The sequence below is a fragment of the Rhinolophus sinicus genome, linkage group LG02, assembly GCF_036562045.2.
Source record: "Rhinolophus sinicus isolate RSC01 linkage group LG02, ASM3656204v1, whole genome shotgun sequence".
NCBI lineage: Eukaryota > Metazoa > Chordata > Mammalia > Chiroptera > Rhinolophidae > Rhinolophus > Rhinolophus sinicus.
Window position 1 is genome coordinate 144,867,372 of NC_133752.1, and position 140,039 is coordinate 145,007,410.

At 45.9% G+C, this 140,039-nt stretch overlaps 8 protein-coding genes and 3 pseudogenes across 16 annotated transcripts in view; 9 read left to right on the forward strand and 2 right to left on the reverse strand.

Annotated features, from left to right (window-relative positions):
• The window catches only part of NEMP1 (nuclear envelope integral membrane protein 1), a 20,581-nt gene extending 19,088 nt beyond the window's left edge, over positions 1 to 1,493 (forward strand). For both annotated transcript variants that reach the window (XM_074325548.1, XM_019742426.2), the window contains exon 9: positions 1 to 1,493. This exon is cut by the window's left edge and continues 2,973 nt beyond it. The gene's annotated coding sequence lies outside the window, so the exon portion shown is untranslated.
• A 3,177-nt stretch (positions 1,494 to 4,670) lies between these two features.
• On the forward strand, positions 4,671 to 27,936 carry MYO1A (myosin IA). 2 transcript variants are annotated; one of them, XM_019742300.2, is made up of 28 exons: positions 4,671 to 4,924; positions 6,454 to 6,587; positions 6,701 to 6,816; positions 7,069 to 7,163; positions 7,348 to 7,452; positions 7,681 to 7,727; positions 7,865 to 7,928; positions 8,131 to 8,229; positions 10,209 to 10,312; positions 10,433 to 10,580; positions 11,074 to 11,192; positions 11,271 to 11,357; positions 12,674 to 12,739; positions 12,894 to 12,998; positions 14,976 to 15,038; positions 15,216 to 15,416; positions 15,587 to 15,813; positions 16,170 to 16,370; positions 16,530 to 16,623; positions 17,105 to 17,254; positions 17,365 to 17,433; positions 17,881 to 17,955; positions 21,804 to 21,938; positions 23,273 to 23,379; positions 23,753 to 23,885; positions 23,998 to 24,150; positions 24,331 to 24,458; positions 24,755 to 27,935. In XM_019742300.2, the coding sequence occupies exons 2-28, from the start codon at positions 6,474 to 6,476 to the stop codon at positions 24,873 to 24,875; spliced, it is 3,126 nt and encodes a 1,041-aa protein (XP_019597859.2). In that variant the 5' UTR covers positions 4,671 to 4,924; positions 6,454 to 6,473; the 3' UTR covers positions 24,876 to 27,935. The 2 variants fall into 2 exon arrangements, with proteins under 2 accessions (XP_019597859.2, XP_074181650.1); XM_074325549.1 differs by lacking the exon at positions 4,671 to 4,924 and having other exon boundaries at positions 6,459 to 6,587; positions 24,755 to 27,936.
• Positions 27,937 to 31,004: 3,068 nt separating this feature from the next.
• On the forward strand, positions 31,005 to 37,787 carry TAC3 (tachykinin precursor 3). 4 transcript variants are annotated; one of them, XM_019742303.2, is made up of 8 exons: positions 31,010 to 31,198; positions 31,714 to 31,826; positions 33,090 to 33,140; positions 34,215 to 34,311; positions 34,505 to 34,534; positions 35,016 to 35,069; positions 35,454 to 35,528; positions 37,541 to 37,787. In XM_019742303.2, exons 2-7 carry the CDS (start codon positions 31,719 to 31,721, stop codon positions 35,525 to 35,527), a joined length of 414 nt encoding a protein of 137 aa, XP_019597862.1. In that variant the 5' UTR covers positions 31,010 to 31,198; positions 31,714 to 31,718; the 3' UTR covers position 35,528; positions 37,541 to 37,787. The 4 variants fall into 4 exon arrangements, with proteins under 4 accessions (XP_019597866.1, XP_019597862.1, XP_019597863.1 ...); XM_019742304.2 differs by having other exon boundaries at positions 31,011 to 31,198; positions 37,544 to 37,787; XM_019742306.2 differs by having other exon boundaries at positions 31,012 to 31,198; positions 33,093 to 33,140.
• A 4,453-nt stretch (positions 37,788 to 42,240) lies between these two features.
• Positions 42,241 to 50,053, forward strand: ZBTB39 (zinc finger and BTB domain containing 39). Its single transcript, XM_019742418.2, has 2 exons — positions 42,241 to 42,373; positions 43,890 to 50,053. The coding sequence occupies exon 2, from the start codon at positions 43,934 to 43,936 to the stop codon at positions 46,067 to 46,069; it is 2,136 nt and encodes a 711-aa protein (XP_019597977.2). The 5' UTR covers positions 42,241 to 42,373; positions 43,890 to 43,933; the 3' UTR covers positions 46,070 to 50,053.
• A 1,996-nt stretch (positions 50,054 to 52,049) lies between these two features.
• Positions 52,050 to 54,189, reverse strand: ACKR5 (atypical chemokine receptor 5). The gene is made up of 2 exons (XM_019742421.2): positions 54,064 to 54,189; positions 52,050 to 53,523 (listed from the first exon to the last, which is right to left on the reverse strand). Exon 2 carries the CDS (start codon positions 53,505 to 53,507, stop codon positions 52,305 to 52,307), a length of 1,203 nt encoding a protein of 400 aa, XP_019597980.2. The 5' UTR covers positions 53,508 to 53,523; positions 54,064 to 54,189; the 3' UTR covers positions 52,050 to 52,304.
• Positions 54,190 to 70,208: 16,019 nt separating this feature from the next.
• On the forward strand, positions 70,209 to 79,257 carry LOC109453012 (retinol dehydrogenase 16). Its single transcript, XM_074325553.1, has 5 exons — positions 70,209 to 70,263; positions 70,635 to 70,949; positions 76,466 to 76,724; positions 77,576 to 77,739; positions 78,279 to 79,257. Exons 2-5 carry the CDS (start codon positions 70,637 to 70,639, stop codon positions 78,494 to 78,496), a joined length of 954 nt encoding a protein of 317 aa, XP_074181654.1. The 5' UTR covers positions 70,209 to 70,263; positions 70,635 to 70,636; the 3' UTR covers positions 78,497 to 79,257.
• Positions 79,258 to 83,693: 4,436 nt separating this feature from the next.
• On the forward strand, positions 83,694 to 93,727 carry LOC141570083 (retinol dehydrogenase 16-like). Of its 3 annotated transcripts, none has more exons than XM_074325550.1 (5): positions 83,694 to 83,851; positions 85,748 to 86,062; positions 90,613 to 90,871; positions 91,723 to 91,886; positions 92,427 to 93,727. In XM_074325550.1, the coding sequence occupies exons 2-5, from the start codon at positions 85,750 to 85,752 to the stop codon at positions 92,642 to 92,644; spliced, it is 954 nt and encodes a 317-aa protein (XP_074181651.1). In that variant the 5' UTR covers positions 83,694 to 83,851; positions 85,748 to 85,749; the 3' UTR covers positions 92,645 to 93,727. The 3 variants fall into 3 exon arrangements, with proteins under 3 accessions (XP_074181651.1, XP_074181653.1, XP_074181652.1); XM_074325552.1 differs by lacking the exon at positions 83,694 to 83,851 and adding an exon at positions 84,212 to 84,367; XM_074325551.1 differs by lacking the exon at positions 83,694 to 83,851 and adding an exon at positions 84,890 to 85,386.
• Positions 93,728 to 99,026: 5,299 nt separating this feature from the next.
• Positions 99,027 to 112,174, forward strand: SDR9C7 (short chain dehydrogenase/reductase family 9C member 7). The gene is made up of 4 exons (XM_019742308.2): positions 99,027 to 99,529; positions 102,688 to 102,946; positions 103,636 to 103,799; positions 110,774 to 112,174. The coding sequence occupies exons 1-4, from the start codon at positions 99,229 to 99,231 to the stop codon at positions 110,989 to 110,991; spliced, it is 942 nt and encodes a 313-aa protein (XP_019597867.1). The 5' UTR covers positions 99,027 to 99,228; the 3' UTR covers positions 110,992 to 112,174.
• Positions 112,175 to 121,684: 9,510 nt separating this feature from the next.
• On the reverse strand, positions 121,685 to 122,479 carry LOC109453028 (chloride intracellular channel protein 4; annotated as a pseudogene). Its single transcript, XR_002138219.2, has one exon. The product of XR_002138219.2 is annotated as a chloride intracellular channel protein 4 (transcript).
• A 4,336-nt stretch (positions 122,480 to 126,815) lies between these two features.
• LOC109452918 (large ribosomal subunit protein eL29) lies at positions 126,816 to 127,720 on the forward strand (annotated as a pseudogene).
• A 1,230-nt stretch (positions 127,721 to 128,950) lies between these two features.
• LOC109453027 (importin subunit alpha-4) lies at positions 128,951 to 130,770 on the forward strand (annotated as a pseudogene).
• The last annotated feature ends 9,269 nt before the right edge of the window (positions 130,771 to 140,039 follow it).

The following is a 140,039-nucleotide window of genomic DNA, read 5'->3' on the forward strand; positions in this document are numbered from 1 at the left end:
TGCCTCTAATCGGTCTGACCAAGTTGTGTAGGGCATGTCTCCCATTAATGGGAATACAAGAGCCAACTGGCCTAAAACACCTCCCTTTCACTTTCCCACTCAGATTGCTTTCATGAGACCAATGAACAAAAATAAGGAAAATTTAGCAACTTTGATACCTTCTAATAAGAAATTCCTATCAGCCACTTCCTCTCACCAAAACTAGTTTATTTCTTCCCCCAAATTCATGACTTTTATGTCTGTGCAAAGGGGATTTTGCTGGTAATAGTTACATTATAGTTCCAATGTTCCATTTTGTGCTAATACATCCCTGTGGAGGTCCTAGCCCTCTCTTCATTGACTGTTCCCTACAACCCAATCTCCACTTGGCACATACAATAGAGGTTTGATGAATGATAGGACCCAAATAGACCAGACGGTCCCCCAAGGCCCTGATATCCATAAAAGGCTTGGGAATGGATTATGCAATTGTCCTTAATCTTTTTGTTGTTCTAGAAAAAAAGATGGGCTCAGATGGATGCCTGCGTAAAAATGGTTCCTCGCTGTGTACTTAACAACTTTTCTCTGAATTGAGTAGGAAAGTTGAAGTAGGAGGAAAGGAAATTAAATGTCCTTTTAATATTCCTTTGGACTCAGATCTGACATACGAGATGATAACCTATATTGAAATGCCAAGAATTTTATCTGAACCAAGGAGAGGACAGTTTGACAGATTTATTATGCCTTCAACTTACATAGGCATTGTAACCAAGTAATAAACATAAAAATAGCCATTGCACAAGGCATAACCTTTTGCTTTTTTGATACAGCAGAAGTAATTTTTTTTAGGGAAACCTGTGCAATGGTGGTGATCTGGTGGTGTCTTGCTAACTTAGCTTATGAATTCAGTTGCTGTAGAGTTGGATTCTAGATGGCTACTATCTTGAAAAGGTTCTTCGGTGCCTTATGTGATGGGAGCCAGAGCCTGCTAGGAATAAACAACACAGATTCATGGGAACATCAACGTAGAGCTTTTGTGGGGATGGGAATGGCACACAGCCTCTCAAAATGTGAGGCTTTGGGCTTCCACACCCTAACCCATGTGTCATCTTCCCCTTTACAATCTTGACATTGAGTTAAAAATGGTGAAATCACCTTCTCCCAAGTTTACTAGAGATGAGTGAGTATTAGAACTGTTACAAGCCTGCACTTGCCTCAGTTTTCCATTTTTCGAGAGTTGCTGATGAAATAGCAGGGGTAAGGAATTACTGGGTAAGTTTTAGCCTATGGGTAATGCCTTAGTGTTATTTGAAAAGATTTGTCATTTATATTTAAAATAAATGTTCATGAATGTTTGAAAGGAACAAAATGATCAGGGATGACTCTTTGCCATGAGTCTTATTTTCAGTCTTTTCTGTAAGAAAAAATAACGATGTTATATATTTTTTCACTTTTATTGTACAACTTTGTAAGTAATCCCAATTTTAATAAAGTTTTATAGTGGTTTCTCTTAATGAACATGTACTTTTCTTGTTTGGATTTCTTGTTCTCAGGTAATCAGCAATTTGCTCCTCAGTTTCATCTTTCTAATGAGATGGTTTCACATGCCATCTGCTTTCTTTTTTTTCATAACCACTGCTGCCCATCCTGGGTCTGACTTGCTCTACTTCCATCCCTGGACTTGATCATTTCCCAGGATGCCAGATCTCTAGGGGTGTTCTTGCAGGAGTAGCAGGTTGTACCACTGTTCTGTCTCTTAGGAAAAACAATGTATATGCTACTCCTTCTCCAGGGAGCTACGCTGTACTTTAGTTCTTTAATATTTTTTTTAATGGCATAAAGTATTTGTTTTATATCTCCACTAGGGCGAGGGGAAGACCTGTGGATCCAGCTGTGAAATGCCCGCCAAAGAACTTTGTGTAGGATAGAAGAGGGAGCAGGGCTGTCGTGAGCATTAGGGGCCACGGAATAAAAACTTCAATTATGTCTAGGCCCAGCTTCTGTAGTAGGAGTCTGGAACCTTCCGTCTTTCATGTTTTGGCCGTTTTCTTTGCTCCGAGAATCTGTTATAGCATTTGCATTAATTCTGTACTTTTCTTATTTGTTTAGACTGCATGGAAATCCATTGTCCATTTCTCAAAGATGGTGAAGGAAGAAAACAGGATGTGGATCAATGGAAATTAACGTAGATGAATGCACACTAATGGCATCTTTTTTCCTCTCCCTTCTATGACTATACTAAGTAAATAAGAGACACAGATGGTCATTAATGGCTGAATTAATAAAAACTTAAAGTGTGATTGCCAGGTGTGCTTTTATCCCCAAAAACGTCATAGGGTTTTAGGGAGGATTAAAAAAAAGGCGTTTAAAGCAGTTCTCAAACTTTAACATTCATAGGAAACATCTGGGAGCTTGTTAAAATGCAGACTTCTGATTCAGTAAGTCTGGGTTGGGGCCCAAGATTCTGCATTTCTAATAAGCTCCCAGGGGATTCAGATGCTGCTGGTCTGGGGACCTCACCTTGAATAGTGAGAACATAAAACATTTGCTTGTTGCCTGGCACACAGGAAGTACTTGATTGATGCTGTTACTAATTGACACCAGATCATTTGTGAGAGTCAGGAAAACCCTGTACTACCACAGCCTCCCAACTCGGTCAGAAATCACAAAAGGATTTAGAATTCTTTCTCTCTCTCTCTCTCTCTCTCTCTCTCTCTCGCTCTCTCGCTCTCTCGCTCTCTCGCTCTCTCGCTCTCTCGCTCTCGCTCTTCTCTATTGAAGTATAATTTATATACAACAAAATTCACCAGTTTTAAATTTTGCTGAGTTTTGACAAATGGAGACAGTTGTGTAATCACCACCACAATCATGATACGGGGCATTTCCATCACCCCAAAAACTTCACTCATGCCCCTACACGGACTAGAAATTGTAATGGGGGAAAGAGGAAGGGGGTTTCAGAGTCAGTGGAGGAAGATACACAAGCTCCAGTGGCTTCAGCTTTGGGGAGCAGGAGACCATCATCCTGCACCCCACCTCCCACGCCTCCTCCCCACCTCAGGAATGCTTTGACAGGTCTTGAATCCCAGCTGAGTTGGATGTGTATTTCATACCTTGTTAATTTAGAGTGACCTACTCATTCCAGTTTGCCCAGAACTCGTAGTTTTAACGCTCACATTCCTGTGTCCAGGGAACTCATCTCAGGTCCCAGTCACACCAGGACTGTTGGTCACCCTAGCTGTGATATTTATGCCATTGTTTCTAAGCCTGAGCATGCCGTCTCATTTTAGAGTCACTTCTCTTGTAGGCACATAGTAGGCACTCAATAAATGAGTGAATGAGTGGACACACAGATAAACTCAGTTGTAGGCGGCTGCAGATTCCTGGCCTGGGAAACAGGAGACCTGGGTTCTGGCCCCAGCTCTGTCAGGTTTGCTATGGTGTGTTCCTGGGAAAGTGGTTTCTCACTCTGGGTCTGTTTGTTTCCTCCAGTGTAAAATGGAATCTGTTGTCAGTTCTGCCTCCGACACTGATACTACTCTACCTATATATGGGATTATGTTCTGATGTCATGTCCACTCAGCTTTTTCTCTTTTCCTTGCCGTTCCCCCCTTCAAATATATATAGTAGATCAATAAATTATGTAAGGGCAGGTTGATAATGGAACTGCTGATGGGCCAGGCTTATGCAGAGTGCTTTTGCGAAACAATAGAGCTTGGACCTTGAACCAAGCAGCTGTGACTGGGAGTTGGAGAATCACGTCTCTATCTTCAGCTAAGTGTCTGTAATTACCTAATTTGCCATTTGTGCATGCCTGGGAGGGAGAACGGTGGGCAGAGAGCCTACTGTTTAGGAATTTCCCTGGGTGGATGAAGGGGTATCCTGGAAAATAGAATTTTATAAGCTTTTGTCTGTCAGAAGCAGATATTTCCAGCTGGCCTAGTGTCCGGGAAAGAGGCTCTCAGGGTCTTATTCAGTATCTGAGCACAGAATAAGGACTAAAATTAGAAGTATCTGGACTTGAGCTGGAACCTGTGGCTGACAGGGTCAGGAAGCTGCATTCTGTTCCTGGTTCTGTGGAACTGTGGACACATTCTGTAACCTTTCTGAGTCTCGGTGTTTGCCTCTAATTTTCCTTTTTAATGGAGTATCTGCATGGCCTACCTCACAGGGTCAGGGTGGTGTGATGCAGTGCGACGATACAGGTAGGAGTTCAATGAAACTGATGTGTATACAAATGTCAAGTGTTATTACTAACTTTCATCTTTAGATTTGCATGATGGGGTCTGATTTGTGGCAGGAAGGAAGTAGAGAGGAATTTGGGGATGTTGTCTGCTTAGTTCTTTAAATAATGTCATTGACAACCCCGACTCTCAATAAGATAGGCAGTGTACTGATTCTTTCTTAGAAAGACATGCAAGCCTCCCTTCCTCCTTGGCAAAAGTCATGACTTTTGGGAAAAGCTTGTCTTTGGCTTTATATTCCACTTCTCTCATTTCCAAGTTTTGGGGGCAATGGAGCAAGAACTCTACTTGAGCCGTTCAGCTAAGGCCAGCCAGACACCCTTTCCTACCTAGAGATCACTTTCCCCTGTGACTGAGTGTCTGCCTCTGGGCCTTCAGGCCTGTGAAGGGTTAAGCGAGCCACACCCTGAGCAGAAACATACTTGGACTTTGCACTGAGCAGCCATCCCTGGCCTCTCCTGGTTTGACTGACTCAGGGAGCCCTGAGCTGGAGGAGGCAGCACGGAGAAGGTCAGAGGAGTGGACACGGAGAGGAAGGCAGCCTCTTCCCTGACCTCCCCGACACCATGGACAGCTCCTGCTAGAAAGGGCACCTCTCCACCGTCGGGGCCTGGGCATCCTATGCTCCCTTCCTGTCAAATTGGGATTTCATCCACTGTTCTCCAAGGGACAGTGAAGTTACACCCTGCTTCCAGTGTTGGGTGAGTCTTGCTTTGACCTGTCACTGCTCCTCATTTTACATCTTGGAGTACCCGTCTGGGGGCTACTTCCTTTTCTCCTTCCCTACCTCCAACCAATCACAGGCCCACTTCCCTTAAATCGAGATCCAAAGAAGATGCCTTCTCCCAGCCCTGCTTCTGTTTCTTACCCTTCCCTGCCAAGTTACTTAACAACTGAACTTTTTTTTTAAACCTGGAAAATGGATAATTATAATACCTCGCTCATGTGGATATTGTAAACATCAAGTGAATGAATAGATGTGAAGTGTTTGGAGTCCTTCCTGGCCCATGGTAATTGCTATATGATTGCTATTATAATTATTCGTATTTCTCCCTCTGTGATGTCCTTCCAGAAAGTGGCAAGTGCTTTATTTTCCTGGAGCTCAGGGAAAGTAGAGTGAAGGGAGAAGGCAGCCTGTGTCCCTTTCTTGCTCCACCTTCCATTCCTGTTTCCTTCCCCTCCTCCACCCAGGCTCAGCAGTGCAGGAGAAGAGCAGGACACGGCTCTTGTCTTCCTGTTGGGGAGTAGCATTGACCATCATACTAATGATTCTGTCCTGCTCCCAGCCACTCTGCCTACTGCGTCCCACAATGAAGCCTGAGGATGGCTCGGCTTCCTCCTTAGGAAACACCTGCCTACTGCTTGGGGCTGAGCCCCACAATGCTCCCTGCCCCTCCAGCTCTGCTTTTCCTTGCCCATTCCCACCAGCTGCTACAGAGCTGGGTGTGTCCCTCTGGGGCAAAGTTCGTGCCAGGTTATAGGAATGGGTGTGAAAACTGGAAACAGAAAAATAGGGATGAAAGTGTAGGCACATCCAGAGGTCCTGAGAGTTACTTGCTTGTTGGGGAAACAAATCTCACTTTGATTTTCTTTGGGATGTTCCAATCTTTTATGGAGTAACTCCTGCCTCTGTCAAACTCATCACCCTGTCCGGTCCCCATGTAACACATAAATCTCACTGTGGCAATGAGAGGGCAGGAGACCTTTGGAAGAACTTTTGAAATGGATGTGGGTGGGTTGGCTGAGTGAAATAGGGGCTGTGAGAGGTAAGGAGTTGAAAAGGAGAACTGGGAACAGATGGCCAGGGAGTCTAGACCCTGGCCAGGGCCTCAGTGCAGGAGGGAGAGAGCTTCTGACGCCTGACTATGGCACAAAGTTTGCTTACCCTGCGTTCCCCAACCTTCTCTCTCGCAAGCACAACTGTGCTCCCCCAGTCATTACCTACTGATGCCTTCCTTACCCTGGTAGTCAGGGGCCATGGTCCTGTCGTCCCCTGCCTCGCCCCTGCCCACCCTGATCCAGGGAGCAGAGGATTCCCCCACCTCCTGCTGAGTTTTCTGCAGCCTTCCGCAGTTAGCTTGGGCTAGTCCAGAGGCCTCTCCTAGGTGTGGGCTCTCTCCACGGCCAGGACTCGGGGAAAAGAAGGCTCTCTTAGGTCCTTCTGCCTTCCTTTCCTCAGTTACTGGTCTTTAAAGCTGAGCAGACATCAAAATGCCTCCTTTACTCCCAGGATCAGTAGCCCCTCTGGACATGGCTCTCCTGGAAAATTCCGTGGGGGTGGAGGACCTTTTGCTCCTGGAACCCCTGGACCAGGAGTCTCTGCTCAAGAACTTCCAGCTGCGCTATGAAAGCAGAGAGATTTATGTGAGTTGTTATGGGTGCCCCTGACTGTGGGTGTGCGTCTAGATTTCATGTGCTCCCGCCGTCCTCCAACCCCCACATCTGCTCATTTCCTTCACCTTCTTCCCTGGCTCCAGACCTACATTGGGAACGTGTTGGTCTCAGTGAATCCCTACCAACAGCTGCCCATCTATGGCCCAGAGTTCATTGCCAAATACCAGGACTGTACCTTCTATGAGCTGAAGCCCCATATGTGAGTAGAGGGACCAGAGGAAGCGGATGGATATTCCTGATGATGAGACATCCTAATTTCCTCTTTCTCCTGAAGGAGGTTTGCCAGCTGCCCCTTCTTCCCCTGGCCCTCTGGAGGCCTCTTCCTAGTCTTGTCACTTGCCTCAGTCTGGTCCAAGTGTGGAGGGTGGATGAATTTGGAGGCTGGGGCTCGAGAGAAAGATGGTGTCTGGGGCTGGCTCCATAGTAGTCATTACCCATTTCCTCCCCGAAGCTACGCACTGGCAAATGAGGCGTACCAGTCACTGAGGTACCGGGACCAAGACCAGTGTATCCTCATCACGGGCGAGAGTGGAGCTGGGAAGACTGGTGAGGCACCTGATGGGGGAAAGCTGTGGAGTCACCACCGGCCACCCTCTTGTCTCTTTCCAAGCCAGGCCTAGAACGCCCCTGCTCCACCCCTGAAATTCCCTCTTGGTTTTTCTGACTGAGGGGTCTGAGGTGCTGGAATGAGGGTGGTGTGGGGACTCATGAGAGGGTTTCTCTTGCACAGAGGCCAGTAAGCTAGTGATGTCTTATGTGGCGGCCGTCTGTGGGAAAGGAGAGCAGGTGAATTCTGTGAAGGAGCAACTGCTTCAGTCAAACCCAGTGCTGGAGGGTGAGAATTCCAGGCTCTGCCCACTCCACTGCCCCCCCCCCCCGCCTCCCGCCACCCCCAGTCACTTAGTCCTAGACCCGCTTCCTCAGTGTTCCCAAACCTCTGTTCTCATTGAGCCTGAAAAATCTGAGATTGACACAATTCACTGGAAGACCTTCCTCCTTTCCCTTCTCTAGAATCCCTCTTCTCCCCTCAGCCACCTCACTGCCCCTTTCTTGTCTCTTGCAGCTTTTGGCAATGCCAAGACCATTCGCAACAACAACTCCTCTCGATTTGTGAGTGAACATTTCCCTGAGCTGGGAAGACAGAGTGTGGGGGCTTGAGAGGGAGGCATGCGGCACAGACCCCTCCTGGACGGGGTGGTGAGAAGCGGAGGAAGCAAAGTCTCTCTCTCTCTCTCTGGTCTCTGAAGGGAAAATACATGGATATTGAGTTTGACTTCAAGGGATCCCCCCTCGGTGGCGTCATCACAAACTGTACGTGTCTCCCCATTCCACTTACCGCCTCTCTCTTCTACCTGCCCCCAGGTCCCTTCTGCTAAGCTGCCACTGTAGGCAGGAGGAATATGAGACGACTGGACTTCCCAACCACTAGGAAGACCGGGGATGAGGGCAGAATTAGAGGGAAGCTAAGATATCTTCCAGACCCTCAGGACCTTGTTTTCTAATTCTTTGCCAGATCTGCTCGAGAAATCCCGAGTGGTGAAGCAGCTCAAAGGAGAAAGGAACTTCCACATCTTCTATCAGCTTCTGGCTGGAGCAGATGAACAGCTGCTGAGTATGTGTCTGCCCCAAACTCCATTCCGCCCCCTCTGGGCCCCATGCAGCCCTCTTCCCTTGAGCCCCTCAGACTTCTCCTTCCTGCATTCCTCATTCTGAGTCTCACTCACCGTTGTTGGGAACTCTGTTTTCTCTTCTTTTTCTGGGGTTTTATTGTTGGAATAAGCTTTCTTGTCTCTTCACTGGGCTTATTCCTCTGTCCGGCCTGGTTCCTCTTTCTCCAAGATGGTTTCAAAAATGGAACACTCATTTCCACCTACCATCCATTCCTATCTTCAACGTAAGGGACTTTATTGATAGTTCAGCAGGAAATCAGGATGTTGCAAGTGTTCAAGAACTTTCAGTGAGCTTTGAAAGTTGTCCTGGTTCTACATCTGCCTCACCTAGGATCCTGCCCTTGATTTCCTCTTCTTAGATAGTTCTACATAGGTTCCATTCATTCATTCATTCATTCATTCATTCATTCATCAAACATCTGTTGAACACCTACTATGATCGAACACTGTAACAGCCTCTAGGGATATGGATTTGACTGACATGCACCTTGTCCTTGAAGACCGCATGGTCTCCTAGGGATGGCAGATGTGTGAACAGATACACAGCAATACAATGTAATCAGTGCCAAACGGCCCCTGCAGATGGCGATGGGAGCAGAAGGCATGGAGCATGCCGCCTTATCTTGGGGAAGAGCCCATCCCAGCTTGAATGCTGTAGTGGCCTGAGGTAGCTCTGGTGGGCATCACAGCAGGGGCTGCTGGGACTTATGATCCTGCCCGAGTTTGCCTCCCAATCTCACCTCTAGCTGTGACCACTGGGGATATCTGGCCCCACGGACCTATCCCTTTGGTTTCTGGTTAGTCTATGCTGGCCTTGTGCCAATCTCCTTTTCCCTCTGGGAGATCACTGTGGTTCAAGAGCCCCTGCAGGTCTCATCCTCCCTCCTGGCTTAATAGTCTTGGTTGTATTCAATTTGTCTGAATCATAGACACTAGTGTCTTATTCCGGCTGGGTCTCTCATCATTGGTTTAAGTTAAGTCCAGACAGGGCCTCCCTCGTGTCACATCCCAGGTCCTTTCTGACTCACTCTCTGTTCAGACACCCCTCTTTAGCAAGTTTCAGTTTCAAAATTGGTGTCTCAGGGGAAGCTGCCATTAAATTCTAATTTGAGAGACACTTCCTGGTTTTCAGATCATTTGAATAACAGATAATTCATATCCCCCAAAATCCATGATTAACCCATTCCTTCCCACCTCAGGTAAACAACTTTGACCATTCCCTTGATTCATTTGTTAAAAAGAATAAAGTTCTCTGCATGCCAGCCAAACACACAATATATGAAGATAAAAAACAGTTCCAGAATACAAGTTGTTCACTTATGGGAGAAAGGAAAAAAACAAACCTAGTTCGTGTGATTGGGGATGAGATAGAGATGCACCGTGGGGGGACACAAGAGAGCCACTTGGCTCAGCCCCACAACGCCAGAGAAAACCTTCCAGAAGAGGGGTCAGTGTTGGGGAACATAGTACCTGCCACTTTGTCATTGCTTAGTGAACAAATAATGAATGCACCAACCAGGGGGAAGGATTGAGGCTGGGGAGGGATATGTGCTCACGTTTCTTTCCTGACTTTCATCGTCCCAGAACCACTGAGACCTGAGCAGTATGGAGGGTTTGCTTGTTTCTTTTCGTTGTTTAGAACCCTGAGGGTGGAGACAAGTAAAATGATGCTTCTCTTTCATAAAAGTTGGGGGAAACTCCAACAATTATGAATACCGAAACCCTACAGACCACTTAAAAATTTAGTCTGTTATAGGAATTAATGATCCCAAAACAAAGGAGGCAAGGGGAGAACCTAAACCAAAAATGGCTCTTTTGGATAAATGAATGAACCAGCCTCCGGCAAGGGCTATGAGGGTCAAGGCTGGAGGGCTCCAGAGAGCCAGGTACTAACTTTCTCTCCACACCCTGGCCCTCCCAGAGGCGCTGAAGCTCGAGCGGGATAGAAGCGGCTATGCCTATCTGAACCAGGAAGTGTCCAGAGTGGATCAAATGGATGATGCCTCCAACTTCAAGGCTGTTCAGGTGGGTGCCCAGAGGAGAGGTGGCCCAGGCCCTTAGCCGGTCCTCGGAGCCCAGGCCCGAGCTCTGAGAAGGGAGGCACTGGACAGTTCAGCTTCTGAACTCTTCTGCTTTCTCCCGAAGAGTGCAATGACTGTGATTGGATTCTCGGAGGAGGAGATTAGATGGGTGCTAGAGGTGACGGCCCTGGTGCTGAAGCTGGGGAACGTGGAGCTGTCGGAGGAGTACCAGGCCAATGGGATATCAGCAAGTGGCATCTGTGATGGGAGAGGTCTGCACTCCCCTGCTGGAGCCCCCACCCAGCTCCCTGAATCTCCTATTGCAATTTCTGGGCTTCCACTATCTCCAGCGTAATCCACTTCATTCTGATTTAGTCCCACTCAGCCTGCTCCTGAGTTCTTCCCCACACATACTCATTGAGAACTCCCAGTAAGCCATATTGGAACGAGGTTTTGAAGTTTGATAGACCTAGATTCTGGGACCTCTCCAAGTCTCAGTTGATTTTTTTTGCAAAATGAGACAATTACACCTATTTCAGGAGATGCTCATTTTAAAGTAGATACTGCATGCAAAGTTCCTAGATCTCCCTTTTCTCCTCCCCCTCCCCAGAGCTTCCTCCAGGGCCATGTTCTGGATTGGCTGCAAGGACTTCCCCAGCAAGACTCAGGGACACCAGTCTCCCAGCAATTTCATTTGTCAGCCCTTCCTCCCTCCCCTAGGAGAAAGCCCTCTCTCAGGCCATGTTTTATTTCCTCATCACCCAGGTGTTCAGGAGATTGGGGAGATGGTGGGTTTGAATTCAAAGGAACTAGAGAGAGCTTTGTGCTCAAGGACCATGGAAACTGCTAAAGAAAAGGTAGTCACTGCACTGAATGTCATCCAGGTAAGTGGCCCTATGGAAGGGGCTGATTCTGAGTCTGTTCTGTGGCTGCCACACTAACCAGCTTGGCCTCACTTGCAGGCTAAGTATGCTCGAGATGCTCTAGCTAAGAATATCTACAACCGTCTCTTCAACTGGATAGTGAATCGCATCAACGAGAGTATCAAGGTGAGAGACGGCCCTCTTCCCTCCACACCCCCCTGGCTGCCTCACCTCCCTTGCCCCGGTCACCAACCCCATACCTTGGGTTCTGAGATGGAACAGAGCAGTGACGATAAGGGGTAGCATACAGTTTCTTCCAACACTGTGTCATTGTGAAACAGCACTGGTTTTTGACTATCTGGATCTGCTACTTATTAGCAGTGTGGCCTTTCAATTTCACCAAGATTGTGAGCCTCAGTTTCCTGATTTGGAAAAAGGGACATTAATGCCTACCCGCTTCACAGGTTTAATGAGGATCAGATAAAATTATGTACATGGTCACCATATAATCCAGCAATTCTACTCCTAGGTATATAGCTCAGCAAATTGAAAACAGATACCCACATAAAAACCTGTACACGAATGTTCATAGAGGCATTACTCATAATAGCCAAAAAGTGGGAAAAAACCAAATTTCCATCAACTGATGAATGCATAAATAAAATGTGGTATATTCATACAATGGTACATTATTTGGCCATGAAAAGGAATAAAGTGATGATACACACCCAACATGGATGAACCTTGAACACATGTTGAGTGAAAGAAGCCAGACACGAAAGGCCACATTTTGTATGATTCCATTTATATGAAATGTCCAGAATAGGCAAATCCATAGACATGGGAAATAGATCAGTAGTTACCAGGAACTGGGGCAGTGGGTAGAGGGGGATGGGGAGTGACTGCTGATGGTGTGGGTACAAGATTTCTTTTTGGGATGATGAAAATGCTGTGGAATTAGGTAGTGGTGATAGCTGTACACCTTCTGGCTAGTCTTTAGAAATCCACTGAATTGTAAACCTTTCAAGGGTAAGCTTTATGGTATGTGAATTAGATCAAAGTAGCATTATTATTTTAAAATTATGTACATGAAAGTGCTATCAATTTAGACGCTATTACTGGAAGGCAGCAGGGTAACGTGTGATTTGAATCTAGGTTTGGGTAAGTGCTTAGCCCTTTTGAAATTTGATTTTTTCATCTGTAAAATAACCTTATAGGGTTATTATGATAGGATTAATGAAATAGGAACATAGAATTTTTGTAATTCTCGTGGGAGCACCATCCTGGGATCTATTTGCATCTTCCTCTTCCTCCTTGCCCCCCTCTTTGCTGTCCTCCAGTGTACAGAGGAGGAAGGAGAATAAAATCACAATTGCTTTCCTGCTTGATCAAGCTCACCCGAGGTCTAGTTGATCCTCGCTCCAGGCACATCCATCGCAGAAGGGCCTGGCATGGTGTGCAGATGTGGCCTGTCATCAGGTTTATCTTTTCCTTCTCTTCAGGTGGGCACCGCGGAGAAGAAGAAGGTAATGGGGGTCCTGGATATCTACGGCTTTGAAATATTAGAGGTAAGAGGGCTTCACCCAACCTCAGTACCCTGCTTCCCTGTGGTTAGGGGCAGATGGGTTCCAAGGGGGATGCGAGAGAGGAGGGGCAGGGCTGAGAGGGAGGACGCGTCTTAGGCTGCGTTGGTCTCTCTTTAACCTGTGTACCTCCCCTCAGGATAACAGCTTTGAGCAATTTGTGATCAACTACTGCAATGAGAAGCTGCAGCAGGTGTTCATAGAGCTAACACTGAAAGAGGAGCAAGAGGAGTATAAGAGAGAGGTAAACTGAGACGTCTCCCTACCTTTCTCTCTTAAATGACTTCTAGGCACACGCCAGATCTTTCTTTCTCCTTGATCATGAGTTCCCCTCCATTGTCCCCAGATAGGAACACAAAGGACAAAAAGTTTCCCCTGAACAGCTGAACACTCCAGCATTACCAAGAAGCTCTCATTTTCTGCTCTCTATCCCCTCATTCCCCATCCTCCCACTCCAGCCAGGCAAGGAAGGGGCAGATTGATGGAAGGCTGTGTGTGTGTGTGTGTGTGTGTGTGTGTGTGTGGCTGGGGGGAGTCCTGACAAGAGTGAAGTGACAGGTAGCTTGGCCTATGGCATACTGTGAGCCAAATTTGGAAGGGACGTATCTCCTGGGCTTGGCACCCCTCCACATCCCTTTCTGTGTTCTTCCCTAACGTCTCAGACTCCTTTGTCTGCCCCAGGCCCTGGCTGCTGTCACCTTCTGCTCTTGTAGCACTCTGATCCCAGACTTCCCCACCAGCACTGCCCCATGGCTCAGACTTTCCACACCCCTTCCCCCGTTCAGTGAAAACCCCTGTTCTCTGTGGCTACGTGTGAGAATGGCTATCTGATTGAGCTAATCCACTGCAAAGTGTGAATGGCTGAGTCTCACTCACCAAAACCCTCCTGGGGATGCTCCCTGTGAGCTCTCAGAATCTGTTGTGGCAGAATTTCAGGCAGTGTGGTCACAACGTGTGGACAAGTTTTTTCAGTTGTTTGTATAGTTTGATTTTAAAAATTTAAATCATCAAGTAGATAATACATTCCTATGTTTCAAAATTCAAAAAGCTTAAACAGGTGTATAAAGAAAGAACCCGGTCCCCAGCTAGTTCTGTTCCCCATCTAGAGGCACCTGAAGTGGGCCTCCTCGCAGAGGTCTTTGATGTGGAATCAAACAAATCTGTAAATATATTTTTCTACAAAGTTTGTTCAAGTAGCTGTGAATATACTCTCTTCCTATGCCTTTCTCTCATAAGTTAACAAGATGTCTTTCTGTATCAGTGTATAAAAATGCTTTTTGACAGCTACATAGGATTATAATTCATTTAATCAGTCAGGGAAGGCATTTCTGGAATGACGTGGGAGGGCAACTTTACTTACGACCTGTGAGGGAGGAGGGAGAGAAAGGCTTGTGTTCCCCAGTCACACCTGGGAATAACCTGAGCTGGGAAGTCTGGCCCTTGGGTGGGATCAGGAGCTCTCCTGCTTGCAGGCCTGATGCTGAAGAAATACCGAAAGCAGAGAATGATTGTCTTTGGGTCTTCTGCTTCTGTACTGTTCTTGTTTATTTTTATTTTTTTTTAAAAAAACACCATTATACAGTCCCAAAGTATCATATAGATCAGTGATTCTTCAAGTGTGGTCCTGGACCAGCAGCATTAACACCCTCCGGGAACATGTGGGAATGCAAATTCCCAGACCCTGTCCCAGACCCGCTGGCAGGGGCAGTGATCTGTGTTTTAACAAGCCCTCCAGGTGCTTGCGATGCACGCTGAAGTTTGAGAATCATTGCTGTTGGTCTTTGAAGATGTATCAAATTGGCTTTGCTATTTGATGATAAACTCACTTACGTGCTTTGGTTCCATAGTTTGCTGCCAGAGCAGTGTGGCCATTTGCTCTTCCACATACTCAAGGATCCTTCCCCACCCCCACAGTGAGGTAGCCCCTACCCCAGTCCTCACCCAGCATCTTACACTTCCCTCTCCACCCTACAGCACCTACAGGGCTCTCTGCATTGTCTCCCCCTCACAGCTGCTCTGTCTCTCCAACCAACCCACAAATTCTCCATCAACCCTGGAAAAATGGGGACATAAACTGAAACCACACCAAGGACCCCTCTGAACTATAGGGCTTTCTGAGGGTCCTTTGTGGGTTAGGTGAAAAGGGCCCTGGGTCTGGTGAGGTCTTTGGAGACTTATCTGAGACCTGCTCCCTATAATTTGTCATGTTTCCCCTTGCCAGGGCATACCATGGAAAAATGTGGACTTCTTTGATAATGGCATTATCTGTAACCTCATTGAGCATGTGAGTTATCCTTCTTATCTCTGGGACCTCCCCTGAATATCCTTCCCCTGTCTCTCTCTCCCCCCTCCCTTGACTCCACTTGGTAAGGGTGGTAAAGAGGGCAGAGAGGCAGCAGGGAGAGTTCGGACATCTTGGAGGACCAGGTCTAGGTTGGGCTGATCTTGTTTCCTTGGCCAGAATCAGAAAGGTATCCTAGCCATGCTGGATGAGGAGTGCCTGCGGCCTGGGGTGGTCAGTGACTCCACCTTCCTGTCAAAGCTGAACCAGCTCTTCTTGAAGCATAGTCACTATGAAAGCAAAGCCAGCCAGTATGCCCAGCGCCAGTATGACCGCACCATGGGCCTCAACTGTTTCCGCATCTGCCACTATGCGGGCAAGGTGATATGGCAGGGCGGGATGGTCAAGACTGGGGCCTGAGCACAGGCTGAAGGCAACGGGGGAGGAACTGGGGGGAGACGAGAACTGGGAATACCTCACAACGAGACTGGGAAGGCCAAGTGCTGGGACAAGGTCGTGGGCTCTCCAGACTAATAGCTGTTCGTTTACAGGTGACATACAACGTGAACGGCTTCATTGACAAGAATAACGACCTACTCTTCCGGGACTTGTCCCAGGCCATGTGGAAGGCCCAGCACCCCCTCCTTCGGTCCTTGTTCCCTGAGGGTGATCCCAAGCAGGCATCTCTTAAACGCCCCCCAACCGCTGGGACCCAGTTCAAGAGTTCTGTGGCTATACTCATGAAGAACCTGTATTCCAAGAACCCCAACTACATCAGGTGACATGACGGGCACACAGGGGACATGCTGGATACGTGCTGGCACATGCAGGGTCCATGCACTGTGGAACATGTCCTTGGGGGGCGAATGTTTCTGGAATAAGGGTATCAGAGGCCCTTTCCCCATGGAAAACAGTCCCAGATGAGGAGATGAGAGTCTTGTATCAAGGAGAGCATCAGATTTTGGTAGGGACCATACCACAGTGAGTGAAACTAGAATGGCCAGTGTGTCCACGTCCTCTGAAATGTTTCACCTAAGGGGAACCTGTATGCAGATAGGGGTGTAGAGACCAGGAGGGGTTACACTGGCAAAGGTGAAGCTCCTGAAGCCTGTGCCTTGCCCCACCTCCCACCAGGTGTATAAAGCCCAATGAGCAGCAGCAGCGAGGTCAGTTTTCTTCGGAGCTGGTGGCAACCCAGGTTCGGTACCTGGGGCTGCTAGAAAACGTGCGGGTGAGACGGGCGGGCTATGCCTTCCGCCAGGTGTATGGGCTCTTCCTGCAGAGGTACCGATTGCTGAGCCGGAGCACTTGGCCTCACTGGAATGGGGGAGACCGGTAAGACTCAGTGGGGAGCAGGGGAGGGCAGTGCAGGGAGCATCTGTGGGGGAAGAGACTCTGAAGTCTTCTTGGTCAAGCCCTGAACTTTTCTCCTATGGTGGAGAAAACTATCCCTTGGGTTGCCCCCCCGACAGCTTTCCCCATCTGCTCCTGTAGGGAGGGTGTCGAGAAGCTCTTTAAGGAGCTGAGCACGTCCTCAGAGGAGGTGGCCTTTGGGAAGACAAAGATCTTCATTCGAAGCCCCAAGACGGTGAGTTGGAGAGCGCACTTATGTTTGGTGGGGGTGGAAGGTGGAAGAGTTGGAGATCTCATCTGAGTAAGAGGCTGGATGGGGAGGGGAGCATCTATAACCTGGAATGGATAGTGGATGAGGAAGTCTCCTCTCTGCAGGGACTGAATCCTTGGGTTCCCACCCTGGCCTGAGCCCTGGGAGTCAGGTGTGCTTGCTCGGCCCTCTCTGAGTGCCTCTGCCTGAAGGAGGACTCCTAGAGGCTCAGGGGGATGAGCTGCTCGTGTCTAAGTTTCCAAATCCTAGCATAGTGCCTGCTACAGAGTTAAGAGTTCAGTAGGTGATTGTTAAATGAATGAATAAATAAATGAATGAACTAAGAAGACAAAGGAACGTTCCTATAAAGCACCGGCTGGGAAGCCCCTGGTGCTATGGGCTGCACAGGAGAGAGCGCTGTTCCCGGAGGCCAGCGTCTCTGTCCCACCCTTCCACCTCTCCACAGCTTTTCTACCTGGAAGAGCAGCGGCGCCTGAGACTGCAGCAGCTGGCCACGCTCATACAGAAGACGTACCGAGGCTGGCGCTGCCGCACCCACTACCGGCTGATGCGCACCAGTCAGATCCTCATTTCCTCTTGGTTTCGGGGCAACATGGTACCAGTTACCCCCAAAGTCCCATGCCCCTCCCTCTAATAGGAGACTGGGAAGTGGGAGAGGTAGTTCAGGAGGAGGACTTTTTCTAACAGACCCATTGTTTTCTACAGCAAAAGAAACGCTATGGGAAGATAAAGGCGTCAGTATTGTTGCTCCAGGCTTACGTGAGAGGGTGGAAGGTAATGGGGAAGGGGAGAGGGGTTCCCTCCCCACACATGGTTCCCTCCCGACACTGTTTCCTTCCCCCACATGGTTCTTGCTGCATTGTTCCAGCTGCTGGGGGTAAAGAGCAGCAGAAATCAAGTCCTGCCCATACCCAGGACGTACCTCTGGGTGATGGCACGTCTGTGTCTGGGCTCCATGTGTGTCTTGGAGAGTGGTTGCATGTTGGGAGGTCTGTATATATGCCGGGGCGTGTCTCTGACTTGGCAGCAGAGCTCTGCCTTCTGCTGTGTCCTCATTGTCAACTTGTCTGACTTTACTCCTCCAGCTAGTCTCAGCTCTTTATCTTTCTCTGTTCTTTGTGTGGCTGAAAGGGTAGAATCTCTCCTAGGTCTATCTTCTTCTATCTTCTTGGTCTAACAGTCTGTCTTTACTTTGGCTCCTTTCTTGTATGTTCCTGCCAGGCCCGCAAGGACTATCGAAAATACTTCCGATCAGGGGCTGCCCTCACTTTGTCAGATTTCATCTACAAGAGCATGGTAAGTGGTGGGCACTGAGGGTGGTGGAGGGGGTGTTGAGGAGGGAGGGACAGATTTAGAAGAAGCAGATGTGAGGTTTGAGAAGAGGTGACTCAAAGCTTTCCCCCAAGAGCCTCCCTGATCTGCATGTACTTCATTCAGTCCTGGGAGAAGGGCGTGGGGCAGCAACTTGCAGGGAGCAGACCCTCCCCAGCGTAGGGGCCCAGGGGTACAATCAGAGCACATTTGGCCTGAGTGGGAAGTGCAGGTAACTCTGTGGTAGGAAGGGGTCCCAGCACATCCACCAACTATCCACAGTGAATAGGCCCAAGAAGAGACTGGGGCTGGCTGGTTAGCAACAGTTGAAGAGGCTGAGCCTCATTGAAGAACAGAGTGAGGACACACATGGGATTAACTAACCCAACTTTCCGAGGTCCATTTTAAGGTTGGGATGAAGCAGGAGGAACCATATCTTCCTTCTAGCTCTTCTGAAACTATAGCAGACGAGTCTGAGATTAAATCTCGGAAGGATCTTAATTCTGGAGAACTCAGGTCAGAGAGGGCAGGAAGAAGCAGGACCAGGCCTGGGTATTCAATCTCTGGGCAGTTTCCAATTAGAGGAAAACAGGCACAGAACAGGGTGATTTCCAGAGACATCCATCTGACAGCGATGGTGCTTCTGGAAGTGTCGGTGGGAAACTAGACAGGGAGGGAACAGCACTTCCAGTGAAGTCTTGGGAAAGGCCAGAGAGGAGGAGGAGGAAGAACGGGAGGTCTTGGACAGAGGGCTGGGGTAAATGAGAACTGCCTTCTGCTGGTTTTATTTTGGATGGTTATTAGGACTCTTACTGATTAACTGTGCTCATTCAGATATGAGACACGTTCATTGGAACTCTTCTTGGTTGTCCGAGAGGCTGGGTCCCCTGGCCAGATCCCTTGGCCAAGTGGGGGCTCTGGGCCTCTCCATTGCCTACCTGAGCCTTCTTTGTGTCCTCTGCCCCCCTCCCCAGGGAAGCTCCATTTTCCTAGGCCTCTTCTGTTGTCTGGTCTCGCTTCAGCTGGCTCCAGGGTGTCTGCCTTCTCAGAGTTCCTGTTTTCTTGCTGCGTAAATGCATACCTGAGACCTGTACTCTGATTTTGCTTTTATCTCAAGACTTGCCCCTCTTCCACCTTTTCTTTCACCTGTGTATTATCAGGCATCTGCTGAATGTTACCTCGGGAGCGGGTGGGTGCAGATCAGGGTTTCACTGACTCGCATCCCCCACAGAAAGATGCATGTAGGAAGCCACTGGGCAGCGATTCCCTCAGCGTTTCAGACTAGTCTGTATTCTGCCATTGCCTTGCCTGTAACTAATACTAATGCCTACTATTTTTTTTGACTACTTAACTATGCACGAAACCCTTTACATGTATTAACTCTAATGCTTTCAACAACTCTATGAGGTAAGCCCTTTTCTTCCCCCCATTTTATAGGTAAAAAACTAAGACCCAGAGAGGTTTAATAACTTGCTAGGAGTCCCCCAGCTGGTAAGTGGTAGAGCTGGGATACAAACTATTTGACTCCGGAGTTTTAACCATTGCCTAAGACTGCCCGGGCAACCAGGCACACATGGCCCTGGGTAGACCTGGGGGCAAGAGGGCTGCATAGGGAAAGGCGGAACTTTATAGATCTAGGGGGGAAAAAAAATAACAAAAAAAGAAAACCCTCAGAGATTCCACATCATTTGGAATCTGGGGGATTATGGGAGATGTTTAGGAATGTTTATTGAATTAAATCAAACCAGACCACGGATTAGAGACTCCAGGGAGATTAGACCAAGCCCAGTAGGTCTTTGTAGTGGAAGCTACAGAGTGTGGGCAGTTCCTGGAGCAGGACACCACATGCTCTGCCTTTGTCTAGTTTAATTTTTTTTAACCCCATGTCTTAGTGTAAAGTTTTCTTGAAAATTCCAAAAATTTGGAAGTGCTCAAGATCAAATCATTTTCTATACCTTCAATAATTCTATCCCATAAACAAAGAGGGTGCTGGGTACTCCTGAGATATAAAGACTTGAGTTGTGATTCTAGATTGGGGGAGCCTTAAATAGTCAGGTGCCACAGGTGTCACTCGACTGGATCCTGGAACAGGATATTTTCAGAAGTTTATAAAGGACATTAGGAGAAATTTGAGTATGCATTGCTGTTGGGTGAGTGTATCTAATTAATACTAATTTTCTTAGGTGTAGTAATAGAATTATGACTATATAGGACACTGTCCCAGTTCTTGGAAGATGCATGCTTAAGTTTTAGGGGAAAATGTCATGATATCTGTGACCTACTTTAGGATGATATGGCAGTGAAGATTGGTATATATCTGTGTATTTATATATTTATATGCATTTGTATATGTGTGTTCATATGTTAGAGAGAGAGGGTGCAGAAAGAGCAAGATGTTAACATTATCAGTTGGTGAATTTAGGTGAGGGGTATATGGTATGTAGACGTTCATTGTAATGTCTGCTTCAAAGTTCATGCAAATTTAAAAACTTTCCAAATAAGAAAATAAATTGCATTACATTTTTAAAAATCTTGTCAGATTATGTTACTCTTCCCCTTAAAGTCCTCTACTGGTGTTCATTTCACACCGAACAAAAGCCGGTGGTGTTACCACAGCCTACAAGGCCCTTCGTAATCTGTCCTTGACCAATCGTCCTCTGATCTTCTCTTCTCTTACTCAATTTAGTCCGGTCACGCTGGCTTTCTTTCTGTTTCTGGAATATACTACCACTCATTCCTGTCTCAGGGCCTGCTTTTTTGCATCATAGCATATATAATTATGTGGCATTACATTACATATGCTTATTTGCTTGTGGGAGATCTCCTTCCACACCCCCTCAATGAGAATGGACTTCGTTTGCTCTGTTCACTGCTATGTTTTCATACCGAGAAGAACAGAGCCAGGCACAGAGCAGACAGTCAATACAAGTTGAATGGTGAAAAACTCAAGACCCGGGAGACTGACTCCCCAGCTGCCTAAAAGAGGGAGAAGATTTCCATGCAAATAACAGTAGTACAAAAACAGAAGTACAGCCAAAGTGCCAGGGGGCTCCAAAGAAAGGAGAGGCACCCCTGGCCCAGGGAACTGGGAAGGCTTTGAGCTGTATCTGAAAGGATGGGTAGAATCTGGGCTGGCAGAGTTGAGCTGAGAACAGCATGAGCTAAGGCACAGAGCGGTAAGGGCATTGCGAGGAGTCCTGTCTGGTTGGTGTGCCGCGGTAATGCAGGACATTCTGTGACAAGAGGCTGGGCTCTAAGTAGAGGACTTTGAATGCCAAGTTGAGGTGTTGGGCTTGACTGACCAGAGAGGAGGGGAGATTTGTTACCTGTCCAACCCCTAACTCAGACAGTGGCAGCCAGCTGTAGGTACCTGTGAGCGGAGAAAGCAGGAAGCTACAGGAGCAAAATATTGAGGCCAGGAGGTGGCTGGTTAGCTCAGTTGGTTAGAGCGCGGTGCTGATAGCACCAAGGTTGCCGGTTCGATCCCTGCATGGGCCACTGTGAGCTGCGCCCTCCTTAAAAAAAAAATAAAAAAAAATATTGAGGTGGTTCCTCCCCCCTCACTACCCGGGGGGGGGGCAGGTTAGCAGGTCTCTGCTTGGAACTAGTCCTTCTCTTCCTTTAATCTCCCATTCACGCTCTTACTGCCCAGCCTCAAGCCTACACTTCATGCAGAAAGAGATCCAAGAGGTCTCCTCAGCTCCACTTGTTGCTTCTCACTGTGTGTGGCCTTCCTCCATTTAAGTGGCAGGATCTGGGTGTGAGTTTGCCCACTGGGAGGTCTTTCTTCTCATCATTCCACTCTCCTCTCAATTCTCCTGCTTCCCACCCAGGTACAGAAATTCCTATTGGGGCTGAAGAACAATTTACCATCTACCAACATCTTGGACAGAAAGTGGCCAGCTGCCCCTTACAAGTGCTTCAATACAGTTAATCGGGAGCTGCAGCAGCTCTTCTACCGATGGAAGGTACGTGTGCCCAGGCCCCTCTCCTCTCATTTGTGTTGTATTCCTCCTCCCTCTGATTTTCCTCTTCTGCTTCCGAATCCGCTTGTTTCTTGTTTCTTTTTCTTTTTGAGTTGTGGTAAAACATACATAACAAAATTTTCCATTTTAACCATTTTGAAGTACACAGTTCGGTGGCATTCAGCACATTCACATTGCTTGGCAACCATCACCGCCATCCATCTCCATCCTTTTTTTCATCGTCCCAAACTGAAACTCTGTACACATTAAGCAATAACTCGCCATTTCCCCAACCCCGAGCCCCTGGAACCTATAATCTACTTTCTGTCTCTATGAACTTGGCTGGAGTCATGTGCCACTTAACATCAGGGATATGTTCTGAGAAACATGTTGTTAGGAGATTTTGTTGTGTGACATCATAGAGTGCGCTTACACACACCTCGGTGTAGCCGAAGTATAGCCTACTCCACACGCAGGCTGTCTGGTGTATAGTCTAGTTCCCAGGCAGCACAATTGTAGAGCATGTTACTGTACAAAACAACACAAGATTAAATCACGCACAAGAGAAAATGATGCAATCAAGAGACGCGGTAAACGTGAGGCTGCTTCCGGCATAACACGACATACTGTTTTACAGCAAATTTTTTTTCTATAAGTAGAAAGAGTACACTCTAAAATAACGATAGAAAGGACAGTACAGTAAATACATAAACCAGTAACATGGTTGTTTATTACCATTATCAGATATTATGCAGTGCACTTACTGTATGTGCTATACTTTCATGCGTGATACGCAGTAGGTGTGTTTACACCAGCATCGCCGTAAACACATGAGTGACGCGTATGCTACAATGTTACCACGGCTATGACGTCCCTGGGCAATAGGAATTTCTCAGTTCCCTTGTAATCTTATGGGACCACCGTCGTATACACAGTTCATCGTTGACTGAAATATTGTTATGTGGTGCATGACTATACTTCAGGTACCTCATATAAGTGAAATACAGTATTTGTCTTTCTGTGGCTGGCTTATTTCCCTTAGCACAGTGCTCTTCTATTCGGGAAATATTTATTGAGCACCTGTCTGGGACTGTGCCTTGTGCTGGGTGCTGGGCCTACAGCCCTCACGGGGCTGGTATTTGATTGTTCCCCTCCCCCTCGCCCAGCATCCCTCAGTCCCCATCCTCTCTGAGGTTTCTAGCACCTGTTCTTTGCCCTCTGCCTCTCTTCTCCAGTCCTTGCTCCTCTCCTTCCACGTCTCAGGGTTCTCCCCATCTCCCTTCCCAGCCCTGCTCTCTTCCTCCATGATTGTAGCTTCTGCCCCTCCCTACTCACAGTGCAAGAAATTCCGGGATCAGCTGTCCCCAAAGCAGGTAGAGATCCTGAGGGAGAAGCTCTGTGCCAGCGAACTGTTCAAGGACAAGAAGGCTGCATACCCCCGGAGGTGAGGGCTCGCGGACCCTGCACAGTTTCATCAAGAGCAAAGCAAAGATTCCCGGGTGGGATAGGGCAGTGGGTGTCAAAGTTTAGTGTGGCATCAGAATCATGTGGCAGGCTTGATAACACCCCAAATGCTGTACCCCCTCCTCAGTGTTTCTGATTGAGCAGGTCTGGAGGTGGGGCCCAAGAATTTGCCTTCTAACAGGTTCCCAGGGGATACTGGTCCCATACCCTGCTCTGAGAACCGCTGAGACACGGTGGGGGAGGGAGGAGGGGGCACGGGAGGACTGAGATGGGGGCTCCGCGTGGGGAGGTGCAGGGCCTGGGGGTCAGTGTAAGGACTCTGTCCCCACTGCATACTTCTTGCGTACCCTCAGTGTTCCCATTCCATTCCACGGTGACTACGTTGGCCTGCAAGGGAACCCCAAGCTGCAGAAGCTGACGAGCAGGGAGGAAGGGCCTGTTCTGGTGGCGGAGACGGTGAAGAAGGTCAACCGCGGCAACGGCAAGGTGAAGGCCCGCAACCTGAACTCCTCTCCATGGCCGATGCAGAGCCCAGGCTGTAGCTGGAAGGGTGGGGGTTGATCCCGCCTTTCCTCACGCTTTCCTGTTCTGTCCCTAGACTTCCTCTCGAATTCTCCTCCTGACCAAGAGGCATGTGATTCTCACAGACTCCAAGAAGTCCCAGGCCCAAGCTGTCATCGGGCTGGACAGTGTGGCTGGAGTGTCAGTCACCAGCTTCAAGGATGGGCTTTTTTGCTTGCATCTGAGCGAGGTATCAGAGTTGGGTGGGGGCAGGGCCTCAGACCGGAGAAGGTGGTGGGCAGCACAGGGCTGGGGCAGGCTGGAGGTGACGGAGACCAGGCCTCTTACTCTGCGCCTTTGATGTCGCTCAGCCTGTTCCTGACGACAGAAAATGAACCCCTTCCCTGCTATACTTTTTTCTCTTCCTAAGATATCATCAGTGGGTTCCAAGGGAGACTTCCTGCTGGTCAGCGAGCACGTGGTTGAACTGCTGACCAGAATGTACCGGGCTGTGCTGGATACCACGCAGAGGCAGCTTCCAATCACCGTGACTGAGCAGTAAGGCCGTGAGCTGGGGCTGAGGGATGGCTGGGAGCAGAGGACCAAGCTGTTGGTCATTGTAGCAGGAAAATGCATGCAGTCGGAAAGTGACATTTACTATGTCAGGGTGGGCCTTAGAGGAGCTTCTTAGTCTCCCCACCCAAGTTCTCTGGGGCCTTGAGTCTTCTGACACAGAAGGGGGTGGTGGTTGGGGGATGTAATTGTCTCCAGACGGAGTGGGGAAGCCATCATGAAAATAATGAGAGTAGGGAATGAAGGCACTAGCTTTGCCTTTCTGTCTCTTCCCCCTCCAGGTTCTCAGTGAAGTTCAAGGAGAGCAGTGTGACTGTCAAGGTCATCCAGAGGGGTGATGGGAATGGCAAGCTAAGCTGCAAGAAGAAGGGGAGTCATTGCCTAGAAGTGACTATATCTTGAGGAGGTGGGGCCTAATGCAAAGACAGCCATTTCTCCCTCCTGGTCCAGCACTAACCCCACCCACCCACCTGTGTGGGAGGATCTCACGTCTAACCACTCTGATCCTGGGGTGGTGCTCAGAGATTGAAGAGGACCTTTCTTCTCTCAAAGCTTCCCAGTCCTTTCTCCAAACTTAGCTTCCTGCCACCCTTAGCCTCTTTGCCCACTAATAAAACAAGTGACTTTCCAACAGTTTGGTTAGTGTGGGCGAGTGGCTGTTCCCCATCTTCTCACGGGCTTGTAATTAGGCCTACTGTCCCCCTCTCTTGCCCCTCCTTCAGGCTCTTTGGAGCCAGCTAACACAGATAATAAGAATGGAAAAGAAGGGAAATTGTCTTTGGGTCCTTGACCGGCTGAGCTCTGGCAGGGTTTGGAGCGACTGAGATGGAGGCAGAGATGGGTCTGAGGTCGCAGGTGGCCAATAGACTGATTCATTAAGTGTGTCCCTGGAGGGAAGAAACGAGGATCCTGTCTTGGTGAAAACTGGGGTCCTTTGGAGATTCAGCCTGAAAAGAGACCCAAGGCTGGAGGGCTCATGTGAGCTGAGGTTAGCTCAGGAATGCAGGGTCCCCTGGACCCAGGAGCTCTAACACCCCCTCTACAACCAAGCTCAGCACTGGGCTTCATCACAGCTGCCCCACCCCTGTACCCCCTTCCTTCCCATACACCAGAGATGCCAGGCTGCTGCCAACAGTTGTCTTGCTAATCACTGTCCACAGCTGGGGCCTACAGCTGGTGGCACTTGACATGGGGACGCTCCCTTACCCAGACTCTCCCACCCCTGTGACCGCTTTCCTCTTGTCTTCAGATATTTTTCCTGGGTCATCGTCATTATTTGTTTCTCCGTTTCCAACTGTCTCACACCATCTCATTGTCCCCGTTTTTGTGGGCTCTGATGTTAATATGTAATATTTTGTATCATGCCTTAAATATTTCCCCCTTCATATGTATTTCATCATAGACTCTGTCTCAGCCTCTTGCACCCCGGTTCTACCTTTAGGGAAAAAGCAGCTCCTATATTTGCAGGAAAATTTAGATCTGTGCTTTGTGAAAGTGTGCAAATGGCTGCCTTTGTTTCTGTCTCTGGGTGTCTCTCTCCCTCCTTTCACGATTTGTGCCTTTCTTGCCTCTTTCCTGTCTCCACCACGGAGCTCACTGTGCCTTGAGGCTGGGGTCTCCCTCCACCCGGCTTTCATGCACAGGCAGCTCAAGGCCCCGGGTCATCACGCTGAGGGAGGCCTCATTAACTTCTCTTCTTGCCTGCAGATTAATCTTGCTCTCTGAGCACAAGCCCATTTTCTGGCACAATCTGCTCTGGGCTGAGATAGGACCCAGGAGGGTGAGGGACTAAAGCTGTTGTGGGGGGATGTGTCTCAGGTGGAGGTGGCTCAGATTCTGTCCAGCCTTCCACCCCCACAGCAGCTCCCCTCATCCTCGACTTCTCAGAACCAGGCTGAGGAGATCCTGTCTGGTCAAGAGAGGGTGGGTGGTGACCAAAGCCTGACCTCCCCTGCTCTCCGCCTCATCTCCTGTTCCCAGGGCCCAAATTGTCGTCACATTTCCAGGGAAGTGCCTGGTCATTTTCAGAAGCAATTTCAGGAGAATATGCAGCTGCTGCTCTCTACCCTGCTTTTCACTTCCTGGGGCTGAAGTCACTGTCAGCTCTCGGGGCACAGATGCTGCGAGGGGGAAGGCCCAGGGCCCTGCTCTCTCCCCTGTCTCCCCACCCACCAGTCTTGTGGATAGATACTACTTTGAAGAAGGGTGGAGGTTCCTCTCCTTCTTTACTCTCCATCTCCTTCCTCTTTCCTGTCCCTGCTTCTCTTCTCTTCTAGAGTCCAGGAGTGTGTGTTTTTATTCCCTGAAGTCTACAGGGGCTCAGTTTCCCTGCCTGGGTTATAAGGCTTGAATTGGCTCTGTCATGATGGGAGAAGCTGGAGTTCTGCTGCCCCCTACTCACCCCACTTGGCCAGTCCAGCATTTGCTCAAAGTCTAGGTTGTTTCAGCCTCTGAGGCGCACAGCCCCCTGGAGCCACATAACCCCCATGAGGATCCATTCCAGCATCTCACGGCTCACGCCCTTCTGGCTCAGCCATTTCCTCCCAGGCTCTGAGGGGCTCTTTGAGTTCCTTGCTCTGTGGATTATCTCCAAGCTGTCTCCTGGCTGTAGGACTTGGCAGGACGCAGAAGTTGCCATCCATCCATTCTTCACCCAGTGGCACATGTGGCCTGGCCCCACCCTTCCCCCCTGCAGCACCCCTCCGGGATGTTGAGGGCGTCCAAATGTTGCACCCAAGCTGTGCGTGTGGTGGGCATGTGCGGTCATTCGTGTGCACAAGCGCATGCTGGGGCGGCTCCACCTCTACCCCCTGGGAACAGCTGCCTGACCCTTCTCTTCTCAGCTCAACTGTACACACCTTTCCCTGGCCTCACCCCCACCGTCCCCAGCAACAAGGCAGGCAGGTCCCGGAGGAGGACCTGCTAGGAATGCTGCTTCTCTAGGCGAGTGACAGCATCTGAGTTGTGGCTCAAACAAAGAGTTAGTGTTCAAATGAAAAAATACCTCGGTGCTCTGTAGATGCAACACCCACTTTACATGCCATTTGTACATGATTTGTGAGCAAAAGGAAGCCTGGCCTGCCCCCTAGCCCTCTAAGGAAAGAGTGAAGAAACAAAATGGAATCACCATAGCCAAGCTAACAAAATTACTTAAATCGGAATGGGCTGAAACATGCGGAATAGATTTTATTTTACTTTAGCCTGTTACTTAAGTTTATTTAACTTAAACTTTCCGTTGTGCATCGGTGCTGGAGATATACAAAATTCCTATAGATAACTCTCTGAAGAACTTAGGAAAAAATGTTCACATGTCCAGACCACCTGACATCTATTATCTAGACCATCAGACATCTGAAGATTACCATCTTGGACGAATGCAGAGGCTAAGAATGCAGCCCTGATTCTTCTCAAGAATGTACTTTTAACTGTAAGAACTCTCAGCTTTTTCCCCTTTGGCACAGTAGGTGTTACTTGGTAGTGTGTTGTTTTTTTTTCTTCTGATTTGCATATCTTAAGATCCTTGAATAAAACTTTGTCATTTAATTCTAAGGAAGCCTCCTGATTCATTTTAATTTGGTGGATACCTCCAAAGCTTCTCTATCACCTCTCTGATTTAGTTTAGCATCAGCTCTTTCAAGTCTTTGTTAATCCCAGAGATCAAGGCATGATGAGTTCTCCCTGCCATTGCCTTGCTCCCCCCATCCTGGACTCCTGCCATACTCTGTGAGATGCCACATCATCAAAGGACATTATTCATGGTGGACCTTTGCTGAAGCCCTGCTTCCCTAGTGCCAGGGCTTGTGGGCAGGGATGGATGGGTTGGTGGGGGGTGGGAGGCTGTCACAGAGATGGGACCCAGGAGGCTTTAGCCCTCAGCCTTCAGTCTTCCTCCTCCTGCACCCCCAAATTCCTCCAGCCTGCCTAGCTTAGACCTCCTCTAGATGGGTTGGGGGAGGAAGGGAGAGATGACTAGGTCCAATTAGAACAGCACTGAGCTTCTCAAAGACATGAACCAGTCATGCCATTTACGTGTAAACAGCCTCCCACTTCTACCCATCATCCCACCTAAGGCTCCCAACCCTGGGTCCTGGTCCTGTAATTAGGTGGATAACAGGAAGCTTTTGATGAGGCCCCATTAGCCTATCACATAATAAAGGGGCCTCACACCCAGCTGCTGCCCTCACTCAGGGGTGAGCATGGGGCGCGTGTAGCGTAGCCAGTGACTTCTTTCAGTATGGCTTAAGTCCCAGGGTGGGTGGGGTGCGAGGAGTGTAGAGGAGGAGACAAACATTTCAGACCCTAGCAGCGCTTGAGAGGCTCTGTGGATGATCCACAGGGTGGGCTGCAATGCAAGAAGCTGGGCTCAGACTCCCTTTTTGCTTTATAGATGAATTTTTATTGAGCAGCCATTTATATGCCAAACACTATAAAGCTAGGGATCCAATAACAAACAAAACAGACAAAAGTCCTTGCCCTTGTGATGCTGACATTCTGGTCGGTGGGGGGGTGCGCTAGACAAACTCTAAGTAAAGTATTTAGTATGTTGGACGTAGTAAGTGCATGATGAAAAGAAAGGTGGGGGGAGAGGAGGAGGCAGCTGCACTTGGACTAGGGACGGGTGCCTGGATAGTTCAATATGGAAAGAACAGTCTTTTCAGCAAATGTTACTGAGACACCTGGAGATCTGCACGCAAGAGAAGGAATTGGAACCACTTCCTCCTACCATCCACAAAAACTAGCTGAAAATGGATCACAGACCTAAATGTAACAGCTAAAATTATAAAGTCTTGGAAGAAAATATGAGTAAATCTTAGTGATCTTGGTTTAGGCAAATCCTTAGGTATGACACTAAAAGGACAAACACAAAATAGAATAGATAAATTGGACATCATCAAAATTAAAAACTTTTGTGCCTCAAAGGACATTAAGAAAGTGAAAAGACAACCTGCAAAATGGGAGAAAATATTTGCAAGTTGTATCTAATAAGGGACTTTTATCTACGATATGTAAAAACCTCGTATAACTCAATAATAAAAGACAAATAACTTTAAAAAAAAGAAAGAAAAAAAGGTGGGTGATGCAGAGCATGGAGTGGCAGTAATTTTAAATAGGGTGACTGGGCAAGGTGTTAGTGAGCAGGTTTTGTAGGAAACACACAACAGAGCTATGGTCCTTTCCCTAATCTCAGGATGTAGGACAGTACGAGGTCGCATATCTCCAGGTCTCTTGGGGAAATAGGCCACAACTTCCTCTGGGAGAGTTAGCTGTTCCCTTGTTCGTTAAAGCTCATACCAGTGTAATAAAATGAAGGGGAGGTTTAGAGTGAGAAAACCTGGATTTGAGGCTGTTGTCCAGTAGCTGTATGTCCTGGAGCATGTGATTGAGCTTTGTGAGCCTCAGTTTCCTCATCTGAAAAATGGGAACATCTTCTATTCACATGGTGGTGCTGATGAAAATCAAATGGATTGCTCTGTGTGAACCTTGCAAATGTTCAAACCCTGAACCCATTATAAACACTGGGAGTGACGAATCACCCTGAAGCAGTTTTCACTTTGCCTCTCTCCTCATCTCTTTCAGCAGCATCTTTTCTCTCGGTGTCTCCTTTCTGATCCTGGTTATGACTGACTCTCCCCTAAGGCTCCACCTTGGGTGTGAAATAAGCAACATAAGCCCCCTCCACAGTGTGGGGTGTGAACGAAGGGCTTGAAAAGTCAGGGGAGAAGATGCCTGAGCTGCAGGAAGACAGATGAGAGTGGGGGGAAATGTAACTGTGAGGAAATAAAGAAGCAATGAAGAGATTGATGCTGGGGTTGAGGGTGAGTGTGGGGGAGCTCAGCTGTAGGGTTCTGTTCCTCCTTTCCGAGGTTATAGTGGGGCAACTAGAAGTTAGTACTCTAGAAGGATGCAGCTAAGTCAGGCTGACTCAGGGCTCCAGAAGGAGTGGAGTGGGGAGAGGCCTGGGCAGTGGGGGTGGTGCAGAGAGCCAGACCCTGGGGGTCTCTGTAGTCAACAGCAGGGAGAAGTGCTGACCCGCAGTTCTTTGGAGGACGGGGGTGACGGTTCTGCTCCAGCTGAGAGGAGGACAGAGGGGGAAACGAGGACTTGAGGGGATGCCAGACTCCCCTCCCCATCCTCGGGATCTGAGCCTGGCCGTCCTGGTGGTGGGAGGGCTAGAGAAGCACTAGACTGAAACTGTTCTGGCCTGGCAGTCTAGTCTGAGGGTTTAAAGGGCAAAGAGCTGGAGGGTGAACAAGGAGGAAAAAGAGGCCCAGGGACTATACTTATTGAGCTAGACCTCGCTTGGACATTTTGTGACAAACCATATACACATTATTCCTTTGTATGCCGAGCTCAGGGGCTGTTGGAAAGTGGGCTGCCAGATAACTCCAGCTCACTGCTGGGTTTGTGGTGTGTGTGTGTGTGTGTGTGTGTGTGGCCGCAGCCTATACCTTCCTTCCTACCAGCCTCCCCGCTCCTCGCTCCTCTCCAGCCACCCTGGGATTGGTGATTCTCAGCCCCTCCCCCAGCTCCCCCAGACTCTCCCAGAGTCTTTATCAGGGAGCTCGGGCGGAGATCCTGCCACATTCCCAGATCCCTTCCATTCCCTGCTTCTCTCTTCACAGCAGCATCAGCATCCCCAGCTTTCGTGGGGAGCAGGCAGTGTTCCCGGCCAGCTCCCTCATCCTGCTAGACCATCCAGCTCTAGGCTCAAAGCTGCTCCACAGGTAGGCATGAAAGGGAAGGGCTGGAGCTGGCACCAAAGGACAGGGGCCAGAGTCAGGAGAAATAAAGGAGGTGGCAGCCTTTAATCGGGGAGCAGGGCACTGGGAAGTGAGCAGAATGCCGAAAGAAAGGGGTTGAGAACTAGTCATGTTTGGGTGAAGCTGGTTGTTTCACATTAGAAAGTTTTTGTCTAAGTCTTGGTGTTGCCTAGTGCTGGAGGATAACATCCAGAATCCCTCTTCAAGCCAAGTAAGGAAATAGATCTGTGCATGTCCTATAAATCTATCATCTTCCTTCAGAGCCCAGGGGCCCTGGCCCTATTGCCCCCTTGCTCATTGCCAGGTGAACTGAGCCCAAGGGATGTCCCCCTGCTTGGAGGTGCTCACCCTGACCAGGGCTCGCATGCGGGAGTTGGAAGCAGGGGAAGCAGGGCTACTGGTTGTAAATGTTTCCTGCATTCGCCCGTGTTGCATCCTTGTTGTCCCCACCTTCCCTTTCTGTCCCTTTGCCCTCGTAGGCACCATGCGGAGTGCCCTGCTGTTGGCAGCCATCCTGGCCCTCAGCCTGGCTCAGGGGGCTGTCTGTGAGGAGTCACAGGAACAGATGGTACCTCGTGGGGGCCGCAAGGAGGTAAGGTACCCCTCCAGCTGGGCCTGCCCTGGCAGAGTACTGGGCAACATCATGCGAGCAGCGCTCTGCTGGTCCCAAAAGCTGTAGGGGGGAAAGTGGGGCAGAATTATCCCTCAGAGGGCTGGATTTCCCTGCATCTCTTGTCAACTCCTGTTTTCACTGCTTGGGTGTGTCTGTGTCTCTGTCCCTCTGCGTGAGTTGGACGCCTTGAATGTAAAAGGTGCCTTACCAATATGATGGACTGGTGACTTGGTGACTAGATGGTACTGTGAGGGGTAGGCCAGGGGGGTCTAAGGTTCTCGCTGGTCCAGCTCAGGTTCTGTCCCTTTGCAGGGCGCGCAGATCCTCTCTGCTCCCTGGATGTAGTGAAACACAGAATTTCTCTCCCAAATGGTCATTTGTATGCTATTTTATCTATCAGTTATGTGTATTATTTTGTTTTCAAATTTCAAATAAACTCCCTTATCCCCTGCTCGTCCACCCCTGGTAAACTCAGGTGGTCCTAAGATCCCAAGCCTTCCCTCTACTATCCCCCTTTCCCTCCTCCAGCCTTTGCTTAGTCAGGATAGGGAAACAAACAAACAAACAAACAAACAAAATGGGTTAGGCCCTGATTTTCAAAGCTCTTCTAAGAAAAGAATAGGACTTGTCAGGGTAGGGCTACAGAGGGAGAACAAGGAGGAAATCTTCTTAGGGTTTTGAAATGATAGCAATTATATTGGTACAAATGCTTTTAAGACGATTATAGGTGGAATTTATTACGAATTCAATGTGTGAAGTCTAACTGCCTCTCCCCCTCAAATCTGTTTAGCATCTCTTTATAGGAGGTGGGCAGAGCATTTGAATAATTTGGGGAATATGGTTAGCTGGGAAGCTATGTGCTGGGCAAAGAGAGAGATCACCAGCCTTCATCCAGCTGGTGAGGTGTCCCAGGGCCGGATAGGCTGACAGCCTGGCAGATGGCAGCAGTTGTACCACATTCAAAAAACACATGGGGAGTGCCAAATATGGACTGGACACTGTGTTTGGAACCCAAAGTTTCAGCTTAAGATAGCATTTCTGGGTATATTCCTCTGAGACAGATTTGCTTTGAGACCTTGCTCTTGGTCAATGAAAGACATTTCTGTCACACCGCTTCCCTCGCAGGTCTGTGACGATGAGGGAAATTGGGGTGGGAAGAGGGTAGGACTTATGAGTGCCTAAGCAACTGGGTTGGTCCGTGTGGGGTGCATCCTGTGTCACTGTGCTTCTGTGTGTGCTCAGCAGCCCAGGGACGTGTGGACGCTGGACAGAGTGGCACCTCTGAGATTCAAGGTGAGAATCTCCAAGCATGATTACTATCAGTCTCTCTGCAGCTGCAATGAGCTGGGTATGTGGTGTGTGCCCACCAATCAGCCTGCTGTGCCCAAGTTGCTAAAAAAAAAAAAAATCACCAAGACAATTGAGAGCCTCTACTTGGCATCAGGTCCAGAATCTAAGGGTCATTTGCGGGTGGAGGAGAAGAGGTATCACTCTGAACGTGCTGCCTTCCTGGAATTTTAAATCCAGGATAGAAAGGGAAGAGGCAGAAAAATCCAGAGACAGAAATCCATGGAGAAAAAAAGAGTGAGAGGCAATGGGAAACACAGAGAGAAACATCCACAGACAGTGCAGAGTGCGGGTATTTCAGGGCTGCAGATGTGCCCAAGCGGCCTCCCCTCACCCGTCCCCAGGACAGAGTCCTGTTGGCAACTCAGTCATGGAGCACAGACCAGAGGACAGTCGCTCTGTCTCATCAGCCTTTCTTGTGATGGGGGAATTCACGGCTCAGTCAGTGGGGCAAACGCATCCTTGGGCAAATTAGTTCCTGATGTGCCAGGGAGCAAAGAACTGACAGCCCAAAGAACCGAGGTGGCAGGAGCTGGGAGACAGCCTCAAGGGAGAGGGCTCAAAAGGGCCCTGGAGTTGGAGATCACATGACGAACTGTCTCAGTTTTGCCAGGACCATCTCAGCTTGAGCACTGAAAGTTCCACATCCCAGGAAGTCCCTCAGTCCTGGGCAAAGGGAGACAATTGGTTAGTCGCTAAGGGATGCCCAACGTGTCCCCTTTCCCAGGCCTTCTCAAACCTTGGTATGCATGTGAGGCATCTGGGGCCTGGTTAAAATCCAGGTTCTTAGTAGGTCTGGGGTAAAACTGAGAATATGCATTTCTAACAAGGTCCCAGTGATGGTGCTCCTGGGCCATGGACCACATTTCTCTTCTGTTGGATACCAGAGGAAATCCTGAAAGAAATGAGATGTCAGGTTCAGCTGTGATAGTCTCTATGAGAGGCTGTTTCTCATGGGAAAAGAGGGAATAGTTTGGGTGTGAGCTTCCTGCCTCAGTCCTCGTTGTTTCTTTCCCTTAGAAAGTCCCGGATATCAACCAGTTGCTCAAGACTCTCTCCGGCAGCGGCTCAGTCTCTGTGGATGAATTGCTCAAAACTCTGGGCAAGGCTAGCCAGGGTAGGATGCAGCCCTGGGGGTAAGGATGTGCGGGGGCAGAATTCTGAGGATGAAATGGGCCGGGAGACCCCTTCAGGTGGGAAGGAGCCTGCAGATGGCCTAGTGAATGACTGAGGGTTGTGATCTGAACACCCACCAATAGTCACTTTCCAGATTCCAATCCCTAGTTATATACCTGTTCTTGCTTTCACAGATCCTAAGAAATTGTCACTCTTCCAGAAACGTGAGTAGCCTCTTCCTCCCTATCTCTGCTGACCACTTGCCCAGAGCATCATGGGCATGGGGACCAGTGACTATTTTGGCTGGCCCCATCTCAGCTGGCACAAGCAATATGCCAGCTGCAAGGGTTCAGCTAGCCTCTCCTGAATTGGGAGGCCACGGGAACTAGGAGGAAGCAGGTGTGAGGGGCGTGGTGGACTCTTCCTCTGCTGGCTGGTCATTGGGAACCAAAAGGACCTCTTGGTGGCTGTGAAGATTCTAAGCCAGGCATCTGCTGGGGCAGAGAATTCTGGAAATGTGGAGGAGGGCGAGATGGGTGGAGAGGGAGGGCTTAGGGAAAAGCCTGCTAACTGTGGGGTGTCAAGCTGTGGCAAGAGACAGAAACAGAGATGAGAAATCCAATCTCAGAAGACTTGACACGTGTCTCAGGAAACACATCACCCCCTCATTGTCACTGTGGACAATGTTGGCCTTTTTTTTTGCAGGTGACATGCATGACTTCTTCGTGGGACTTATGGGCAAGAGGAACATCCAGCCAGGTAGGAGTGTGTGGAAGGGTTTAGAGTATTGGCCACGATATGCAGAAGTCAAATATCTCATATTTGTCCTCAGAGGGAAAGTGATGACTTTTCTCAGCCACAGTGAGGGCTCTTCAGCCCCTTCTCCCCAATCAGATTGGATCCACAGTGCAGCCTTCTCTGGGAGCAGAGTGGGGAGAGCCTTATAAGATGGTTCTGCTGCAGCTGGGAACAGGAGTGGTTAGGGAGGCCCTGCTTTCTCCTCATCTCCCGAACAAAGCGCACCTCTTCCTCCCAACTCTGTCTTCCAATGCTGCCTTTCACAGCCAGTCCCTCATTGTCGGGTCAGGGTGAAGGTCACATTCAGAAAACTCCCTCCTAACGACAGTGTTTACTTCACCCCAGACTCTCCTATTGATGTGAACCAAGAGAATGTCCCCAGCTTTGGCAGCCTCAAGTATCCTACCAATGTGGAATGAGGTAAGGATTGTCGGTGAGGGAGAGGAGGGGGGACTATGTGTGTGTAGGTTGACAGAGAAACATTTTGTCTGACGCTACAGGCATTAATGCTCATAAATTTGCCCTAAAATACACTGCCAGTGCCCCAAACACAGTCAAACACACCAACACTTAGAGGTATGTGCTTGTCTGCGAACACACACACACACACACACACACACACACACACACACACCTCTCTTTTTCATCACTTTCCTTTGGGGCTTCCCTGATGGGCAACTTCTGTTGTTTGGACTGCGTTCTCTCCTGATCTGTGCCAAAGATGGAGAGATCATCATCTGATAATTACAGGTACCACATCCAGTTCACAAGTGAAACATTTCGCCTCCTAGGCAGGCTCACTGTTAGGATCATTCAGAATCTCTGGTTACTGGGTCTAGTGTATAGTTCTCCACAAGGGTGATTTAGGAAGAGACGCAAGGAACTCTAAAATCTAATAGCTGGAAACTGTATCTTAGTTGCTCTGTGTAGTGTAATGGATAAGAGGATGGCTTGAGTTTGAATCCTGGATCTGCCACTCACTAGCTGTGGCCCCTTGACCGTGTCCCTCAGTTTCTCCATCTGAAAAATAGGGGTGACGATAGTACCTTGCAGGGCTGTGGTTTTGATGACTGAGTATAGGTAAAGTGTTCCGAACCGTGCTGGGCACACAGTGCCCTGCTGGCTTCGTTATGATTGTTGCGGTCTGGGCGGCATGAGGAATGTCCTAGCGTTGGCCTGGCTGGCTCCGGTCTGTCTGCCTAGAGCAGTCTGGGCTGGACCCCAGGCCTGAGTGGGCTGACGGATCTCTCACTTGCTCTGCGAGTGTGAGAGTACCCCAGGGAAGCGTCTAGTCAGAACACGGAAATTTCTGCCTTGACACTATCTTCCCACACACGGCAATAGCAGCTTAACTGATGGCTTTCTTTGCACTTGGTTTCAAAGAAAGAAGTGGGGGGAGAGAAGGAGAGGGATTGGGAAGCCTCAGTTATTACGGAGGGACTGTTGCCCCTGGTACCCACACTCATTGGTCTCAAGGGAGACCCAAGGAGCAGGAACTGGCTCTCGATGAAACTGCGCATGACTCCCTGGGCCAGAGATGAGGTCTGGCCCCCCATTCAGTGTTGGGTGAGAGGGCGCAAACAGCTGTAATAACCGTAACTCGCTGATTACATGGTACTTACCGTATCATTTTGCTCTCATTAGATGGTTATTTCAGTCCTGCCGACCGCCAGATAATTATACGGACAGCTATATCTGGATGACATACTCTCTCCCAGCGTTATGCATCGGCCATAAAGATAATTACAGTGTAATTTTGCCATAGTATTTTATACAAATAGCAGAAACAAGTGCATTGTGGAAATCTACTTTTACTGCTTGCTGGTGAATCTAGGCTCTTTCAGAGGCCCATAATTGCAGCCTTCATAATCTCACCACTGATGGAGCATTCTCAACCTGTTAGGTGCCAGGAAGAATAGGACATAAGGTCCCTGGTGGCTGGCATTTAAAAGAGATTAGACGGGATGAATCAACAAAGATCATTGTATCATCTTATTTCATTCAGATGAAATTGCTGAAAAAGGAAGTGGTCCCCAGGCCTTCTGGGGTTTCTGGAAAGAGGAGGAAGGACTGGGTGAGGCTGGGGGAGCATTAGCACCAGGGTGCAGTGGATGGGGCTGTGTGTGTGCCTGGCTCATGCGGATGCTAGGATGATATGAACTTTGTCACTACATCTTTTGCGTAGTCCTCAACAGAACATGTGCACAGGTGTTTATAAATGAATGAGAAATACACAGCTGGGAAGGTACAAACACCTGCAGCTATGAGAATTCAGTCCTCTATTTAACACTGAGGGATAGCTGTGCATCAGACTTCCATTCTCTCCGCGTCTCCCTTACAGATGCCCTCCCCATCTCCCCGTGCTTCCCCAGCCCGTGGTTGGTGGGAGTTTTACAGGCTAGAAGATGTGATTTCCTTTTTTTGGTTCTCAGCAGTTCACTTCTGGACTCCTGGGCTCTGCATCATGAAGACACCCTGTTGCCCTCTCTGAATCCCCAGATGCATGCACTCCTACTTCCCTTTCTCTTCCCAGCCTTGTAACACTCTCGTGCTTTGACTCCTTCACCATCCCTCTACCCATAGTGATGTGGAAACTGTTCAGTGGGCATCCACTGTCCCAGCTGGCATTGACTATAGATTCCCCTGGTCTCCTCAACAATAAAGGATTTTTATGTATGATCTAGAGTCATGTATTTTGTTGGTGGGTGGGGTTTTCTTTTTCTCTTTCTTGACTCTTCCAGCTACATCATACACACATACATATATATGATATGCACACATACACATGTATATCATATATAAATGGAAGTATCTTTATTTTGCACACATGAATTTTCCCAACAGTGTTTTACTCAGTGCTCCATACAATTAGCATCAGGAGATTTATTTAGTGATTAAAAGAATAAATAAATGAATTTGGAAGATGGTTTCTAGCACTCAAAAAAGTTCACAGACTAGTTTCAGATAAAGAAAAAACATATTCTGAAGGGCTTGTCTGTGTTTCTAGAATGGGCCTGTGAGATATTAATCCCTGAATCTGACTCTACTTAGAGGAGGGAGGTGGGGATCAAGGCTGTGCAAAGACCCAGCCACAGAAGCGTATGCATCTCTAGCACTGTATCATTATTCTGTCCCCAAGTGTCAAGAATGGGTCCTGCAATGGGTCATGGGGATGAGATGGTGACCCATATACAGTGTTTACAGTCTAGCAGGGCCGTGGACAAGAAAACAACTCTTGATCTTGCTAGGATGGGAAATGGACAGAGAAGTTACTGTAGCAGCTGAGAAAGAAGGGAGCAGATGTTTTCATTGTTAACTGGTCACTTTAGTTATTATAAAGGGGAAACATTTATTTCAGACTCTTCTATAATGCACTGTTACCAGCTCCTGTAACACTGGTCTAGTTGTTCACAGTATATGTAAGCCACTTAACTGAGGTGTGTATGGGTGTTTTCATTCATCTGATGTGCCAACTATCACAGCCCACTGATCTCAAAGGGAGTTCTGTACCCTAATGGAACAGCCTGGGAAATCCTCAGTTTCTCTATCTTAGACCGGTGCAGGGACCTTGGCCAAGCCCCTCAACCACCCTGATACAAGTCAATATTCAGCTCTCCCAAGGAAGTATAAAGACAAGACCATGAGGCCAGAGGCCACTTCCTCCAGTTCTTTCAACATAGTGAAAGTTCTCTCTTCCCAGAACTTGACTGGGGCAACTTTGCACCCACAGCTGTATGTTAGGGCTGAGAAAAAGGGCGAGCTCACCTCAGTATCCTTGGTGTCAGGTGACATGCTAGAGGTCAAAGAATGCCCTCAGCCCAGATCATTAAGCCTTTTTCCGGTGAGTCTTCTTGTTGACTTTTCAAAATGATCTATTTAGAGGGTTTAAAAGTAGGGTATCTTTTGCAGAATCTGGGGAATTTATCTGGGTCATGAAAGCTTCAAGAGTTGGTTCTGCTCAAACTTGGGACTCTGGCATGTGTGCTGAGACGACACACTTTGCCAAGTAGGAGCATACATGCAGAAAGGTCGCTCTCTGGTGGGACTGATAAAAATTGCAGTATTGAGGATTCCAGGAAAAATAAAGACACATTTTAAATCAGATTCCATTTTTGTACTTGGAGAATGTGTGAAGGAATCCTGCCTCTCCTCTTCCTGTTATAAAGAAGTTGATGCCTAAGGATACCTGGTCAACAAGACTGGATTCACAGCCCTTCTCCATTCAGCTTTGTGTATGTGTGCTATTGTGACTGCATGATTTATTTTTAAAAAGACTTCAGTATTAAAGGTTCTGGACTCAATTCCCACCTGTGTGGAGTGGGAGTTTTCCACACACCAAGCAATACTCCGACACTATCTACCCAGAGATGGTATCAGATTCTATGGGTTAAGGGCTTATTCTGACAAGACTCTAACCTCAGATGCCAATCCAGGCCCAACTTCTTACCTATGCTTTTGACTGACAGGCTACAGATTGGAGGTTCCCATGACCTGCTTCCTGGGTTCAATTAATTTGCTAGAGTGGCTCACAGAACTCAGGAAACCCAATTACTCACTAGATAACCTGTTTATTATAAAAGGACACAACTCAGGAATAGCCAGAGGGAAGAGATGCATAGGGCCAGGCATGGGGCAAGGGGTGTGGAGCTTCCACGCTCTCTTGGAATACCCAACTCTCCTTTCTCCGAGTCTCCAAGTATTCACCAACCGGGGAACTCGCTGAACTTTTGGTTTTTATGGAGGCTTCATTAAATAGGCATTGAGAAATCGAGTGAAGAAATAAAATGGAATCACTATAGTCAAGCTGCTAAATAACTAAAGTAGGTTGAGGCATGAGGAAACAATTTTAGTCTTGTTTTAACTAGGCTAGGCACTTAAATTTTTTAACTTTCCAGTCCTGTATATACTCTGAACCTCCAAATAACCCTCTGATGACCCTCTGAAGGACTAAGGATAGAATGTTTACATATCCAGACCACCTGACACATCCATTATTCAGACCAACAGTCATCTAGAGGATTCCCATCTTGAACCAATCCAGAGGCTAAGAATACCAGACTGATTCCTCTCAAGAATGTACTTTTTACTATAAGAACCCTTAGCTTTTCTTTCTTCTTCAGAACACTCTGGGTATTGCCTAGTTGTGTTTCTGGTTTGCAAACCTTAAGACCCTTAAATAAATCTTCATCATTTATTTCTAGCCAAAGCCTCCAGACTCTTTTTTATTTCACTTGACAGCATGAGTGATTAAATCATTGACCATTGGTGATTGATTCAACCTCCACGTTCTCTTCCTCCTTCACTGGAGGTCAGGGCGTTGGGACCCTCTAATCAAAAGTTTGGTTCTCCTGGCAACCAACCCCCATCTTAGGTGTGGTCCAAAAGTCATTTATTTACATAACAACAGACACCATCATGGTTCTCTATCACTTAGGAAATTTTTAGGAGCTCTGTGACAGAAATGGGCATGAAGACCATACAAACACAGGCATACCTTGGAGATATAGCGTGTTAGGTTCCAGACCACTGCAATAAAGTAAATACTGCAATAAAGCGAGGCACAAAACTTTTTTGGTTTCCCAGCGCATATAAAAGTTATGTTTACACTATACTATAGCCTATTAAGTGTGCAATAGCATTATGTCTAAAAAAAGCAATATACATACTGTAATTAAAAAATGCTTTATTGCTAAAAAATGCTAATCATCATCTAAGCCTGTTAGAAAAATGATGCTGATGGACTTACTTGATGCAAGGTTGCCACTGTTAAAAAGATAAAATTCAACTAAGTAAATTTAAGATCAAATTGTCTTTATTCAACCATTCATGATCAGGCAATCAATCCCATGTTTTTCTATTTGCTACAATAGAAAGGAGCTCCGAAGGGCTGTAGAAAAGGAAAGCCTTTAAAGGCAGAAAGAGGTGGGACAAGGAAGTTATTTAGCAAAGAGTGGATTGTTTCAGGCAAGGTCACCTACCTCTGAGGCCCAACAGGGTTTTATTAGGCAGATTACCTCACTAGTGCTGACCAGGAAAATTCCAGACTGACTGGTTAAGGTTACATTCCTGAGAGAGGCTGAAACTGCAATTAGGTTAGGTATTAAGTCTTTGTTTGGTAATATGGCTCAGCACAAGTGACTCCATTTTGGGCCTGTTGTCTCTTTTTAAATAGATGGAAGGCAGTTGGTTAAAAAGATTGAACAGGCTCAAGACTCTTGGCAAGTCTTGCAGCCTAATGTCTCAGAATCATGCTGATGCTGGAGGTTTGGAGTATATTCATTGTGTGATGTTCTACTTCAGGAGCACTTGGCCACCTCATCCAGCTGTAGGGGTTGGGCCTGTCATTGAAACACGTATCAGTCTCCAACTGACCCTTTCATGAGAGAGAGCTAAATGAGACTGCCTGACCCCAAACAAGATCAGGTCATATGGCTGTTTTTACATCTCCTTGCTAATAAATATTACATGTTTGGCAGCACTTAATATTATGCTTGCTTTTGGTGTCATCTACCGTCAGTTAGTGAGGTTGTGGAAAAGGGGACGCACAATCTCTCAAATTCATCAAAATAACTCATGATTGCTGAACAGCCAAACCGGCTTAGATCAGTTGGCATCATCTGGTATGTCCCCTTTTCCCCATTCATCCATCCAGCAATTACTGAACTGTAGCATGTGCCTGCCTTGGGGGTTTGTGCCTGATGGCCCTCTGTCATCTGCAAGTGGATGAGATAGGAGAGAGGCTCAAACAGAAGGGTCCTGGAGACTCAGGGGTTCCTATGTATTGAAGAGGGAGGGAGAGAGAACAGGAGAGGCGAGGAGAGCGTAGAGTTGGCAATAGGGTTTTTCACTTCTTCAGGTACCGGGACGAGGAGGGAGTGGTTGGAGTGCTTCAGAAAAGCCAGAACTGGGCGGGGTGGTGGTGGTAACGTCGCAGGGCCGCGCGGGGTCTGGGGAGCGGGCCCCAGGCTTGGTGGCTTCTCACCCCTCCCGCCTCGCTCCCGTCCCCGCCATGGGGGGGCGCTGCCTCCTCCCGGGCGGCGGGGGACGCTGAGGCCCAGCGGCGGGGGGCGCTGCCTCCTCCGGGACGGCGGGGGGCGCTGCGGGCCGGGCGACGGGGGCGGCCCGGGCCGGTGCGGCGAGCGGCGCGGCGGATGGAGAGTCTGGCCGCGGCCGGCGGCGCCGCCTCCTCGTCGGGCCGGGCACGGCGGGCCGGGGCCTTTGTGTGAGGCGGCGGCGGCGATGGTGCTCGGGCCCCGCGGAGCCGGGTAAGCGCGGCCGGGCAGAGGGCTGTCCCTGGCCGAGGCCCGACCTCCGTCCCGTCCTTTCTCTCGCTCTCGCTGTGTTCCTTCCAGCCCACTCCCCTGGGCCGGACCCATCCTCCCCGGCCGTGCGCCGACCCCGGATGGCCCCGCCGCGGATCCCTTGCTCCCCGGCCGGCCCCGCGCCCTGCCGCCTGCCCCCCACCCCCTCCGGAGTCTCCCAGGCAGTCGCCGGTCTTTGGGGATGTACCGGTGCGCTCGGTGCCCTCCCGATGGAGTGCCCCAGCCGGATCCAACGCCCTTCTTCCCGGATTCGACCTTCCAGAGGGGAGACTGCGGAGCCACGGGGTTGTTGGGGTGCCTTCTCGGAAGTTCGGAATCTGCCTCCCTCTTACTCCCCACGCAGACTTCCCAGTGCCCGGACCTGCTGACCGTTGATATGTAGCCATCAGGGCTCGGGAGATGCTTGGCTGGTACCCAAACAATGCTCAGAAGCTTCCTGGGCCCCAGAAAAAGTTGGGAATTACTAGAATGGTGAGGTGGAGAAGGGGGCTGTGTTACGCAGGGCGAGTTGTGAGACAGGACGAGAATGCAGTTAACTTATCTTTATGCTTGTAGGACTGGAAAAGGGGAAAAAGTGGTATTGAGCAAGCCTTTCAGGAGTCTTACCCATATAATTTGATGCATCAAGATTTACTTGATGTGTTCTTATGGCATCAAGTAAATCTCTTAGTTCTGGTCATCATAAGCATAAACCCCAGAAAGGGTGGTAAAAAGAAATAAAGCAATATTAAGTACTACAGTTGTGTTCTTTGCTTTACTCCTTTGGGCTCTGAAGTGTTTTAACTTCTGAATGGCTCTGGGTTGTGAAAAGATGAGAGTAGGCAGGTAGCACATGTAGGGAGAGATGGGAACTCCAGAATGAGCACAAGATTTATTTAGAGACTGAAAGGACACAGTAATGTTAGAAAACTAAAAGGTGGAGTGGAACATTGTAGCTTTTCCTCAGTAGCTAATGGAACTTTGATAATTGTGTTCAAGTATGTATATGGCATTTGGCATCGTAAGGGAAGAGAATGTACTCAACGAGATAGGAAAGCCTGTATTCAGGAGGAAATTAGGAAATTAATGTGAGAAAGATTTGAGCCTGTTGCTCTGGAAATGAAGTGTAAGATTGTGTCTGAGACGATATCTCTGGCCGGATACCTCTACAGCACTGGCTTCTGTCCAACCAGTCCTACAACCTCTCTCACTGTCTCTTAAAGACTAGGTATCAGATCAGTACTCTTGGATTTTGTCATAACTCTGTATTTGAGTATATACAAGGAGAGAGGTCATTCATTGTCCCATCATTTTTGCTGTCCTTCCCCCTGGCAGAATGGAGCAGCTTTCCATGTCTGTTCACTCCTGCCCCCTCAACTTGGGGCTTAGAAACACTCAGACTGATGGTATTTTCTCCTGCAGAGTGCCTCACTTGCAGGGATGTGTTTGGCCATCCAACTTTTCTTTTTGCTGTCCACAGATTAACTGTGCTGATAAGAAGGCAACTTCATAGGAGCTGCTAAGATGGGCATGAGGATCAAACTGCAAAGCACCAACCACCCCAACAACCTGCTGAAGGAACTCAACAAGTGCCGGCTCTCGGAGACCATGTGCGATGTGACCATTGTGGTGGGAAGCCGCTCTTTCCCAGCCCACAAAGCTGTGCTGGCCTGTGCGGCTGGCTACTTCCAGAACCTCTTCCTAAACACTGGGCTCGATGCTGCCAGGACCTATGTGGTGGACTTCATCACCCCTGCCAATTTTGAGAAGATTCTGAGCTTTGTCTACACATCGGAGCTCTTCACGGACCTCATCAACGTTGGGGTCATCTACGAGGTAGCTGAGCGTCTGGGTATGGAGGACCTCCTCCGGGCCTGTCACTCCACCTTTCCTGACTTGGAGAGCACTGCTGTGGCCAAGCCCCTGACCAACACCAGTGAGAGCCACTCCAGCTCCCTGAGTTGTAGCTCAGCAGAGCCTGCCCATCCCCTTGGAGAACTCCGGGGTGCTGGGGAACACTTTGGTCCTGATAGAAACTATGTCTTACCTAGTGATGCTGGAGGAAGCTATAAAGAGGAAGAGAGAAATGTTTCTAGTGACACTAACCATAGCCTGCCTCAGCCTCAGCAGCCACTGCCACCAAAGACAGAAGACCGTGATACTCCTGCTCCTTTCACGTCTGTACCTAATATGGTGACTCAGCCCATCCTAGGCACCGTCAGCATGGGCATCCAAACGAGCACAAGCTCCTGCCAGCCATACAAAGTTCAGAGCAATGGAGACTTCAGTAAAAACAGCTGCTTCCCCCCTGACAATGCAATAGACATTACCACTGGGACCAACTCCTGTCTGAGCAATAGTGACCACTCCAGAGATCCAGGCTTTGGGCAGATGGATGAGCTCCAGCTGGAGGAGCTGGGGGATGATGACTTGCAGTTTGAAGACCCCACCGAGGAGATCGGCACAGCGGAGGAGGTGATTGAGTTGAGTGACGACAGTGAGGATGAGCTGACCTTTGGAGAGAACGACAGCCGAGAGAATAAGGCCATGCCCTGCCAGGTGTGCAAGAAAGTTCTAGAGCCCAATATTCAACTGATCCGACAGCATGCTCGGGACCACGTGGACCTGCTGACAGGCAACTGCAAGGTCTGCGAGACCCACTTTCAGGACAGAAACTCCCGGGTGACTCACGTTCTGTCCCACATTGGTATTTTCCTCTTCTCCTGTGACATGTGTGAAACCAAGTTCTTTACCCAGTGGCAGCTGACCCTTCATCGACGGGATGGAATATTTGAGAACAACATCATTGTTCACCCCAATGATCCCTTACCTGGGAAGCTGGGTCTGTTTTCAGGGGCAGCCTCCACAGAGCTGAAATGCGCTGCCTGTGGGAAGGCATTGGCCAAAGATTTCCACGTGGTCCGGGGCCACATCCTTGACCATCTACACTTGAAGGGCCAGGCCTGCAGTGTGTGTGACCAGCGCCACCTCAACCTCTGCAGCCTCATGTGGCACACCCTCTCCCATCTCGGCATTTCGGTTTTCTCCTGCTCTGTCTGTGCCAACAGCTTTGTGGACTTGCAGCTCCTCGAGAAGCACATGGCTGTGCACCAAAGCCTAGAAGACACCCTCTTCCGCTGCCACTTGTGCAGCCAGAGCTTTAAGTCGGAGGCTGCCTATCGCTACCACGTCAGCCAGCACAAATGCAACAGTGGCCTTGACCCGCGGCCTGGTTTTGGGCTACAGCACCCAGCTCTCCAGAAGCGGAAGCTGCCAGCAGAGGATTTCCTGAGTGAGGAGCTGGCTCTGCAGGGCCAACCTGGAAACAGCAAGTACAGCTGCAAGGTCTGTGGCAAAAGATTTGCCCACACAAGCGAGTTTAACTACCACCGGCGGATCCACACGGGCGAGAAACCATACCAGTGCAAGGTATGCCACAAGTTTTTCCGAGGCCGCTCAACTATCAAGTGCCACCTGAAGACGCACTCAGGGGCCCTCATGTACCGCTGCACGGTCTGTGGCCACTATAGCTCCACCCTCAACCTCATGAGTAAGCACGTTGGCGTGCACAAAGGCAGCCTCCCGCCCGACTTCACCATTGAGCAGACCTTCATGTACATTATCCATTCCAAAGAGGCTGAAAAGAACCCTGACAGCTGACTGGGTCCCAGCAGAGCCGGGGGAGGCGGGGGTGGGTCTTCCAGGTGGCAGCCAGGACGTTGATTTTCTAATGGCTGTTGGTCTCTCCCCAGCTGAAGTTAACAATTTTGCCTTGTTAGGAATTCTGTCTTGTATTTAAAGAAGAAAAAGAAGAAATAGCACATGAGCTGTTACTGTTTTTGAGAAGCAACGGCCCTATCATGTTTACCTCCTTACCGATTCTTGCCCTTGAGGGCTGTGTTTTTGGTTCTTTTGAGGCTGGTCTTGGGATCTCGTCAGGCCAGTGCCAACTAGATCCCCTTCCCCAGCTGCTTGAGTTTTAGTTTACTGATCGGTTTTATGCTGCTAAGAATCCAACCAACAGCCTCACTGGATAGAGGGGGAGGAGAGAGGTTTTCACTGTGGGTATTACTGCCAGACTTCCAACTGGGATACCAGCTATGAGAGAGATTTGGGGAATGTGATCATTCAGAAAAGACTAGTCGGCAGGGCAGCTCACCTCAGGTCCCTGGCCCAGCCCTCGGCAGGGAAGGTGTTAGGAATGGGGGTGCCTGCTTGCTCCATGGCTCTGATCTGCTGACTGGACAGTAAAATCTTTTGGCAGCGAGATCCAGACTGGGGACTAAGCTTTCTATTTAGGTTAGAAAGCTTTGGGATGAAGCCTTGCCAGCCATAAGTCCTGCAGTGCCATCAGAAGTACCAGCCTGGATGGATAGAAAGGAAGGTTTCTGTTTTCCTCCTCAGTTCCAAAGAAACATGATATGGAGTGATGGCCCAGGACATCAGGCCTTCCCTGACAGGGAGCCATTTTGATGTAGTCGTCTGTTATCTGGCTGCCTCCATGGACCTTGAGTTTCCTGATAGAGAGGTGGGGATGTCTCTGACAGCAGCAGCCTTGCCTTAATTTATGTGCAGTCTCCCACTTAGAAGTGTGTTTGGCTTATGGTGTAGATGAGAAGACCCCACGAGGTGGTGGAGTGGTGGATATGAGCCCTTTCAGGATTAAAGGGACCAAGTAACTGGTGGCACGTAGTGGGATGTGCGTTCTGTCTATCCCAGTTGGGTAACCTGTTGTTTACTTTGTGCAACTGGGCAGGAGCTTTGGCAGCTCACCTTTGACCTGCTGGAATTTATCCTGATCTGTCTTTGCATTTCCGCCAGGGGGTGCTATCGGTTGGGAGCTGGTTCAGACCCTCCCTAGGTGGCTGGGAAATGTGTCTGCCTGGTCCACGGGGCTGATTGGTTTTGTTCTTAGTTGGCTTTGGAGGGGTCTTGCCCAAAGAAGGCTTGAGGGAGAGGGCCCTCAATCGCGTAGACTCACTAGGCGGCACCTCAGTAACTCGTACTACCTCACCTGCTCAGGCGAGCTCTGCAAGCCCCTGGCCTCGGCCCTGACACTGCCCCTGTGGGACTCGGCAGCACTGCGGGCTGTTTCATAGCAAGTGGTTTTAATTAACTAACAACGCCTTTTTGGATGTTAATATTTATTTATTTTTATTTTTGTATACATATTACCCAGCATCTCTTTTGGATAAGAGACTTCAGGAAAGTGAGTTTCTCCCCAGCACGGAGCCGTATTCCAGGGGACAGTCCTGGCCAGAGATTTGGAAAATCGGCTAGAACTGGGGGAGAATGTGTCAAGCTTTTAAACAAACAAATTCTTTTCTTTATCTCCAGATAGTCTCTTGGAGAATAAAGCCAGGGAACTCTTTAGGTAATAAATGTAAATTCTAGAAAGTTGGGGCTTGTTCAATTCCTAGGCCTTTCGTTCTCCTTCCATCCTGTGATGGAGTAGATTGGGGACTGAGTTGAGGGGATCAAGTCACACGAAGGACCTGTTTTGCACATTTTCTCATCCTTCCTAAACTTGGAAAGTTACATGAAGTCGTACAGGCAAACCCTGTTGGACCTGCTGCCTCTCTCTAGCCCGAGACTGTTAAAGCCTCTGAATTGGAGTGCAGGGCTCTCTGGTGGGGTGGCCATTACATGAGGGACTTGTACAAATGGCCACCTTTCACCATCTAAACCCACCTTGTTAAATGTTCCTTTGGGAATTTTTATCAGGAAAGCAGTACTGAGACTTTTCATCCCTGACCAGTTTCTCCCTCTGTCTCCCACACTGACCATTAGAAATTTAAGAAGGCAAATGTGTAAAAGACTACCATCAAGTGTCTGCTAAGCTTCTCAAGCCTGAGTGATTCCTCCCAGACTATTGGTGAGGACTGATTTTTGAATGGCCGGATTTAAGAGAGGTGCTACTTACTGGAACCCAACCCGACAGCTGAGAATGGATCCGTATGCTGGAGAAACCGGTTTCCTAAACAGAGGGTGTCGTGGATGCTGGGTAGTCTGTATACTTAACCTGAAACTGTGAAGTATTCCCTTTTTGCCAGTAAACCAAAAAGCAAATCCTTGAAACTTTGCCCCTGAAACACTAAAAAAAACAACTGCACCTCCGTGATCCTCCTGAGGCCCAGTGGTTCGGGTTGGCACAGTGGGTTGCAGTTAGACATGTAGCAGGTTCAGCAGCTCATGAGGCTCATTGACCAAACCCTGTTTCTCCACATGTCCCCCATAGTCACACCTGAGCCCTCCCTCTGTTTGGAGTCATGTTTACTGCCTCGGCCTCTCACCATTTTCTGAAATGTTTTACTTGAAACTCTATTGTGGCAAAGGGCACTCTAGGATTCCTGGTGGAAGGTATTCGTTTTATTTTGAGTTTTTATTTTTTCAATCTTCTGTTCATTTGAATTTGTTGCACCCTCTGCCCTGGAGCCCAGTTTAGTACTGTCTCCTGCTGTATTGTTCTGAGGTTCTGTTTGACCCTTGAATGTCTTGTCTTCTCCCTTTTCCTCCTGCTTCTTGTTCTGTACCCTGGACCAACTGCATAATTGGCAGTGCCCTTTGTTTAAAAAATTAAGAATTTCAAGATGGCAACTATAGAGCATTAAACCAAGCATGAGGCCGTTCCCAACCTGTTTCCTGAGGGGAGGGTAATACTTGTATGGCACACTGGGGTAAACAGCAGAGGCTGCATGTGGCCAGAGGAGGGGATCAGGGTCCTAGCTCTCCTGGGACCCACTGATGACTCACTGATGCCACAGCACCCACTGAGAAGCTCTGCGTTACCCTCATATTTAGTCCTACATTTTAAGATTCCATGGGTTCTCTATAGTTCACGTTAGTTGGGAAGAAAGGAGTTGGGGGTGGGATCTGGTCCAGGTGACGCCTAAGAACCAGAAAATGGGTAAAAGTTCTTTTTGACTTCTCTTCTGATCTGTCAGCAAGCACCCTTTTGTCTCCAGGACAAGCCTTTGGGCTTAAATACCTTCTCCCCAGTCAGGTTTTGCTACTGATAAGTTTTCTTTCTCTTTTGACCTCCTGCTGTGCCCTATTTTCCCAGACTACTCCACTGCGGAAGTGAATTTAAATCCCTTTATGGACGGACACTGATTTTGTTGGCACGAAAGGAGGCTGTGTGGAGACATCTGTGCCCATCTAGGAGTCTCTACACATCCATTTTCCTAAAACCTGCACGAATGAGTCAGGAAGCAGGGCACACAGCATTCGTTTCAATGTGATTCCTCGCCATAAACTTTACATCAGGATGGAAATAAAACTTTGGATTTCAGTGTTTCTTTAACACCCTTCCCATGTCCAGTCCACCCGCCCTTCCCACCTCTACTAGCTAAAGTCTCTTATGAAATGGAGAAGCGTTGTTGACGTCTAACTCCTTCCATTAAATTAATAAGTACTGACCTCCTAATATTTAAGTGTTTACTATCTATTGCTGTAAAGTTTTGTATATTTTGTAAACTTTCCCCCCAAATAGTAGATGTCTAAAATCGTTGTACATCTGATTTTTTTATATTCCATTGTTCGGCACAAAGTGTGGTTTTTTATTTAGAATAAAAAAAGGAAATTGGATATGGGAGTTCTTTTCCTATTTACCGTACTTATGCTCATCCCTGGAGTTCAGACTATGTGGGCTGTCATCCCTTCAGAAGCAGTATTCTTTTAGGTAGTACATTTTTCTTTCCTGTAGCTGGAATTCCCCAGGGTTAACTTGTTGACCTGTGTCAACATGGTCAATGACCCCACCTTTTCAGGTAGACGTCCCTGAGGGGGATCTTCTGTTGGCCCAGAGAGTACAGTGGACCTCTGGTAAATGTCTGTTTGGACTCAAGATTTGGCCACAAATTGTCTTGCCAGTGCCATTTAATTCCCTGTGACATGGTGTGTTGGAGTGGAGACAGGCAGATGAAACACCGGAGATGGAAGTTTGGCATAATTTCCTGTTGAAATTATGGTGTGATATGGTCCGTTTGGCCTCAGGGCACATTGCGGCGGGCCTGGCTCCCATCCCTGTTCAGTACATGCTGAGCAGTCAGCACAGCCAGTTCCCTCCTTCCAAGGCCCAGGAAATATTCATGCTGCCAGTGTGGTGACTGGGGGATGATTTTGGGGAAGTGGCCAAGATCTGAGGTAACCTGGGATGTGGCATGTAAAATTAGGTTTCCTTTATGAAACTTCTCAAACCCAAGTCAGAGGAGACAGTGATAAGGGGCATTGGATGTTGGCTTGGTTTTTATGTGTGCACAAGGGAGGAAAGTCTTTTTAATGCATTTTCTGCATTGTTAGGTTAAGCCCTTAACTGCAACCCCAGCTCACAGTCCAGACTATCCTGGTTGAAAAAGCCTTCAGCTCTGTGCCACTGAGCAGCTTAAGACCCTTTGAGGTTTGGGCCCAGTGAGCAGGGGGGACTGTAGATACAGGTTTTCCCCCCATACTGACAAATGTGTACATACAACATTGGTACATACACATGTTTAATGCATCTGGTGAATACAGTTGCAGATTTCTAAAAGCAACTGTTAAACATAGACACAGTACTGAGCAGGACAGAGGCTCTCAGTGACTATGACCACAAGCCATTCAGTCTCCACAGGCAGGGTTAAGACCAAGGACTTGGAACTGGTGGACTTGGACCTGTTCTTAGGCTTTTACTTCAGTCAGAGTTCTTTATGGTCACGGTCCTAAGTTTCCCAAACTGATAAACGAGCCTTTCCAGAAGACCTACTTGTTAATAAGAGAACTTCTTTTATTATCTATAGGGCAAGTGTTAATAGAAGACAGATAAATTACGAAAAGACTAGGCCAGGGAGAAGTATACAAGTGAGAACTGAAGGAAGAATACCGTCAGACCTCTGCTCTGTGACAGAATTGGAAATTTTCTACTTCCCGTCCTGTGAAGAAAACAAAGGCTGAGGGGCAGAGCATCTGTCAGTGCCTGCTGCTGGCTGTCCCAACGTCTGCTCCCAGAATGGCTGTCCCTTGATGCTTTCCTATGATCTGGAGAGAAGGGGAGCAACAGTGGGTAGCTTAAGACCCTTTGAGATTTGGGCCCAATGAGCAGGGGGAATGTAGATAAAGATTTCCACAGGGGTGGATTTCTGATAACATCTCTTCCCAGATCCAAAGCTGGGAGAGGGGTTGTGAAGAGCATGGAGTCTGGGACAGCTCCTCTGCTTTGGGGGGAGGGGCGCAGGATGGACAAGCCAGGGGGAGAGTATCAGCAAGGAAATGGAGAGCTTCCTGGATGGCGGAAGGGGGTGGAGAACCAATCTGCCGACCCAGCTGCTGGGTGCCTGCTCAGACCTTGGCTCCCCCACCCCCCACTGCTTCCCCATTCCCTGCATTTATCACAGCACTGAGGATGCACTGCTAGGAAACCGGCACACTGAGGCCTCCTGGTTCCTTGGCCTCTGGCCTCTTGTCCCCACAATCTGCATGGTGTGCTGGGAGATAAACAAGCACACAAACACAAAAGGAAAGTTTTGTCAGGTTCCTGTGGAGCTCACTTTCCCGGCAGGGTGGTTGCTGCAATGAGTGTCTAGGTTCAGCAAAGCATCTCTTTAGCCTGAGCTCCTTTCTCAATCACAGCTGCAAGTGCAGATTTTCCCAGAGATCCAGAGTCATGACTGTTTCTATTATTTATTTCATCTTTTTTCCTGTGTGACTGCATTAGACACAAGAAACGAGACAAACAGTACACCAGCAAGGGCACGTTCTTTATCCCTCCCTGCCCCTTCTCCCTCTCCCCATCTCAGGATATAAGATAAACTCAAAATTTACCGTGGGTGTTCTGATCCTTTCCCCCGCTCCCACTTCCCCCAAATCTCTCACCCACGCCTCCAGCTTTCTACTTCACTGAGGGAGGAGACTGGACTCTACCTCAGCTAGCCATAAGAGATTGAGGAACAGAGATGGGTGAAGCATTTGGTGCCTGAAAGTTCGGGGTGGAGTGGTGGTGGAAGCCTGCTGCAGTGGGCTGGGTGCCCTCCTTGGTGATGACGATGGAATGCTGAGTGGAGGAGGAGGAGGAGGAAGCACGTTTGCCTGCCCCAGCCTGGCCCTTGGGAAGGTAATGCACCACCGCGCTCAGCAGCCGGCTCCGGAAGCTCGGACTGAGAAAGTTGTAAAGGATGGGGTTGACGATGCAGTGGAGCATGGAGAAACAGTCGATGACATCGTAGAAGAAGTAGAGCAGGTGGACCAGGTAGCAGTGGAGGGAAAGGTGGGTCTCGTGCAGTGTGAGTAGCAGCAGGGTCACGTGGTAGGGCAGCCAGCAGATGACAAAGACAGCTATGTAGGCACACACCAGCAGGCAGTGGCGCCGGCCCGCGGGCCGTCCTGCCTGCCGAAGCCGGCAGACCGTCAGCAGGTTGAAGACTGTGATGAGAAGGAAGGGCAGCAGGAAGCCCAGGATGGTGGTGGAAAGGGTCACCACCAGGGCCCATGTGCTGTAGGTTTCGAAAGGTGCCATGAAGAGACACATAGGCTCAGAGCTCTGCACCAGCTGCATGTGGACCACCTCGGGCAGCGGGATGATGGCTGACAGCACCCAGACCCCTGCGCACATCGCCCGCCGCACTCGGTGCTGGTGGCGCTGCCAGGAGGGAGAAGCGTGGGTGAGGGTGATGTAGCGGTCAATGCTGAGGCACACCAGGAAGAAGATGCTGCTGTACATGTTGGCAAAGTAGAAGTAATGAGTGAAGCGGCAGGCAAAGCTGCCCCAGAGCCAGATGTAGTCCAGTGTGACTTCCAGCATCCACACGGGCAGACACAGGACGACGCCCAGGTCTGCTATGGCCATGTTGAGGATGTACAGGCCCAGCAGACCTGCCCGGCCCGAGCAGCGCCAGTTCACCCAGATCACCAGGAGGTTCTCCACCAGCCCGACCACGAAGATGGCCAGGTAGAGTACAAACAGGACCACTCGCTTGGTGCTCTCACTCAGCTCCATGTGGCACTCAGGCAAAGTGTGGTTGAAGAAATAGAGCAGTTCGGTCCAGTTGTGGATCTCTCCGAGGTCGCCGGCAGACCCTGCAGTGACCTCCTTAGTGGGACCGGACCCCGTGCTGGCCATGACTGACATCAGGACCAGCAAATGCCTAGTGGGGAGAAGAGAGGGTTGGAAGAGAAAGGAGACCTGGAAAACAGCCTGGTGTTCCCCAGGTAGCAGATCACAGGGACCAGGAGGCTTTGAGGAAAGATTCTAGGTCTGAAGACACAAGAAAGGGAAGTTGAGCATTCAAATGGTAAAATAGTACACAATTCAGTTTTGACCCAAGAGCAGAGATATTTTGCTAAGGGGCCTCAATGGTGGGAGAGACCAGAACTCTTTGCGCCAAACCAGATTTCTATGCAGCCTGGCCAGTCCCACCCTTCTCCAGCCCCGGGGGGTCTCCAACCTCCACTTGTCTCCTGGCACTTCTCCCGTTCACTCTGGCCTTCGTTAGGGGCCCTCGCTCTGTTTTGCCATTTGGGCTATGGGTTTGGGACACAGACACACAGACACATGCACACACACACACACACACACACACACACACACACACACCCCTCTAATTCATCCCTGGGAACACCTGTTGACCATGCAGGAAAGGCAGTGGTCTCCAATCCCTTCTTCCCTGAGAGGGGGCAACACTCACCTGAGTTTCCTTCCGAGGGCCAGCGGATCTGGACTGTTGGGGAGCTGCAAGGAGGCTGGAGGGACTGTGGCAGTGGGGCTGGCTTCGCTTTGGGCTTCAGGGCCGCCCTTCTCATCCGGGAAGCAATATCACTGGCCGAGGATTGGGGTTTTTCCTGCCTTCCCCCAATCCATTTAGAGAGGAAGTCACAGCAAAAGACCCAGTGTGCCCTAGTGGGGAGGAGTCAGGCTGCAAGCATTAAAATCCAGACTCCTCACTAGCTGTGCAAATTTATCTCTTAAAGCCTGGTTTCTCTCCTGAAAAATGGGACAATAGTATCTACTATTAGGGGTGTGGTGAGAATTAAATGAGACATCATGGTGAAGTGCTTGGCACAGGGGTGGACCTGCATTAAATGCTTTATATTGTATGTGTTTTACATTCTCTAAATAGGCTTGGAATCCCACTCTTGCCTGTCTTGATTCCTTCTAAAGCAGAACTGGATGAGGGGTGGGAGGGCTAAAATAAATTTGAAAATCAGTCAGACTTTTAATCACTCTGATCCTTTCTCCACTGATTCATGCCCACCCCCTGCCATTCTCTCCAGTCTTCATTTTTTTTATTTCAGTTGAGAATCTGGAGAGATAGGAAGACTGGATGTGGGGTGGGGAAGGGGCAGCATTGAGCTTCAGGGAGACTCCTGGATGGAAAGGAGTAGGAGAATATCATCCTTTCCCCCATCGTTCCGTACTTCTCATGAAGTGTGTGCATGGTGTATGCATGGTGTGTGTGTGTGTGTGTGTGTGTGTGTGTGAGAGAGAGAGAGAGATTGATTGAAAGTCACTAGGCTTCTCTCTCCTCCAATCCATGGGGGTAAGGCTCATAGCATGGATTTCGTTGTTGGTGAACATCTCGTGTCAGCAGAGCTTCCTGCTTCCCAGAGCACTTTCACCGCATCAATCATTTGATCCCTGAGGTACCTCTGTGGAGAGGAAGATGGGCTTCCTTATCCTCTGTGAAGCCCAGAGAGGTTGCGTGTCTCACATCTCCAGATGGCAGAGCCAGCTGGAGCTGGGCCCATGTTTTGAGGATGTAGGACAAAAGTGTGTGGGCTGGAGGGGACTAGGTTTATATATATTTAATCGAGGTAAAGTCCCCATAACAATATTAACCATTTAAAAATGTACAATTCAGTGACATTTAGTACATTCGCATTGTTGTGCAACCACCACCAAAACATTTTCACTACTCCAAAAGAAAACACCATACTCATTAAGCACTCCTTCCCTTTTCCCCTAGTCCCTGGAAGCCACCATTCTACTTTCTGTCTCTGTGGATTTACCTATTATGGATATTTAATATAAAAGGAATCATACAATGTGTGACATTGGTGTCTGTTTTTTTCCACTTAGCATAATATTTCTGAGGTTCATCCACATTGTAGCATGTATGAGTACGCCATTCCTTTTTATGGTTGAGTCATATTCCATTGCATGGATGTACCACATTTTGTTTACTCAAACGGGATTTCTAAAAAAGTTTGCTAAATAACTTTTTATTGTGGTAAAATGAACATAATATCAAATTTCCCATTTTAACTATTTTTAAGTATATAGTTCAGTAACATTAAGTACATTTACATTGTTGTGCAACCATCACCACCAACTATCTCTGTAGAAAGGGATGGTTTTTAATTTTTCTTAAAGCTTCTATAGAAAAATTGTTTCTCTACTCACAACACTCCTGACACCAAATGTATAGGGTTCCCCCCCATGCCAACCAATTATCCAACTCTTCGGACACCAACTGGGTGTCCGATAATTTAATTCAATTCTGACACGAACCATCTAAAGTTAGTGTCAGACTCCACATGCTTAAGGTCTCAGGCCCACAAGATTGTTCTTATTTTATTTTATTCCCTTAAAATTATTCTTTTTCAAACTTAGTTACAGGTGTACAAAACAACATAGTGGTTAGACGTTCATATACCTCACAAAGTGATAACCCCAATAAGTCTATTATCCATATGACATGGTACATAGTTATTACAATATTATTGATTGTGTTCCCTATGCTGTACTTTATATCCCCATGACTATTTTTTTAAATTATAGTTGACATTCAATACTATTTTATATTAGTTTCAGGTATACAGTGTAGTGGTTAGACATTTATATAATTTATGAAGTGATACCCCAGTAGTACCCGTCTGACACTATACATAGTTTTTATAATTTTTTGACTATATTCCCCATACTGTACTTTATATCACTGTTACTATTTTGTTGTTTTTTTTTTAAATTAAAGTTTATTGGGGTGACAATTGTTAGTAAAGTTACATAGATTTCAGGCGTACAATTCTGTAATACATTATCTATATCTCACATTGTGTGTTTACCACCCACTGTGACTATTTTGTAACTACGAATTTGTACTTCTTAATCCCTTCACCTTTCTCACCCGGCCCTCCAACTCCCCTCCCCTCTGGTAACCATCAGTTTGTTCTCTGTATCTACGAGTCTGTTTCTACTTTGTTTGCTTGTTTATTTTATTCTTTAGATTCTACGTGTGAGATCATATGGTATTTGTCTTTCTCACCTGACTTATTTCACTTAGCATAATACACTCTAGGTCCATCCATGTTGTCACAAATAGTAAGATTTCATTCTTTTTTACGGCAGAGTAATATTCCGTTTTATATATGTATCACAATTTCTTTATCCAATTGATGGGCATTTTGGTTATTTCCATATCTTGGCAATTGTAAGAGGTTGTCCTTATTTTAGATGCCAGTCACAAGCAATGGGTCCCCAGGTACCCCACACTTCTATTCACTATGGTCACAACTCACCCTCAGTTTCAATAATTTGCTGGAACTGCTTACAAAACTCAGGTAAACATTCACTTACATTTTCGGGTTTATTATAAAGGATACAGATAACACCCAGATAAAGAGGTACATAGGGTGAGGTTGAGAAGTGTCCTGAGCTTCTGTTCTCATGTAGTTGGGGTGAGCTACTCTCTTGGCATGTGGATGTGTTCACCAACCCAGAAGATCTCTGAACCTCACTCATGGTTTAGGGACTTTTATGGAGGCTTCATCATGTAGGCATGATTGATTATTAATTTAATTTCCAGTCCATCCTCTCTGCGGAGGATGGGGGGTGAGGCTGAAAGTTCCAAACTTCTAATAGAGGTTTGCTCTTTCTGGTGACCAGCCCCCATCCTGAAGCCCCCTCCAGGAGCCCACCAGGAGTCACTTAATTAGAAGAAAAGATGCTCCTATCACCCAGGAAGTGGGGGCAGAGACCAAATACATATTTCTTATTATGTCACACTTCCACTCATACATCAGAACATTCTTACCTCAAGACATCTGTCATGATGAGCTATGATGATACAAAATGTGGTTTACGTGGATTTTTCAGATGGTTCTATTCTCTCTCTCTTTAGGGTCTCAAATTCTAGCCTATGGGTATCTTTTCTCAGTAAGGAGTCTTCTGAAAAATTTTACTTCCTTCTCTATGCCTTTGACCCATGCACATGGAGACTCCATTAGACCAAGCCCCCTCCTGGGAGACCATAGTTCCGGTCTCTGTTCTGTCCACATGGATCACACATTCCAACCCATGGCCATTTCCATTCCTCTCAAGACTACATTTTAGTGGTTCATTTCTCCTAGGTCTCTGAATCTTCCACCCCAGGACCTGTTCCCTTCCACATGGAGACATTGTCCCTGCAGCCTCATCTCCACCTTCTCCCCAGCCCCCTATGACTTCACGTCACCCAATGTGTATTTGCAGCCAGAGGAAGTGATGGCGATCCTTTCTGGTAGAGACACAGAGGGAAATCTGTTCCCTCAGGAAGAAATAAGTGATAGCTCTGCAGTTTTAATGTGGATGTTTTTCATTGGAGGGAGAAGGTGGAAGCTGGAAAGAGAGACTGGAAGGAAGGGAAGGAGGGTGGGACAGGAGCCCAGGCTCCTTGCCAATCTGGGTAGGAGGAGGGAGACAAACAGCTTTGCTCCAAGCAAAAGGAGTGGCAGCAGTGAAACAATTCCTGGAAATTTACTCTTTCTCCTCCCCAAACTCCCTTTAAAAAAATGTAGACAAAACATTTCAATCAACAATCAGAAAGGAAGGAAAGTACCAGGGAAGAGTTGTTGGGAGGCACAGACAAAGGCAGGCATCTTCCCAGGGCCGAGGGAGGGCCAAGCTTGTGCCTGGCCCCTGGTGGAAGAGGCGGAATCTCCCTCACTTGTGGCCTTTGTGGCCTAGGAGCCTACTTCATGTGGCAAGGGCAGGTGGACTGTGAACAAGTTAAGGCTGAGGAGTTTGGCAACAATTGCACTCCCATCCTCAGCCTCAGCTTCCAGAAGGTCACTGAGCACAGAAGCCAAGTCCGGTCATAGAAATTGCTCTGCCCTCCTGCCATGGGTTCCCTCTACCAGGGAGGCAGCCTTGGCTGCCCAGTAGCACCAGATAAAGGGCTCCCCAAGCTCCCCAAAGAAGGATGTGATCCAGCGACCCTCTTTGGCTTGGCTCAGTTCTTTCCTGCTCACTCACACTTCACCGAGACACAGCAGCGGTAACACTAGTTTGGGGACCAAACCCAGCTCTGACACCTTGTTCCACCACTTAGTAGCTGTGTGAGTTCAGACAAGTCACTTAACCTGAGTCTCAGTTTCTTTATACATAAAGTGAGGATAATAATGCTTCCTTTACAGGGTTATTGTATGAGATGCATGAGATGTGTAACATGCTTGGCATAAGCATGGTCCTTTTCTACTTCTTGGAGATGAGGAGGAAGAGATCCTGCTTCTGGAATTTATCTTGAGATACTTCTCCCTAGTTCCACCACCAGCCACTTTCTCTCTGAAATGGACCTACACCAGCTTTCTCTTTTGTTTAGTTGTCTGACATTGTGTTTCTTATATAGAAGATCAAGAGCATCCCCAAATGCCACTTTGAATTACCACAGAAGAGATGTAGTAACAGCTAATATTTATTGACTACTCACCATTTCCAGGCACGATTGCAAGATGCTTTTCATGTATCACCTCATTTAATCCTCATAACAACTTAACGAGGTGGGTACTGTGGTAGGAAAAAGAAGCCTTAGTCACACGGCTAGTAGTTTAGTAAGCTCTTATTACAGAGATTCTTGACCTGGATTCCTGGCACATAATGGTTTTAGGTGGTCTGTGAACTCCCTGAAAAGTACAGAGGTACCTTGGTTTTTGAATGTCTCCGTTGATGAACATTTCGGTTTACGAACACCATAAATTTTATGGATCTATGGTATCATTAGATAGCAAAATTCATGCTAAATTTACAGTTTTAGGGGTTGATTTTAAAGGTCTGGAACAGATTAATCCATTTTGCGTTACTTTCTATGGGGAAACCACACCTTGGTGTGCGAACGTTTCAGAACTCGAACGGTCTTCGGGAACGGATTACGTTCGAAAACTGAGGTACCACTGTATATACAAAAGGCTGTCTGTTGCGTTGAGTCATTTGTATGGGGCTTAGAGCCTTCCTTAGATTCTCAAAGGGGACCATGATGTCCAAAAGGTTAAGAACGATCAATATAGAAGAGCCTCTCATGGACAGAGGCTAGGACAAAAATAGTAGGGTAGAGTGTACGCTTCTGCGGAGGTGACTCGGCCCTGGGCATTCTGGGTAATTTCTCAAGTAAGTGCTCTTCATCAAGGCTGAGAGAAGGGTGGAATGGTCTGGGGAAAAGTTTGAGAAAGGGTCGGTGAATTGTCTTTGCTTCCCAAGCCTCATCCTTCCACAAGATGAAGGACAATCATTTCCTCTCTGTAATTTTCCCAATTGTGTGTGTGTGTGTGTGTGTTGGGGTGGTGCTGTGCAACATTACTCTAAGGACAAGGAGACTTGGGGAGACTGATAGAGACTGGAAGGGCCCCAGGTACCGTTCCCCCAGGGAAACTGGTATCACCAGCAACCTCCCAGTGTACCTCAGTTCTTCCCCCACACCTATCCCTCCCCTAGCTACTGTTCCTACCTCAGATTCCCCCACCTCCTGATCCCCAGCACATGCCTGGCGTTTCTGTAGATGTGCTTTGCTTATTCCAGATTTATTCAGTTTCAACTATTGTTGAGCACCTAATGTGTGCCGGACAGAAATTCTCCTTGAATTCTCCAGTGCTTCCTGAGGCCCCAACTTCTTCAGGTTTCACCATTTTGATGACAACATGTGGCTTCTTAGACTCCCTGAGAGTTGGAATTGAGAGGACTCGCTGAAGTCATCTTTTTTTAGAAAAGATTGTTATTAAAATATAGCTGACATACAATATTATATTAGTTTCAGATATACACCATAGTTATTCAATATTTATATACCTAAAGAAGTGATCACCCTGATAAGTCCAGCAACCATCTCACATTGTACCACGCTATCACAATTTTATTGACTATATTTCCTATGATGTGTATTACATCCCCATGACTTAATTGTTTTATACCTGGAAAATTGAACCTCTTATTCCCCTTCTACCTTCCCCCACTTTTGAATTTTTCAACAAGAGTTGACATTCAATATTATTTTATATTGATTTTAGGTGTACAGCATAGTGGTTAGACACTTATATAATTTAAGAAGTGATCCCCCTGGGGCGGCCGGATGGCTCAGTTGGTTAGAGCACGAGCTCTCAACAACAAGGTTGCCGGTTGGAGTCCAGCATGAGATGGTGGGCTGCACCCCCTGAAACTAAAGATTGATCCCCTCCCCCCCTCCCATCTGACAACCATCAAAATGTTCTCTGTATCTATGAGTTTGTTTGTTTATTTTGTTCTTTAGATTCCACATCTAAGTGAAATCTCATTGCATCTGTCTTTCTCTAGCTGACATACTCCACTAAGCACAATACCTTCTAGGTCTATCCATGCTGCCACGGGTCTATCCATTCCTTTCCCTGGCTGAGCAATATTCCATTGTATACATGTACCACCTCCTCTTTATCCATTCTTCCATCTACAGATACCCAGGCTACCTCCACATCTTGGCCACTGTAAACAATGCTGCAATGAACATACAGATGCACACATTTCCTTGAAGTAGCCTTTGGATTTCTTCAGATAAATACCCTGAAATGGGATTACTGGGTCCTTCTTTGTGTCCTGTTATAGCCTGTGTTTCCCCCCCCCTTCTTCCACGTCCCCCCACCCCCCACTCGGTTCAAGGTGGTGTTTCTCAGTCTAGTTGTGTAGGACACAGCTCCCTGGCCCACGCTGGTATTATCAGCCTTGTGCTCCCCTGGCTGAGGCAGTCGGAGGCCGGTCGTCGGTCGGCCGCTCACAGCAGCTCACAGCAGCTCTTGCCGGCTGTTGCCTGCTTATGATGGCAGCCGGCCACTCACGCTGGCCACTGGCCGCTCATGGCAGCACACAGTAGCCCACAGCAGCACACAGCAGCCCACGGCAGCCCACAGCAGCTCTCGCCGACCTCCAGCTGCTCACGGCAGCCCAGCTCTAGGGAGAGCTGTTGTTCACAATCTTAGCTGTAGAGGGCGCTGCTCACCGATCCATGTGAGAATGGAACCGGCGTCCTCGGTGTTAGGAGCACAGCGCTCCAACCATCTAAGCCACCAGGCTGGCCCTAGCCTGTGTTTTAAAGTCTATTTTGTCTGATATACATATTGCTTTCTTTTTTAAATTTTCAATTTTTATGAAATATCTTTTTCCATCCCTTTACTTTTCATCTGTGCGTGTCTTTTAATCTGAAGTGGGTCTCTTGTAGGCAGAATATGTAAAGGTCTTGTTTTCTTATTCATTCAGCCATCCTATACCTGTTGAGTAGAGCATTTAATCCATTTACATTGAAAGAAATTGTTGATAGATATGTAGCTAATGCCATTTTATTATTCATAATTTTTATCCCCACTCCCCCACCCCCATCTTAAAGAAGTCCGTCTAGTATTCCTTATAATTCTGGCTTGGTGATGATGAACTCCTTTAGCTTCTGCTTCTCTGGGAGGCTCTTTATCTGTCTTTCGATTCTAAATGATAGCTTTGCTGGGTTGAGTAATCTTGGTTGCCCGTCTTTACTTTTCATCATCTTGAATACTTAGTGCCAATTCCTTTTGGCCTGCAAAGTTTCTATTGAGAAATCTGCTGACAATCTTATGGGAGTTCCCTTTTAAGTTACTAGTTGCCTTTCTCTTGCTGCTTTTAGGTTTGTCTCTTTGTCCTTAAACTTTGCCATTCTAATTATAATGTATCTTGGTGTGGGCCTGTTTGGGTTCATCTTGTTTGGGACTCTCTGTGCTTCCTGGACTTACGTCTATTTTCTCTGTCATGTTAAGAAAGTTTTCAGTCATTGTTTCTTCAAATAAGTTCTCGATCCCTTGCTTTCTCTCTTCTCCTTTTGGCAATCCTATGATGCAAATGTTGCTACGCTTGATGTTGTACCCAAGAGCTCTTAAACTATCCTCATTTTTTTTTCCCCCTGTTCTGATTCGGTGTTTTCTGCTACCTTGTCTTCCAAATTGTTGATTCAATCCTCTAGTCTGCTGGTGATTCCTTCTAGTGCATTCTTCATTTCAGTTTTTGTATTCTTCACTTCCAACTTTTGTATTCTTCACTTCACTTCCGGTTTTGTATTCTTCACTTTTTTATGGTTTCTATGTCTTTTTTTATGCTTGCTATCTCTCTGTTGAAGTTCCCACTAAGTTCTTTGAGCATCTTTATAACCATTGTTTTGAACTCTGTATCTGGTAGGTTGCTTGCCTCCATTCTGTTTAGTTCTGTTTCTGGAGTTTTCTCCTGCTCTTTCATTTAGGACGTATTTCTTTGTTTCCTCATTTTGGCTGTCGCTCTGTTTTTTGTTTCTATGTATTAGGTATATCTGCTTTGTCCCCTAGTCTTGGCTAGGTGGCCTTGTGTAGTGTGTGACCTGTGCTCCAGGGCACACCGGGTGCTCCAGGTTTGTCCTTTGTGTGGGTTGTATGTGTTATAGTTATAGTTGAGCCTTGGTTGCTATTAGCACATTAGTGGGTGGGATTGACCTTCAGGCTAATTGGCCTGAATCCCTAAAGTGACTTTGGGGGGTTGGAATATTTTACTCCAGGGGTAGAGAATGGTAAATTCTTACTCTGTAAGAATGAACTTCTGGCCACTGCTTGAGCAAAGGATTTTGTGACTTGAGTGGCTAACTTCACAGCAAGCCGGTAAATCATTTTAGCAGCAGAGGACTTCAGGTCAGCTTATGGAAAACGGACATTACTTCCACTAGACCCTTGAAAGAGCCAAGAAAAGAATCAAAGGTGCCCTGATCAGGACTTCACATCCTGACCTTTGTACACTGTGGTATCCACAGTGACACAGAGTTTACCAGGAGTCCTCCTGACATTTTCCCCGAGGCACCCAGTGGTTTGTGCTCATGTCATCATGTTACGAAACAGTCTGTGGATCTGATTGTTTAAATCACTGACCATAGAACTTGAGAGAAGCTCTCATTCAAGAGACAAAATGAGCATGAGCCACACAGTTAATATATCTACCTTCCCTTATATTTTCTTCCAAGACCTGATTGCCCTTGTCAGCTTGGGAAGTGGTATGTGCCTACAATAAGAACCTTTACTTATTTATTTATAAAGATAGTTGTTTTTCTAATTTAGCAGGCAGCAGAAGAGATACCAGTGAAAACATGTCCCATTGTTACGTGCCTAAGCAAGTAATAGGTGGGTGGTGGAAGTACATTTTCAGTGTGGCATCTGGATACATCTTAAAAACTCTGTAGTTCTCAGAAGCCTTGTCTGGGTCCTCTTTGTTCTTGATTTTTTGGAAATCAATGTGATAACCCCATTCAGCATTTATTTAACGGCCACTAATGAGGGACCTTTTTCTCAGTTTTTATAAGCACCTGGAAAACTTAAAAAGAAAACACAAAAACTGATGTAGTTTGTCTCAGGTGAGGCCCACACCTTTTCTTTAAAGTCTCCCTAGTGAGTCTAACGCACAGCCAAGGCTAAGAATCACTGTGGGTTTCAGATGGTTTCCCCTGAGTGCCAGAGTTCCGGCAAGCACCTTCGGGTTGGCCTTACGAGGAAGCGAATGAGTGCAGGTAAATAGAAGGGGTTCTTGGCCCTTCCTGTACCCTCTTCTGCCTGAGAAGCTCCCCGATTTCTGTTGTACATATCAGCTTGCTGTGTAGATTTCATCTGATTTGCTCTATTTTCCAGTCATACATTGAATCACTGTCTCCTTTAAGCCATCTTGAGTGAGTGCTTCTGTGTGTTGTGGCCGCTGCCACTTAAAGGTGAATTTCTTCTGTTCATCTCCTTTTTCACAACTATGTAAAGGCTGGTATCCCTCAGTCAAGAGAAGTAGCAACTGAGAAGAGAATTAAGATTTGGGGACATGTATTCCTGCTCTTTCATTCCATAGTTGAGCTCTTCTCAAACATCAGGTCAGGTGCTAAAACGCTAATCACCGTTCCCCGATGTGCCTTTCATACCTGCCCAGGCTACTCCTGAAAGACGAATCCCCACTTCTCTGTTTGGCGAGCTCAGCTTTCAGAATCCACCTCCAGGTCACCTCCTCTGTGAAACTTTCCAAGAGCTCAGTTCTGGAGGCTGGAGGTCTGAGATCCAGGCCAGCATGGGTGGGATGCCGACTTCTCATTGCAGCCTCACATGGTGAAAGGGCAAAGGAGCTCTCCCTGGCCTCTTCTATGTTAGAAATGTTTTCAGTCATTATTTCTTCAGATAGGTCTCAATCTTTTGCTTTCTCTATTCTTCTGGTACCCCTATGATGTGAATGTTGTTACACTTGATGTTGTCCCAGAGGTTTCTTAAACTGTTCTCATTTTGGGGGATATTCTTTTCTTTTTGCCGTTTCAATTGGGTGTTTTCTGTTACCTTGTCTTAAAAATCACTGATTTGATGCTCTGCTTCATGTAGTCTACTGGTGATTCCTTCTAGTGCATTCTTCATTTCAGTTATTGTAGTCCTCACTTTTGACTGGTTCTTTTTTATGGTCTCTTTAGCCTTTTTTATGCTTGCAATCTCTTTGTTGAAGTTCTCACTAAGTTCATTGAGCATCCTTATAACCACTGTTTTGAACTCTGTATCTGACAGGTTGCTTGACTCCATTTTGTTTAGTTCTATTTCTGGAGTTTTCTCCTGTTCTTTCATTTGGGATGCATTTCTTTGTTTCCTCATTTTGGCTGCCTCTCTGTATTTGTTTCTGTGTATTAGGTAGGTTTGCTATGTCTCTCAGTCTTGGCCAGATGACATTATATTGTAGGTGCCCTGTGGGGCCCAGTGGCACAGTCTCCCTGGTCACCTGCACCGGGTGCTCTAGGAGTGTCCCTTGTGTGTGCCCTCCTGTCATAGTTGAGCCTTGGTTGCTATTGGCATGTCAGTTGGTGGGATTGACCCTCAGGCTGATTGGCTGTGGGGTTTGGCCACATCCACTGCTTACAGGCTATTGTGCAGGGGAGTTTACCCCACTGGGTGGGATTCTCCTCAGCGGGCTCTGGTGCGTGTTGAGATCGCCCTTTGTGTGTGCTGCTTGTGTGGCTAAATGGGCAGTGCTCTGCTGTGGTATGAAGCCAACCTCCAAGTATGTTAGTTCTGGGGCCTCTTGTGAGGGGCTCCAGTGCAGGCCCAGGTCACCCACTCCCTGTGACAGACTGGCTGGGGACTACCTGGTAAGAGCTACAAAGTGATCCACAGTTGTTTGCTGCCTGTGCTAACCCTGGAGGCATGGGGGAGAGGCCACGCTCTGAACCAAGGATGTCTGCCACCAGTACTGGGCCTGGGACAACTCTGCAAAATGCCAGGATACCCCAAGGCCTGTTGCCATCTGCCAGCTTCTTTAAGTTTCAGCCACTGATAAAGCCTCGTGTGGTATGCAAGTTGGGTGAGGCAGGGATTTCAGAGAGTCACAAGAGTGGGAAGAGTTGTGGCCATCAGGTTAATGTAAATTCTGGTTTGGTGCCAGTGCTGAGCCTGAAGGTACTCAGCAAAAGTCTCAGAGCACACCAAACCCAGTTGCCACCCACCTGGGGTCTGTTGGACTCTTGATAGTTTTCCAAGAAAGAGTGCAATGAGGGTGGGGCTGGCTGCTCTTGGAGAAAATGCCTCTGGTGTTGGGGGAGTTGGGTGGGATGGGGTCCCAGTGAGTCAGCAGGGTGGAGTTTTGGATCTCACTAGATTATTCACATTCAGATTTGGCCATAAGCATAGGGGGAGGGCTCAACAAAGAAAAGATGGCACCAGCCTGCTGGCTGCATAAGAGAAGGATGCCTCACAGGGAAAATATTAACTGTCCTTTAGCCTTCACCTCAAAGCCATGCAACTCAGTCTGCCCCCATATGTCTCCAACACCCCCTGAGTTACTGACCCTCAACTGGAGCCCAAGGTGAATGCCTCAAAGTGAGACAGTCTGTGCATGGGCCCTTTAAAAGGATGCCTGGGTTTCCTGCCACCTTCCATCACACTTTGATGGTCAGAATCCTCACTGTTTTTCACAGCCAGATGTTGTGAGGGCTCCTCTTCCTGGCATCAGTACTCTATTCTGGGAAGGATTGTGTGGGGCTGGGGTCCCTCACTCCCCTGGGGAGAAACTCCATCGCCAAGATATCCCTCCTGATTCTCAATTACCACATGGAGGTTTGGGGTTAGCCAGTTCCGTTCCGTGTCTCTACTTCTACCAGTCTTGACATGGCTTCTTTATATACTTAGTTTATAAAACTTCTGCTCAGCCAGACTTCAGATGGCTCTCCAGATTGATTGTTCTATAATTTAGTTTTAATTTTAATTCGTTCACAGAAGTAAGCAGACACAATATTTATCTACTCTGCCATCTTGGATTTCCATTGAGCATCCTTATAACCAGTGTTTTGAACACTGTATCTGGTGGATTGTTTGTTTCAATTTTGTTTAGTTCTTTTTCTGGAGCTTTGTTCTCTTCTTCCATTTGAAATATGTTTCTTTGTCTCCCCATTTTAGCTGCCTCCCTGTGCTTGTTTCTATGTATCTGGTAGAGCTTCTATGTCCCTTGGTCTTAGTAGAGTGGTTAATGTAGTAAGTGTCCTGTGAGGCCCGGTGGTGCAGTCTCCCTGGTCACCTGAGCCAGCTGCTCCAAGTGTGCCCTTTGTGTGGGTTGTGTGTGCCTTCTTGTTGTAGTTGGGCCTTGGTTGCTGTTTGGATGTCAGTGGGTGGAATTGACCCTTGGGCTGATTGGTTGTAAGGACTGGCTGTAACCACAGTGGTGGAGCTGTTGTGCAGGGCCTGATGCTATGGAACAGGATTAATTTTAACAGGGCTCTGGTGCCAGCCCAGTCTGACTTTCTGGTGTGTAATCCTTTGAAGCACCCGGTAATGCTTATTTGGTCTGAAGCTGTCCACTGGGGGTGCCAGCCCCAGCACCTATGGTAGGGGCCTGGCCATAGGCTAAGTTTAACCATAGACTGTGTCCTTCCTGGGGCCACCTGGCATGAGCCACAAAGTAATCTGCAGATTGCCACCACCTGCGCTGGGGTTGGAGGTCCTTGAGAGGCCAAGCAGCTAACTGAGGCCAGTTGCTGCTAATGACAGGCTTGGGTATGCTCAGCCAGACATACAGGACACACCAAAGCTAGATATTGCTTGTTTGGGTTTTGAGAATCTTTGAAAGATTTTAGGAAAGCCCACAGCATAAGCCAAGACAGAGCATTTGTATGGAAAAGCCACTGCAAGTGGCTTGTGTGTGCCCAAAATTTAGGTGGGGCAGGGTCTCAGGGAATCACCAGGGTGGGGTGAATGATCAGTGTTAGCCGGGTTGAGGGAGACTCAGTTATCATGCCTGGCTGGCTGCATCTGCATGCCAGGAGCGGTGAGGCCTCAACAAAGAAACCTGGCTTCCGCCAGCTTATTTCTTAGTCATCTGGCTTCAGAGTGAGGGCTGGAGGAGAAAGCTGCCCCTCCAGCCCTCACTCTGAAGCCAGATGACTCAGTTCATCTTCTTATGTCCCTGACGCCTTTCATGCTGCTGCCCCAGTGCTGGAACTCAGAGCGAGTCAGTCCGTCAGTGAGTAAATTCATACGCAGTCCCTTTAAGAGGATTGCCTAAGACTGCAGCCGTCCTTTGTCTCACTCAGCCACAATCTCCACTGTTTTTCACAGCTAGAAATTATGGGGACTTCTCTCCCCAGCACTGGAAACATGGGCTAGGGAGCCTGGTGTGGGGCTGGGACTTCTGGCTCCTCCAAGGGGAACCTCCACAGCAGAGACATCCCTCCCAATTTTTGATGGTCATACACGAGTGTGGGACCAGCCTGGTCTGCGTCTCTGCCTCTCCTACCAGTCTTAAGGTGGCTTTTTCTGTATGTCCTTAGTTACAGGGCTTTGGTTCAGCCAGATTACAGGTGATTATCAATGATGGTTATTCTGTAGTTTAGTTGTAAATTTGATGTGGTCATGACAGGATGCAAGCACAAGTGTTTCTCTACTCTGTCATCTTGACCCTGAATCACACTGAAATCATCTTGGTTCTCCTCCTTCATTATAAAGATGTGGGGAATGGAGGCTTTGGGGAATCTCATATTGTCAGACAATGTAAGAAATGCAAATGAAAATAAAGAGTGAATCAGAATATTGCAGTGTCATCGACCTCAACATTCATATATCTCTGTTAGATACTAGGCACTGCCAGGTGCTAGACATATAAAAATGATAAGACTCAGTACCTTCCCTCCAAGGGCTTCAAGTCATCAATGCTCTAGTGTTCAGCACACTCAACCACATTCTAATTTGCTTCATTAAAGTGAAACCATTATTTTAGGCTTAACCTATAGCAGACTTCTAGATTTTGTCATTTTCTTCCCCCAAAACAATGATCATTGATCCATTTAGTAACACTTGAGGAAAGATGTTCAAGATGCTAGCAGGTCTCTGATATCCGCTAGCATTTCTGGAAGAACAAACAACACTGAGGCTTACTACAGGGCTCCACCTGGGGCTACAACTGAAGGACTTTGCCACAATGGAAAGAAAACTGCTTTGACAAAGAGGTCCAGTGCAACCCAGCCTCAAAGTCCCTCAAGCCTCAGCCTGCCTCAAGATCCTAGCAGGCCTGTTTTCCTGATGAGGGGATCTGATACAGTCCTGTGGACATGAGCAGCTCCTAGAGCCCAATCTTGTCAATGCCACAGAAGTGCCATGAAAAGTTGCCTCACTCCTACCTCTGTTCCACCTGCCATTCCACCCCCTTTTATGAAGTGGTTTCCTCTACCTCATCATTAAAGTGCTCAGGGGAAGTGAGCTGTCTGTGCTAGTCTCTAGTCTTTTCTTTAGTCTCCTGAGCGGGCAGCTCCCTCCAGCTCCTCATCATTACCCTGATACAAACTGATCTGAGACCTTTCCAGTTATGGAAGTTTACAGACCTCCCTGATGGTGAAGGTAAGGACTTGTCCTCGGTCCCTATTCAAGTTGGTCCTTTCTGCCTTTGAAGTCTGAATCTCTGTCTGGATTCTCCATGTGTAGCCAGCATGGGAGAGCCTCAGCACAAAAGGGGCAGAGTCTATGTAATTGGGCACACAGGGTTGGGGACAGGGCATATTCATGGAGTGAGAGGGTCACAACTCTTAGTCCTGTTTTGCCAAAGTCATTTTTTAAAAAACTTTTATTTATTTTAAGTGTGTTTTTCCAGGATGCATCAGCTCCAAGTCAAGTAGTTCTTTCAATCTAGTTGTGGAGGGTGCAGCTCATAGTGGCCCATGCGGGGATCGAACTGGCAACCCTTGTGCTATGAACATCGCGTTCTAACCAACTGAGCTAACAAGCAGCCCCTTGTCTAAGTCTTTCTATTCCATCCACCCAACCACTGGGAAGAGTTTCACTAGTGAGTGTGTCCACCCTATTCCCTTCTTCTCCATTTTCTTTGCCTCTGAGGTCAGACATCCCCTGTTGTCTCCGGAACACATTTCTGCCCCTGAAAGTTACTATATCAATCAGCAATGGACTTCCTACTCAGAACTTTTCCTTCTAATTCTAGAAAGTGACATACTTACTTTACTCGGGAAGGAATTCTGTGCTGAGCCATTTAGGGAAGTCCAGCCTCAGAGTCTAAGCCAGCTGCTAAGGTCACACAGTACTTGGAGCACAAATGGGTTTTGAACCCATACGTGTCTTGGTTCAAAGTGTATCCACTTTGTAAGAATCTCCAGGAGGTCAGGGAGGCCAGGGTCCGGAACTTGAGCAGGAAAAAGGTAAGAAGACAGCTCTGAACCATGAGATCATGGACACAGGGCCTCCATATTGGGGGGAAAGGTGGCTAGAGGGAAACAGGGAGGAGTGGGAAAACCCGCAGAAAGTGGTTGGGAAAATTATCTTCAGGTCAAAAGAAATGCAATGGCATCTGGCATCTACTAGAAATGGTGTAAGTATACCCAAGAGCATACAAGTTGATGCCAGAATCAATAAAACAAAGCACAGTGAACAGGAAAAACCAGAGGACTCCATGCCAGAGAGTCTGGAGGTTGGTGTGGTAACTCCCACCCAGTGTGTTCTTAGCTTCTGCTGTCTGAACACTGACCACATTCTTGTTTCTCCTCTGCCTGCCTGCCTGTCCCCTGCAAAGCCATGTGGCTGTACTTGGCAGCCCTTGTGGGCCTGTACTACCTTCTGCGCTGGTACCGGGAGAGGCAGGTGGTGAGCCACCTCCGAGACAAGTACGTCTTCATCACGGGCTGTGACTCGGGCTTCGGGAACCTGCTGGCCAAGCAGCTGGACCTGCGAGGCTTGAGGGTGCTGGCTGCGTGTCTGACGGAGAAGGGAGCTGAGCTGCTAACGAGCCAGACATCCGACAGGCTGGAGACGGTGATCCTGGACGTCACCAATACAGAGAGCATCGCTGTGGCCACCCAGTGGGTGAAGGAGCGTGTGGGGGACAGAGGTACCATGCAGGTTTCTCACTCTGTTTCTTCCCTGTCAGTGAAGGAGAGGCCCTTTGCCTGCTCTCTGGGGAAGAATCCCCATGTGTTTGCCAGGGCTTGAAGTCATGCTAGCTTTCTGCACCTCACCCAGCTTACCAGCCAAGCCTCTTCTCCTTCCACTGCCCTCCACCTCCTGACCTTGGATCTCTGCAGTTTCAGGGAGAGTTTGCCCTGACAAGGATTTGCCCTTGCAGAATTCCTATCTATGGCGTCCTCTCCTCTCTCAGCAGAGGTTCTGGAGTTCTAGATGCTGAGTGCCAGGGGGCAATCAGGACCCACAGTCTGGAGGAGGGTTAGAGAAGGGGGCACTGGCTTGAAGACTTACATGTCTGGCTGGTGGCAGCGCTGGAGCCGGGCTCCTGTTCTCAGCACGTTAACATGTTCTTGCTGGTGTCCCATAATTGTCTGACCAGGGAGCTGATATCACCCATTTTCAGGTGAGGACACTGAACTTGCAGGACTTGCCAAAGGGAAGTCAGAGAACTAGTGCGGGGTGACTTCCTCTCTGTTTCTTTTACTGCAGTTGTGCCTGCCTTATGATGGGAAAAGAAAAAAAAAAACATCAATTGCCTTTATCTAAGAATAAATGCAAAACATGATCAATGTGGAAAATAGAGAAAAGCACAGGGATAGAGAAAACTCACCCATAATCTTACTACCTAGAGATAAGTGCTGTTAACATTTATACAGATGGTATTATATTTTGCACACAGTGTGTATTCTTTTCTTTGCATTAAAAGAAGATGAAGGGAGGCCAGTTAGCTCAATTGGTTAGAGCGTGGTGCTAATAATACCAAGGTTGCTGGTTCCATTCCCACATGGGCCAGTGAGCTGCACCCTCTACAGCTAAGATTGAGAATAACAGCTCTCCTGGAGCTGGGATGCGGTGAGCAGCTGGAGGTTGGCATGGGCTCTACCGTGTGCTGCCATGAGCGGCTGGTGGCCAGTGTGAGTGGCTGACAGCCAGCGTGAGTGGCCAGCAGCCATCGTGAGCAGCCAGCAGCGGGAGAGACTGCTGTGAGCGGCCGACCGACCCACGACTGGTGACCGACTGCCTCAGCCATGGGGGTGGTAGTGGGGGGGTTTAGTGCAAGGCTCATAATACCAGCATGGGCCAGGGAGCTGTGTCCTATACAACCAGATTGAGAAACAACGGCATGAACCAGAGTGGGGGGGGGGGCAAAAGAAGGGGGAAATGAAAAAAAGAAAAATTTCCAAGTAGCAATGGAAATTAAAAAAAAAAAAAGTGAGAATTATACAACATAATGAAAGTTTCTTCAAAAAACAATACTTTTTTGAAAAATTTAATTTTGCAATTACAGTTTATATTCAATATTATATTAGTTTTAGGTGTACAGCGTAGTGATTAGATATTTATATCACTTATGAAGTGATTTCCCCGATAAGTCTAGTACCCCCTGACACCATACATAATTATTACAATATTAATAACTATATTCCCTGTTATGTACTTTACATCCCCATGACTGTTTTGTAACTGCCAATTTGTACTTCTTCTTTTTCTTTTTTCTTCTTTTTTTATTGGGGAATATTGGGCAACAGTGTGTTTTTCCAGGACCCATCAGATCCATGTCAAGTCGTTGCTTTTTCTTCAATCTAGTTGTGGAGGGTGCAGCTCAGCTCCAAGTCAAGTTGTTGTTTTCAATCTAGTTGTGGAGAGCACAGCTCACTGGCCCTTGTGGGAATCAAACCAGCGACCTTTGTGTTATGAGCACCGTGCTCTAACCACTGCACCAACCAACCACCCCAATTTGTATTTCTTAATCCCTTCACCTTTTTCACCTAGCCCCCCAATTCTCCTCCCACCTTCCAGCCATCAGTTTATTCTGTGTGTCTATGAGTTTGTTTGTTTTGTCTTTTAGATTTCACATATAAGTGAAATCATACGGTATTTGTCTTTCTCTGTCTGACTGTTTCACTTAGCATAACACCCTCTAGATCCATCCATGTTGTTGCAAATTGTAAGTTTTCATTATTTTTTATGGCCAAGTAATATTTCATTTGCGTGTGTGTGTGTGTGTGTGTGTGTGTGTGTGAGTGTGTGTCACAGCTTCTTTATCCAATCGTCTAAGGACATTTAGGTTGCTTCCATTTCTTAGCAATTGTGAATAATGCTGCAATGAATACAGGGATGCATATATTGTTTTGAATCAGTTTTTTGGAATTCTTTGGATAAATACCCAGCAGTGGAATTGCTGAGTCATAAGGTAGTTTAATTTTTAAATTTTTGAGGGACCTCCATATTGTTTTTCATAGTGACCGCACCAATATGCAATCCCACAAACAGTGCACAAGGTTTCCCTTTTCTCCACATCATTGCCAACACTTGTCTATTGATTTTTTTGATGATAGCAGTTCTGATAGGTGTGAGGTAATATTTTATTGTGGTTGTAATTTGCATTCCTCTGATGATTAGTGAATATTGGCCATCTTTTCATATGCTTATTGGACACCTGTATGTTCTCTTTGAGGAAATATCTATTCAGGTCCTCTGCCCATTTTTTAATTGGGTTGTTTGTCTTTCTGGTGTTAAGTTGTGTGCGTTCCTTATATGCCTTGGACGTTAAACCCTTATCAGATGTATCATTGGTGAATATCTTCTCCCATTCAGTGACTTGTCTTTTTTTTTTTTTTTTAAGATTTTATTGGGGAAGGGGAACAGGATTTTACTGGGGAACAGTGTGTACTTCCAGGATTTTTTCCAAATTAAGTTGTTGTCCTTTCAATTGAGTTGTGGAGGGCGCAGTTCAGCTCCAGATCCAGTTGCCGTTGTCAGTTGCAGGGGGCGCAGCCCATCATCCCTTGCGGGAGTCTAACCGGCAACCTTGTGGTTGAGAGAATGTGCTCCAACCAACTGAGCCATCTGGGAGCTCAGCGGCAGCTCAGATCAAGGTGCTGTGTTCAATCTTAGTTGCAGGGGGCGGAGCCCACCATCCCTTGAGGGAGTCGAGGAGGTGAACCAGCAACCTTGTGGTTGAGAGCCCACTGGCCCATGTGGGAATAGAAATGGCAGCTTTCCACGTTAGGAGCATGGAGCTCAAACCACCTGAGCCACCGGGCTGGCACGTCTTTTTGTTTTGTTGATGGTTTCTTTTGTGGTGCAAAAGCTTTTTAGTTTGATGTAATCCTATTTGTTTACTTTTTCTCTTGTTTTCCTTACCTGAGGAGACATATCCCCTCCCAAAATATTACTAAGTGCCATGTCAGAGAGTTTACTGCCTATATTTTTTTCTAGGAGTTTTATGGTTTTGGATCTTACATTTAAGTTTAACCACTTTTGACGTTTTCTTGTACATGGTATAAGAAAATGATCTAGTTTCATTGTTTTATGTGTCTGTCTAGTTTTCCCAACACCATTTAATGAAGAGACCGTCTTTACCCCCATTGTATGTTCTTGCCTCCTTTGCAATAGATTAATTGACTACATAACCGTAGGATTGTTTCTGTGCTCTCTATTCTTTTCCATTGATCTATGTGTCTGTTTTAATGTCAGTACCATGCTGTTTTGATTACTATAGCCTTGTTGTATAGTTTGATATTAGGTAGCATGATACCTACAACTTTGTTCTTCTTTCTCAAGATTGCCTTGGCTCTTCTGGGTCTGTTGTGGTTCCATACAAATTGTAGGATAATTTGTTCTAGTTGTGTGAAAAATGCCATTGGTATTTTGATAAGGATTGCATTGAATCTCTAGATTGCTTTGGGTAGTATGGACATTTTAACTACGCTAATTCTTCCTATCCATGAGCATGGTATGTGCTTCCATTTATTTGTATCTTCTTCAATTTCTTTCTTCAGTGTCTTACAATTTTCTGAGTACAGGTCTTTTACCTCCTTGGTTAAATTTATTCCTAGGTATTTTATTTTTTGATGCAATTGTAAATAAGATTGTTTTCTTAATTACTCTTTCTAATAGTACACTATTGGTGTATGAAAGTGCCACCAATTTCTCAATATTAATTTTCTATTCTGCTACTTTACGGAATTCATTTATCAGTTCTAATCATTTATTGGTGGACTCTTTAGGGTTCTGTATATAGAGTATCACGCTATCTGCAAATAATGACAGTTTTACTACTTCCTTTCCAATTTTGATGCCTTTTATTTCTTTTCCTTGTCTAATTGCTGTTGCTAGGACTTCCAATACTGTGTTGAATGGAAGGGTTGAAAGTGAACATCCTTGTCTTAATCCTGATCTGAAAGGAAACGAAAGTGTTAATTTTTAATGATTGAGAATATTCTCTCTTTATGAATAGCATTACTTCCTAAACAGTACCTAATGGTATGATATGAGATTGTTTCCTACATTTTATTCATCACAAACAACATAAATGTTGTCTTGGGAAATTTCCTTTTACTCAAATTTCTATTCTATAGCTATGTGAATTGATTGGGTTCTTAGAAGGAAACTACACATATATGGTGGGAGAATACGATTCCTATAGGGTCAGGGCATGTCTGAGCGGGCCAGGGACTCAACTCTCGGGGTCAGTACTTCCAGAGTCCCATTGGCAGCCCTTGCCCCGTGTCCTCATAATCCCTGCTCCTGCAGCCCTGGGGTCTGTAGTGGGTAATACTTTATGTCCTTGGGACTTTGTCTTTGTTTTGCAGAGAAGTTTCCATGAAGTTGGGTGCGGTGAGCCCAGGAAGGTGGTGGGGGGAGTGGCTTCCTGTGCAGGTGGGAGGAGAGGGTGGCATTGTCAGGGGTTAGGGTGCAGTCTGTCCTCTAAGGTGGGGAGAGGCAGTTTTAGGTCCCCCGCAAAGCCCGTCCTTGAAATTCTCCGAGGTTCCTGCAGGAACAACGCTCCATATTGCAGCCGGGTGTGTCAAAGCTAGTGCCCTGAGCTCAATTGCAGGCCTGTTATGCATGTTCCCCCACATCTGGAATTTCAGGTCTCTTTTACCCAACCAAAGGGTCCCCAGATATGCACCATCTTTTGTCATTTTGTGTTTTATTTATCGTGGTTTACTTCCTCTCGCTGTCTTCCTTCCTCATTCTCTCTTTCATTGTGCCCCTCTCTTTCCCTCATCGATAGTTATGAAGCATGCACTAAGGAAGCAGATCAGAAATCAGAAAATGATGATGAATATAAAATGTCTGCAAGGACAACATTAATGTGTGAAAATCCAAGATAACTCTCCTTGATCCACACTGTGGACTCACTAGATCTAAACATTATTGCTGCCTCATCAAATCTGGATGATTGCCTTCTGTCTTGCAGGCACGAGGCTGAGTCACAAAGAATAAATCATGAGGAAGTCATCATTTTTTCTCCTAGAGTTTACAGGGTCTGCACTCCCCCAAACCCTTCAGACAGTATGTTATCTGTTCTACCCACTCCCCATCCACCTCCCCCATACTGTGCTCATTCAGTTGGAAGGTGAACAGGAATCATAGCTGTGTCCTCACTACAAGGTCACAGCACAGTATTGCTCTCTCCCCACATGTGCCCAGGACTCTGGGGCCTGGTGAACAACGCTGGCATCTCTGTGCCCACGGCACCCAATGAGTGGCTCACCAAACAGGACTTCATGAAGATACTCAATGTGAACCTGTTAGGGGTGATTGAGGTGACCCTGAGTCTGCTGCCCCTTGTGAGGAAGGCGAGGGGCCGTGTGGTCAACGTTGCCAGCGTCTTGGGTCGTGTGTCCTTGTATGGTGGGGGCTACTGCATCTCCAAGTACGGCGTCGAGGCCTTCTCGGACTCCCTCAGGTATGGACTGGAACAGAGACCCTCCCTCCATACATCTGCCTCTGTGCTCTCAGGGGAGCCTTTTCCTGGGTGTTCATTTCATACAACCTCAGAGGCTCTTCCTTCCACATCCTTCTCTCTTGTTTTGTGCCAGAAATTCACTGGGAAGCTCCTCTTTATCCTTGGGTGCCTGGATGGGCCCCAGGTCAACAGAGTTTCATTCCACCTCGTGGCACTGGAGAAAACCCCAGTTAGAATAAGTCTGAGGCAGAATTGTAACCGATCTTATTTGGTTGCACAGCCCTTCCATGTGTACGAGTGTAACTGCCATGATAATCAGGTTCGGGAGCTGTGTCGGCAGTGTAACCCCAGGGAAGCATTTTATTCAGGGAGCTTTTTCATCGCAGCAGCAGCAGAGACTGCACTGGCTGTAGGGAGGATGGCTGTGAGGTGGAGGAGCTGAAACTGCGGGCGGAGAGATGCCCCTTAGAAGACAGATGGCTGGAGGTGGATCGGGTGGGAGTGTAGAGCGAGGGGACTGAGGACTATGGGAAAGACATAGTTGGCACAGCCTGTTGATGCCCTGAGTGTGACAATCATACGAGATACGATTTGGGGATGCCCTGAAGCACGAGTGGCAGGATTTAGAGCTATGGGCACATGTACGTGAAATATTTGGGAAAACACTCAAACTCCATAGAGAGGCAATTCCCTCATCATAAGTTTTCACCCCCTGGCGTCTGCATTTCACATCTCCCGCGATATTTTCCCACCGCCATCGTATATTGGTGTTTTATTGTTTTTTCATGTGTTTTGCGTTTTGTTTTGCAAGTCCTCTGACGTCCTTGCCCTTCTGCCTGTGTGCCTGGCAGGAGAGAGATCTCCCATTTTGGCGTGAAGGTGGCTATCATCGAGCCCGGCTACTTCAAGACTGCTATGACCGATACTGAGTCGATATCTAGAAGTTTCCAGGAGAAATGGGATCGGGCCAGCCCAGAGGTCAAGGAGGTCTATGGGGAGAAGTTCCTGGCATCCAGTGAGTGCTTTGTGGTCTTGGGGAAAGAAGCCAACTATTTCCTGGAAACCTGGGTCCATCATTAGAACCTCTTATGTTCTCACGTCCATCCTCCAAGGCCCTGACCTGAAGGGGACCTTTACATCCATCCACATGGTTGCGTGGTCAACTGGTAACCTAAGGAAGGATCCAGTCTTGTTAGACCTGGCACCACTGTCTCATCTGAACCCCTCATTATGTTGAGGAGGGGATTACAGCCAGAGTGCAAAGACACCCGAGGACTCCAGGCAAGCTGGCGTTAGAGCATCTGGTTGTCAGGTCTTAGATTCCCAGTGTTTGTAGAGACCTCCAGTTTAAGGTTCTGATAGTCTCAGGAATGGAGCCAAAGGCAGTTAGTGTGCAACTGTTGCTCCTGGGTAGAAGTTGGGCACTCTCTAAGGAATTTGGGTGCATTTAATTTAGGGGAGTTTGGAATTCTGGAAATTCACTCTCTTAGTTGATCTTATTGTGGGGGTGGCTGTAGGTGGGACTATATCCAGATTCTTTCTCGTTCTGGACAGGCGTGAAAATAATTAGATTGATGAAGAAACAGTGTACGCAGAATATGTCCTTGGTGACGGACTGCATGGAACATGCCCTGACCGCCTGCCACCCTCGCACCCGATACTCAGCTGGCTGGGACGCCAAGTTCCTCTATCTTCCCATGAGCTACATGCCCACCTTTCTGGTGGACGCTATGATATCCTGGGGTTCCCCACGGCCCGCCAAGGCCCTGTGACCCATGACTGGGGTTCATGGTTGGGCAGAGTTGGGTAATGTGTTTGGGAGGGGATGCATCAGGGGCGCAAATATGGAGGCTCTCGGGTCTCAGGGGCACCTACTCCACCACCCTCCCCACCTCACCTATTTCCCCTTAGGACATTACTCAGTACTCTGGGGATATTAGCAGGAAAGGACCAAGTTTTGCATTTAAGAAGCAGGGATCCAAACACGCACATCTGTGCTTTGTTCCTTAGCAGCCTCTGAAAGCTCTGATCCACATGGCCCTGCTGGCACCATGAGGAGTCCACACTTTGGGAGTGTGTGAGAAGCTGGAAGCCTCTCTGTCCTCCTCTTCAGAGTGTGCCATGACCTGTCCGGTCTCCCTCTCCCTCGGTGTGACCTGGGTAGGTGAAGGCCCTCTTCACTGAAGAAATTTTTGGATAGTGGTGGATGCGTGGAGTGTGACCACAGGCCTGAACCATCACCCTCAGATACCAACTCAACAAGGAGGTCTGTCGTCTAAGAGTTTGATATATTCCTAATCCTGGAGGAATAGCTCTCTGTGGGATCCACAGAAAATGAACAGGCACAGCAAATAAAGGGCTTCATGTAATGATTAATTATTATATTGTCCTCACTGTGTAAGAGATCTATGTTGTCCATAGAAATGTCTGAGGCCGTATATCACTTTATCTTACGTCACATTGGAGCCAATTCTCTGAAATTGCTGACATTCTCCAATTTAATCCAATATAATAGAAGCAGCACCCAAACAGGTTTTGTATTTTATTTTCTTATATTTATAATCGCCTCACTACTTCCAATCGTTAATATTTATTGAGCTTTTACTGTATACCAAGCACACTAGAACATACTGAAATCATTTCTCCTGCACTGAGGAGCTTATATCCCAGAAGAACATAAAATATACCTCTCTTAATATGGTTATGTTAGTTTGGTGTTTACTGAGGAAACATTCTCTAGGGTCGTCTTTTGTTGTAATTTCACCCCGTCATTCTTTAGAGAATTGAAGAGGAAGCATTTCAAGGCAGGCAATGAGAAACCATTCAAACAGGTAGATGTGGTGTGCAGGAGAAGAGCCATTCAAAGACGTTCATGTCCTAATTCCTGGATCCTCGGCATTTGTTACCGTACATGGCAAAGGAGAGTTAAAATTACAGATGGAATTAAGATGGCTAATCATTTGATTTTATGATCGGAGGATTGACTGGATTATCCATGCAGGCCCAATGTAATCACAAGGGCCCTTAGAAGTGAAAGAGAGAGGCAGAAGAACAGGTCAGGACCCTGTGATGTGAGAGGGAGTCAACCTGTCCTTGCTGCCTTAAAGATAGAGGAACGGGCTGTAGCCAAGGACTGAAGATGGCCTCTAGTCTAGATCCTGGAAAAGACAGGGAATGAATTGTTCCCTGGAGCCACCGGAAAGGGATACAGCCCAGTAATACCTTGGTTTTAGCCTAGTGAGGCTACAGCCTGTGTCAGACTTCTGACCAATAAGACTGTAAGATAATAAAGGTGTGGTCTGAAGCCAGTAAATTTGTGATGGTTTATTAATGCAACAATAGAAAACAATACAGTAGGGATTAGAGGAACATGAGCATAATCTCATCAAATGACGAGGGATTTGCTGCAGTAAATAAGATGAGGAAATAGTTTATGAGACATCAGCAAAGGACCCAGCGTGGCAGACGATGAGTAGAGTCAAGATCATGTGTCCTTTCTCTAAGTACAAAGCCACCAAAGTAGAAATGGTTGGTGACCAGATTGAAAAAGAGAGAGAAGGCTAAAAAAAAGAGGGTAATATCCTACACCTGACTAATAGGAAGAATAAAGATTCCTTGAGAAATCCACGAAAATTAAGAAAATTCCAAGGTGAAAAAAAGATATCAAGAAATTCTTAAAATCTTGTCGTGATTGTTACAGATTGTCATGATGGGTCGAGGGCATGTTGTCCTCCTTAATTAGAAAAAGTTGTACTCTAAAACACAAATGACACACATTACTTTATGCAGATAGACTGACCCGCTTCTCCCCCGAAGAGAGAGAAACTGATTTTTTTTCAAGGAAGGGAGGGGAATGGGACATGGCTGAAAACAGTAGTAGTTATATTAACAGTATCTTTGTCCTTGCAATAAACTTTATCCTGAGACTTGGTAAAAAGCATATTAGCTGTCAAGAAGAATAAGAAAAAAACTTTTTAAGTATATAATTTCCTTTAGAGAATTTTTAGAAGCCGAATACTAGTCTACATGAAAAGCTGTGGAGAAAGTAGTTCTTAGCTTGGTCTCAATTTTCTCTCTGCCTCCTCAGTTAGTCACCGGCTGCTTTTTTTTCTCATCACCTTCAGTATTTTGCTCAATACCTGAGGTCCCCTCCAAGAGAAGCAGTGGGCTTCTTTTATAACCAACTGGGAGAGGATTCCTCTCCTCCATGGGTCATTCAGCTCTTGCTCAGTTCCAGACTCCTGTCGCCACCGTTTCATTACAGTGCTCTGCTCAGCCAGTCTGACCTTCCACACCAGCCGGTTTTTACCCCTCAGAGCATGTTCTGGGTCTGGAGTAGGTGGTGGCAGACAGAAGGGGACACAGCTGTCTGGGGGTGCAATGATGAGGCTGGGACTCTGTCTAAGGGTCGCGATGATCGTAGACTCTGCCATCACTTTGACTGCTGGTCTTCTTTGCCATGGCTCACCCAATTAGTCAGTGTCACTGGCTTCAGAGTCCCTTTCTCCCACTGTCACCACATTGTTTATATCCTTCAGGCTCATCTCATCACCTCCAAGTGCCTGGTCCTGGGAGTTAAGGGGAAAAGTCCTGACAGAGGGCAGGGGGGTTGCTCCCTCAGTCCTTGACTCCCGCCATTCGCCTGGTCGCTGAGGAGAAGCAAGGCCCGCTTGCAGCACAGGGGAGGCTCCCCAGTGGAACCCTTGTATTGACTTACTTCTCAAAGAGCAGAGAAAGCATCCACAATGGCACGTGTTCTAAAGTACGTATGTGCTCTAAGAAAAGGGTGTGGGTAGTCTTTTTTCTTTATTGCACTACAGAGAATTAATGCTTTGCTTTTTCTTTGCATTTACATTCCAGGTATCTGATGTGCACAACACAATTCTCTCAGTAGTTACATTATTAGCCCTGGGGCCCTTGATCATTTTACTTCCAGGTAGTTGGTGTCCCATACCAGCAGCTTTCTCCATAGAAAGACCCTGCTGCCTTCTCCTTCAGGACACTTCAGGACAGTGGAGGTACATCTACCCTGGGGAAATCCTTTCTTTCTCACGCCCCTAATATATAGACTCAACTAGGAGTAGAGAATTCAAAAGAGCCGGTGACATGGAATTCCTTTGTTTTCAAGTTTGGAGGGCATAGAACCAGATTTTGCTTTGTCTTGACACCATGAATTTATCTTGATTGTCTTTGCCTTAAAATACAAGTTAAAAGTTTATATGTGCCCAGTGAGTTGACTCTGTCTCAGAGAGGCAAGGATGTGGGTCTAAAGGAAGAAGATTCCAGTGCCTTCGTGGAGGTCAGGGGATAAATGAAGTGACCTGACAAGGATTTGAGAGAGAAGTTGCATCATCACTGCCTCTACTTTCTTTCACAGATGTGAGGGGCAAGTGTTTCCTTTCCAAGATTTATCAAGTAACTGGGGGTCACAGGATTAGACACAAGACAAATAAGTAGAGGTCGCCAAGGCCTGGGCAGGGACCAGACCCTTCCCTCGGGGACATCAAGCCTCTTTCCCCACCAGTAACCTCTATGAGTCCCCTCCTTTAGAGTCACCACCTCCATTCTCTACCATCTCCCATTTTCCCAAGCCCAGACCCCCACCTCACACCCCTCCAGTGGAGGAGAGTTAGAGTCCCTTCTGAATCCTGGGATCATTTTCAGCTAACCTTTAATGAGCACCTACTATGTGCTGGGCAGGAATCCCGTTAATTTTCCAGTGCTTCCTGAGTCCCCAACTCTCACTGTCTCCACTATTGTGATGCTATTCTGAGTGTGGCGGACTCACAGAGAGGGCCTTTGTACAAAGTGATGCAGATTCCTGGGCTGAGGACAAATTGCCACGTGTCCTGGTTTTCCTCCTTTAGTTTAAAATTGAGGACATGGAGCCTTTAGGGGAACCTTGTGCTGTAGAACAATATCACTGTTGTTCGTGATAAGAAAGAGTGAGGTGAGATGTTGTGGTGCCATTCATTCTCAAGCCTGTAGTGAGGGCTTAGAGTGAGACACAAGACTTCTGAAGATATGAAGGTGGCTGGGAGGATCCTCAGGGATCTCTGAGTCCTTCAATGTTTTGGTGTCAGCCTCCTCAATGTCAATGCATGTCTCCCACTCAAATGCCAAGTAAGAGCTTCATGTTTAATATTACACACACGCACGTGCACACACACACACACACACACACACACACACACACACCCAGCCAGACATACCAAACAAAATAAAATGAAGACTCACTGATCCACTTCATAGCTTCAATTGTATGAGTTCAGAAGGCTTAAACTCGCCCCAGAAGTCCTCTCCAGGATGTCAGAGAACTGTGAGGTTACAAAGCTTTATCCCTTAATGGTGGGCTCTACGTGGGGGACAACGCTGCAGCAAGATGGGTGCCATGCACCAAAGGGTGTGTTCTGACTCTAGGATGTCTATTTGACAAGGTGGAACAACAATGGCGGTGCAAAAAAGTCCAATGCAAACCAGCCCAGTCTTCACGCTAGACCTTCAACAAAGCCCCACCCATCCTCCTTCCAGGCTCCATCCTTGGATGGAGGGACCTGTCAGAGGCTGCGATCCAGGCCATGAGAGTCCACAGGGTGCCACAAAAATGCTGCCCTCACTCTTTCCCTTTGTGGTCCTGGCCTTTTTGAGAAGCACTAGGTCAATGACTCCCCACCCACAACTCTCATCCTCTGCATACTCTAGACCTTCATATCTACAGGCAGGAGTGTATCTTAGCTTTTTTGGATCCACACGCCAGGTAGTAGGGCTGGGGGCCTGTAGGATTGGAAACAAGCTTGCACAACGAACCCTCACTCTGCCATTTCCAGCACTGCTTTTTGTTTTCTAAGCCTCCTCCTTTTCAAGACCCATACAAGGTATAGAACGGGGAATAGGTGGTGGACGCCCTGACTCTTGACAGAAGTCCTCGCTGAGACTCCGTGGGGGCCGCCAGGGGGCGCAATTCTCTGTTCCACTTGCAGACATTGCTCAGGGCGTTGCCCTGGACCCTGACCAAGCTGCCTCTGCCTAGCACTTCTTGTGAAGGATCTCGCTGCAGAGATTCACGGTGATACTTCATCCTCGGGTGTCCCTGAAGGATTTCTCATTCTAGCCCCTGTAACTCCCAGGTGAGTGTCACCCGGGTTCCCTTTCTCTCTTACTACTTTCCTGGACACCTTGTGATTGTTCCGACCTCCAACGGCTCTGGAGCTCCTGGCACCTCCCCAAGCAGTCATATTACTTTCAGGGTTCACAGGAGTGAAGCAGCAGAATCGAGAGCTGGGGGATCTCTGCTTCATGACCCTTTGGAATTTAGAAGGAATGTGGTCACTGAGAAAGAAAATTTCCGGTTCCTTCCCAGTAAAAAAAAAAAAAAAAAAAAAAACCATGACCTTGTCCGATAGCAGGGTTTGGTGTCTGGTTAGCGTTTCAATGTCACCTTGGCTTTCTGAGAGTTTCCAGGGCTCCTTCCTTCCTCCTTGCCTTCTTCCTCCCCACTTTGGCAAGTTCTTGTGGGAGGGCGCTGGCAGTCACCCCAAGAATCTGCGACAGGCTGGTTTGTGCAGGACCAGCCTGTACCATGCTGCTGCCACCTCACAAATTGAGAGACAAATACGCTCAAGATGTTAGTCAAGTACCTGCAGGTAAAGGTTATACACAGAAGCTGAATCTGTGCCCTGTCTTTTCCGCTTGCTGGCATATGTCCGGGGCATTTGAGTCTGATTTCTGTGGGGAAAACTACCCTTCCCTGTCCCAGTGCCTCTTCTCTTTCCTACTTACCAGGCAGAACTGTGATAAGGGTAGACAGTGAGGGAGACACCCAGAGCTTGAAACTGGCTTCTTCTGTCCCTGCCCCACTCCCAGCTGTGTTCCACTCGCTGTTCCTTTTATGAAATGGTTTCCTCCACTTCACCCTGATGGCCCTCAGGAATAGCTATTCTGGGCTCCAGTCTCTAGTCCTTTCTTTAGTTTTCTGAGGGGGCAGCTCCCTCCAGCTCCCCATCATCACCCTGATACAAATTGAGCTGAGACCTTTCCAGTGACGGGGATTTACAGCCCTCCCTGATGGCGAAGGTAAGGACCCGTTCAAGTTGGTCCTTTTGCCTTTGGAGTTGTATCTCTGTCTGGATTCTCCATGTGTAGCCGCAGGGGAGAGCCTCAGCACAGGAGGGGCAGAGGACTATGTAACTGGGCACACAGGGTTGGGGACAGGGCATATTCATGGAGTGAGAGGGTCACAACTCTAAGTCCCACTTTGCCTAAGTCTTTCCATTCCATCCACCCAGCAAGTAGGCGAAGTTTCACTATTGTGTCCGCCCCATTCCCTTCTCCATTTTCTTTGCCTGAGGTCAGACATCCCCTGTTGTCTCTGGAACACTTTTCTGCCACTGAGAGTTACTGTATCAGCAGGGTGTTCCTACTCTTTTAACTTCTCCTTCTAATTCTAGAAAGAGACACAACTTACTTTACTAAGAAATGAATTCTGTGCTGAGCCATTTAGGGAAGTCCAGCCTCAGAGTCTAAGCCAGCTGCCAAGGTCACACAGTACTTGGAGCACAGATGGGTTTTGAACCCACGCGTGTCTTGATTCAAAGTGTATCCACTTTGTGAGAATCTCCAGGAGGTCAGGGAGGCCAGGGTCCGGAACTTGAGCAGGAAAAAGGTAAGAAGACAGCTCTGAACCATGAGATCATGGACACAGGGGCCTCCATATTGGGGAGAAAGGTGGCTAGAGGGAAACAGGGAGGAGTGGGAAAACCCGCAGAAAGTGGTTGGGAAAATTATCTTCAGGTCAAAAGAAATGCAATAGCATCTAATAGAAATGGTATAAGTATACCCAAGAGCATACAAGTTGGGAACAGAATCAATAAAAGCACAGTGAACAGGAAAAACCAGAGGACTCCATGCCAGAGAGTCTGGAGGTTGGTGTGGTAACTCCCACCCAGTGTGTTCTTAGCTTCTGCTGTCTGAACACTGACCACATTCTTGTTTCTCCTCTGCCTGCCTGCCTGTCCCCTGCAAAGCCATGTGGCTGTACTTGGCAGCCCTTGTGGGCCTGTACTACCTTCTGCACTGGTACCGGGAGAGGCAGGTGGTGAGCCACCTCCGAGACAAGTACGTCTTCATCACGGGCTGTGACTCGGGCTTCGGGAACCTGCTGGCCAAGCAGCTGGACCTGCGAGGCTTGAGGGTGCTGGCTGCGTGTCTGACGGAGAAGGGAGCTGAGCTGCTAAAGAACCAGACATCCGACAGGCTGGAGACGGTGATCCTGGACGTCACCAATACAGAGAGCATCGCTGTGGCCACCCAGTGGGTGAAGGAGCGTGTGGGGGACAGAGGTACCATGCAGGTTTCTCACTCTGTTTCTTCCCTGTCAGTGAAGGAGAGGCGCTTTGCCTGCTCTCTGGGGAAGAATCCCCATGTGTTTGCCAGGGCTTGAAGTCATGCTAGCTTTCTGCACCTCACCCAGCTTACCAGCCAAGCCTCTTCTCCTTCCACTGCCCTCCACCTCCTGACCTTGGATCTCTGCAGTTTCAGGGAGAGTTTGCCCTGACAAGGATTTGCCCTTGCAGAATTCCTATCTATGGCGTCCTCTCCTCTCTCAGCAGAGGTTCTGGAGTTCTAGATGCTGAGTGCCAGGGGGCAATCAGGACCCACAGTCTGGAGGAGGGTTAGAGAAGGGGGCACTGGCCTGAAGACTTACGTGGCTGTCTGGTGGCAGCGCTGGAGCCGGGCTCCTGTTCTCAGCACGTTAACATGTTCTTGCTGGTGTCCCATAATTGTCTGACCAGGGAGCTGATATCACCCATTTTCAGGTGAGGACACTGAACTTGCAGGACTTGCCAAAGGAAAGTCAGAGAACTAGTGCGGGGTGACTTCCTCTCTGTTTCTTTTACTGCAGTTGTGCCTGCCTTATGATGGGAAAAGAAAAAAAAAACACATCAATTGCCTTTATCTAAGAATGATGATCAATGTGAAAACATGGTCAATGTGAAAAATAGAGAAAAGCACAGGGATAGAGAAAACTCACCCGTAATCTTACTACCTAGAGATAAGTGCTGTTAACATTTATACAGATGGTATTATATTTTGGACATATTTGTATCCTATTCTTTCCATTAAAAGAAGGTGAGGAATTATACAACATAATGAGAATTTTTTCAAAGACGATAACTTTTTAAAAAATTTAATTTTTCAATTACAGTTTATATTCAATATTATATTAGTTTTAGGTATACAGCATAGTGATTAGATATTTATATAACTTATGAAGTGATTCCCCCGATAAGTCTAGTACCCCCCTGACACCATACATAATTATTACAATATTAATAACTATATTCCCTGTGATGTACTTTACATCCCCGTTACTATTTTGTAACTGTCAATTTGTACTTCTTAATCTCTTCACCTTTTTCACATAGCCCCCTAACCCTCCTCCTGCCTGCCAACCATCAGTTTATTCTGTGTGTCTATGAGTTTGTTTCTGTTTTGTTCATTTGTTTATTTTGTCTTTTAGATTCCACATATAAGTGAAATCATATGGTATTTGTCTTTCCCTGTCTGACTGTTTCACTTAGCATAATACTCTAGGTCCATCCATGTTGTTGCAAATGATTGGATTTCATTCTTTTTTATGGCTAAGTAATATTTTATTTTGTGTGTGTGTGTGTGTGTGTGTGTGTGTGTGTGTGTCACAGCTTCTTTATCCAATCGTCTAAGGACACTCAGGTTGCTACCATTTCTTAGCTATTGTGAATAATTCTGCAATGAATATAGGGATGCATATATCTTTTCCAATTAGTGTTTTGGATTTGTTCAGACAAATACCCAGAAGTGGAATTGCTGGGTTGTAAGGTAGTTCTATTTTTAATTCTTTGAGGAAACTCCATACTTTTTCCACAGTGACCACACCAATATACAATCAATCCCACCAACAGTGCACGAGGGTTCCCTTTTCTGCACATCATTGCCAACACTTGTTTGTTGATTTTCTTAAAATAGTTTTTTAATTTAATACAGGGAAGAGCTTGAACGCAGTCCCCCACTGATTGTTGGATTTTTTTTAATTTTTATTTTTTTTAAGGAAGGCGCAGCTCACTGTGGCCCATGGGGGGATCAAACCAGCAACATTGGCGTTATCAGTACCACGCTCTAACCAACTGAGCTAACTGGCCACCCCATGTTTGTTGATTTTTTTAATGGTAGCTATCCTGACAGGTGTGAGGTGATATTTTATTGTGGTTGTAATTTGCTTTCCTCTGATGATTAGTGATTTTGACCATTTTTTCATACGTTTATTGGACACCTGTATGTTCTCTTTGAAGAAATGTCTGTTCAGGTCCTCTGCCCAATTTTAAAAATTGGATTGTTTGTCTTTTTGGTGTTAAGTTGTGTGAGTTCATTATGTTTTGGATATTAACCCCTTATCAGATGTATCATTGATGAATATCTTCTCCCATTCAGTAGCTTGTCTTTTGTTTTGTTGATGGTTTCTTTTGCAGTACAAAAGCTTTTTAGTTTGATGTAATCCTATTTGTTTATTTTTTTCTCTTGTTTCCCTTAACTGAAGAGACATATCATATATATATATATATATATATATATATATATATATATATATATATTACTAAGAGCCATGTCAGAGAGTTTACTGCATATATATATATTTTTTTTTTTTTGGAGTTTTATGGTTTTGGGTCTTACATTTAAGTCTTTAACCACTTTTGACTTTTTCTTGTACATGGTATAAGAAAATGATCTAGTTTCATTGTTTTATGTGTCTGTCTAGTTTTCCCAACACCATTTAATGAAGACACCGTCTTTACGCTCATTGTATGTTCTTGCCTCCTTTGCATAGATTAATTGACTACATAACCGTAGGATTGTTTCTGTGCTCTCTATTCTGTTCCATTGATCTATGTGTCTTTTTAAATGTCAGTACCATGCTGTTTTGATTACTATAGCCTTGTTGTATAGTTTGATATTAGGTAGCATGATACCTACAACTTTGTTCTTCTTTTCAAATTTGCTTTGGCTCTTCAGGGTCTGTTGTGGTTCCATACAAATTGTAGGATAATTTGTTCTAGTTGTTTGAAAAATGCCATTGGTATTTTGATAGGGATTGCATTGTATCTCTAGATTGCTTTGGGCAGTATGGACATTTTGACTATGTTAATTCTTCCTATCCATGAGCATGGTATGTGCTTCCATTTATTTGTATCTTCTTCAGTGTCTTATAATTTTCTCAGTACAGGTCTTTTACCTCCTTGGTTAAATTTATTCCTAGGCATTTTATTTTTTGATGCAATTGTAAATAAGACTGTTTTGCTAATTACTCTTTCTAATAGTTCACCATTGGTGTATAAAAATGCCACCAATTTCTCAATATTAATTTGATATCCTGCTACTTTACAGAATTCATTTATCAGTTCTAATCATTTATTGGTGGACTCTTTAGGGTTCTGTATATAGAGTATCACGCTATCTGCAAATAATGGCAGTTTTACTTCTTCCTTTCCAATTTTGATGCCTTTTATTTCTTTTCCTTGTCTAATTGCTGTTGCTAGGACTTCCAATACTGTGTTGAATGGAAGGGTTGAAAGTGAACATCCTTGTCTTAATCCTGATCTGAAAGGAAACGAAAGTGTTAATTTTTAATGATTGAGAATATTCTCTCTTTATGAATAGCATTACTTCCTAAACAGTATCTAATGGTATGATATGAGATTGTTTCCTACATTTTATTCATCACAATCAACATAAATGCTGTCTTGGGAAACTTCCTTTTACTCAAATTTCTACTCTATAGCTATGTGCACTGATTGGGTTCTTAGAAGGAAACTACACATATATGGTGGGAGAATACGATTCCTATAAGGTCAGGGCATATCTGAGCGGGCCAGGGACTCAACTCTCGGGGTCAGTACTTCCAGAGTCCCCATTGGCAGCCCTTGCCCCGTGTCCTCATAATCCCTGCTCCTGCAGCCCTGGGCTCTGTAGTTGGTAATACTTTATGTCCTTGGGATTTTGTCTTTGTGTTTTGCAGAGAAGTTTCCATGAAGTTGGGTGTGGTGAGCCCAGGAAGGTGTGGGGGGAGAGTGGCTTCCTGTGCAGGTGGGAGGAGAGGGTGGCATTGTCAGGGGTTAGGGTGCAGTCTGTGCTCTAAGGTGGGGAGAGGCAGTTTTAGGTCCCCCGCAAAGCCTGTCCTTGAAATTCTCCGAGGTTCCTACAGGAACAACGCTCCATATTGCAGGCGGGTGTGTCAAGGCTAGTGCCCTGAGCTCAATTGCAGGCCTGTTATGCATGTTCCCCCACATCTGGAATTTAGGTCTCTTTTACCCAACCAAAGTGTCCCCAGATATGCACCATCGTTTGTCCTTTTGTGTTTTATTTATTGTGGTTTACTTCCTCTCGCTGTCTTCCTTCCTCATTCTCTCTCTTGTTATGCCTCTCTCTTTCCCTCACTGATAGTATTCACTAAGGAAGCAGTTCAGAAATCAGAAAATGATGGTGAATATTAAAATATCTTGCAAGCACAACATTAATGTGTGAAAATCCAAAGATAACTCTCCTTGATCCACATTGTGGACTCATTAGGTCTTAACATTGTTGCTGCCTCATTGAATCTGGATGGTTGCCTTCTGTCTTGCAGGCACGAGGCTGAGTCTCAAAGAATAAATCAGATGGAAGGCATCATTTTTTTTACCTAGAATTTACAGGGTCTGCACTCCCCCAAAGACATCAGACAGTATGTTATCTGTTCTACCCACTCCCCATCCACCTCCCCCATACTGTGCTCATTCAGTTGGAAGGTGAACAGGAATCATAGCTGTGTCCTCACTACAAGGTCACAGCACAGTATTGCTCTCTCCCCACATGTGCCCAGGACTCTGGGGCCTGGTGAACAACGCTGGCATCTCTGTGCCCACGGCACCCAATGAGTGGCTCACCAAACAGGACTTCATGAAGATACTCAATGTGAACCTGTTAGGGGTGATTGAGGTGACCCTGAGTCTGCTGCCCCTTGTGAGGAAGGCGAGGGGCCGTGTGGTCAACGTTGCCAGCGTCTTGGGTCGTGTGTCCTTGTATGGTGGGGGCTACTGCATCTCCAAGTACGGCGTCGAGGCCTTCTCGGACTCCCTCAGGTATGGACCGGAACAGAGACCCTCCCTCCATACAGCTGCCTCTGCGCTTCCAGGGGAGCCTTTTCCTGGGTGTTCATTTCATACAGCCTCAGAGGCTCTTCCTTCCACATCCTTCTCTCTTGTTTTGTGCCAGAAATTCACTGGGAAGCTCCTCTTTATCCATGGGTGCCTGGATGGGCCCCAGGTCAACAGAGTTTCATTCCACCTCGTGGCACTGGAGAAAAGCCCAGTTAGAATAAGTCTGAGGCAGAATTGTAACCGATCTTCTTTGGCTGCACAGCCCTACCATGTGTACGAGTGTAACTGCCATGATAATCAGGTTCGGGAGCTGTGTCGACAGTGTAACCCCAGGGAAGCATTTTATTCAGGGAGCTTTTTCATCGCAGCAGCAGCAGAGACTGCACTGGCTGTAGGGAGGATGGCTGTGAGGTGGAGGAGCTGAAACTGCGGGCGGAGAGATGCCCCTTAGAGGACAGATGGCTGGAGGTGGATCGGGTGGGAGCGTAGAGCGAAGGGACTGAAGACTATGGGAAAGATATAATTGTCACAGCCTGTTGATGCCCTGAGTGTGACAATCATACGAGATACGATTTGGGGATGCCCTGAAGCACGAGTGGCAAGATTTAGAGCTATGGGCACATGTACGTGAAATATTTGGGAAAACACTCAAACTCCATAGAGAGGCAATTCCCTCATCATAAGTTTTCACCCCCTGGCGTCTGCATTTCACATCTCCCGCGATATTTTCCCACCGCCATCGTATATTGGTGTTTTATTGTTTTTTCATGTGTTTTGCGTTTTGTTTTGCAAGTCCTCTGACGTCCTTGCCCTTCTGCCTGTGTGTCTTGCAGGAGAGAGATCTCCCATTTTGGCGTGAAGGTGGCTATCATCGAGCCCGGCTTCTTCAAGACTGCTGTGACCGATACTGAGATGATATCTAGAAGTTTCCAAGAGAAATGGGATCGGGCCAGCCCAGAAGTCAAGGAGGTCTATGGGGAGAAGTTCCTGGCATCCAGTGAGTGCTTTGTGGTCTTGGGGAAAGAAGACAACTATTTCCTGGAAACCTGGGTCCATCATTAGAATCTCTTACGTTCTCACGTCCATCCTCCAAGGCCCTGACCTGGAGGGGACCTTTACATCCATCCACATGGTTGCGTGGTCAACTGGTAACCTAAGGAAGGATCCAGTCTTGTTAGACCTGGCACCACTGTCTCATCTGAACCCCTCATTATGTTGAGGAGGGGATTACAGCCAGAGAGATAAGACACCCGAGGACTCCAGGCAAGCTGGCGTTAGAGCATCTGGTTGTCAGGTCTTAGATTCCCAGTGTTTGTACAGACCTCCAGTTTAAGGTTCTGATAGTCTCAGGAATGGAGCCAAAGGCAGTTAGTGTGCAACTGTTGCTCCTGGGTAGAAGTTGGGGCACTCTCTAAGGAATTTGGGTGCATTTAAGTTAGGGGAGTCAGGAATTCTGTTAATTCACTCTCTAAGTTGATCTTACTGTGGGAGTGGCTGGAGGTGGGACTATATCCATATTCTTTCTCGTTCTGGACAGGCATGAAAATAATTGGATCGATGAAGAAACAGTGTACGCAGAATCTGTCCTTGGTGACGGACTGCATGGAACATGCCCTGACCGCCTGCCACCCTCGCACCCGATACTCAGCTGGCTGGGACGCCAAGTTCCTCTATCTTCCCATGAGCTACATGCCCACCTTTCTGGTGGACGCTATGATTTCCTGGAGTTCCCCACGGCCCGCCAAGGCCCTGTGACCCAAGACTGGGGTTCATGGTTGGGCAGAGCTGGGTATGTGAGGGAAGGGATGCATCAGCAGGAGCGAAGTACAGTGGAGTTTTTTCACTATATTTTCAGTAACGCTTGTTAAGTAAAATTAAGTAATTGAATCAAAGAATATGCATTTCTTTAAGGCTTAAGAAGGTTTTTGAGCAGGGGATGGACTGATATTGCAGGGCTTTGTTTTCTTTCCCATATATCCAGGGTCAAACTCTGTCTGCCCACCCCAACACCCCACGCCCCCACGCCGTCTCCAGCTCACCGAATACCCTATGCCTTCTGACTGAGGTCTGTGGGTCTGAAACACAATCTTTGTTGCATCTTTTCTCCCCGTCTTTTTCAAAGAGTTTCCCTGAAAGGTGATTAGCCTGGGGACCTAGGGTGATGGGGTGAGGGTGGCCTTTTGGGAGGGTGAAAGGAATCAGTGACACTTCCTGGGGCCAAGTGTGCAGTCTACATTAGGAGGCCTTCTTGCCTCCTCCCAAAGTCTGCCCTGGGTATTCAATGCTGGGTGAACTTTGGAATTTCTCAGCACACAGGGAGAACTTGGCTTCCTTAGCAGATATTGCCTTGGAAGTGAAGCAGGTTGTTTCAAAGCTGTCCCCTGATGTCTAATGCAAGTCCTTTCTCTAATTACCCCAATCTTGGGATTTCAAGTGTGTCTCTCCCAACCAGGCTGTGGAAAATAATTATTCATGGTTTTCCTTTTTCTTATTTCTTTTTTTTTCCTCTTCTTTAGTTTTCCCTGAATTTCTTCTGTCTGTTACCTATTTCTCTCTACCTGTCTTTGTCTCTCTCCTATAAGATATTGCTGAACACTACTCTATTGTCTCAAACTCTGTGCATGCATTTAACAAAGATGGTTTTTTTGCCTGTTGGGTTCCAGGCACCGAGAAACAGAAAAATGAGAAGGCTCATCCCTGCCATCCAGTAGCTCAAAGTGTTTGCAAACCCTGACACTCCGTAGCCACCACGTCCCTATTTCCTCTTCTCTACTCTTTTTCCTTATACCATGAAGCACATTGTTGACTCAATAAATAAATAAACTTAACTGGAATGTGCATTGGAACCACAGCTGTGTCCTCATTGTATGGTCACAGCACAGTAAGATTCTCTCCCCATTGTGTGCCCAGGACTCTGAGGCCTGGTGAACAACGCTGGCATCTCTGTGCCCACGGCACCCAATGAGTGGCTGACCAAACAAAATTTCATGAAGATACTCGATGTGAACCTGTTAGGGGTGATTGAGGTGACCCTGAGTCTGTTGCCCCTATGAGGAAGGCAAAGGGCCACATTGTCAACATCTCCAGTGTCTTGGGTCATGTGTCCATATACGGTGGGGCTACTGCATCTCCAAGTACGGCGTCGAGGCCTTCTCGGACTCCCTCAGGTATTGGACTGGGACAGAGCCCCTCCCTCCGTACTCTTACTTCTGTGCTTCCAGGGGAGCTTTTTTCAGGGCATCCATTTCATGCAACCTCAGAGGCTCTTCCTCCCAGATTCCTCTCTCTTGCTTTGTGCCAGGTAGTCACTGGGAAGTTCCTTTTTATCTTTTGCGTGTCCAGATGGTCCCTAGGCCTGTAGAGTTTGATTCAACCTATCCAAGTCCTGGAGGAAGGCCCACAGTCAGAAAGTGTCTGTGGAAGAATTGGAATCTGGATAACTTGGCTGCAGAGCCATGTCCTTAATTCCTATGATATTCAGCTACATGGAGCCCTTGAACAGACAGTATAGCATTTTGCCTAAATTCTATAGATACTTATGTGAGTGCACAATTATTATGTTTGAGGATAACAAGATTTTATCCTTAAACTAAAACCTCTGGCAGTTGAGAAAGGGACAAGAGACACAGAAATTATGTGCCCATCTCTTGTAATGGTTGTGATCATGGTAGCCATGGTAGCCATGGTAGCCAATGGAATGAGGGGAATGTTCTGAGCTGAGAATTTAAGAACTGAACTTGACAACATGGCAAAGTAAGACAGGAAAGCTTCCTGGATATGGAAATGTCAGTCCAGGCCCAGGATGAGTAATGATTGATTGCTTATGCTGTGGGTTCCTCCAGGAATAAACGTCTAGGCCTGGTCTGGCAGGAGGGATGCTGGAAAGTGGACAAGTTGGACTCATGGGGGGATGTGGGCCCTGGATAGGCCGTGGACCTTCATGTGTTGGCAGCAGATCTCCTTGGAACAGATTAAATCAGGGCAGCTAACTTGTCAAATCAGCCTCTAGAGAACCCACTGTCTGGAGGGTGGAGGATGGCTCTGAATACGGGGGAGCTGAAACCACAGGCAGAGAGATGCTCCTCAGAGAACGGATAGCCAGGGAGTTGACTAGAGCAGGAGAGGGGAGGGAGGTGACTGAGGAGTACGGAGGAGGTAAAGAGGGCAAATTCTGGAGATTGACAGGATTTGAAGGAAAGTAGGAGGAGACAGCATTTAAATGGTGCTTTGCAGTGGAATAGATAGGATTTAGAGCTAATAAGCTCATGATTATAAAATATATGGAAAAGTATTTCAACTCTATCCAAAGACTATGCCATCTTCATAAATTTTCTCCCCTTGACTGCTGCCCTTCATAATTCCCCAAGCTTTTAAGCTTATCGTACTCCAGTCTTCTTTGGGATTGTATTATTTTTGTTTGTTTCCCAAGTCCTCTGAAGTCCTTACCCCTTTGCCTGTCTGCTGTGCAGGAGAGAGCTCTCCTACTCTGGGGGGAAGGTGGCTATCATCAAGTCTTGTTATTTCAAGACCAACATGAGCACCCTGAGATGTTTTCTCAGGGCTTCCAGGAGAGATGGGATCCGGCTAGCCCAGAGGTCAAGGAGACCTATGGGGAGAAGTTTCTGGCATCCAGTGAGTGTGCTGTGGACTATGGGGAGAGAATCTAACTATTTTATGGAAGCCTGGGTCCATCATCAGAGCCTCCTACAATCTCAGGTCTATTCTCCTGGCTGACTTATTCACACAGTGGGGACATTTATCTCCATCCTTATGGTTCTGTGTGGCCAATTTGTAACCTAAACAAAGGGTTTAGCAGGGTCGGCCAGGGGGCTCAATTGGTTAGAGCACAAGCTCTGAACAACAGGGTTGCCAGTTCGATTCCCACATGGGCCAGTGAGCTGTGCCCTCTACAACTAGATTGAAGAAAACAAGCTGCCACTGAGCTTCTGGAGGGGTGGCCGGATGGCTCAGTTGGCTAGAGCACGAGCTCTCAACAACAAGGTTGCCGGTTCAATTCCGGCAAGGGATGGTGGGCTGCGCCCCCTGCAATAAAAATTGAAAACGACGACTGGACTTGGAGCTGAGCTGCGCCCTCCACAACTAGATTGAAGGACAACGACTTGGAGCTGATGGGCCCTGGAGAAACACGCTATTCCCCAATATTCCCCCAATAAAATTTAAAAAAAAAAAAAAAAGAAAGAAAAGAAAGGTTTAGGTTTGTTAGACCTGGGGACCTGAAGCCCTCATTATGTTGAAGAGGAAACTGAAGCCAGAGAGAGAATTCAGTGAAATTTTCTTCCCAAATTAGAGCCGTGAATTGGAGAGGAGTGACGGGGAAGTATATAAAGATCTTTTCTCATTTTGAACAGACATCAAAATAACAAAAATTTTTTGAAAAAATGCAAGTTGAGTCTACTCTTGTGACGAACTGCATGGAACGCACCTGATACTCACCTGGCTAGGAGGCCAAGCTCATCTACCTCCCTATGAGCTATGTGCCCACCTTCCTGGTGGATGCTGTGGGCTACTGGAGCTCCCCAAGGGCTGCCAAGGCCCTGTGACCCAAGACTGGGGTGTTCTGTGGGTCTAGTTAGGGTTCTATGTGAGGGTTGATGTTTCATAAGAAGGAAAATAGGGTGGAGGGAGTGAGCTCTTCAGTTTCTAGTGTCATGTAGTTTATCCTCCTCCTCACTTCTGCCCCAGGATTCTCCTGGGGCCTGGGAATATTAGGAGGAAAGAACCAGTGTGATAATGTGAAACAGGGACCCAATGCCATATATATGTGCTCTGCTCCTTGAGCAGCCTCTCAAGGCTCTGAGCCTCATGGCCCCGAATCCTCATTTAAGGGAGGGTGTCAACACTGGGTGGGGTCTCAACCCCTCTCCTTTGCCTCTGTCTACCTCTTCAGAGTGTGCCTTGGCTCTAGCCAGTCTCTTCCTATCACAGAATGGCAATAGCTGGAGGAGGTGAAGGCCTCTCTCCACTGAAGATACCTGTGAACAGAGGTGGAGGTGTAGAGGGCAACCACCAAGCTGACCCATCAGCCTCAGGTGTCAACTCCACAGGGAGGCCTGTCTTCTGAGAGTGGGTGGCATTCTCAGCCCTAGGAAAATTACCTTCTGTGTAGTTCTGCAGCCTCCAAACATACTCCATGGCTTGCATGTTGTGATATTGGAATAAGAGCCCAGGGGAACACTGCCTTAGCCAGCAATCAGTAGAGAAGCCCATGAGATGATGAGTCAGGCCCAGGTCTGTGCTGGGGCACCTCCAAGTCATCTTTTTCTAGATCCAGAGGCAACCTCTGGATCTCTCCTCTCTTCTCAAGAACTGGGTTACTCCTGAGCTTGCTCACCTCTCAAATGACATTACCTGACATCTCCCTGTCAAGACTTCCCTGTTCAGTCACCCAGGAGGCAGAATTGGGACATGCCTCCCAGATACAGTGTAGGAGGTGTTGTGCCTTGGGGTGGTTATGAAGTAGGTGAGGTTTGCTTCTATCACTTCCCACATAGGCTTTGGGTTTGCTCCCCAAGGGTGGGTCCATGATCTGAACTCCTACCACCCTTGGTACAGAATGGCCAAGGTCTCTGGCTTTTTCCAAGTGACACCTGCTATCCGATTCTGGAGCTGACCAACCTTGGTAGATAGTGGAACATAGAGATGCATCCTTGTATCTTCACTCTGGGAATTTTGTGACCCCATTTCTGTGTCATACCCTTTAGAGAGGGAAGGTGTGGACAGTTGGCCCTGGGTCCGTGGGGATGAGCTGGTAACCATGCTCATCCTGAGGAATGGTGACCCCAGAGGTTATCCAAAGAACCACTGTAGATTTCAGCATCATTCTGTCCCTGCACCTTAGGCAATCCTGGGTGTGGTCCCTCACTACTCATACCTCTGTCTCATATCCTTACTTCCTTTACCAGTTTCCCTCCTACCTTTCTGTGAGTTCTTTGCCCCATTGTCTGGAATCTCTCCCTCCCCTCTAAGTCCTGACGCTGAGAGCTTTTCAAGTCGCTGGCCCTAGTCTTCTGCTCCTCCCATATGTTATCCCATCTCAGAGCCAAGATTCAAACCCAGGCCCTTTCTGCAGCTGCCTGGGAAACTAAGGACCCATCCTCATCATCTGGCAAGACCTCATTTCACTGATATTCATATCAGAACTCTCTCTTCTCTTGCCTTCTCTCCCTATGCCCAAAGTGTCCCCCCTCCTGACTTCTCTTGTCCGCTGTGGTTCTACCTGTTATCAGCCCCATACCTTAGAATCACTTTGACTCCTGGCCTCCCTTCTCTCTGCACATCCAATTAGCCATGGTACCAGTTGACTTCATAGTCCCTTCCTTCCACTGTCACCACCCTCCCACGCTGCTTCAGGCTCCTCAGCTCACCAGATCACCAAGTGTGTGTCTGATCCTGGGGATGGAAGGAAAATGCCCAGTGGGGTCCCTGCCCCAAGGTTGCTGATATGTCCTCAGTCCCTGATTCCCTCCATTTGCCTGGTCACTGGGTTAGGGCCAGAGCTGGGCCTGCTTGGAATACAGTGGAGGCTCCTCATTGGTGATCTGAGTATCACCTGCCAAGGGCCCAGGCCTTGAGCCTCAGTCTTTCTGGGAATTGAGGCACATCACCAGCTTCCCTGCCACCTCTGATTCAGGGCAATGGAGGCATAGCTATCCTGAGAGAAACCCTTCATTTTTCATTATCTCTCACAAAGGAGATTCACCTAAGGACGGAGAATTCCAAAGAACTAATAATCTAGAACTCATTTCTTTGGGGGTTTGGAGGGCAAAAAAACACACACCCCAATTTTGTTTGTTTTACATTAATGCATTTGCTTTAATGTTTTTCCCCAGAAAATAAAAATTAAGTTTATTTACATGCCTGCACCATGACAAATGATTTTGATCCCTGGACCAGAGGTGGGGGATTTCCAGGGGGCGTGTCTGGGCTGAGTCCTCCTTTCTCCTTTGCCCTGCTCAGCCCACCCAGGTGAGCCACCTTCAGCACCGACCTCACTACTGGGGTCTTTCCCATCCTTGGCACCTTCACCCATCAGGGCTAGAGGAGAGAGAGAGTCACCCGCCAGGGCTGTCTGAAGTGACAAGGCTTCAGGTTAGACTTGAATTTCTTGCATCTGGGCTAATTGGTGTGGTGATGCATCCACCTATAAAAATTATAGAGTGGCTCACTCAGGGGCCTTGTGTCTGTTGCCAGCAGTGGAAAGGAGGGGAGCTCTTCTTCTCAGCTGGTTCCAGCACACTTCCAGCTGGGGCTCAGAGGACCAGCCTCTCCCACTGTCTCCTGAGCCCAATCCTTCTTGACCATCACCTCCTCCCTGCCCTATGGCGGCTCTCACGGACCTCTCCTTTATGTACCGCTGGTTCAAGAACTGCAATCTTGTCCGCAACCTCTCAGACAAGTACGTCTTCATCACGGGCTGTGACTCGGGCTTCGGGAACCTGCTGGCCAAGCAGCTGGTTGATCGGGGAATGCGGGTGCTGGCTGCTTGTTTCACTGAGGACGGGGCCCACAAACTTCGGCAAGATACCTCCTACCGTCTACAGACCACTCTACTGGATGTCACCAAGACCGAGAGCATCAAGGCAGCAGCCCAGTGGGTGAGGGACCAAGTGGGAGAGCAAGGTGGGGCAAATTACATTCTTTGGCTTTCTCAGTTTCTTCTTCTTTTTCTCTCTTCCTCCCAGAGGCATCTATCCGACAGTTATCAGGGACCATGTTGTTCAGATGAGGTGGGAGAGGAGATGTAGAGAAAGGGACTGGGGCTCTGGCTCAGTAGGACTGGAAGCCGCTGCATGGTTTATTCTGTCCGCATGAAGGGGTAATTTCCCAAGCAAGTTTTCTCTCCCAGAAACTCAGAGGGATGGAAGGAGGTTGCCATAGGTAGTCGGGGACAGAAGATGTGTTCTGTATGTCCAAACCTCTAAAAATGGAGTTGTCTCTCTGGAACTTTAGCTGTCCTGACTATCAGCTCCTACAGAAATGTGAGTGCACTGCTTATCGGAATCAGGCTGGAGGGAAGGGGATGGGAATAGGAGACTGGACTCCCTGAGTGGGGGCATTTGCTCTCTTTGACTATGTCAGGCTAGAAGGCTGGGGAGAGAGTGATCTGTCCTTTTCCTCACATCATGGTGGATTTTGGGTTGACCTCAGGATAAGTACCAATGTCAGAGTGGCTGCTATTGGGAAAGGAGGCTGTGGGCTGGGGCTGGACCAGGACTGCATGGGCACCTCCCCAGGGAGCTTCCTGCATGCAGTGCGTGGGCACAGGGGCGGGAGGAACAGGGTGGTTCTGTTGCAGAAGCAGCAGCCTAGGGGAAGTCCTGATTCCCAAGGGAACTAGTCTGGGGTCCATGCACACAGGTGGGGCCAGGAGAGCCCTGGGCCCAGGAGGAGCCAGACAGTAACTCCCTGCTTTATTTTTCTCCTTAACATTTACCACTATCCACTATCCAATACTGTTTATTTATTTTTCTTATTTATTGTCTATTTCCCCTGCTAGAATAAAGCTTCTGGGGGGGGGGCAGGGCTTTTTGTGCATTTTATTTCATATATATTCTTAGTACTTACTTAGAACAGTGTCTGGCATCTAGTAAGTTGCCAAATATTTGTTGGATGAACTAAGTAATGAATAATTCAGCAAGAGTGAGTCTCTCTTTCAATAAGCTGCCTCGCCCAGCGCCCTAGATTCAGCCCTGAGCCACTTCTGTTAATGATTCACTGGGTATATTAGTTTCCTGTTGCTGCTGTACTAAATTAACACAAACTTAGTGGCTTAAAACAACATAAATTTATTATCTTGTCGTTCTGGAGGTCAGAAGGCCAAAACGAGTCCCACTGTGCTAAAGTCAAGGTGTTGGTAGCTGTGTTCCTTCTAGGGGAGAATCCATTTCATTGCCTTTTCCAGCTTCTAGAGACTGCTTGCATTCCTTGGCTCGTGACCCTCTTCTTCTGACTTCAAGGCCTGCAAGCTTGGGCCAAGTCCTTTTCACACTGCATCTCTCTGGTTCTCTGTCTCCTGCCTCCCTCTTCCACTAGAAGGATCTCTGTAATTATACTGGGTTTACCAGGCTAATCCAGGATAATCTCCCCATTTTAAGGTCAGTCGATTAGCTATTTGAATTTCATCTGCCACCTTAATTCCTCTTTCCCATGTAATCGACCATATTCACAAATTCCAGGTATTAGTATGGGCACATCTTTGGGGGGACATTCTTCTACCTACCCCACTGGGAAATGGAGGTAAGGTTTGGTATGCCTTCTTATTGCCCCTGAGTGCTCTGGACATGACAGGTTGACCCTAAAGCTGTTCACACTGCTCTGACACTTCTGCAGTTGCTCTTTGCAGAAAAAAAAAATTAAGATTGTCCTGGTTTCCAAGCAGGCAGAGCCATTTCCAGGGATGATTAGAGGAAGTAGGGAGTATGTGTTCCTGCTCCCCAGGTGGAGATCACTTGGGTTTTATAGGCTTTTGGTCTCAAAAGCCTCATTGTCTCCTCTGTAAGACAAGAGGGTCTCCTTTAGCTGGGAATGTTCTGAGTCCTACCAGTCATTTGGTCTCCTGGGGGCTCTCTAATTGGAGGAAGGCAGGACGATAGGGTGGGGGCAGAGCTTTTGTGTGGACGCCAGGCCAACGGGAAAGGCTGGACCACGAGCGAGTGGTGCTTATATCCAGAACTGCCCTCAAGAGAGAGTGGGAAGTGTGCCCAGAGGAGGCTGCAGAGGCCAGGGTGGGGTGGTGGCACGGGGCTTGGGAAGGGAAGAAACCAAGGCAAGAAGCTCATGGAATCCCTGAATGAAGGAGCTGGAAGGCATCCTTAGGCGATCATTTAGAGGCTTTTCCAACATGTTTTAGCATCAAACACTTGCCTCCGAATGGAATTTTACTTGGAAGCTCAGTATGTAAAACAAATGAAAGTTGAGCTTCTCCTGCATCTCCCTCCCTTAGCAGGTTCTGGGGTTCAGCCTAGAAACTCTCAGGATTGCAAACCACAGGCTAGAAACAACTGTTCTAGTCCAGTCAACAAAGAACCTGGGGCCCAGAGAGACAAGTGATTTGTCCAAGGCTGCAGGTAGAATCAGGACTAGAATTTGAGCTCTTCAAGCCTGGGTCCCTGCAGAGTTGAATGACAATTCTTAGCATTATTTCTCTCCGTTTATACCAATTCAATTTAATTATCTCAGAGAGCCTTTTTCACATTTTTCCATAATTATTTTATTTAAATATTTCATATATTTATTTATAACTGTTATTTATTTCTTCTCTGGTTTGTGAGCTCCTTGAGTGATAAAACACTGTCGTGTTCATTTTATGTCACGAATACCGTCCTCTGTAGCTGACAGAGAACAGATGCATGAATGAATGGATGGATATGTGAATGGGTGAACGAATGGAGTGATTTTGGTAATGTGTGTAATAGATTTGGTTTCTTATGCTTAGATGAATATAGAGGGGGAAGCATAATGGGGGAAGAAATTCAAACATTTATCCATTGGGGTGACAATTATACCTCTTTTCCCAGAGCTAATAGCTTAGATGTATTAGCTAAAGCCTGGAGTGTTACCTGGTACAGGGCCCAGCTAGCTGGCAGACTGTGTGAAACAGAAAAAGTGCCCCTTTAGGGAAAACTAATTAGCAAAAGTACATGTTCCTTTGGGCTGTCATAGCTCCCCACCCAGGCCCCAGGCTGGCTGTCTTGTGCCACTGGGTAGTAGACCCGGATGCTTTTCCAGAGACAGTGCTGATTTCTGTGTGGTTCTCTCTCCCTCTGTCTTGCCTCCAGGCCTCTGGGCCCTGGTGAACAACGCTGGTGTGGGCGTGCCCAGTGGTCCCAACGAATGGCTGACCAAGGAGGATTTTGTGAAGGTGATCAATGTGAACCTGGTGGGACTGATTGAAGTGACCCTCCACATGCTGCCCATGATCAAGAAAGCACGGGGCAGGATTGTCAACATGTCCAGCTCTGGTGGTCGTGTGGCTGTCATTGGTGGTGGCTACTGCGTCTCCAAGTTTGGCGTCGAGGCTTTCTCGGACAGCATCAGGTGACTGGGCCCCGGTGCCAAACAACTCTGGTTGGGAGTCCTGGGGTTTCACCTCAGAATGAGAGGGCTGGGGCTGGAGGAATGACAGAATGTGGGCAGGGAGTTCTCATGGGAGGAAGATAAAACAGCAGCAGGAAGAAGGCTAGCCCTCAGGGGGCTTTCCCCAAGGACCGAGAGAAGACAGGATGAGAAGACTAGTGAGGTGATAGGAGGCTATCTTCCTGCCTGCCCTTGAGCTGTCCCAGAATAAATAAAACCCTATTTGGGCCTGTAGGAGGGATTGTCCCCCAAACAGAGAGGACTGGGGGCAGATGTGCCTGTGGGAGACCCTCAGAGGGGGACGCAAGCCTCCCATTGAGCCTCTCACTCCTTTTGCCATGTGAGTGTTGGGTGTGGGGCTGAGTGAGGGGGACCTGGTGGGAGGAAAGGCTTTGGTCTAGATTCTCTGTTAACTTCCTCCGTCTGGGTTTGCCTAATGCGAATTGCCCAGAGACCAGGCTTGGGAAAGGGCTGAGGCTCCATGACAGGGCTTATTTGCATGAAACCAAAGCCTGGCCTGGTGCAGGGTTTGGGAGAGCACTTCTAGGTTCCTGGGGAGATCAGTCCCTCTAGAGGTGTTGGAGGTGACTCTCCCTGATGACCCGTTGCCATCTTGGGGCCCCAGACTAAGTCCAGCTCTTCTTTCCCAGGCGTGAACTCCACTACTTTGGGGTGAAAGTCAGCATCATTGAGCCAGGAAACTATCGGACAGCCATTTTGGGCAAAGAGAACATGGAGTCACGCTTGCAGAAGCTGTGGGATCGGCTGCCTCAGGAGACCCGGGAGAGCTATGGAGAGGAGTACTTCTGTATCTGTGAGTTCCCTGGGAGGGAGAGGGGCCTCCAGGGGGCACAGGGAGATCTTGGGGGCCATTGACCCGCTTTCATTTTATAGGTGATGGGATGCAGGCTCAGAGGGGTTATGGGCACAACGTTCAACAACTAGTGGCAATGCTGGGGGTTAAGAACAAAGACCAAGTTGGCAACTGCTGGGAGTGTGTGGCAGAACCATAGTTGCTGGGAAGATGGGGTGTTAGGAGAGATACTGCCCACTCCTGGCACCTGACCCCCAAAACATCATTACCTTGGTGAATTAGGTGAAAATGTACTGACAGAAGTACAGAGAAGATATTAAGAGCACAGCTGCTCGAGCCACACTGCCTGAGTTTGAATCCCAGCTCTACCGCTTACCAGCTAGGAGACTTTGGGCGTGTTACCTTGTTGCCCTATGTCTCAGTTTTCTCATCTATAAAATGAAGTTAATGATAGTGCCTACCTCACAAGGCTGCTATGAGAATTAATATTTGTGAAATATCTTGCACTCACTAAGTGCTTATTAAATCAATAAAGAGAAAAAGGAGCGTACGAGTACGGTATGTAAAGGGAAGAGGCTCTCGGCAGCTCTCTTCCTCTCTGAGCTAAGGGTCTCCTGGGAAGCTCAGGTGTTTTTGGAGAGTAGAGGTGGCACATCACAGCTGTTTGTTATACTGCCCCCAAACCTTGGGCAGTTCTTCCAGTTTTTGAGGGATGAATGGAGCCCTGACTATTGGGGCTCAAGAGGAGGGGGTGGCCTGAGGGTGCAGTGGAGGATGAATGGCCACAGGACCTAGTGGAGCACCCGTGGGAGGAGAGAGGTGGCCACTTTGAGGACCACAAGGCCCAGCATTCACTCAGATCATGTAATCTCGAAGCAGAAAGTGTGGTTTCAGGAGAGGATGATTCAGAAGACTTCCTATTCTCTCCATTTCTCTGGCTCTCAGCACCTTAGAGCCACCTCTGTAGCTGCCTTTGTGAAAGACACCCTTGTCAATAGAAATTGGTACTGACAAAATTAGCAACTTACTTCTCCAATTGCTTCTCTTGACCTGGCCACCAGCCAAGAAGGTGGGGCTGGTACTTTGCTGATTCAGGAGGTTCTCTTCTGCCAGAGTGAAGTAGCCAGGCTCTCAGCCCCTTTCTTGCTCCCTTTGGACCTCAACGGTCTAGTGACATATTTCTTTAACCCAGATTTTTTCTTCTTTTTTTACTTGGCTTCTATGAAATTCCCTGGAAGACCAGTTACTGTTGTGGTTAAGCTCTTAGGCTCTGAATCTAGGCTGTCTGAGTGCAAATTTCAGCTCTCCTGCTTACCTTGTTTTTTCATCTTTAATGAGTTATGAGAATGCAACAAGTTAATATGTATAAAATGCCTAGATTACCTGGTCCCTGGTAAGACCAATTTGATATAAAAGTTTGGTTTTTAATCCTCCCTCAGACAGCATGGTACTTATAAGCTATCAGTTCTTATATTGCAAAAATAGATGCTTAGATAGTAATTATCCAAAATCCAAAGTAATGAATTTTTAAAATATACCCAGAAACCCTGGATGGGTTAAACGTAATCACTCAATCAAATCCATGGCAGGTATCTAACTGTCCAGAGGAGTTTATTTTAGTGTGATGCTCTCCTGAACATCATACATCACCAGAGTAAAAAGCCAAGACACCAAAACCATGAAAATTTATTCACTTAATCCACATTTTATTGAAAGCCCACCACCTGCCAGACACTGTGTGAGGCTAAGGAGTGAGAGTAGACCACGTGTCAGGGCTCACAGCTCACTGCCTGTAGCTTAGGCCCAGTAGAGGAGACAGATCTTAATAAACACACACACACAATTAATGGCAAATGTGTATAAGTGCCATGGAGAGAAACACAGAGCTATGAAAGAAGAATGGGGCTGGAAGTTGGGGCTCCAGTTTAGATGATAACATAGGGAAGGGCTTCTCTGAGTTGACTATGGGGAAGTATAAGTTAGGCATTACTGAAAAGTGGAAAGGGACGATAGGCAGGGAAATTTTTGTAGGAAGGCCCTGAGGCAGAAAAATCTTTAGAGGAATTTTAAGAATGACGGAGGGTGGGGGAACGGAGGCACACAGGATAAATTAGAGCAGCAAAGCGCAATGAGGATTCAGGATGTGATCTGATTTGTGATTATGAAAGACTGCTCTGGTTGCTGCAGTATTCCAGGCTAGACATGATGCTGGTTTGGACTAGATAAAAGGTGGAGAAAATGAAAAGAAGTTGAGAGATTCCAGGTGTATATTAGACCTGCTAGCACTAGGAGGGAGAGGACGCCATCATGGAAAAGTGCTAGGTTTATAATTCAAGGAACCTGGTGGATGAAAATATCATTCATTTATTGATTTAGGGGAAAATATTCAGAGTAGTATTACTTAAAGTAAGTAATCTTTTAGTTCTGAACATATTAGAGTTCTCTGAGGAGAAAAAAAGTCCTAAGGATTTACATCAGTTGGACTTTCTCAGTGATAATAGAAAATCCAATTCAAATTATTCAAGCAGAAAAGGAATTTCTTGGCACTCATGACTAAAAAGTTGAGGGATATGGGCTTCAGTTATAGTCTAATCCAGTCTGCAGATGATGTTGTTAGGACCTGGTTTTACCCTATTTCTTGGCTCTGCTGCTTTTGTCGCGACTCCAGTCTCACAAGCACTCCCTGTGGAGGTCACGTGGCTGCAGCATCTCCTCACCTCCTCCCAGGGATAGTCCTTTCAGTAGCTCCCCTAAAAGGCCTAAGATTCACTCTGACTTGGTGGGCCTATAACGGCAGGATCAGAGGGATCTGTAGGATGTACCCAACTCTGAGCCCATCACTGTGCTCGGGGGAATGTGAAGATCTGATTGGCTCAGGCTATGTCATGTGCTCCGTCCAGACCAAAGAACTCAGACTGGCAGAGGCAAAGATCCTAAAGAAAAATCTGTAGCTGTTGCTTAAGGGAAATAGATGTGGGGAGTGTGTGTGTGGGGGGGATAATATATATCCTCTGTGAGATCCCCCTAAAACTCTCCCTTAGCCAAGAGTGGTCCAAATTATTCATGGGAACACTGTGGGGCTGAGGTGAAACACAGATTCAACCAGTGTCTGAAAATCTCACAAGGCCATTTTCTAAGTATGTGAAGTGGCTCAATGCAGGCAGAAGTTGTAATCTCCTGTGGAACATAAAAGAATATGGAGAAAGGCAAACTTCCTCTGAAAACCACGTCAAAAGCTGCTATCATTCTTCTGAAGAGTAGTAAAATACCATGTGTTGATGCATCTGTCATCTGCCCCATGAGTGCAGAGGAAAACTTTCAGGCAGCCATTTGACTACTTTTAGATTAAATTTTTTTCCAAGTGTTCTAATTTTCACTTCACTTTAACTGGTGTTTATGGGGATACAGAGATGTCTCTGGGAAGCTAGTTGAGGAGATCTAAAAGCAAATACAACACCACACAGAGTATCATGCAGCGATGGACATACATACAAGGCAACAGTATTGAATCTTAATTCTGCGGTGGCAAGGCCTTCACGAGGTGAAGACGAATGACTTAGTGAGTTTTGAAGAGTGAATAAGAGTTCTCAAAAAAAGAAAAAGATGGCAGCTATTTCCCATAGAGGGAAGAGCATGAACAGCATTTTGGAGACCTGACAGTACTGCGTGCTTTTGGAGGCAAGTGTGGATTCAGAGTTTAGCTTACAGCCGTCCTCTATGTTACACAACTCTCTAAGCTTCAGTTTCTTCACTACAAAGTATAATTCCTCTCTCACAGACTGTTTGGAGAATTAAACAAGAATGTAAAGCACTCAGCTCGGACATATAATAATGTCACTGCAGGCTCACGAGGAGTCCCAGAGAGGACTCATCCCGGAGCAGCGGTGACCAGGTTCTGGTCTCCATGGAAGAAAGAATTCAAGAGCAAGACAAATGCAGGAAAGCAGAAGGAGTTTATTGAAACGAAAGTACACCCTTGAGAGGGAAATGTGGAACAAGTCAGAGATGGAGTCACGCCCAGGAAGTCCTGACCAGGGGTATTTATATCTCTGGGAGGCAGGAATTGGCAATGTCCCATTGACATGGCTCATCAGTTTCTTCTCTCTGGGCGGGACCCTCTGTTTCTTGCTTTTCTTTCCTTATGTTGCTCCTCTGGAACTATCATGGTATCAGATACATGCTGGGAGCCATAATAATCGCAATGAAAATGAGATTATAATGACATTATAATTAGCTAAAGATCAGGTCCCTGTCATAGGGATTCGCCAAGCTGGATGAGGCTGATTTCTTGTTTTTCTCCAGCGTCAGGTGCCATATTCAGTCACTTGTTACGTGTGTAATCAGTGAGGCACCTTGCATTGTATCCTGGAGGAGGTGGTCAATTTCCGAGGCTACTCATCCTGCCCCTAAGGAGAGCTCAACAAACCTCAGCCATCACTGTTAGAACTAGTCTGGCCTAAGAGAAATATGAAGAGGTTGTGGTAGGGATGAGGCTGGGAGAGATTAGGAGTCAGATCATAAAAGGCTTTGATAGCTCCACTAAGGAGTATGACTCTTATCCCAGAAACGTTGGAGAACCTTTTAAGTAAATGACTCTGAAATGACCTGATCAGATTTGTGTTGCTGTGGGAAGGATGAAGGTAGAGACCTGAGACCAGCTTGGAAGCTATTGCAGAAACCCAGTAAAGGAATGACAAAGGCATGATGGGAAGCTATTGCAGAAACCCAGTGAAGGAATGGCAAAGGCATGATGGGAAGCTATTGCAGAAACCCAGTGAAGGAATGACAAAGGCATGATGGGAAGCTATTACAGAAACCCAGTGAAGGAATGACAAAGGCATGAGTTAGAAGTCTTGGTGGCTGTGGGAAGTGTGTGTGTGTGTGTGTGGGGGGGGTAGTATTTCGGGGAGCAGGTGCTGTGGAGACAGACTGAAGAAATATTTAGGAGTGGTCACACATCACCACTGAGCACAAACTCCAGCAAGTTACTGTGGTCAACCAAATAGTCCCCTGGCCTGGGAACCCTGGGACAGGCTAGGTATCTTGGAGTGATATTTAACTATCCCCAAAACAGAACTATATTGGCAATGGCTAGTTAATAGCAACCTAGTATGGGAACATTCCCAAAGAAGCAGCACACAGAATCATGTGACCAGAGGGGACCAGCACGTGAACAGAGCCCAGCATTCAAATCCTAATAAGCCTGGAGTTTAGCCACAGCCTAGGAGCAACACAGCCACCTGTCAAGTTTTTCTTCATTTTATTCCTGCCAGGGAGACCACAAAAAAAATTCCACTCTCTTCCTGGGGAGGGACTAGATCGGAAATCCAAGACCTGTCCCTGGTGAAGGAGGAAGGAACAGAAACTCAACTATTGGGTCTATACTAACTGCCAAAGCCTGGTCCCTGATACTTTATGGATTTTTGTCTGGCTTAATTCTCACAATAACACAAATGTTTCCTAGATGCCTGAATCCAAAGCCCACGGTCTTCCTCACTATCCAGATGAGTGACGGGGTTCAATGGTACCTCTGTCCCCCTTCCCACTCCATGCCTAACAGGCTGCCCTGCACAAAATAGGAGCACAACAAATATTTGAGAGAACAATGGAAGAATGTGCCTTATTCCACTTCCATGTCGCAGATAGCTTCCGACCCCTGGCTATGCGGTCCTCCCCATCTCTTAGAGCCTAGCTCCAAAGCCACCCATCACATCAGCCTGCCTGTCACCCTCAGCAGTCCACACAGCTTTGCCTGGCTCTGAGGAAGCATCTTGAATGAGTCCTTCGACACTCTCCTCCCTGCCTGGGACCTGCTGGTGGTGGATTTTCTGTCCGGCCCAAGGATGGAGGGCAGAGTATAGGCTTCCTAAGACATTATCGCTTTAAGTCAGCATGGCTGTTTTGGGGGACCCCAAAATGTAATTTACCTTCTTCGCTACAGTTGTTGTCTCTCTAGGAAACAGAAAGGGAAATTCCTCAAAGTTGGGATTAAGGACACTTGAATAACACTGTCCTGTCCTCATCAACAGCCCACCAGTGTCCTGCAAAGAGGGGGTGAATTCCTTGCCTTCCTAGACCATCCCCAAAGTCGAGCTTGATTTTGCTACCTCTTTGTTTTCAACTTTCGATCTCTTATCTCAAAGTCTGACTTTCAGGCACCACTTTCTCCAGCGTGCTTGGAGCTCTCATTGAAGTATGGGCCAGGAGCACAGGGGCAGATCAGGCCCATAAGTATATCGTGTGCCTTGTTTCCTACTTGTGTGATGAGCTTTGGCTGACTTGGACTTGGGGGCCTTGTACCCATCTCCACACCCATGTGCACAGGGTAGCAGAGTACCCCTCACATCTGTCAGAGCCTTAACAAGGTGCCTGTCTGTGCCTTACTTCATTTGAGCCCCCCAATGGCCGTATGACCAAGGCAAGGGCAGTCTTACTACTTTTTAATAACATTTTTTCCCTGCATGCTTTTGTAGAAAATTTGGGAACTCTAGGAGGTAAAAAACCTCCAGTGACTAGGAATTCTGCCAGCCAGACAATATTTTTACTTATTTTTTTCCAATTTTTTTATGGACTTACATACACTATTCTGTTTGCCCCCACTGACTACCTTGCTGTTATTCATCTTTATTATTCTCTAGGGCAGGTATTGTTATCCCCATTTTACAGATGATGACAGTTAAAGCTCAAGGTCACCCAACTAATAAGCGTCAGAAATGGGCACTTTTTTTGTGGTGCTAGTGTAATGCGATAGTAGGAATTCAATACACAATTCTTGAATTTAGGAAGAGAAATAAGATTATTTACAGGGTGGTTGTGAAAGGCACAACATGGACGGGGTGGTAGATCTGCCTGAAATGTTAGATCAGCGATCTGATGGAAAGGGCGCTTGGAAGAAATTCAGAAGAAACTGTCTTTACTGTAGAATAACAGAGCCTTTGATGTTGTTGTTTTTCTTCTCCTGTACCCTCAAACAGATACGGAGAAGTTAAAAAACATGATGCAGTTGGCAGAGCCAAGGATCAGAGAGGTCACCAACAGCATGGAGCATGCCATTGTTTCACGGAGCCCTCGCATCCGCTACAACCCTGGCCTGGATGCCAAACTCCTCTACCTCCCCCTGGCTAAGTTGCCCACCCCTGTGACAGATTTCATCCTGAGCCGGTACCTTCCAAGGCCAGCAGACAGTGTCTGAGCTGGGGAAGCCCAAGGGGTGGTCAGTGGGGTGTAGAGGAGGGGGCTGGGAGAAGGGACTTTGGGGTCACAAGAGGTGGCACCAAATGTTCTGTGGACACTGTGCTTGGCTGACACCCACTGCTGGCGAATTTGTGGATAACTTCTAACAGAAGAGAAGTGCCTCTTCCCACTCACTGGGGCCCCACAGAAACCTAAGGTGGGCTTTGCAAGTTCAAAGACCTGTAGCATCGCCCCAGGGACACCTGTCACCCACTCAGGATATGGCTTTTTCTGGACCTAGAAAAGTCAAGGAGAGGAAAACTAGCTCCTGCTGAATCACGAGCCTCCCTCGGTTATCACGGCCACCGGGAAATAGTGTGGCATAATCTAGCCCACAGGAGAATCTCAACCACTTTCCTATTGGGTCTCTAACTACGCATTAGCCTCATTCACATAACCCATTATTTGAAGTATGTAGTAAGGCAGACAGGGAGTACAAGATTATATCAGACAGAAGTTTATAATATTTTCTTTCTCTTTAGAATTCTCTATCCATAGGTGATTGGGTCCACATGAAATAGTGTTCATTTATTTAATCATCATTGATTAATGCTTCAAGTATTTATTGAGTGCCTACTACATACCAGGCACTGTGTAGGTGTTGGAAGGATGTAACATGATTAAATCACGGTCTTGGCTTATTTTGTGTTTTTGTTTTTTGGCACAATATCTAGTAGTAGAGCTAGGACAAACAGTGATAGAAGAAACAGAAATGAGAAAATCAAATTCTTAGAGCTGTAAAGAATCTTAAAGGTCATCTAATTCAGTTGTTCCCAAACTTGGCTGTATATCATAATTGCCTGGTTAATTAAAAATACAGATTCCTAGGCCTCAATGTTAGAAAATCTGATTCAGTAGGCTTGGGATGGGGCCCAGAAATCTGTATTTGAAACAAGGTCCTGCATGATTCTGCTGTAGCTGGGCACTAGGGACTAGGGAACTTTGATTGTTCCCTAGAAGTAACTAATGCTCAGAGGAAGATGTGACCTACCCAGTCCCCCAGTGTGGTGACCAAGACAAAACTCAGGTGTTCAGGTTCCCAGACTAGGGTTTTAATTATAGGAGAATAAAATTCTGAAATTAGTAACACTGTCAAATAAGTCATTGAACTAAAAATTTTTAAAAAGCCTTAAAGTTCTGAGCCATATGACGTTCTATTGAAAAGACTTTTTTGATCTTGAGGAATGGTCATGTAATAAAGGTCAAATGTGAATTTTTTAATGAAAATGTCTTTAATTTGTGTCTCTTTAACATCCAGCTGAACTTGAAAATAATAAAATGGAATTTAATTACATCTGAAAAAGACTCCTTTTCCAAATAAGGTAACATTCACAGATTCCAGGGATTAGGATGTAGACATATCTTTTGGGGGACCACCATGCAATCCACTGAGCCTGTTATTTGCAGCACTTCTATCCCTGGCACCAAATTCTGTATCAGGTAGAAATCACTGAGCAGCCAGTAACAGAAAAGCCAACTTACATTGGCTTAAACAATAAAAAAAAGAATTCAGGCAGGACCCCATCGCTGAATGACGCCATCAAGGATGCAGTTTCTTTCTGCTTCTTTGCTCGGCCAGCCACAGTTTTGGCTTGAACCTATAAATTTAATTATCTTTATTGTTGTCGTATGACTGCCAGTGGCAGTGGGAACTCTGCTCATTCACAATTTATAGGAGAAGAAAGAGCCTGTCTTTCTATGGCGTTAAAGATCAAGGAAGTTTCTTTCGCAGAGCCCTTACCAAGGCTCCCCTTCAACCTCACTGACCCAAATTCGCTTAAGTTTGTCCATCCCCGGACCAATCACTAACAAGGGGGCAAATTGCCATGAAGTGTTTAGATTAATCATGGGACAGAATGGGAAAATTCAAAACTCAGATTCTATGCTATTGAAAGAGTTGAATCTAGGTCAAAAATAAATTTTCTTTTTTGAAGACTCAAAAATTTACTACGGGGACACTATGGCTAGTTAATTTTGAGATATTAACACATTTTCATTGCTCCTTGATTTCCTAGTTTCACTTTCCCCACTCAGGTAGGGAGCCAATTTAGTACTTCCTTACCTAGGGTGAGATAGTTGACAGAATAGAACAAATACATTTCTTGCACTCTCTCCAGCTTTAGTTTCCCCAATCCTAATATCTTTAGAGAAATTACAGAATTTGGGGAAGAAGCAAAAGAAAATGTGACTTGTGTATGCATATACTATCTCAGAGAAGCGGGGCCTTTCCCCTCAGATAAGGAGATTCACTTTGGCTGATGAGAGAAGAAGGTGAGATTTGGAGCTTCCAGAGTAGGAGGCACCAGGGTTCACTTTCTGGAAGTATGTTGGGGAAGTGGAAAGACTCAAGAATTGCAGCTACATTGTGCATTTAGGCCCTGGGTGACCTCACAGAAAACTCATCCGTCTCACTGTGGCAGGAAGGCAGTAGAGATTCACCAGATATATGGGCATGTAGATGGGGACAGCAGACATTTAAGAGGTACCTATGCAGATGCTAGAAGACTGAATATTTTGCTCTGAGGTCTATCCTGCCACCCATCATTAATAGTTGAGATATTTTTTGGATTTGAGAGATTAATATCTACTTCAATATTACATTTTAGTTTATTTAAGATTAAGATCATAACTTTTTTGTATAGCTTTTGTATTTTCCTAGAGTTTTTTAAAAAGATTTTCATTAAAATATAGCTAACATACAATGTTATATTAGTTTTAGGTGTATACTGTATTTTTCAACATTTATATACCTAAAGAAGTGATCACCATGATAAATACCCTAACCAACTGACACGGTACCATGCTATCACAATATTATTGACGGTATTCCTCATGTTACACCCTACATCCCCATGACTACTTTGTAACAACCAATTTGTACTTCCTAATCTCTTCCTATTATTCACCGACCCCCTCAACCCCACTCCCATCTGGCAACCATCAAAATGTTCTCTGTGTCTATGAATTTGTTTCTGTTTTATTTTGTTCTTTAGAGTTCACATTTAAGCGAAATCACATTGCATCTGTCTTACTCTGTCTGTTATACTCCACTCAGCATAATTCCCTCCAGGTCCATCCATGCTGTTGTAGGTGTCAAGAATCCATTCCCTTCCATGGCCGAGCAATATCCTATTGTATATATGTACCACCTCCTCTTTATCCATTCATCCATCGATGGACACAGGCTGCCTCTACATCTTGGCCATTGTAAACAATGCTGCAATGAACATGTGGACGCACACTTCTCCTTGAAGTAGCGCTTTGGGTTTCTTCGGATAAATACCAAGAAGTGGGATAAGTGGGTCCTTCTTTCTTTCCTGTTATAGCTTTTTTTTTTTTTTTTAAGTCTATTTTGTCTGGTATACATATTGCTACCCCAGCTTTTTGTTTATTTGTTTGTTTCTATTTGCATGACATATCTTTTTCCATCCCTTTACTTTCAGTCTGTGTGTGTCTTTCAATCTGAAGTGAGTCTTGTGTAGGCAGCATATGTAAGGGTCTTGTTTTCTTGGGGGCTTTTCATGAGCTCTGGGCTCAGACCTCGAACCAGGGAAGGATGGCTTCAGTAGTTCCTTGCATTTCTCATATTGGCTTCTGTTCTCCTTTACATGAAGAGAGATTTGCCAGTCACAGCCATCCTCCCTAGATATATACTGGGGATGCCAAAAAAAATGTACACATTTTAAGAGATGTTATCTATGTATTACTTTTTGAAGTTGAATTGAATTATGGTAGCACTGTGTAGTATGATGTTTGCTCAAAAGACGGTGTTAATCAAATGAATTCTAGCGTCATCATTGTATTACAATTTTAATACAGTTTTTTCCTTTCTTAAAATGTGTACACATTTTTTTGGCATCCTCTGTATATACTGGTCTCATTGCTCAGCAGGAAAATGTTCCAGATATCATGGCTGGATAGAAATATCTCTCTTTCTCTCTCTATCCCTCCTGCTTTATTGCCTCCCTCCATCCTTCCCATCTTCCCTCCTTTCTGAATGGTTGATGGAAACATTCGGAAATTATTGTCCACATTCTATAGCTGCTGGATTGTACACAACAGATTGTACTTTTATTGTAAGATATAGTTTCAGCTATGTGTCACAGACACCAGAATTAACAGTGAATTACACAAGACAATTGTTTCTTTCTTCCTCATGGAAAAATCTAGAATAGTATGGTGTCTCCTCTCTATTAATTTGCTATAGAGACTAGATAGAGACAAATTTGTAATTTGTAATAGGGGCTCAAACTCCTTTGGTCTTTTTGCGATGCCATCTTACAGTCCAAGATGGCTCCTGCCCGCAGGAATGGGACAAGGAAGGACAGGCCTCTACCCTTTAAGGTCATAGCACAGATGTTTCTTTTCACTTGTGCTCATAACACACTGGCCAGAACTTAGTCACATTGTCACATCTAGCTACAAGACAGGCTAAAATTTGGTTCTCTTTCTGAGAGCCATGCATTCAGCTAAAACGTTCATTATTACGGATGAAGGGAAGAATGCATATTGTGGCCCTGCTGGCAGTCTCTGCCACCCAAGATAAGTCCATTCCTGTTGGGGATCTTCAGCAACAGCTGCTTCCTTTATAGTCTTTGGTGTTCAAAAGGATTAATAATTGCATTTCTGAATCTATGGGCCAAATGGTTGCGATTTCTCTAGGAGGACTGGACTGGACTTTCAGATTCTAGGAATCCTCCCTTTCTAATGTACCCGAGCCTCTCTTAATGGCAGAGAATTGAGACGAGTTTTGAGACATTTTTCATGAGCAATCAGTTTTAGTCTTTGAGTTACTTCCTTTGCAGTTAGAGAGTGGTCTCTATTTTTCTAACAGTTTTGTTGAGGTACCATTTGCATACCTTAAATTCACTCATTGAACTTTATGTAAGTGTACAGTTAGATAATTGTTTACTAAATTTATACAATTTGTGCAACCATTGGACAGTCCAGTAATAAAACATTTTCTTCATCCAAAATGTTCTCTTGTGCCTGTTGGAAGTCAATTCCCATTTCCACTCCAGTCTCCCCAGGCAACCTCTGATCTGCTTTCTGTCTCTATAGGTTTACCTTTTCTAGAAATTTTATATAAATAGAATTATACAATTATGTAGTCTTTTGTGTCTGACTTCTTTTACTTAGAACAATGTTTTGGGGCTTATCCACATTGTTGCGTATCTCGGTAGTTCAGTCTTTTTTTATTGTTGAATTGTATTCTGTAAAATGGGTATACCACATTTCGTTTATCCATTCACCAGGGAGGGACATTTGGATTGCTTCCAGCTTTTGGCTAATGTAAATAATGCTACTGTGAGATTCATATAGCTTTTATATGAACATATGTCTTCACGTCTCTTGAGTAGATACCTGGGAATGGAACTGCTGGGTCCTACGGTATGTTTAACTTTTTAAGAAGCTGCCAAACTCTTTCCAAAGTGACTGTATCATTTTACGTTCCCTCCAGCAATGTGTGAGAGTTTTATTTTCTCTAAACCCTCACCAACACTTAGTATTGTCAGTCTTTTGGATTATAGCCATACCAGTATGTGTGCAGTGGTATCCCATTATGGCTTTAATTTGCATTTCCCTGATAATTAATGATATTGAGCACATAAAAAGCATAAAACTCCCTGTAAGCCCAGCGTTAGCTGCATCCCATAAATTTTGCTTTTATTTTCATTTAATTTAAGATATTTTCTAATTTCCCACATGATTGTTTTTCTTTGACCCAAGGATTATTTAGACATGTGTTTAATTTCCAAATATTGCAGGGTGGGGAGACATTCAAATTTCTTCTTGTTGTTGAATTCTACTTTAATTCCTCTATGGTCATAGAACAATCTTTGTATGAGATCAACCTTTCACATTTTATTGAGACTTATTTATGGCCTAGCATATCATTTATTCTAGAGAATTTTTTTGTGTGTTTGAAAATGAAGTGTATTCTGAGTAAAGTGTTCTATAATTATCAGATCAAGTTGGTTGATAATGTTCAAGTTTCCTTATTTTATTAATTTTCTGTCTAAATGTTTTTTGTCAATACTCAAGAGAGGAACATTGAAATCTACAACTATACTTGTTGCATAGTTTTTCTTTTAATTCTGTTCATTTTGCTTCAAGTTATTCTGAGGTTCTGTTATTAGGTGCATATACATTATAAATTTTATACCTTCCAGATGTAATGACATTATAAAATGTCCCTATTTGTCTTTAGTAATATTTCTATTTTTAAAGTAAGTTAATATAGCCATTCAAGTTCTCTTACAATTACTATTTGCATGGTATATATGTTTTGATCTTCTAACTTTCAATCTGGTTGTCTTTGGAGCTAAAATATGTCTCTTATAGACTGTATATAGTTGGGTCTTGCTTTTGTATCTCGTTCCACAATTTCTGCCTTTGATAGAAAAGTTTACTCTATTTACAGTAACACAGTTATTGATGTCACTAGATTTACATCTGTAATTTTGCTATTCATTTTCTTTAGGTCTTACGTTATTTTTGTTCTGTTCCTCATTTACTGCCACCTTTTGTGTTAAAAGTTTTAGCGTACCCTTTTAATTCCTCTTCTGATTTTTAAAAACTTTTTAAAAAATGTTATTTTCTTAATAGTTGCTCTAGAGCAGTGGTTCTTAGCCAGGGGCAATATTGCTCCCCCACTCCTGCTAGAGGACATTTGGAAATGTCTGGAGACATTTTTGCTTGTCACAGCCTGGGAGGCCATTCAGAGTTCAGCTAGTTCTCAGGTCAGTCTTGGCTTTAGCTTTTAACGTGGCTCCCACAAGTTTCTTCATGCATGTAAGTAGTGTGCCAGTCAGCGGGCTATATATGGAGAGCTTATTCCAGCCCTTCGATGACTCTCTCATTTCCAGGATCTCACTGCTAAATTTCTGATTGGTCTGTGGCTTGCCCCAATCAGAGCCACAGGCTCAGACTAGAAGATCTGTGGGTTTTTTCTATTCATGTCGTGCTTTTACTGATAATTCTGTGGTGTGTTTTCACCTTCTCCCTGAAATTGAGCCTACCCTTTGGCAGCAAAGCTGCTAATTTTCTGGCCAGCTCTGGCATTCTTGCTTCTTGAGATGTAGGAACAGTTTCAGTGAGAAAATCACAGATTCCTGCTGAAGAGAAAGCAGTTTTCCATGAATAATGATTCCCAATTTTTTGTTTACCTTTTGTTGATTTCCAGAGAACTATTGTTTTTGACTGTTTTTAAAATTTGTCCAATTTTATACTTGTTTTTGGAGGAGAGGATTTGCCGTTCTCTTCACACCATAGATCGAAGTTCCCCCACTACTTTGGAGTTAAAGCTTGCATCATAAAACCTGGCAAATTTAGCATAGTCATTTCACCCCTGAAAGGGTAATAACATCCTTGAGGAAATCTGGGTCCATATTGCTCTATTAAGCAAAGAAAACTAAAGGTAGACGTTCTTTGAAAACTGTTGACTCTTATTTACCAGCAGTCCAGCAAGCATTTTTTTTTTTATGATAGTGAAAATATACTTTATTTTAATACAATAGCTGCCAGCAATATACTGGTTCCAGAGAGACAAAAGAAAATACAAGCATTCTATAATAAGCTTTCATTTGCCTTTTCAAGTAATTCTAAAGAAAATACTCCAATTCTGTTCAACATTATGACTTGGGGAGTTGAAATTATTTTCCATGATAAAAATATAATTTTGACAGCCCCAACCTTGATAATTGTAAAGACTGGAATAAAAAAGCCCATATAGTATATCAATAATGAATGCTCCCCTCTCTTTGAATCAAATATTATAACCAGTGTAAGAAATTGGTTAATCAATAAACTTGGTGAAATGTGTATCAAAATGTTCATGAAAAAATACATTTCTATTTCTTATCATTTTTACCTTGTAGATATTTTCTAAATGGATATTTTAAATGCACAGAAATAAAAGCTATCTACATGCAACTCTGGAGAGTCAAAATTCAATGGAAGTAAAAATGCCTAATGTATAGAAAAATCTGCATTTACATTTTTTAAAAAAGGAAGTCGTATCAACTTAAATGGTAGAAAGCTTTCCAACTATTGAATACAAAATTTTTTCAGAATCCCTTGGGAAATAGTGATAGCTTCCATTTAGACTCTCATCTCCTCATCGGTTTAAATGAAGGGGGAAATGATTCAGTAGTTGCATAAAATAATATCACATGATTCCATCATGTCAATGTATACACTACATGAATTGCCATGAAAACTTTTATGTCCCAAATCTCCACCAATTTTAAGCTGTGATCTTTCCACAAATATAAGATGGGGTAAAGAGCATGTTCTAGGATCATCCTTTTTACTGGCTTTTGTCAATTTGCCAATTTCAACTCTATCTGATTAACTTCCCTGATAAAGTAATAAATAAGATCTGTTTTTCTACAGAGAAAAAGAATTCTGCCTTCATCAAAATCGTAACAGGTAGACCTGCCTTTCTTGCACATCGAGACAGCCAAGTGTAATCCTGGGGTAAACTTTTTAAAAAAACAAAGACAATAGCCAAGATGAAAATACTCCACAGGTGAGTTTCAGAGTGTGTTTTTCATCACTCTAAGAAATGCTGCTCTTTCCTCACTTGCCCTACACCATGCACTACTTAGTCCAACCACTCACTTGAAAGAATAGACACCCCTTCTTTTGAATCTTTTTCATACTTTAAGCTTTGAGGAAAGGTTCAATATCACCTGAATGCCAAGTTACCACTATTTAAAAAATAGGTGAAAAGTGATGATGGCTGTCTGTGTACTGGTCCAAATGTGACATTTTTCACTCATTGAAGCTACTGCTATAGAATTTCTCAATAGATTACCTGACAGTGCTTCTTCCTGGAAACAGATAAATCACCATCCAGTATTTAATTACAAAAAGGTGGGTGCCCAAACTTTTTGATCAGCTATAAGGAGCTCTAAGAAAGGTAAAGCAAAAAAAAAAAATCTCCCTGAGCCAAATGGATACAATATGGAGCTTTTCTTATCTTTCTATACTGAGCTAATTACTGATAGGTTAAAAAAACGCAGTATGCTTATAAAAACCAGACTGCTTCCATAAAGCCAGTGCTTCTTAATGTTAGCCTATCAAGGGGGAAAATCGTTGCCATTTTAAAGAAATATATTCAAAATTTCCAAAAACAGCCTATGAGAAATAGCACTTCTTAAAACAAGTCAGGTATCAAAAATTACCAAAAATTAATAGTTATAACCCCAGCTCTGGAGTCGTACTTAAAATGTCTAATTTTAAAAAAAATTAATAAATATATAGCAAACTTTTGTTTTATTTTCACCAAGTTCACCCTCCCTTGTTAGAGTACAAATAATCAATCCCTGGTTTAGGACTTCAATTTCAAAGAAACAAACAAACATGCAGAGTGCTATTCCTCAATGTGGCTGCAGAAACATTTAATTGAAGGAAACACAATGATGAGATTAGGCAAAACTGTGGTAATAACGTACTCACCACAACAACTATAATTTAGTCCAAAAGGAGTGACCCAGCCTCCACCCAAAGTGTAACAGTAAAGGGGGGTGGGACGGGGAAAGCTGGTAATGTGTGTGTTTTATCTTGTTTTTAATATAGGCTGGATAATGCATCCTTTAGATTACCCACATTAAATATGCTTTAGAGACAAAATTCTACTTGATATTTTGACAAACCCACCCTACCCTACATTCCTTAGGTTAATTTCTGTAAAGCATTAATTTTTACCTTACTAATCTTTGTACTGTGTTAAAGCTAAATCAACTAAATATCAGTTTACGTAGTGTTGCTCAAAATATCTACAAACAGTAAGGTCTATGCTTACCTAAAGAGGAGCTTTTTAAAATAAAGGAAGAAAGCAATCATGTTCCAAATGAATGGCACTGGGCAAAATACATACAAACAAACACATTTAGTCAGAGTATCAGGTGCCCAATGGATTCTCTTCTATGGATAAAATGCTCGAGGAAGATCTTGAGAATATCATCCCTCCCTCTAAACTTTTAGCTTCTACATAGTGTCAGATGTTATAACTGGTATAAAGAATAAATGCTTTTAGGAAAAGTAAAAATCCATGTACAAAGTCAAAGAGCAAAATCTGTAGTGACTTTCTGTAGAAGGAAGGCTCTCTTCTCTGGTGGTAACTCCCTTGGTACATATCCAGGATAGACTAAGTTGGAACAGTATTTTGATACAGTAGCAATCCTTTCATATACTCTTACTAAATATTATAAAATTCCAAAAAATACATAAATACTCCTTGTACCATGCATTAGGCACCAGTTTGGAGCTGACTGATGAGGTCCTGGTTACTATTTTAACTGTCAAACAAACACTGCACCTCAAAAGTCCTGCCACAGTGAATGGACACAATGATGACGGCCCTAGAGAGATGACAAACTACCTCTACAGTGAAAGTTTCTGGCGAAATGTCTCCAAATTAGAGGAGAGGAGGATACGGGGTAGGGGAGGTAGGCAGGATAAAATTTTAAAATAATACTGCTTAGGAGTGTATGTTTAAAGATAGCTACTATACCTTGTCTGTCCTTATCCTAATCGTGAATAACTGCCATGTTCATGCAAAATAAAATTTCTACTTTATAGGAAGAGGAGCAGTCTGTTAGGAAAAGCATATTCTTAGTCAAGGAAAGATGCGAAGACATCTCTCTCATAAATGTTATTTTACTTAGTAAGTCTTTTGGCTATGTCACTATATGCTATTTCGACCTCCTTGTCACTGGGGCAGGTATTGGTGAACTCGTCGCTGCTGTAAGCATTAGTTAAGTATCTCCAGATGCCAGTCATTCCTCTTGGAATATCAAAGTCGCGGCATTTTTTGGCCACCACCTTGACAATGGGCACTTTGGGCAGCAGGTTGCAACCAGCCAATGTCATTTCATTGCCATCCAAAAATTTACGTGTGGAAAACTTAATGTCCTCCATACTGTTCTCATCAATTTCGTCAGGGAGAGGAGAATTTAGATGCTCAGCCAGTTTCTGCAGTGTTTTCAAGAGACCCCTCTCCGATGCTTCATTAGCCTCTGGCCTTGAATTATTAATATATGCAGCGAATTTGGCAAAGATGTCCATCCCAGCAGCGTTTGACTCTGGGTGTTTTGGTGAAAGCTTTAAGTACCTTTTCAGGTCAACAGTTGTGACACTAAATACAACTCCTTTGAGCCACAGAATCATGAAAAGCCTCTGGGGAAAGGGCAGTTTCCTCTGCTTTCACCATCACTGCCAGGCTTAACGAAGAGCTCAGTGATGGGCTCTTTGTCCTCCTCCTTCAGCCCGGTCAGCGGCACCGACAACGCCATGGCCAGCGCGGCTGGGCTGCACAGACGGTGGTAGCGGAGGCAGCGTCTGCTCCGGAGCTGCTCTGGTGTGGGCTCCCGCCGCGCTGCGCTTCCCTGGACAGTCCGGGGGTCGAGCTCACCTCAGCCTCCACTCTTCAGCACCACCCCACGCCTCGCGCGTGATTCCAGCAAGTATTTTTTGACCTTTGGTTCAGAACAACTGATTCTGAGCCCTAAATGGCTCTGATCCACAGAGAACAAGTCCCTCAAAGCTGGTCAGTTTAATCCCAAGAGAACTAGCTTCCTGAAGTCTTACACTGTGGTATTTGTTCTCCTTAGCATGTTAGTCCCCCGCATTCCCCCATCTTCCCCACTGCACACGTGCACAGGTATGTGTGCACAAGCACAAGCACACACATGCACACATGTGTGTATACGTAGTTATACCGGAAATTTGCTTTCTAAAGCAATTCAACTCTGGCTTCAGTGAGACCAGGAACCTATATCTGAGGTGCCCCAATGAAGGCCCTGGATGGGGCTGCTGAAGACATTCTCCTCCAAGTGTCAAAAATCCAAGACCATACCTTATTCATTCATTCAACTGATTTGTGTAAGTACCTACTATAGAGCCCAGCACTGTGCTAGGGGTTGAGGATGCAGTGGCGATCATGCCACAGTTCCCACTCTAGAGGAACTTTCATTACCAAGGAGCAGACACAAATAAATGAGCATTTATAATAAAGTATGTTGAGCATAATGGCAGGTTGTTAATAGGAACTCATATAAGACAGTAGCACTTAGTCTAGACTTGGAGGATGAGAGAAGGCTTCTTGGAAGAAGTAGTGTCTGAACTAACATTAAGGAATGAGTCAGAGTTAGGCAGGCAGCTAGTTTACATTGTGCATTATTTACAAATGTGCAAACCAGGATAAGTTTAGCTCCACCTTCCACCCTCTCACCTGACTTCTAGATCACCCTCTACTTTGCTTCCTTGCCTCACCCTACTTATTTAAATTGGTTTGTGATCATCCAGGAAAGCTAGTTTATTTTAATGTTTACTTAAACCAGATAGATTTAGAAAGATAGCCAGAGAGATTTCATGCAGCAATGAAAATAATCTTTGACCTGATTATTGAGAAACAAAATCTTAGATTTCCTGGCAGCTTCCCAGCATGACATATAAAACTAGTTGACATAGAAAAGATTTATGCCCCTGATGGGAAATGGACTCAGAAATCTTGAAATTCTAATCCTGGTCTACTATTGAGTAACTCGGTGATGTTGAGCAAACTTCTTAACATCTCTAAGTCCCCCCCCCCTTTTTTAAAAGATTTTATTGGGGAAGGGGAACAAGACTTTATTGGGGAACAGTGTGTACTTCCAGGACTTTTTTCCAAGTCAAGTGGTTTTCCTTTCAATCTTAGTTGTGGAGGGTGCCATTCAGCTTCAAGTTGTTGTCCTTTCAGTCTTAGTTGTGGAGGGTGCAGCTCAGCTCCAGGTCCAGTTGCTATTTTCTAGTTGCAGGGGGCGCAGCTCACCATCCCTTGCGGGAGTCGAACCGGCAACCTGGTGGTTGAGAAGACAACGCTCCAACCAACTGAGCCATCCAGGAGCTCAGTGGCAGCTCAGCTCAAGGTGCCGTGTTCAATCTTAGTTGCAGGGGTCGCTGCCCACCATTCCTTGTGGGACTTGAGGAATCGAACTGGCAAACTTATGGTTGAGAGCCCACTGGCCCATGTGGGAATCGAACCAGCAGCCTTCGGAGTTAGGAGCATGGAGCTCCAACTGCCTGAGCCAACAGGCCAGTCCCAGTTCCCCCTTTTTTATTAGTAAAAAGAGAGGGGTAAGACAGTCTCTAGTTGCTTCCCACCTCTATTATGAAGTGAACCAAGTTATTTAGCAAAGCTAAATAGAAATAAATGATCTATTTCTACATGGTGGTGTCATAGAAGGCAAGCTGAGGTCCCTACTAAAAGGAGAAAGATTCTATCTACAGGCCAGTGTAGAATTTAGGAATAGAACTAGAGGGCTTGCAATCTACCCCAGCAGCTTTCTCAGGCTTACCCTGCACTTCTCTCATAGATCTTTTTCCTACGTGTGGTTGAAAAAGCTTTCCCTTGTGTCCCTATAGACTGTACCTATTTATAAAGGTTATTAATTGAAGCAAATTGATCTGTCTGTAGAGACAGACAGCGAGGGGCACACACTGACTATTTTATATGACCACACTTACTACTCTGCCAAGTTACATTACATTCCTCTCTCATACTGACTTTCCTGGAAGAACCCCTGCTTCTAGCTGGTACTAAGTATAACCTATAGTAAGTGAGGTAGACTCACTCTTGGGCCCACTACAGGAGTCCAGATGCTTTGGAAGTTTAAACCAAACACTCTAGTGGACACTAACTCTAATATAATGCCTGACAAATCCCACAACAAATATGATTCAGAAGGCTTGGCTGAATATAAAGGTCTTGAGTATGCTTGAAGAGTCAACCCAATTTTTCCCATTTCCAATTTCCAGTTTTAGAATAAATGACTTCCCTTTTAACACTCCTGCTGGGGGCAGGAAATGGTAGGGAGCCTCTGCATTCCGTGTAAGCCCAAAGTTCTTATATGATCCAGAGAGCAGGTGAGGGGTGGCCTAAGAGTGTGAGACATTCACAGCCAATTGTGTGTGGGGGGGAAGAGGGGGTTGGGGGGACAGAATTGTCAGGTTGGTTTTCAGATCCTTTGTGGAAAATTAAATGTGAATGACTGAGCTGTTCATAAGTGACAAAGGTATGAGGGAAATGTTTATTACAGACCCATTCTAACCTGCCAATGGTGGTGTCTTCTTGACTCTCCAGTAGAAGAGAGTGATACCTTACAGTAAGTGTTAAGTACTAACTCTTTCAAAGTAAGAATTTCCCACTGTCCTAGGTTTGAAAGCCTGCAATAAGATAGAAGAAAAAATAAAATAATACTAGCAGCCAATCTTTATTGAGATCTTCGTAAGTGCCAAGCCCTGGGCTAAGCATTTACATGTATATGTTTATATGCATATGTTTACATACATTATCACCTTTAAAGCCTATAAAGTGTTACTTCTTCTGTTTTGTAAAAGAGGAAACAGAGAGGTTAAATAACTTGTCCACAGTCACACAGCCAATAGCACTGATCTGAGCCAAATTTCAAGTATGTCATTGAATTTTTGTGTCTGGATGACATTCTGCACTTTGATCATGAACAGATAAATACGAGGGGTTCACTGCCCTCAGTCTAGGAGGGCTAGTCCCTCCACATACTCCATTGTTCATGCTGCAACTAAGTGGCCACTTGTGCCATTTCATGAGGGCTCATGAGATCTCTTCTTAACAGACTGTCACCCAGATGTCACTGTGTGTAATGATAAGATGAGGATAATTATATCTTGCCTCTCAGAGTGTTTTTGAGGATTAAGAGAGACACCGTCAGTGAAGAGTTTTCCTCAGAGCAGTACATCATGATAAGCTTGGGAAAAATGGCAGGTAATTTTACCTACTCAATTATTACATATACCCATTGTCTAACCACTGCACTTCTCTCATTCCAGTTAAACCAGGATGGTTTGCAAATCCACAAACATAACTTGATCTCCATTGAGCTGTATTACTCATTTGTTTTTAAAGATTGTAGATGGGAACCTGGGGAGACTGGAGAGCCCTGTGTCCATCAGAGGGATCTGCAGCTCAGGTGAGAACGTCCTCACCTTTCAGCTTCTACTATAGAGGTTGAAACCTATCTAGACACATTTCAAGAAGGGAAAGCATGTCCTCCCCATTTTCTCCACACAAGCAGTTCCTACTAGTTATTCAAGGTTCCCTTTAAGCATCACCTCCTCCAGGAAGCCTTCCCTGAATCCCTCCCTTGTGAGGTGACTATCCTCTTTACTCTCACAGCCTGATCTCTCACAGGTGATATTTCTCTGTACACTCTGTGCTCCTGGAGGGCAGGGACACTATTTTCATTTGTGTACCCCACCCATAGGAAGTGTTCAATAATGTTTGTGGGATGAATGTCACATAGGTATTTGATTCCTGAAGGAAAGGTCCATTTGTCAGGCATATTAGCCCCTTATAGCAATGTTGTTTATGTTGTTCCTGAGGTCTCATCTTGTTTTTCCTACCTTACCTTAAGATTGGTTCATACCTTAAAACAGATGAACAAACAAGCAACACACAACACACACACACACACACACACACACACAGATGAATGTGCCCTTTTATTGTTTTTCTTTATTATATAAGCAATATATGCTCATTGTAACACACTAGAACACATGAATAACAAAAAAGGAGGAAATAATAATGAGCATAATTCTACCACTCAGAGATAACCACTATTAATATTTTTCTCACCATGATGCAGACTTTTCTTTATGTATGTATACACTTCAAAAATAGGTCACAGTGTTCATATGATACTTTTTTCTCTTTATACATTTAAGTACTAAATATCCTTTATGTCATATTAGATCACATAGTTTTTATTGTATTAATATACCACGTTTTATTTATTCTTGGCTGGCTGTATTCTTTCCAATTTTTAGCAATTATCCACAGCACTGCAAGGTGGTCAAATGCTTAAGTTGTTATTTCATTATTACCTTAGGATAAAAATTTGAGAATAAAAATGCTGGTCCAATAGATATGTATAATTGATGTGGTTTTTAATGTTTTTTTTATGAGCTACCAAATTACCCTTATCCTCCACTGTCAGTATATAAGTACCCAGGTCCCTGAGCTCTTGCTGACATTGGACACTTGCATTAAAACAAAACCAAGCAGCTGTAGGCTTGTGTGCACACATGGCCAAGTCCAAAAACCACACCACGTACAACCAGTCCGGAAAATGGCACAGAAATGGCATCAAGAAGCCGCGATCACAAAGATACGAATCTCTTAAGGAGGTGGACCCCAAGTCCGGAGGAACATGTGCTTTGGCAAGAAGCATGACGAGAAGGGCCTAAAGAAGATGCAAACCAACAATGCCAGGGCCATGAGTGCACGGGCTGAGGTCATCAAGGCCCTCATAAAGCCCAAGGAGGTCAAGCCCAAGATCCCAAAGGGCGGCAGCCGCAAGCTCAGTCGAGTTGCCTACATTGCCCACCCCAAGCTTGGCAACCGTGCTTGAGTTCGCATCACCAAGGGTCTCAGGCTCTGCCGGCCAAAGGCCAAGGCCAAAGCTCAAACCAAGGCCCCAGCCGCGCCCACAGCTGCAGCTCCGCCTGCCCAGGCCCCCATTGAAGGCTCCAGAGCACAGGCCTCTGTCTGCCAATGTGAGGACAGAAGGACTGGTGGGACCCCTGGGCTGCTGTCTGCATGGGCCTGGTGTCCTCCTGTGCTAGTTGGACAAATAAAGCTGAGGCAGAATCTGTCATAAAAAGAAAAAAAAGAAAAAAAAAACACCAAGCAAAAAATACATTTGGTTATTGCAAAGTCATTCTTGCTTTACTTGGGGTTTCTTTAACCATTGCAAAGTTTATTTTTGTACGTTTACTGATGCTTTTCTCTTTTGTAAAGTGAGTATTCTCATCGTTTGTTTATTTTTCTATTAATTTGAATGCTTTTTTCACTTGAGAGTTAGACCAGTACCCAGGGTCTCTTGGACTCAAGGCCCATTTCATAATGCTAGACATTAAAGGAGGTTTGCACGTGTGCGTGAGTGTGTGTGTGTCCCTGAGCAAGACATATGAGTAGAAAAGACTTCTCAGGCTACTTTGATTCTTAAAATTAATGTTTGATTTACTAAAGTTGTAATTAAAAATATTTTTTCTTTAACAATTTTTTGATTTTTATAGATCTTATTTTATTCATAAAATTTACCACATTTTAACAGTTTTTAAGGGGAAGTTTGATTAATATTTGTTTCTGCTAATTAAGCTCCTTTGAAATATTTAAACTGCCTTAGAAATTTAACATATTTAACTTTTTAAAAAGTGCATTAATTGTGTGATTGATAAACAAACTTTAAATAAGCCTTACAAATCAAATAACAATATATAAATATGGCAAATTTACCTTAAACTTTCTAATACGGTTTATGAATTTAGCACAATTTTCTTTTGTCTTAAAATTATAAATCTAAAACATACTCATTATACATTTTAAAATTAGAATTATAAGGCAAATCTGTTAGTCTATTATGCCAAATTGTTCTTTAATATACCAAATTCTCTTACCTGTTTTAAGTACTTAAAATACTATATAGCTATAGAGTACTCCCAAATTTAATTCAAAATAGCAATAATTCAGGGCTTGGTTTACTTAGCCATCTCTATCCTTAATTCTAAATCTCCCCAGACATTTACCCACAGAGGAGGAAATTATTTTCTCCCAAGAATTTTGACATTGCCCTTTTGGGTAGGTGAGGTTGCATACAGACTTGAGACTTTGGTTGGGATAAGAATATTTATAACTGTAGACATTGTCAAATGGCAAAACTCCAATAATGAGTATAATGTCCTTTAGTTAAGGAAAAACAATCCATGGATTGGGGGAGTACAGTGCCTCACAAGCAGTGGACCACTTTTCCCAGGGGATTTTGGGCAAAAGCGAGTTTTGTAGAGCATTAGAAGTTCCTGAGTAGCCGCCGCTGGAGCCGCGGGCAACCATGGCCGAGAACCCCGGCTTGGAGAACCACAGCATCAAGAGCTTTAAGAACAAGGGCCCGATGTGGAAATAATGCGAAGACACAGAAATGAAGTGACAGTTGAACTTCGAAAGAATAAAAGAGATGAACACTTACTGAAAAAAGGGAATGTTCCCCAAGAAGAAAGTTTAGAAGATTCAGATGTTGATGCTGATTTTAAATCACAAAATGTAACACTAGAAGCTATATTGCAGAATGCTACAAGTGATAACCCAGGAGTCCAGTTGAGCGCTGTCCAGGCTGCAAGAAAGCTGTTATCCAGTGAGAGAAACCCACCAATTGATGACCTAATAAAATCTGGGATTTTACCAATTCTAGTCAAATGTCTAGAAAGGGATGATAATCCTTCATTACAGTTTGAAGCTGCTTGCATCAGGAACTTCTGCACAGACTCAAGCTGTTGTACAGTCTAATGCCGTACCTCTTTTTCTGAGACTTCTCCATTCACCCATCAGCATGTTTGTGAACAAGCAGTATGGGCTTTAGGAAACATTATAGGTGATGGTCCTCAATGTAGAGATTATGTCATATCACTGGGAGTTGTCAAACCTCTTCTGTCCTTCATCAATCCCTCCATTCCCATCACCTTCCTTCGGAATGTCACATGGGTCATTGTCAATCTCTACAGGAATAAGGACCCCCCACCGCCTATGGAGACAGTTCAGGAGATTTTGCCAGCATTATGTGTCTTCATATACCATATGGACATAAATATCCTTGTAGATACTGTTTGGGCTCTGTCATACCTGACAGATGGAGGTAATGAGCAGATACAGATGGTTATTGATTTGGGGGTTGTGCCATTTCTTGTACCCCTTCTGAGCCACCAGGAAGTGAAAGGTCAAACGGCAGCACTCAGAGCAGTTGGCAACATAGTGACTGGCACCGATGAGCAGACCCAGGTTGTTCTCAACTGTGACGTCCTGTCCCACGTCCCAAATGTCTTGTCACACCCGAAGGAGAAGATAAATAAGGAAGCAGTGTGGCTCCTTTCCAACATAACAGCAGACAACCAGCAGCAAGTTCTAGCTGTAATAGATGCTGGATAAATCGCTATGATTATTCATCAGCTAGCTAAGGGAGACTTGGGAACACAAAAGGAAGCTGCTTGGGCAATTAGCAACTTAACAATAAGTGGCAGAAAAGATCAAGTTGAGTACCTTGTACAGCAGAACGTAATACCACCATTCTGTAAGTTACTGTCAGTAAAAGATTCTCAAGTTGTTCAGGTGGTTCTAGATGGTCTGAAAAACATTCTGATAATGGCTGGTGATGAAGCAAGCACAATAGCTGAAATAATAGAAGAATGTGGAGGTTTGGAGAAAATTGAAGTCTTACAGCAACATGAAAATGAAGACATATATAAATTAGCATTTGAAATCATAGATCAGTATTTCTCTGGTGATGATATTGATGAAAATCCTAGCCTCATTCCTGAAGCAACCCAAGGAGGTACTTACAATTTTGTCCCGACAGCCAACCTTCAAACAAAAGAATTTAATTTTTGAGCTCAGTTGAGTGCAGCATATTTCCCACATTGACTATGAAGCACCGCCAGACGGCTACCAAACGACAAGAACAACAACAAAAGGCTCCAAAACACAAATGCCTCTTCGTTTTGATGCTTCTAAAGCAAGCCATGTCTCAGTCTCACTTTGCAGTTGCCAAAAGTCACTATCGCATGGACTGTAAATGCATACGCGTGATTTCCTCAACTGTTTTAGAATTCTCCTTAACAATCTCAACTCCCTGTTATTCCCTGTGCCCTGGTGCCACACGCTGACAACTGCAATCTCCAGTATAGAATATTCCGTAATGGTGGCGTGTCAGCTGCCCACTTGATATTCCTTTGGAAAATGGTGCGCTGTGGATCAAGACACTTTGGTATGATGTATATACACGTTGGAAGACCTTAAAGAGCCTCCATCATTGTCCTCCACAAACACATTTTCATACTCTTTATGTGGAAAAATAGATTTTAAAGTACAAGCCAAATGATTTTCATTGGTGGAACTGACCCAAAAAAAGTAACTTAAAAAAAGAAACTTGGTTATTGATTAAACAGATAAGTTTTAAAAAAAACTGTACTTCATCTACCAGTAATTGATATGTTTATTATCTGCCTCAGAAGCCAGGGTTGGAGGAAGAACTTTAGCTATGGATGGTAATGCTTTCGCCATTAAACCTAATTTTTGAGAACAGCAAGCCCTATTTGACCACTCACTTCAGCCTGTGTGTTCCTGCTGTTTTGAAATAATCAAATGCTGTGCAGGGTATTTTACCTGAGCTGCCACCTGTTATGGACTTGAACTTCTGTTTAAGTTGAAAGCAAGAGTCCCTGACTATAAAGAAAATAATCAAAAAAAGCAAAAAACACAAAGGTCTAAAGTACCCATTGGTGATATTAAAAAAGAAAATCTTGCTTTTAGCTTTCAGGACTTAATATTTTTCGTTTTAAATTGATAATTGGGTATGGCTGGTTTATATTGGGTTTAAACTGTGGAGCTTTCATGTTTACTGTAATTCAGTCTTAAAATATTTTTTACTTAGTAACCAGTGCTTTTGATAATGTGGTTGGCAACAAACCAGCAACTATCTAGAAGTGTCATAAAACTTCATTCGTTGAGTACTGGGGAAGTTAATTCAGATCTTACTTAAAAGCATATTCACGTATTAAAAGATTCAGACAAGAAGCTGTATGAGGAATAATCTGCAGTTACTTAACATAAACCTGATTTGCAGTGATCTTTAAGTACGTCTGCAAAATCTGGTATTATTATGTAAAGTCACTGCTTTTGGTAAGTTGTCTGGCCCTGTTGTTAATGAAACAATATGAATTTGAAATTTTTTAAACTGAATAATTTGTGCTGTCATGGAAATGGTTTTACTGCTATTGTTTACTGGGTATAATTTTCCAACGCATTGGTGTGAAAAGATAGAAAATCTAAACTAATGTAGTTATCTGATGGGGGGTATATTTACTGCGATGAAAATGAGACAGATGATGCCATCAGAGCTTTGTGAATCAGCTGGGGTGTTTTCACTGATAAACAACGCGTAGTAGGTGTGCATTCATTACAAACATATGTATCTGCCAAGGCGGAGCCACTTTAAAGAGTGAGTTTTGTACCTAAAGTGGATACAGGCGTGTGTTTAAATTGCAAGATTTTTACTTGCTAGATAATCTATTTTAATATAGTGGTTTGGCCTCTGATTATTTATAGGTTTTATAAATTTTAGAATCAATTTCTCTTTAAGGTGGCTCAGATTTTTCAACTCTTGTGCACATAAAATTGAGTTGAAGTTCATTGTGCCTTTTTTTCTTTACCCAGAGTTTGAGTTAAAGCTTCATATGGTAACTGCATCTTGTTCAGACATGGTAGTCTAAATTTTCGAAACTGTGTGGTGTTCGCTAAAAGTAGGGATAACAAAATCAAAGGTAATTAAGGTCACAAACTTCGGTGAAAGCCTTAATGCCCAAATCTTCTTGATTTTGTGAATTGCACCCCTTCCAGTTTAGTTTCTTCTGGACTCTCCATACTTACTGACAGTTACCTTTTAAATTTTGCACACATTGAGATTAAATTGGGCCTCTATTGTATAGATTCCCATTTCCTCTTGTGTTTGAAGCGCAAACTAACATAAGTGAACATTAGCATCAAGTTGTGCAGACGTATGTGTGCATTTGCTTGTTTCAATTTGTTGTGACCTTATCAGTTTGGAATTGGAATTGCGCCATTTCGTAGATAAAGGAAATTAAGTATATTGCTGCACTTTTAAATTTTCGAAACAGTGTTGAAAAATTGCATTGTTTTTATTTTTTTTAAAACTCAGTTAAAAAAGACTAAAACATTCTTTCAAAAGAGGCATCTAAATGTGTTCCTAATTTTGTATATGGGCTTAGGTTTTGTAACCAATTTAAAAAAGCTGCTATCAAATAAAAAAAAGAAAGAAAGAAGTTCCTACGCCCAAACGAGGCATGGTTGGCTGGGATGCCTGTCCGACCTTTTTAGAAAGATCAAGGAACAAGAAAATAAGTGAAAGTCCAGAGTTGAAATGGTGTTTGGGGATTGGCTGGCTGGATACGCTGCATTTCTGGTCAAGCAGATAATTTACAGGAATTCAAAAATTTGGTTTGTTGACATGGCACCTCGGGAAGGAGCAGGTCCATCTTGGGCCTAGAAGTTTATTTCAACAACATCTAGGATGAGTTTTCTCACAATGATGGAGGACAAGTATCATTAGAAGTCTCTTTTAATGTCCCTGTCCCTATCTCACACAATCCCCTGATAAGCTTTTGAGTGTGTGACCTCTAATTTTTATGTCTGAGTTAAGCCTGCAACCCCATCCACATTACTTCACCAACTGATTGGATCCAACAGATCCTTCCCAGTTATATTCTAAGCTGAATTACTTTCATAGTCTTCCTTTCTGCAGTGCTACAAGTCATACAGTTATTCAAATGACACCTGTTTGGATTCTGTAAAACTTATGTCTGTTTGATTCAAGGGTCACAGTACGAAGGTCATTCTTATGAAAACAGATTACACGTTTATGCTTTGCCAAAACAAATAGAACAAGTACAAAGTTTTAAAGTTACTTGAATATAATCACTGGCAATTAACCAGGTTTAATTCAATGATAGAGTCCTCCCTTCTTCCTCTTCTCCCTTCTTTGCCAAATCACTACAATCACGTATTATCACTTCACTCATACATGTTGAACTCCCTAGTTGATGCATAAGGCAGCTATTGGCTGATGATCTCAGAATTTGAGAATAAAGTTACAAATCCTATCACTCTCTGAATGTGAGGTGAGCCATCCTAGAAGCAACCCGACCCAAGAGACAGTTTACTAGTGTCACACTGAAGTGGCTTGAGAAATTTCTGAGTTCACTGGGGCTAGAAAGCAGTGTTGGAATGTGACGTGTGTACATGACTTGAATACACATGACACCCACCCACAGTGTGAGCATAGTAGAGTTCTGACAGAGGAGTGGGGTGTTACATGGAGCCTCGGAGGAGGTAGCCAAAGAGCAGGTAGCCTGAAGCCAGCTGGTCTAGGATTGAATCCTGGCTCCACCACTTACCAACTATGCAATCATGGTCAAATAACTTAATTTCTCTGTGCCTTGGTTTCCTTAACTATAAAATGGGTTGTTGTGAAGTGAGATGATGTTCACAAAATTATTAAAACTGTGTCTGAAAAAAGCAACTGAGTCTGAAATATAGTAAGATATACTATTGTCATCTAACAATAATTATGGAGTGGCTTACTTCCCATGAATTAGATAGGAAAGAAAACTAACCAGTAAGGCTAGTAAGATTAGACAATTGTCTGGGGTAAGGAAGTTTGTCAGGTTTGCAGAAGAAGTTAATGCCACAGGGGCAGAATTTATAAGACAGTCAACTTGCTCCGGTGAATTACTGAAAACCATGGCTGCAGTAGAGAGCAGAGTTACGTATTTGTGTAGAGTCAGCCTGGAAAATACAAGCAGGGAGAATGTGTTAGCAGAAGTGTCATTGTATAACTACATAGGGGTATGGTCAGTGCCCAATCCTGCTGGGTCCGCTGGATGAGTCCTGGGCTGAGCTCAGCAAGAAGAGCTTTTACTCGAGAGGTCAGAGTGAGCATAAACAGAAGAAGAACCGCGTCATTTGTATAAGAATACTAAGTTTGGTGATAATGCCAAGTGTTAAATCAAAAATGTGCAACTGAATAGATGAGGCAAAAATGAGCAGAAAAAGGCAGTGTTCAAAGAATGTCAGAAAGAGTGTTGGAGCAGGTGTGAGGAGCAGATTGAGGTGGGAACGTACAGAACAAAGACCAGGAATGATTTACTTTGATTCCTGTATACCCTGCAGTAGTTGCTTCCAATAGCTACATGGAATCAGATACTTAGCTGATGGGGATTTCAACTGGACAAGTGCCAGTGAAGGAGGAAACGCTTTCTTAAACAGAGTCTCTAATTGGAGTAAACAGAAATTTGGCAAACATAGCATTATATGCGTGGAATAATCACTTTGAACTAGTAGTACCTGAAGCTCAGTGAAGATATTTTTCAGAGACACCAACCTGTTCAAAATGGAATCATTTTCTCTCTTGGAAAATGAAAAAATGAGTTGAGTTCTCATTGTAATAAGACATAAGATAGGGGTGAAAGGGTGCTTTATTTTATTTTATTTTTATTTTTTTTAACCAGTTATACACCTATGTTCCAGAAAAGGATATTGTGCTTGAAACCCAGGGGTGGATACATGAGTATTAGGACTTTGTGTTCTCTCATTATGGGGAGAGAATGAGAATGTCTTCATTTGTACACATGGAAGTTGCATCTTATCATCAAAGGCATAAAGTTGTTTTGTTCTTTTATGGAAGTTCAATATTTGTAGAAGGATTGAGTGGAAGCCAAGTAGACAAATGGATGGAACATGCTGGTTATGAAGTTATTTTCTCTAAGCTTCTACCCTTCTTTGCTCTGCTTTATGCTGCTATGCCTCATGGGACTCTGCAAACCATATTTCTATTCTGCCAGTCCTTCCCATTAAAATCATCTAATAGAGGCTGTATAGGGAGACTAGAAGACTAGAGCGGGTAAGGGATTTACTCTTTCCTGTTTGCTTTCTGTTCCTATAAGTGCCCCCCTAGCAACTGTTCTTCCCTCTGGTATCAACATTTAGTTTCAGTAACAATATTTGGCTGCAGGGAGCAGTTCTTTTCTACATTCCCCAAACTGGCCTCATTATGCCCCTTCAGAGACACCACCACCAGCCAACTGACACTTTCACCCCAGATGTCTGACTCCCAGATTTGCACAAACTTCCTCCAAGCTCCTACAGCACCAGCACCATCCAGCCAGTGCCCCATCCTCAGGGACCTGAGTTCCAGACACTTAGGGAGCGGCGGGGGGTGGGGGTGGGGGTGGCGGGTGTTCTCCTTGGAGCACGAAGATTCAAATAATCCCAACATCTTTTCTTTCCCAGCCCTAGAAGTGGCAGTTGCTTCTTGCAGTTTCACTTCCAGAAAACTTCAGTGTTCCCTTCTTGTCTTTTCAGTTCTCTCAATCACTGATTAGCAATTCTTTATGTGAAATTCTCCCTCTTAAAATAGCTTCTGTGGTTTCTGTTTTTCCATTTAGGCCTTAACAGATACTTAACCCGTGGCTATTCTGACATACTCTTTTAGAGATTAAACCTTTTCCTCAGTTGAAAATCACTGCTGTAATTAGGGTGCCCATATGTCTCAGTTTGCAATATTGATTTATGCCTATTGTCCTGGCATAATTGTTAGTAGTGTAATGAAATACATAGTTCCCTTAAACATAAAGAGCCATTGTTACTCAAGGGAATGTTTTCTATCTCTCAGGTATATTGTGGAGCAAGAAGATCAGAACCATTGCTATAAAAGTATAGTAATCAAAACAGTATGGTACTGGCATAAAAGCAGACACACAGACCAATGGAACAACATTGAGAGACCAGAAATAAATCATTAATATATGGTCAACTAATATTTCACGAGAGAGCCAAGAATACTCAATGGGGAAAGGATAGTCTCTTCACTAAACGGAGTTGGGAAAACTAGATATTCACATGCAAAAGAATGAAATTGGACCTCTACACTACTCACAAAAATGAACTTGAAAAGGATTAAAGACCTGAACCCTTAAAACTCCTAGATAGAAACATAGGGAAGATTTCTGGTCAAGATGGGGGAGGCAGAGTAAGCAAATGCTGTGCTCGCCTCCTCCCATGACCATATCAAAATTACAACTAAACTACAGAAAAACCATCATTGAGAATCACCTGCAGTCTAGCAGAACAGAGTCTATAACTAAGGCTATACAGAAGAAGCCACATCAAGACTGGTAGATGGGGCAGAGACATGGGCCAGGCAGGCCCCACACCTAGGGTTTGGCAGTTAGGAAATGAGGAAGGATATCTCAGCTGTGGAGGTCCTGCTCTTAGGAGTGAGGGCATCCCAGCCTTAAACCTGGGCTCCCCAGCCCAGGATTCGAGGTCTGGCTGTGAAAATCAGCGGGGAATGCGGCTGAGTGAGACAAAGGGTTGCTAGAGTCCCAGGCATTTTTCTTAAAGGGCCCATGCATGGATTTGCTCACTGATGAACTCACACACTCTGAGCTCAAGTACTGGGGCAGCAGCTCGAAAAGTGCCAGGGACATACAGGGAGAAACTAAATTGCCTGGCTTTAGGACAAGGGCTGGAAGGGGCAGCTTTCTCCCAGAAAGACTGCTGGCAGAAGCCATTGTTCCTTTGCTGAGCCCTCCCCCACCCAGCCTGCAGGCACAGGCAGATGCCAATCTATCAACCTGGCTAACACCTTTTGTTCCACCCTGGTGATTCCCTGAGACAGTGCCTCACCAAAATTTAGGGTCCACCCAATCCACTTCCAGGGGCTTTTCCATATGAACAGCCAATCTTGGTTTGTGCTGTGGACTTCCCTGAAAACTCTCAAAGGTTCACAAACCCCAAACAAGCAGCACTGAGCCTCAGCAAGCCCTGTACCTCTTGTTAAGTGGCCCAAAACCTGACATTAGTGGCAGCCATCCATGGTTCATAGCTTAGATTCTCCCAGGCACCTCCAAGCCCAGCACAGGTGGCAACCATCTGTAGATCACTTTGTAGCTCTTACCAAGTGGCCGCAGGCAGGGCATAGGCAGCAGCTGAACTTGGCCTGCAACAGAGTCCTTCCCAAGAGATCCCAGAACCAACAAACATGGTGGCCAGCTTCAGACCACACCAGAGTACCACCCAACCACCTCCACAAACAAGACACCCAAAGGGCAGACTCAGCAGGCACCAGAGGCCTGATAAATCAAATCCTGCTCTGTGGTGTCAGCCCCTACACAACAGCTCCTCCACTGAAGTCACAGCCAGTCCTAACAACGAATCAGCCCAAGGGTCAATCCCTCCAACTGACACGCAAATAGCAACCGAGGCTCAACTACAATAGGAGGGTACACACAACCCACACAAGGAGCACATGTGGAACACCCAGATCAGGTGACCAGGGAGACTGTGTCACTGAACCCCACAGGACACGTACTACATAAAGCTACTCTACCAAGCCCAGGAGATGTATCAGATCTACCTAATACATAGAAACACACACAGGGAGGCAGTCAAAATTAGGAGACAAAGAAGCATGTCCCAAATGAAAGAACAAAACAAAACTCCAGAAAAAGAACTAAACAAAATGGAGACAAGCAGTCTACCGGACGCAGAGTTCAAAACTGGTTTTAAGGATGCTGAATGATCTCAGGGACAACTTCAATAAAGAGATAGGAAACATAAAAATGGAGATAGAAAACATAAAAAAGAACCAGTCAGAAATGAACAATACAATGACTGAAATGAAGAATACATTAGAGGGAGAAAGATCCAAGATGGCAGAGTAGATAAACATAGTGCCTGCATCATTCTGTAAACACATTAAAATTACAATATATTATATAATAATCAACCTGAAGAATCATCTGAAGTCTAGCCAAACAGAAATCCTATAGCTAAAAGTATAAAGAAGACCACACCAAGATTGGTAGGGGGGACGGAGACGAGGAATGGACCCCAAACCTCCCTGTGGTGGTTGAGAATCAGGAGGGATATCTCAGCCATCGAGGTTCCCCATGGAGGAACAAGGGACCCCAGCCTCTGTAATGACAAGCGGGGAAAAGAGAGAGAGGAGGAACACACGCTAGAGAAGGACCTGGAGTACTGGTGCTGGGAAGAGAAGTCCCCACAGCATCTGGCTATGAAAACCGGTAAGGATTCAGACCCTTTGGGTGGGATGAAAGGCTGTGGGAAACTCAGACATCTCTTAAACGGCCTGCACACAGACTCACTCGCTCGCATGCACTCACCTCAGGCTCCAGCAGAGGGACAATGACTCGTTGGAGACATATAGAGGGCAGAATTAGGTGTGTGGCTTCAGGAGGAGAACTCTAGGACAGTGGGCATTTTCCTGGTGAAGGTTTTTTCTCCCATGCAGCCGGAAGGCTGGCGCCATATTTCCTACATTGAGCCTGCCCCCACAGGCCAAAACTGAATCTGATTGGCCTGGTGATCTCTGCTATTCTGCCTTGCTGACCCAGCTGGGACCCTACCTCATCCAACTCTCTCACCACCAGAGGCACCTTCTCCGTGACCAGCCAGCCCCTTGAGCATTGCACTCTTTCTGGGAAAACTATCAGAGTCCATGGGTCCCAGGCAGGCAGCAACTGCCCTCGGTGTGCTGCTGAGTTACTCCAGGCTCAGCATTGGCACCAAACCAGAGTCTACATTAACCTGGTGACCACAACTCTTCCCACTCTAGTGACTACATGAGACCCTGCCTCACCCAACTTGCACAACACATGAGGCTTTATCAGGTGGCAGCAGGCTCTGAGTGTCCTGGCTTTTTGCAGTTACCCCAGGTCTGGTACTGGTGGCAGCCGTCCATGGATCACAGCCTGGCCTCTCCCATGCATCTCCAGGTTTAGCAAGGCAACGAATGACCACAGATCATTATCAGGTAGCTCCTACCAGGTATCCCCCAGGCAGTCACAGGCATTGGCTGACCTGGGCCTGTACCAGGACCCCTCCCAAGAGGCCCCAGAACCAACATACTTGGAGGTTGACTTCAGATCATAGCAGAGCACTGCCCAATAGGCCCCACAAGTGGCACAAACAAAGGGTAGTCTCAACAGGCACCAGAGCCCACTGGGGTGAATCCCACTTAGTGGGGTAAGCCTCCACCCCACCCCCTGCACAGCAGCCTGTAAATAGTGGATGTGGCCAAACCCCACAGCCAATTAGCCTGGGGGTCTATCCCACCGACTGACATGCCAATAACAACCAAGGCTCAACTATGACAGGAGGGCACACACAAGGGACACTCCTGGAGCACCCGGTGCAGGTGACCAGGGAGACTGTGCCACTGGGCCCCACAGGGCACCTACAATATAACGTCACCTGGCCAAAACTGAGAGACATAGCAAACCTACCTAATACACAGAAACAAATACAGAGAGGCAGCCAAAATAAGGAAACAA

Coding starts and splice junctions, on each gene's coding strand:
- TAC3 (XM_019742303.2), top strand. CDS start 31,719: ATGCGGAGTGCCCTGCTGTTGGCAGCCATCCTGGCCCTCAGCCTGGCT. Junction 33,141..34,214: donor TGGCACCTCTGAGATTCAAG/GTGAGAATCTCC, acceptor TCTTTCCCTTAG/AAAGTCCCGGATATCAACCA. Junction 34,535..35,015: donor ATTGTCACTCTTCCAGAAAC/GTGAGTAGCCTC, acceptor TTTTTTTTGCAG/GTGACATGCATGACTTCTTC.
- ZBTB39 (XM_019742418.2), top strand. CDS start 43,934: ATGGGCATGAGGATCAAACTGCAAAGCACCAACCACCCCAACAACCTG.
- MYO1A (XM_019742300.2), top strand. CDS start 6,474: ATGGCTCTCCTGGAAAATTCCGTGGGGGTGGAGGACCTTTTGCTCCTG. Junction 7,453..7,680: donor GTCAAACCCAGTGCTGGAGG/GTGAGAATTCCA, acceptor TGTCTCTTGCAG/CTTTTGGCAATGCCAAGACC. Junction 24,151..24,330: donor TTTGCTTGCATCTGAGCGAG/GTATCAGAGTTG, acceptor TCTCTTCCTAAG/ATATCATCAGTGGGTTCCAA.
- SDR9C7 (XM_019742308.2), top strand. CDS start 99,229: ATGGCGGCTCTCACGGACCTCTCCTTTATGTACCGCTGGTTCAAGAAC. Junction 102,947..103,635: donor GCTTTCTCGGACAGCATCAG/GTGACTGGGCCC, acceptor CTTCTTTCCCAG/GCGTGAACTCCACTACTTTG. Junction 103,800..110,773: donor AGAGGAGTACTTCTGTATCT/GTGAGTTCCCTG, acceptor ACCCTCAAACAG/ATACGGAGAAGTTAAAAAAC.
- ACKR5 (XM_019742421.2), bottom strand. CDS start 53,507: ATGTCAGTCATGGCCAGCACGGGGTCCGGTCCCACTAAGGAGGTCACT.
- LOC141570083 (XM_074325552.1), top strand. CDS start 84,304: ATGCTGCTGCCACCTCACAAATTGAGAGACAAATACGCTCAAGATGTT. Junction 84,368..85,747: donor TGTTAGTCAAGTACCTGCAG/GTAAAGGTTATA, acceptor TCCCCTGCAAAG/CCATGTGGCTGTACTTGGCA. Junction 91,887..92,426: donor GGAGAAGTTCCTGGCATCCA/GTGAGTGCTTTG, acceptor CGTTCTGGACAG/GCATGAAAATAATTGGATCG.
- LOC109453012 (XM_074325553.1), top strand. CDS start 70,637: ATGTGGCTGTACTTGGCAGCCCTTGTGGGCCTGTACTACCTTCTGCGC. Junction 70,950..76,465: donor GGAGCGTGTGGGGGACAGAG/GTACCATGCAGG, acceptor ACATGTGCCCAG/GACTCTGGGGCCTGGTGAAC. Junction 76,725..77,575: donor GCCTTCTCGGACTCCCTCAG/GTATGGACTGGA, acceptor TGTGCCTGGCAG/GAGAGAGATCTCCCATTTTG.